The following is a 141,213-nucleotide window of genomic DNA, read 5'->3' as shown; positions in this document are numbered from 1 at the left end:
CCTCTGAGGCTAGTAGCTGGAAGAGGATACTGAGGTTGACTAGGGAAGTGGTTGGGGTTTTTTAGGGAAATTTTAACGGGTGTGCAGTGAGCTAGGGAAGGGGTGGTTACATCCCAAACTGTGGGGTTAACAGAGGCCGGCAGAGGCGGCAGAGAGCTGGGCGGGTCTGGGGGACTGGAGATTACAGCGAGGAGAGAGGTGGAGTCTGGGAGCACTGTGGGGTTGAATGTAATAGCCACCCCAAATTTGGAGAGGATGTCTCTACCTAATAAAGGAAGGGGACACTGGGGCATAACTAGGAACTTGTGAGAAAAGAGATGACCAGAGAAAGAGCATGCTAGGGGTGGGGTGGTCTTTGGCCACATGGTCTGGCCTCCTACCCCGACTATGGGAGGGCCAGAGGTGGAGACAGCGCCCCAATACTCCCGCAGAACCAAGAGAGTAGCTCCAGTATCAAGGAGAAAAATGACGAGACGCCCATCCACTGTAAGAGGTACCCTGGGCTCCTGCGTGGTGATGGTGTGTGTCGGGGAAGAGGTCCCAGGGCCCCGTCAGTCGTAGGCTGCCAGCCCAATGAGATCAGCCTCGGGGCGGGGGTCTGGCCCAGCTCCTCCGGGGAAACTGGGGCAGTCGGTCGCCCAGTGGCCAGACTGTTGGCACTTGGGGCACGGTCGTTTGGGTGGCCTAGGATTAGGACATTGACGGGCCCAATGACCTTCGTTCCCACATTTAAAGCAGGGTCAGGGGGGTTGGCAGTGAGTGGTGGACATAGAGGCATGGCGTCTGATAGGCTGGGTTGAGGCCTTGAAGGCCTGAGCCAACATCTGGCACTTATGCGTCCTTGCCTGCTTGTCACAGTTGTGGTAGACCTTGAACGCAGTAGCGAGGATCTCGGTCTGCGGGGTAAAAGGACCTCTGTCTAGCTTTTTTAGTTTGGCCCGAATGTCTGGGAAGCTTTGTGCAAAGAAATGGAACATGAGAAGTTGTCTGCTGTCAGGGGCTTTAGGGTCCATGTTGGTGCAATGTTGGTGTATTGTTGGAATGCCTGTGTAAGGCGGGCGAGGAAGGCGGACGGGTTTTCATGTTTTTCTTGGATGATTTTGTGGAATTTATCAAAATAGACTGCCTTCTGAGCTGCCTTCCAGAGACCTGTTATTAAACAGGTGGCAAAGTGGTCTCGGGCTGTGACAGCGTCTTGGGAGTTATAATTGCAGCCAGGATTGTGGTGGGGGACTGCCTGTGCTCCGATAGGTAGGGCTGGGGTTGTTGGTGGCGGTGCGGTGGCGGAGGGGCGAGGTTGGGGATGGTGATATGGTGGCGGTTCGTCAGCAGGGTTAAAATCGGAAGTAGGAAGGGGAGAGGGTTGGGAAAGGCTTTTGGAGTGGAGGCCAGCCATGACACTTGTTGTGGTTAGGGTTAACAGGGACAGAAAGAGGTGAGGCTTATCGTCTAATAGGAGAAGTTAGGAACATGGGGGATCTCTGCCCAATCTCCCATGCGCAAAATCATTGTAAGGGCCCTGGGGAATTTCAGGGTCTAGGGTCCCATAAGGGGCCATTCATTTTGGTTGTCTAAGGGGTAGGTCCAATCTTGCATGCAGAATTTGATTAAGCGTTTAGGTTTGAGGTCAGCGGCAAGGCCTAGGGTAGCCAGATTGTCTAAAAGGCATTTTAGGGGAGAGTCGGCCGGCAGGGATGCGGAGCCTTGCATGGACGGAGAGGCAGTGAGGGCTAAGAGGGCGTCCCCTAGTTAGCCGAACACTGTAATCAGGTTCAGGGGCTTCGGTTGGTCGTCACCAAGGCGAAGGGACTGAAGGGCCAACAGTATGGCCGAGGGACTGTGAGCCACTTGGTACCAAGATTTTTGTATGTAGCCAACAGTATGGCGTGGGGCGGAGGCTCGGGGCGGAGGTTCAGGCTGGAGGGGCGAGGAGGAGAGGGAGAAAACTCCGTTCCCTGTGGGTCAAGGAGGGGAAGCAGGAGTCTGTCGCCACAGTATAGGACTAGGCGGCAGACTACGGAAGGGGACTTACCAAACAGGAGCTGGTGGTGGATGCGCTGTTCGGCGGACGGGAAATTGGGCGAAGGCCGGCCAGGGCCTGGTCTGAGTCTGAAGGGGACTGGGGTCCCACCGGAGGCGGGGAGTCCCAATCTGAGTCACAGCACCAATGAAAGAGTGACGCTCAGACTTAAGACCACGGCACACCAGCTCGGCCAAGAGATCTTTATTGGAGGCAGCAGGCTGGGCTGGGCAGGAGAGAGAGAGGGGGAGAGCGGTGGGGGGTTTGCTTCTTTTATGCCTAGGAGGGCTGCGTGGATGTTTGTGATTGGTTGGGGTGGGGCTTAGAGCGAGGCGGGAAAAACACCTCTCTCTGATTGGTTTTTCCTTTGGTGGGCTTGCATTGAGGAAGAAGAACCCGGAACCAGCACCATTAGGGTGCTCTAGTTACCTAACACCAACACTTCAACACTATTTTGTTTTATTTTTCTTATTAATATAAGAAGGCAGGAATGTCAGGCCTCTGAGCCCAAGCCAAGCCATTGCATCCCCTGTGACTTGCACGTATACATCCAGATGGCCTGAAGTAACCGAAGATCCACAAAAGAAGTAAAAATAGCCTTAACTGATGACATTCCACCATTGTGATTTGTTTCTGCCCCACCCTAACTGATCAATGTACTTTGTAATCTCCCCCACCCTTAAGAAGGTACTTTGTAATCTCCCCCACCCTTAAGAAGGTTCTTTGTAATTCTCCCTAGCCCTGAGAATGTACTTTTCGAGATCCACCCCCTGCCCCGAAAACATTGCTCCAACTCCACCGCCTATCCCAAACCCTATAAGAACTAATGATAATCCACCAGCCTTTGCTGACTGTCTTTTCAGACTCAGCCCACCTGCACCCAGGTGAAATAAACAGCCATGTTGCTCACACAAAGCCTGTTTGGTGGTCTCTTCACAGGGACGCGCATGAAACTGGCCTTGTTGCTAGACATAGTATTCTGACTTGGGAGTGGTTACTGTAGATACCATATTAGATTTCTGAATGGGTTGGTGTAGATTATGGGTCAGAGTCAATTTTCATATTTGGTGTAGCCATTGTCCATTTGTATAGCAAATTTCTCACACCTAAATAAGGAACTAACTGTCCACATTAGTGGGATTTCTTTTTTTTTTTTTTTTTTTTTTTTGAGACGGAGTCTCACTCTATCGCTCTGGCTGGAGTGCAATGGCGCAATCTCAGCTCACTGCAAGCTCCGCCTCCCGGGTTCACGCCATTCTCCTGCCTCAGCCTCTCTGAGTAGCTGGGACTACAAGCGCCTGCCACCACGCCCGGCTAATTTTTTGTATTTTTAGTAGAGACGGGGTTTCACTGTGGTCTCGATCTCCTGACCTCATGATCCGCCCGCCTCAGCCTCCCAAAGTGCTGGGATTACAAGCGTGAGCCACCGCGCCCAGCCGGATTTCTTATTTTTAACTGGTTATGTTGAAAATTAGTTTAATATTCATTAATTTTCCACAACCCTTTCAAAGGTTTGTTTTTGCCAGACCTTAGTTGGGCAGAGTTAATTTTTCCATTTTTTTTTTTTTTTAACTGGTTGGCAAACTAAATTGTAACACTTTGGCCAAAAAGTAGCCCTTTCCTTTTCTGAATAGAAAGAGAATGGGTTTTAATTTTTGGTCTTTTCTTTTGTTCTTCCTTCACTAATCCTGCAGAAGAGACCATAAGGCATTACCCAAATCTTCATTTGTTGGGGGCATGGTTTTCAGGTAGTATTGCCACTACCTGATGGCAATACTATTGGTACTCAATTTTTCTCTCACTGCTACTCAATTGCAGTGAGAGAAAAATAGCTCTAAATGCCGACTTTTTGTAATGCATTGTAAAAAGCTGAATAAAGCCAGGGACAGTGTCCTGTACCTATAACCCCAGCTGCTCTGGAGGCTGAGGTGGGAAGATAGCTTTAGCTCAGGAGCTGAGGCCTTATCATAAGGCCTTATAAGACTACCTGGAGGCTTCATCTGCATGATATAACCTTGGTCTTCACAACCCCTTATCTTTTTTTGTTTTTGAGACGGAGTTTCGCTCTTGTTGACTAGGCTGGAGTACAATGGCGAGATCTTGGCTCACCGTAACTTCTTCCTCCCGGGTTCAAGCGATTCTCCTGCCTCAGCCTCCCGAGTAGCTGGCATTACAGCCATGTGCCACCATGCCCGTCTAATTTTGTATTTTTAGTAGAGATGGGGTTTCTCCATGTTGGTCAGGCTGGTCTCGAACTCCCAACCTCAGGTGATCTGCCCACCTTGGCCTCCCAAAGTGCTGGGATTACAGGCGTGAGACAGCACGCCCAGCCCACAACCCCTTATCTTAACCCAGACAACTATTTCTACTGATTCCAGGTCTTTAGATAAAAGCTCTTTCAACCAATTGCCAATTGGAAAATCTTTGAACCCACCTGACCTGGAAGCCCCACCCCTCCCTTCCAGTTGCCCCGCCTCTCCAGAGGAATCCAATGTACATTTTACATGTATTGATTGATGTCTTATGTCTTCCTAAATTGTTAAAACCAAGCTGTAGATGGGCCACCTTGGGCACATGTTCTCAGGATCTCTTGGAGCTGTGTCATGGGCCGTTTAGTCACTCATATTTGTCTCAGAATAAATCTCTTCAACTATTTCACAAAGTTCCACCCTTTTGGTCGACAGAAAGATATTCCTCCTTCAACTCCCCATCACATCCTGTGTGGGACTTTTTTTTCTTGTCCCAACAGAAACACACTAACGATCAAAAAAAAGTCTCCAGAGCTTCAGTATGTGTGTACTTGACAAGCACAAAAGTGCTGACCGCTATGAGTGGAGGACCAGTTCATTATGGTCAGCCATGTTGCTTCTGATGTTCTTCCTTTGGGAACTTGCTGTGCTTCAGAGAATCTGAAACGACAGGTCTCTGAAATATTTCTCAGATTTGTCCTAGACTGCCCTCCGGGAAAATCTGGTTACTTGCAGTTTAAGAGTCAGTAAAGCCCCTCCACGTCCTTAAGAGCCCCGGAACTGCATTTCTCAACGCTCCTCCAGGGGCCTCCAGCTTTTTTCCGTAAGGTCAGCGCGCCCTACATTATGAGGCAGGGCAGACGGCGGCGTGGGAACTACATTACCCAGAAGACACTGCGGGCGACACAGGCAGCAGCGTGGGAACTACATTACCCAGAAGACACTGCGGGGGGGGGGGTGGCACGGCAGCGAGTGTAGCCATCGGTCTAGCAGAGAGACGACTAATGAGGTCTCAATTGTGTGGGCGGGACTTCTGGCGGCGCCCTCATGGTTACGTTAGCATGGCTGCCTAGGGATCTGTTCACTGGTTTAGGAGGTCCCAGAGCTCTGGGTCGGGACTGAGGTGACAGAGCGGAAAAACGCGAGAAGCGGTGTTCCTTCTACACAGAGGCTAGAGTGCGGATCGGCTGAGTCGGCTGCAGGCGCCCCTGCCTCCGTCAGCGTCCAGGTGACCGCCGTTCCCGCCCCGCTCTTCCCTGGCTGGACGGGAGGAGGCCACGCCGATGAACCTGACCGAGGTGCGTGCAGCGTCCCAGGCCGCCCCGCCCAACCCCTCCTCCCAGTGCTGAAGTCCCAAGGAGCGGCCCTGCAGGTTAGGCCCTTGTGTCTCTAAGAGAGGGGCGTTCTTGTGTGGGGTGCCCGTGACTGGGACTGCGGTGCGATGAGGCGGGGGAGCTCCTGTCGGAGACCAACACGTCTCTGGGGCTTGGAGGCACTGCAGAACGGGCGGCACTGGGGAGCCCGAGCGTCTTTGTCTCCAAGGAGTAGAGGTTGAGGCGGAGTCTCCCCTGGAAGGGCAGTAGAGCCACAGAAAGCCATAGAGGGCCGTGCAGGGAGGACGAATGGGAGGGTCACGCCCAGAGTTAGAAGTTTCAAGTTGGGGAAAACAGGATGTTGAACGGGGGCAGGGGGACCGCTGAGGAAACCCCTTGAGTTATGGTAGGGCTGGGCCAGAGGGGTTGCAGTAGAGGGGAGATGCGATGAGATTCTGGATGGATCTCAGAGATAGAGTCAGCAGGATTTCCTGCTGCATCAAACATAGCTGTGAGGGAAAGTCGGTAGTGAAGGGTGTCTTCCATAGGTTTTGTTTTGGCCTGAAAACTCGGAAAGAATGGAATTAGAGATACCAGCTTAAGGAGCAGGTTTCAGAGAGAAGATCCTGGGTTGGATTTTGGGCGACATCACATGGGTAGGTGGACGTAATTTCCAAAGGTCAGGGAAGGTAGCTGGCCTGGAGCTTTAAATGAGTTAGAAGTTGTGCACTTGAGAAGTTGGCCTGTGGATCAGATTGAGAAGGAAGAATCCTACATTGTTTTTTTGTTTTTTTGAGACGGAGTCTTGCTCTGTCGCCCAGGCTGGAGTGCAGTGGCACAATCTCGGCTCACTGCAAGCTCCGCCTCCCGGGTTCACGCCATTCTCCTGCCTCAGCCTCTCCGAGTAGCTGGGACTACAGGCGCCCGCCACTACGCCCGGCTAATTTTTTTGTGTGCATTTTTAGTAGAGACGGGATTTCACCGTGGTCTCGATCTCCTGACCTCGTGATCCACCCGCCTCGGCCTCCCAAAGTGCTGGGATTACAAGCGTGAGCCACCGCTCCCGGCTCCTACATTGTTTTTTCATATGGGCTGAGGTAGGAGAGGGCTCAGATTTGGAGGAAAGACCATGCTAGGGAAGACATCTCTGATACTCCCTGCAGAAGGGAGCAGATATGGGCTAAGAGTTTGGTCTGTTTCTGTTGAAAAAGAGGCCTGGATGGATAAGGAGTTGCCCTGAAATACAGAGACTGAGGCAAGAGATAATTGTAGTCACTCCACCCTTCTAACTCAGCTGGCCCTGAGGGCCACTCTTTGGGGAACAAGATAAGGCCATGGAGCAACTGGGTCCAAAACTGGGCAGGACTTTCTCACATCCTCCACCACAGTTAAGGGCCTCCAGCAAGCTCCCTTTACGGCATTATATGGCAGGCTGACCTGTTTGCTGAACGGACCAGTAACTGATTGACTGCTCAGCCCCATCCTACAACTCATTAACTTAGGGGTGTAAAAACAAGTAATTGACTTAAACACTAATGAACTATATCAATCTTAAATAACCAAGCAAGTCAGAATCTAGTTTAAAGAGAGTTTCTTCAAGTTCACATGTTGATGATAGCCTTCTGGGACCATAGATTCAAGTTGTCCTGAATATACACTTCGATTACCACAGTGACAAGTGGTTTTTTTTTTTAAAGGAAAAAAGAAGCAGTTTCTGAGTTGTTTACCAATAACTTATGTTAAAATAACATGTTTTTATTGGCTATACATTCTTCTTTATATTATAGATTACAGAAACATGAAGATAATAGGTGAGACAGCTAGTCAGGAACAAAATGTCTTTAAACAGTTGTCCTCAGGCATAGGTTCAGGGATGTGACTGACATCTCATATATTCTTGCCTCTCTGAGCCTGATACATTTTGTGTAGGTCAGACAGGTCTGGGCTATTTTTTTTTTTCTCAACCAATATCCTTCTAAATATGTACACATAGGCAACTGGAAATAGATGTAATCAATAATTTAAATGTATTAAAATATTTATTGTTAGAATGTTAATTTACCTGTAACTCTGCTTATAGTACAAAGCTTTATATATATATCACATTTCCTTAAAACATTAAAAAGTGTGGGCTGGGCACAGTGGCTCACGCCTGTAATCCCAGCACTTTGGGAAGCAAAGGCGGGCGGATCACGAGGTCAGGAGTTCGAGACCCGCCTGGCCAACATGGTGAAACTCCGTCTCTACTAAAAATACAAAAATTACCTGGGTGTGGTGGTGGACGCCTGTAATCCCAGCTACTCAGGAGGCTGAGGCAAGAGAATCGTTTGAACCCGGGAGGCGGAGGTTCCAGTGAGCTGAGATTGTGCCATTGCACTGTAGCCTGGGCAACAGGGCAAGACCCTGTCTCAAAAAAAAAAAAAAAAAAAAGTGGGAAAAATATTCAAATTTTCAAAACCTTCTACTTTGTGCTGAAAACATGTACAAAACCATTAATCCTGTAGAAAGTAATGCTTATACATAGCGTGTACTACTTATGCTTCTTGTCAATATGAGCCCTGTGAAATGGGAACCCTTTTAATCTCCATTTTACACATAAGGGCACTGAGGCTTAGGGAGGTTCAGTCCTTGTCCAAAGACACAGAGCTGCTAAGAGGCAGCACTGAACTTAGGACTTGCTGTAGCTTCAGATTACTTTGCTCCAGTACACGGCAGAGATGGTTGTACAGCTCAGCCCGTAGGATGCCGCAGTACTGTCCTGGTACTCATGGCTTGCCTCTTCCTGTTACAGGCCGAAAGAATGAGGGTCGTGATCAACTCAGTATACCACTGGAGGCTATATGAGTAAACAGCAAACTGTTTCTCTTGAAAGCAGGATGTTGGCAAACTGACAAACTGCGTCTGCCACCCAGAAGGAATGCTGAAGGCAGTCACGACCCAGGCACAAGTGTTTCTTGTGATTAGGCATAATTGAAGCCTGTTAACAATAATGTGAACTTGTGATCAATTAAGCAGCTGACCAGTCGTTACCTCCTCCTCCTTTTCATCCTACCCAATAAATGAGGGCTGTGGAAGCTCAGGGGCTGCCTTTGCTCACTGGAAGCAGGGAGCTCTCTTCTTCCCCGGTTTGCCTTCTTTAAAACAGTTTCTTTTGTCTTAAGTTTTCATTTCTACGTTCGTCCCCCTTCATTCAGTCTCGTAATGATGGTCTCAAGTAGTAACAGTAGTAACTGTCGCAGTGACGGTCTCAAGTAGTAACTGTACAAGTCTGCCACATCTTCCCACGGGGTCCATTGCAGTGGCAGCAATGCTTAAGGACCCTGCACAGGTAAGTCAAGGGTTTCTCAGGCTCTCTCCCCCAGGCCCCCACCACTTACCTTTCCGATATTTTAGGCATGCTGATATAGGGAAAGGTGGTGTCCTGAAACTTCATGTTTTTCCCTTCCTTGGGTCTGAAGACTGTGGTTCCACCACAACCAGGAGTCAGAACTCAGCCTCTGGTTATAAAGTGGTCCTAGTTCCGACAACTGATGGGATAAGATGTGGCAGGGCGTTCAGGCACAGGATATAGAAAGTTCAAATGCTTACTGCTGTGACTTAGCTGGGATGTTTAGTGAACTGAAAATTCATGTTGCATTTGGTCGTGATAGACTATGGCAGCAGGGTAGGAGGTTGGGGCATACAGGGCATGCGGGATCAGCATGGAATGACAGTCTAAGGTTCTGGGCCTTTCATCTGAGGGTGATGGTAACTAAGGAAGGTTTGAGCAGGGGGGAAAAAGAGGTGACCTGACCTAGGTTTTGGTGGCTCCCTCTGCCTGCAGAATGGAAGACCATGTGCGGGTTAGGGTGGAGCCACGGATACCTGGGTGATCGGTCCAGCAACAGCCCAGGTGGAGGTTGTTGGTGACTGAACGAGAGTGGCGGTGGTGGAAGTGGGAGGAGTGGGGGGCTTCTGTATGTGTTTGATCTAGAGCTGCCTGTATTTTATAACGTAGAGAGCAAGGAAGCTTGGGAGCTGAGATGGAAGAGGGGGTCAGGAATGGCTCCACAGTTTTGGCCTTGTTTGGAAAGACGGATGTTCCAGCAACTAAGATGTAGTAAGTTCTGTAGTAGGGGAGTGTTTATGTAGTAGAGCATATGAGGAACCAAGTTTTGGCCAAGTCAAAAATGTTCCAGTGGCCAGGCATGGTGGATCACACCTGTAATCCCAGCACTTTGGGAGGCAGAGGTGGGAAGATCGCTTGAGGCCAGCCTGGGCAACATAGGGGGACCCTGTCCTTACAAATAATAATAAATAGCTGGGTGTGGTGGCGTCTCTCTGTGGTCTCAGCTAATCGGCGTGCTGAGGCAGGAGGGTCACCTGAGCCTGGGAAGTAAAGGCTGCAATGAGCCTTGATTGTGCCCCTGCACTCCAGCCTGGGCAACAGAGTAAGACAAAAACAAAAATCCAAGCCAAAACAAAAACAAAAATACACAAAAAATGTTTCAGAAACTTTGAGTGGAGGTGCCAGGCTGGCAGTTGTACACACAGGAACGGAGTTCATTGGAAGTGTTCAGGAAGGAGACATCCACTACATGATAGCTGAACTGTTGTGAAACTGGGTCAGACTTAGGAAGCAATGGTGTTAGTAGGAAGGAAGGAGAAGGAACAGACTGAGGACTGGGTGTCTCCACTGGGCACCTGGATGGTGTTGGTGAGTGTCACAAAGACAGATGAGAGAGTGGATCAACTGAGGGTATGTGTGTGTATGTTTGTGTGTTATGTTGGGGTGGCCTGTGGAGTATAAGGAAGGGCTTTTGAGGGGAGAGTGGCCATGAGATGGATGGTGAGGCATCTCCACAAACTCACCAGGGTTTCGTGGTGAGTCTTGCTTGGACCTGGGTAGTTTCATGCAAACTGTGAGACTACTTAAGGGGAAGATGGGATCAGCAAGGAGCATTGCTAGGCCTGGGCGGGGGGATAGCTTTGGGGAGGTCAGTGTATCTGGGCTTTGGATTAGAATTAGGGGGATAGAGAATGTTGTGACTGCTTATGGGACAGCAAGTACAGTGCAAAAGGGGGAGACAGCCAAGATCTGGAACTCAGAGAAGGTATGCAAGAACTGTGAGGTTGTCACTTGGGTTTTGTGGGGGCTGAGGATAAACCAGGAAACAGGACTGGGAAGGGAGACCTTCAGAACAGGGCTCGGTGCTGCCCCAGGCGCAAGGGAACATTATATTCTGGGCAGCCCAGGAGCAAATAGGGTTCTGGTGCACTGCAGGACTCCATGTACAGAGTGGCATCTTGGGAGGCCATGGAAATGCTCCTGATTGGGCCAGGGCTGCTGTTAGTATTGCAAGAGTGGAGGAGTTAGATACATGAGACAGGTACTGTCCAAAGCGAGACGTGAAGGTGAGGAGGAGCATGAATGCATGGGCCCAGCTCTGGCAATGGGCACATAAGGGAGAAGAGTGAGCCTGAGTTTGGGTGTCTGGGAGGCAAGATCTGGAGACCCCAAGGAAACGGGGTGAGAAAAGAAGGTAGGGCTGGCCGGGCGCAGTGGCTCATGTCTGTAATCCCAGCACTTTGGGAGACTAAGGCAGGTGGATCACAAGGTCAGGAGTTCGAGACCAGCCTGCCCAACATGGGGAAACCCCGTCTCTACTAAAAATACAAAAATTAGCCGGGAGTGTAATCCCAGCCACTCAGGAGGCTGAGGCAGGAGAATTGCTTGAACCTGGGAGGCAGAGGTTGCAGTGAGCCACTGCACTGCAGCCTGGGCGACAGAGCAAGACTCCATCTCAAAAAAAAAAAAAAAAAAGAAGGTAGGGCGCCCTGGGCTAGGCATTGATGATGCTTTTCCTTTCTTCCTACCCATCTTTGTGCTGTGCTGGACTCAGCAATCAGTAGCAGTGGGGTCAAGAGAAGTGCAGATGCTACCGGGATGTGGAGTCTCTTCCTCCTTGGGAAGTGGGTGGAGGCTAAACGGGATGGATGTGTGTGGGTACTGGGGAAGCACTGAAGATTCTGGAGAGGGAAGTGTATCAGTGATTGACCTGCTGGATTTTCATTTTTGGAAAAGAGTGATGACAGAGAGGCTAATGGCATTGAAATAATTTTTATTACTTTCATTTCCTTAGTGCAGGGGGAATGCTGTGCTGCACAAGGCCACAGGAAATACTAGATTTGGTCAGGAGGCAGAGGCATGACTGAAGGGAAAGCATACATCAGAGACTGTATTGGGGTTTTGGCAGGAAAGGCATGCAGGGTGGGATGAGGAGCTTAAAACTTGGTTTGCATAAGTCTGGCAGCCTTAGGGCTTAGAGATTATCCCTTATTGTGTGGTGACAGGGCCTGTGTTGATTAGGACAGGAGAAATAATCATGTATGAGCATTAGATAGTGGTTCAGCATATGGGATCTGGATTGTAAGGGAAATGTAAAAACATTGGCTGTTAGTTTGGCCCTCCAATTCTTAGATTTTAAGTAGATAAATACAGATCTAAGGAAACACAGAATAAGAAGTTGTTCATAGACTGAAGTGTCATAATTTTGGCAGGATTGTATGGTCTTTGAGGATGTGGCCATATATTTCTCCCAAGAGGAATGGGAGATCCTTAATGATGCTCAGAGACACCTGCACAGCAATGTGATGCTGGAGAACTTGGCGCTTTTGTCATCAGTAGGTAAGGCCTTCATACCTACTCTGGTGTCTTGTGCTGGGTGCTGTTTTTTTGCTCTTTTCCATGACAACTCTGTCTTTCTCACACCAGATTGTGGGTGCTATGTCCTGTCTTCTCCTGGTTTCCTGGCAAATGTGATGAGGCAGCCAGAGCTGGGCTGTGTATACTGTACTACCTCCCCTTAAGCAGCCCCAGCTTCTGTTGCTCTGAAACTTTACAAGATAAGGCTCGGAAGTCAGAAATCTTCAGGTTTCTTTAAGATATCCTAATGGCAGTGCCTGTCCCTGGTTTGATTACTCTGTCCAAATGCGTGAATCCTCTGTCCAAGGGTTTCCCTGTTCCCCTTGCTGACATACTTGGAGACAGTGTCTGTGCTAGGAATTTCAGGCACCTCCCTGGTCACCACTTGTGAGGATTGTGAAGTTATTTCTGCAGGACTCTCTACTGGGTGTTCTGATAGCTTTAGAATGCAGCATGTCCTGGGTTTATTGCTGTGTGTACATGCTGTCCCCTCCCTTTCCCTGCCTTTCCCCTAGCTTGATTTATGCCGCAGCTAGATAGTTGCTCACCTTGAGCAAGGGGGAGGTCTCTGAGTGCCTGGCAGAGTGGATAGTCCTCTATTAATGGCAAGAGACACTCAGAAGGACTTGACCCTGGTGGGTGAAAGCTGGGAAAGGATGTGATATCAAGGCTGGGTTCAAATCACATTGAGAACTTACCTTGTGACCACTACTGTTTGATGCAGAGCCACTGGCCACCCCTCACTCTTCCTTTCCTTCCCTGTTGTTATTTTTACTCTGACTTCCGACCCCTGGCTTCCACCTCCGACCCCTCCTCTCCAACCTTCATCTCTCCACCATTCTCTTCCACCTCTCCCTTTGCAGTGCTGTCTAATGTATGACCTGTACTTTAGGTGTTATGAGGTCTGCATGTATCCTTCAGTAGTCCATGAATACTTGCTCTCACACAATCACATCTCTCTGGATCTGGACACAACAGTCATGGCCCGTTGAAAGCCATTTGTAGAGGAGTGAGTTGGAGACCCCACCTGCCCTCCCTGCTTGGTACTTCTCCCTTGTGTCCTTACCACCAGGGTTCCCCCACTACACACACTTGACAGGCCCTGCTCTGAACACTGGGCCTTCCTCTCACTGGCCTTATTTCCTTGCCTGTGACCAATCCTGTGCCCTCATTTGTGGGTGTGTCTCAGAGACATTTGTGATGGGGCTGCCTCCTCCCTCCAGAGTTCACATGCACTTCACCAGCATTTCTGTTCTTGCAGGTTGTTGGCATGGAGCCAAGGATGAGGAGGTACCTTCCAAGCAGTGTGTTTCTGTAAGAGTGTTACAGGTCACAACTCCAAAGCCAGCTTTGTCCACCCTGAAGGCCCAGCCCTGCAAGATATGTAGCTCACTTCTGAAGGACATTCTGCACCTGGCTGAGCATGATGGAACACACCCTGAGCAAGAGCTGTACACATGTGCAGCAGAGCATGCCCTGCACCAAAAGGAGCAGATTAGAGAGAAGCTCACCAGAAGTGATGAGTGTAGGCCTTCATTTGTGAACCACAGTGCTCATGTGGGAGAGAGGAACTTCACATGTACACAGGGTGGCAAGGATTTTACTGCCAGCTCAGACCTTCTCCAGCAACAGGTCTTAAACAGTGGGTGGAAGCTATACAGGGATACCCAGGATGGGGAAGCCTTTCAAGGTGAACAGAATGATTTCAACTCCAGCCAAGGTGGGAAAGACTTTTGCCACCAACATAGGCTGTTTGAGCACCAAAAAACCCATAATGGGGAAAGGCCTTATGAGTTCAGTGAATGTGGGGAATTGTTTAGGTACAACTCCAACCTTATTAAATATCAGCAAAATCGTGCTGGAGAAAGGCCTTATGAGGGCATTGAATATGGAAAGACCTTTATTAGAAAGTCCAACCTAGTTCAGCACCAGAAAATTCACAGTGAAGGCTTTCTTTCAAAAAGGTCTGACCCCATTGAACATCAGGAGATTCCCAGTAGACCAACACCTTATGAATGCACCCAGTGTGGGAAGGCCTTCCTTACACAGGCTCATCTGGTTGGTCACCAGAAAATCCATACTGGAGAACGGCCTTATGAATGCACTCAATGTGCGAAGGCCTTTGTTAGAAAGTCCCACCTAGTTCAGCACCAGAAAATCCACACTGATGCATTTTCAAAAAGGTCTGACCTCATTCAACACGAGAGGATTGACCTCAGGCCAAGGCGTTATGTGTGTAGTGAATGTGGGAAGGCCTTCCTTACACAGGCTCATCTAGATGTTCACCAGAAAATCCATACTGGAGAACGGCCTTATGAATGCAATGAATGTGGGAAATTCTTTTTGGACAGCTACAAACTTGTTATTCATCAGAGAATTCACACTGGAGAAAAGCCTTATAAATGCAGCAAATGTGGGAAATTCTTTAGATATCGCTGTACACTGAGTAGACATCAGAAAGTTCACACTGGAGAAAGACCTTATGAGTGTAGTGAATGTGGGAAATTTTTTAGAGATAGCTACAAACTCATTATTCATCAGAGAGTTCATACTGGAGAAAAGCCTTATGAATGCAGCAACTGTGGGAAGTTTCTTAGATACCGCTCTACATTGATTAAACATCATAAAGTTTGCACTGGGGAGAAGCCTCATGAGTGCAGTAAATGTAGGGAATTGTTTAGGACTAAATTGAGCCTTATTATACATCAGCAGTCTCATACTGGAGAAAGTCCTTTTAAGTTAAGGGAATGTGGGAAAGACTTCAACAAATGTAATACTGGTCAGCGCCAAAAAACTCACACTGGAGAAAGGTCTTATGAGTGTGGTGAATGCAGCAAAGTGTTTAAATACAACTCCAGCCTCATTAAACATCAGAGAATTCACACTGGAAAAAGGCCTTAGTGGAGTGAATGTAGGAAAGTCACCACAACTGTCACCTCATTCAGCACCAAAAATTCACATCAGAGAAAGAACCTATTAATGTATGTAATTCTAATGTTGAAAGAGTTCAGACGGAAATCTGCAAGGATTTCCTGCTGGGAACTATGTTAAAAACATTTATGTCCAGGTGTGGTGGCTCACACCTGTAATCCCAGTACTTTGGGGAGGCAGAGGTGGGCGGATCACCTGAGGTCAGGAGTTTGAGACCAGCCTGGCCAACATGGTGAAGCCCTATCTCTACTAAAAATACAAAAATTAGCTGGGCATGGTGGCGGGTGCCTGTAATCCCAGCTACTCAGGAGGCTGAGGCAGGGAGAATCACTTGAACCTGGGAGGCGGAGGTTGCAGTGAGCTGAGATCGTTCCATTGCACTCCAGCCTGGGTGACACGGCGAGACTCTGTCTCAAAAAGAAAAAAATTATAATTGTGGCAAATTACAGGTAACTTAAAATCTACCATCTTAACCCATATTTAACCGTACTGTTCAGTAGTGTTAAGTCATTCGCATTGTTGTCAATTAATATCCAGAAGTTTTTTCAACTTAATGAAACTAAAACATTATACCCTTTAAACCAGGGGTCCACAACTCCCAGGCTGCAAACTGGTACCAGTCTGTGGCCTGTCAGGAACTGGGCCAGCATCACTACCTGAGCTTCACCTCCTGTCAGATCAGCAGCATTAGATTCTCATAGCAGCCTGAGCCCTATTGTGAACTGTGCCTGTGAGGGATCTAGGTTGTGTGTTCCTTATGAGAATCTAACTAATACCTGATGATCTGAGGTGGAACAGTTTTATTCTGAAACTATCCACCCCCTCCTCTGTCCCTAATGTGTGGAAAAATTGACTTCCATGAAACCAGTCCCTGGTGCCAAAAAGGTTGGGGACCGCTGCTTTAAATTACTCCTCTTCCTCATTCCCTACTCCAACCAGCCCCTGACAACTACTACTCTATGAATTTTACTATAAATATCTCGTATGAGGAAACTTAAGTTTTAGTCTTTTGTGACTTATTTTGAGGCATATTTCCCTTAATGTCTTCAAGGTTTATCCATGTTGTAGCATAGCTTATGATTTTCATCTTTTTTAAACGCCGAATAAAATCCCATTGTAGTCATGTGTCGCCTAACAAGAGGACTGTGATCTGAGTAATCATCTTAAGGTGATTTTGTCATTGTGTGAACAGAGTGTACTTACACAAACCTGAAGGGCACAGCCTATTACCTAGGCTATATGATACAGTCCATTGCGCCTCAGATATAAACCTTAACAGCATGTTACAGTATTGAATATTGTAGGTAATTGAAACACAATGATAGGTAAATGTGTATCTAAACATATCTAAGTTTACAAAAGATACTGTAAAAATGTATAAAAAATGGTAAAAACTTAATAGGGCACTAACATGAACGAAGCTTGCGGGACCCCTCTGGTTGAGTGAGGGAGTGAGTTGTGAATGAATGTGAAGCTCTAGGACATTACTGTACCCTATTGTAGATGTTATAAATGTACACTTAGGCTACTCTAAATTTTTTTCTTTAGTAATAAATTAACCTTAGTCTACTGTAACGTTTTTACTTCATGAACTTTTAAAATTTTAAAAAGCTTTTTGACTCTTTCATAATAATAGCTTAAAACACAAACACATTATACAGCCTGTATAGAAGTACTCCTTTATATTCTATAAACTTTTTCTGTTTAATTTTTTTAACTTCGTAAAAAAAGAAGTTAAATATGAAGACACAGACACACACATTAGTCAAGGCCTACACAGGGTGAGGATCATTAACATCACTATCTTTTGCCTCCATATCTTGTCCCACTAGAAGGTTTTCAGGCTCAATAACAAGGAGTTGTTATCTCCTACGATAACAGTGTATTCTGGGATATTTTCTAAAGCCTTGCCTCACACTTTTTTTTTTTTTTGAGACAGAGTCTCGCACTGTTGCCAGGCTGGAGTGCAGTGGCACAATCTCGGCTCACTGCAACCCCTGCCTCCCGGGTTCAAGTGATTCTCCTGCTTCAGCCTCCCGAGTAGCTAGGATTACAGGTGCCTGCCACCACGCTCGGCTAATTTTTGTATTTTTAGTAGAGACGGGGTTTCACTATGTTGGCCAGGCTGGTCTCGAACTCCTGACCTCATGATTCGCCTGCCTCGGCCTCCCAGAGTGCTGGGATTACAGGGGTGAGCCACCGCACCTGGCCTGTGTGTTACGATTTCTGTTACTTTCTTTTAAGCAGGGGCATATGGTGTTTAAGGTAGACTTAAATAATATACCTCTAAATTCCCATCTTCAGTAGGAGGTTGTTAATATTAAGTTTCTCATTTAGATCAATAAGAGGCAGCTGTATCTCATTTATAGACATGAAAATCTTGTGTGAAGATGAACATGGAAATTAACTTTGTGTGTTATGAAAAAATTAGGGTCTTTTAGAGTCTTAAAATGCAAATGTTGTGCTGAGAATGGAATGAGATTCAAAAGTACACCTTTACGGTCTTATCCTCATATTAATGTGACACTATACACGAAGAGCCAAGGCTGCCCCTAGAATTTGTTCAGATATAATTTGATTTATAATCAGAGGATCTGTCTGTCTGTTACCCATTTATTAGCTGTCTCTTAAGTATCTGTTGTTTCACTCCTACCACATATGTCATTTCATAAGATAGTTGTTTTTCCAAAAAACAAAAATGTCTGAGCTAACACCCTGTTTGATAGGCATTTCCATTTTCCCTGTCTCTGACAGAGGGGGACACCTAATTTAGATCTTTCCTGTGTCTCCACAGAACTGTTATGATCAAGGGAAATTATGAGGCATTTTCACCTGTGAATGACTGCGGTTCTTTAGGGTGGGAGCGATCAATAACACAGCAATATCAAGATTTTCAGGATCTCATTCCATGAAAAATTTTAGATTGTTAAACATCATTTGGTGACATATGTGTTTCTTATGCAAATTCACTTGTGATTCATCTTCAAGATGATTCCTGATTCTTTCCTTTATCACTTCTAATTTGCTTCCTTGTTCTAGTTACATAACTTATTTCCCTCATGCATTTGATTTTCTATTTTTTCCATTTTGTCCTTATAAATTATAATTTTTATTCTGAATATTTTAATGATCCCATGTGTGTCTAAAGTTAAAGTGAATATTCACCTTGACATACTACCTCCATCTCCTTTTCCCTAACCCTCAGAAAGAAGCGTTGGCAATTGGTGAGACTTCAGGCAGATTTTTATTATTTCGCACACTTAGTAAGAGCCCTGAAACTCCCTGGTGCTTGCCCTGATGCTGAGTGAATGCCTTCTGTGCATTCCCTTTGTCAGAGGTCCTGATAGGCATCCATGGAATGCACGTGATTGCTGCTTGTTGGACTACAGCTTTTACCAGCCAGGACTCCTGCCCTCAAATGTTGACATGTGTTCCTTATGCTTCAATTTTCTTTTTTTTTTTTTTTTTTTTTTTTTTTTTTTTTTTTTTTTTTTTTTTTTTTTTTGAGACGGAGTCTTGCTCTGTCCCCCAGGCTGGAGTGCAGTGGCGCGATCTCGGCTCACTGCAAGCTCCGCCTCCCGGGGTTCACGCCATTCTCCTGCCTCAGCCTCCCTAGTAGCTGGGACTACAGGCGCCCGCCAACACGCCCGGCTAATTTTGTGTATTTTTAGTAGAGACGGGGTTTCACCGTGTTAGCCAGGATGGTCTCGATCTCCTGACCTCGTGATCCGCCCGCCTCGGCCTCCCAAAGTGCTGGGATTACAGGCGTGAGCCACCGCGCCCGGCCGTCAATTTTCTTTCATAAAACTTGAATAAACTTGCAGTATATAATTTAAATAAGATAATGAAAATAATGGAACTAAGATTGCCAAGAGGGTAATTTATTATTTCTCTTAATCTGTAATAAAATTCTTAGAATAAATGCACAACATTTGATTTTTAAAACAATGTTATGAGGTAAAACAATGGTATGAATAAGTTACAGGAGAAATATAATAAATGTGTGTGTTTTGCATTCAAAATGAACTTAAAATATCCAACATTTAGGCCAAGTCAACAAACTTCAAATTGAAAGTCAGTCTGATTAAATAGGTTTAGTCATAGGAAAGAAAAAGGTAAAATTTATGTCAGAGAAATATGACTTATAAACCTAGCCAAATAAATAATGTGTTGGAGTTGAAAATAATGGAATATCATTTTGGATTCATTGGCATCTTTAGATCAATTGTGAAATATACCTTTTATAAACATCTCATGTAAATCTTCCAAGCACAGCTTGCATACTTTGCTATCATTTGTTTTTGGCCTTTCATTCATATAATTAATATCATTATTGATGTTACAGTCAGTAACTTGCACTGTTATGTTTCACATATTTAAATTTTTTTTATTTTTTAATATAATCTATACTATTATAATGTTTTTTTTTTTAATATTTTTTTTGCACACAAAAACAATAAACATTTTCTAAAAATACATACAAACAAAAAGATGCATATCAAAAATATTAGGAAGGTTACACATGGGAAGTCGGGGAATAGAAATGGGGGGTGGGAGTTAAAATAAGGTAGAGAGGGACTTTATGTGGATCAGTGATAATAACTCAATCCTCTATTTGACAAAGAAGAGGGAGAAGGAAGAGGAAGAAAAAGAAAGTGGGATAAAGGATCAGAAAGGGAGGAAAATAAAAAAATTAGAGTATGACTCCAGGGTAGACCTGTTTTGTTGTCACTGAGTTGGTTGGTTGGTTTGTCTGTTGTATTTTTCATGTTTCGCCAAGTTGGCCAGACTGGTCTCGAACTCCTAGCCTGAAGTGATCAACCCGCCTCGCCCCCCAGAGTGCCGGGACCACAGGCGTGAGCCACCACGTCCAGCCCCCACATTGCTTCTGGCCTCCATTGTAGACCGCCCAGACGGAGCGGCCGGGCAGAGGCGCTCCTCACTTCTTCCCAGACACGGGGCGGCCGGGCAGAGGCGCTCCTCACTTCCCAGACGGGGCGGCCAGGCAGAGACGCTCCTCACTTATTCCCAGACGATAGGTGGCCGGGCAGAGGCGCCCCTCACTTCCCAGACAATGGGTGGCCGGGCAGCGGCGCTCCTCACTTCCCAGACGGTGGGTGGCCGGGCAGAGGCGCTCCTCACTTCCCAGACGGTGGGTGGCCGGGCAGAGGCGCTCCTCACTTCTTCCCGGACGGGGCGGCCGGGCAGAGGCGCTCCTCACTTCTTCCCGGACGGGGCGGCCGGGCAGAGGCGCTCCTCACTTCCCAGACGGGGCGGCCGGGCAGAGGCGCTCCTCACTTCTTCCCGGACGGGGCGGCCAGGCAGAGGCGCTCCTCATTTCTTCCCGGATGGGGCGGCCGGGTAGAGGCGCTCCTCACTTCTTCCCGGACGGGGCGGCCGGGCAGAGGCGGTCCTCACTTCCCAGACGGGGCGGCCGGGCAGAGGCACTCCTCACTTCTTCCCGGATGGGGCGGCCGGGCAGAGGCGCTCCTCACTTCTTCCCGGACGGGGCGGCCGGGCAGAGGCGCTCCTCACCTCCCAGACATAGGTGGCCGGGCAGAGGCGCTCCTCATTTCACGGATGGGGCGGCCGGGCAGAGGTGCTCCTCACTTCCCGACGGGGGGGCCGGGCAGAGGCGCTCCTCACTTCCCAGACGGTGGGTGGCCGGGCAGAGGCGCTCCTCACTTCTTCCCGGACGGGGCGGCCGGGCAGAGGCGCTCCTCACTTCCCAGACGGTGGGTGGCCGGGCAGAGGCGCTCCTCACTTCCCAGACGGTGGGTGGCCGGGCAGAGGCGCTCCTCACTTCTTCCCGGACGGGGCGGCCGGGCAGAGGCGCTCCTCACTTCTTCCCGGACGGGGCGGCCGGGCAGAGGCGCTCCTCACTTCCCAGACGGGGCGGCCGGGCAGAGGCGCTCCTCACTTCTTCCCGGACGGGGCGGCCAGGCAGAGGCGCTCCTCATTTCTTCCCGGATGGGGCGGCCGGGTAGAGGCGCTCCTCACTTCTTCCCGGACGGGGCGGCCGGGCAGAGGCGGTCCTCACTTCCCAGACGGGGCGGCCGGGCAGAGGCACTCCTCACTTCTTCCCGGACGGGGCGGCCGGGCAGAGGCGCTCCTCACTTCTTCCCGGACGGGGCGGCCGGGCAGAGGCGCTCCTCACCTCCCAGACAATAGGTGGCCGGGCAGAGGCGCTCCTCATTTCACGGATGGGGCGGCCGGGCAGAGGCGCTCCTCACTTCCCAGACGGTGGGTGGCCGGGCAGAGGCACTCCTCACTTCCCAGACGGTGGGTGGCCGGGCAGAGGCGCTCCTCACTTCTTCCCAGACGGGGCGGCCGGGCAGAGGCGCTCCTCACTTCTTCCCGGACGGGGCGGCCAGGCAGAGGCGCTCCTCATTTCTTCCCGGATGGGGCGGCCGGGTAGAGGCGCTCCTCACTTCTTCCCGGACGGGGCGGCCGGGCAGAGGCAGTCCTCACTTCCCAGACGGGGCGGCCGGGCAGAGGCACTCCTCACTTCTTCCCGGACGGGGCGGCCGGGCAGAGGCGCTCCTCACTTCTTCCCGGACGGGGCGGCCGGGCAGAGGCGCTCCTCACCTCCCAGACGATAGGTGGCCGGGCAGAGGCGCTCCTCATTTCACAGATGGGGCGGCCGGGCAGAGGCGCTCCTCACTTCCCAGACGGGGTGGCCGGGCAGAGGCGCTTCTCACTTCCCAGACGGTGGGTGGCCGGGCAGAGGCGCTCCTCACTTCCCTGACGGGGCGGCCGGGCAGAGGCGCTCCTCACTTCCCAGACGGTGGGTGGCCGGGCAGAGGCGCTCCTCACTTCCCAGACGGTGGGTGGCCGGGCAGAGGCGCTCCTCACTTCTTCCCGGACGGGGCGGCCGGGCAGAGGCGCTCCTCACTTCTTCCCGGACGGGGCGGCCGGGCAGAGGCGCTCCTCACTTCCCAGACGGGGCGGCCGGGCAGAGGCACTCCTCACTTCTTCCCGGACGGGGCGGCCGGGCAGAGGCGCTCCTCACTTCTTCCCGGACGGGGCGGCCGGGCAGAGGCGCTCCTCACCTCCCAGACGATAGGTGGCTGGGCAGAGGCGCTCCTCATTTCACGGATGGGGTGGCCGGGCAGAGGCGCTCCTCACTTCCCAGACGGGGTGGCCGGGCAGAGGCGCTCCTCACTTCCCAGACGGTGGGTGGCCGGGCAGAGGCGCTCCTCACTTCCCAGACGGTGGGTGGCCGGGCAGAGGCGCTCCTCACTTCCCAGACGGTGGGTGGCCGGGCAGAGGCGCTCCTCACTTCCCAGACGGTGGGTGGCCGGGCAGAGGCGCTCCTCACTTCCCAGACGGTGGGTGGCCGGGCAGAGGCGCTCCTCACTTCCCAGACAGGACGGCCGGGCAGAGGCGCTCCTCCCTTCCCAGACGGGGCGGCCGGGCAAAGGCGCTCCTCCCTTCCCAGACGGGGCGGCTGGGCAGAGGCGCTCCTCCCTTCCCAGACGGGGCGGCCGGGCCGAGGCGCTCCTTACTTCCCAGACGGGGCGGCCGGGCAGAGGTACCCCTCACCTCTTCCCAGACGGGGCGGCTGGGCAGAGGTGCTCCTCACTTCTTCCCGGACGGGGCGGCCGGGCAGAGGCGCTCCTCACTTCTTCCCGGACGGGGCGGCCGGGCAGAGGCGCTCCTCACTTCTTCCCGGACGGGGCGGCCGGGCAGAGGCGCTCCTCACTTCTTCCCGGACGGGGCGGCCGGGCGGAGGGGCTCCTCACTTCTTCCCGGACGGGGCGGCCGGGCGGAGGGGCTCCTCACTTCTTCCCGGACGGGGCGGCCGGGCGGAGGCGCTCCTCACTTCTTCCCGGACGGGGCGGCCGGGCGGAGGCGCTCCTCACTTCTTCCCGGACGGGGCGGCCGGCGGAGGCGCTCCTCACTTCCCAGACGGGGCGGCCGGGCAGAGGTGCTCCTCACTTCCCAGACGGGGCAGCCGGGTAGAGGTACCCCTCACCTCTTCCCAGACGGGGCGGCTGGGCAGAGGTGCTCCTCACTTCTTCCCGGACGGGGCGGCCGGGCAGAGGCGCTCCTCACTTCTTCCCGGACGGGGCAGCCGGGCAGAGGCGCTCCTCACTTCTTCCCGTACGGGGCGGCCGGGCAGAGGCGCTCCCCATGTCCCAGACGGGGCGGTGGCCGGGCAGGGGCTCGGGAGGCTGAGGCGGGCAGAGCAGTCGGCGTCAGGAGCTGGCGAGCAGCGTGGTCAACATGGCTACCGCGCGCCTGCACCCGAAGGAGAAAAAGCAGGCGGCGGTGGCGTGCGGCGGCAGTCCCAGGGAGTCCGCGGCGCGGGCAGCAGCGAGCTGAGTAGATTGCAGCCTGGGCCACAGAGGCAAAGAAAAAAGAAAGAAAGAAAGAAAGGAAGGAAGGAAGGAAGGAAGGAAGGAAGGAAGGAAGGAAGGAAGGAAGGAAGGAAGGATTATAATGTTTTTATTTTGAAATAAAATGGCCTTTAGACCATGAATAGTAATGATTTCTTAACCCCAATTATGAAAGATACACTCTAATATTTTTACCTAAGAGATTTGTCCTTTATATTTTAGATTCAGTGTGTTCTTAAGCTTCATTTACAATGTGAAGTCAAGATTGACTTCTATTTAAATGAAATTACTATAATAAGATACGTTAAACTACTGATCCACAAACTGATAATCTGTATTTGCCAAAATATATGTGCATGAGATATGCTTTATAGACTTCCTCTCTGCAATTAATTTTCTATTTTGTTTCATTTCAGTAAACAGTGTCTTTATGTTTATTTATTAAAAATTGTCTTTCATAAATAGTGGAAATAATTTAGAAATATTACCATTTTGATTGGAATTTTGTTAAATAAAATAATTGTAAAAGAAAATTACAGTACAGTATTAGAGTTTTATCTGGGGCCACAGTTTGTCTCTGCTACAGTTTATATCTGATCTTAATGTTTTGATAGCGCTTCATTATACTTCCATATTCTGTTAAAATCACCTGTTAGTATTGTTTCCGCAAATGTAATTATCCTGTTTATTTTACTTTACCATGTATCATTTTTCCAGTAGCCACAATTCTTTTGCTTTCTGATTTACCTAGAATATATCTTTATTCTAAACTGTTGTTTCAATAATTATCTCAGATTTTTAACATTTCCCTAATTATCTCAGATTTTTAAAATATTTGGTTCAGTTGAATATAAATATCTGGACATTTTAACAAACGAATGTTTTATTTCTTTAAAGCTTCTTATAATTAATAGGCCTCCCTCTCTTTTTATTCTTTTCTCATTTCTATGAAGAGGATAATAAATGAATTACTGGGGTAAGCAAATGTCTAACATTATATTAGTTTGTGTCATCCCACTAAAGTTGTTTAATATTTTCCAATTTATATTAAATGTTTAATTATCAATACAACTGATTAAATCTAGAGATAAGACTGATATCTTCCCTTTATTAGTTTTGAGAGTTGGCTTACATCTTCAAACCTTAACCATTGTATTGTTCAATATACATTAATATAAATGAACAAAATTAAAAGCCAATTATTAACACATATTAGGACTTTTTTTTTTTTGAGACAGTCTCGCTCTGTCGCCCAGGCTGGAGTGCAGTGGCGCGATCTTGGCTCACTGCAAGCTTCGCCTCCTGGGTTCATGCCATTTTCCTGCCTCAGCCTCCCGAGTAGCTGGGACTACAGGCGCCTGCCACCACACCCGGCTAATTTTTTGTACTTTTAGTAGAGACAGTGTTTCACCGTATTAGCCAGAATGGTCTTGATCTCCTGACCTCGTGATCTGCCCGTCTCGGCCTTCCAAAGTGCTGGGATTACAGGCGTGAGCCACTGCACCTGGCCTAGGACTTCTTTTTAACATATGTGTTGAGATTCCAATCTTTGTGGTTGCTATTTCTTTGATGATTAATTTATAGATTACAATGATTATTACTATGCAGTCAAATCAATGTATTTTCTATAGAAATAATACAATATATATATATTTAAAATAAAATATACGTTAATGTTTATTCTTCCAAAAAATTTTGTAGTTTAGAGATTATTTAAATTATTTGAGTTAGCATTTGTACTTGCTTTGTTCTGTGGTGAAAGCTTTGCTACCAATTACATTGTAGGTTTATTTGTTTCAATTCATCAATAACCAATGGTGTTTACCAAGATATGATTAAGACAAGGTTTTACAATATCTTATTTTCATCTTACATATCACTGGGCTATTTAATTGAAAATTTTATTGAAATAATTATAGATTCATAAGCAGTTGTAGAAAATAAAACAGAAAGAGCCTGGCCCATATCGCCCAGTTTTTCCTCATGGTTACATTTGCAAATTATAATATCAATAATGTTATTAACTTTGATAGATCTTATATCTTTTAAATATTTCCCTAGCTTTATTTGTATTCCTTTGTGTGTGTAGAACCCCTGAGTTTTATGGATTTTATAATTTCATTTTAACTGAACATTATTTAGGAATTATAAAGTATTTATGTTTGTAAAAACCCAAAGATATATCACAGAATAATTCCATAGAATCCTTAACTTTCACTTCTGTTTCCCCACCTGTCTGTCCCTATGTACATATGCCTCTGCTGGCTTCAAATAATTCAGCATCCTTTGTGCACTCTTCTGACCCATGCCTTTTTCACTTAAGCATATACCCTGAAGTAAAACCATATATGCAGTTCAACCTTAATGCAAACTATATGTTCATACAAAGTACTGAGCTAGGCTGGGCGCAGTGGCTCACACCTGTAATCCCAGCACTTTGGGAGGCCAAGGCGGGCAGGTCACCTGCAGTCAGGAGTTCGAGATCAGCTTGACCAACATGGAGAAACTCCGTCTCTACTAAAAATACAAAAAATTAGCCGGGTGTGGTGGCGCATGCCTGTAATCCCAGCTACTCAGGAGGCTGTGGCAGGAGAATCACTTGAACCCAGGAGGCGGAGGTTGTGGTGAGCCGAGATTACACCATTGCACTCCAGCCTGGGCAACAAGTGAAACTCTGTTTCAAAAAAAAAAAAAAAAGAATGAGATCATGTCCTTTGCAGGGACATGGATGAAGCTAGAAGCCATTATCTTTAGCAAACTAATGCACAACAGAAAACCAAACACTACATGTTCTCACTTAGAAGTGGGAGCTGAACAATGAGAACACATGGACACAGGGAGGGGAACAATACACAGTGGGGCCTGTCAGGGGATGGGGCTGAGGAAGGAAGAGCGTTAGGAAAAATGGCTAATATATGCTGGGCTTAATACCTAGGTGATGGGTTGATAGGTGCAGCAAACCACCATGGCACATGTTTACCTATGTAACAAACCTCCACATTCTGCACATGTATCCTAGAACTAAAAATTAAAATTAAAAAAAATTCCTTGTTTTGTTGATCTTTTGTATTTTAAAATCTCTATTTCATTTATTTCTGCTCTGATCTTTATTTATTTCCTTCTGCCAATTTTGAGTTTAGTTTCTTAGTTTTCTTCTTTGTTGTACTTTTAAGTTTTTTGCTTTAGTTTCTTTTGGGTTTTTTTCTTTGTTAATGTATTCTCTGAATGATCTGCCCATTGCTGAAGATGAGGTGTTGAAGTTCTCTGGTATTATTGTATTGAAGTCTATCCTTTTGATCTATTAATATTTGCTTTATGTGTTTGTGGGTGCCCTAATGTTGGGGTTATATATATTTACAATTGTTATATCTTTCTAAATTGACTTTTTTCATAATTACTTTTTTAGTTTTTAACTTGAAAAACTGTATTATTTAAAAATAATTATTGTACCTGATATAAATATAGCTAGACCTGTTCCATTTTGGTTTTCATTTGCATGGCATATCTTTTTCTATCCCTTCACTCTCAGTCTGTACATCTTTACAGGTGTAGTGAGTTTTCTTGTAGGCAGCACATAGTTAGGTCTTTTTTTTTTTTTTAATCTATTCAACCACTCTATGTCTTTTAGTTGAAGAATTTCACCCATTTACATTAAATCTTATATTTGTAGTTAGGGACTTACTACTTCCATTTTGTTATTTGTTTTCTAAGTCTTCTCTAATTTTCTTTTTTTATTTATTATTTTATTTTATTTATTTTTTTTCTTTTTTATTATACTTTAGGGTTTTAGGGTACATGTGCACAATGTGCAGGTTTGTTACATATGTATCCATGTGCCATGTTGATTTCCTGCACCCATTAACTCGTCATTTAGCATTAGGTGTATCTCCTAATGCTGTCCCTCCCCCCTCCCCCCACCCCACAACAGTCCACGGAGTGTGATGATCCCCTTCCTGTGTCCATGAGTTCTCATTGTTCAATTCCCACCTATGAGAACATGTGGTGTTTGGTTTTTTGTCCTTGCGATAGTTTACTGAGAATGATGTTTTCCAGTTTCATCCATGTCCCTACAAAGGACACGAACTCATCATTTTTTATGGCTGCATAGTATTCCATGGTGTATATGTGCCACATTTTCTTAATCCAGTCTATCGTTGTTGGACATTTGGGTTGGTTCCAAGTCTTTGCTATTGTGAATAGTGCCGCAATAAACATATGTGTGCATGTGTCTTTATAGCAGCATGATTTATAGTCCTTTGCGTATATACCCAGTAATGGGATGGCTGGGTCAAATGGTATTTCTAGTTCAAGATCCCTGAGGAATCGCCACACTGACTTCCACAATGGTTGAAGTCTTCTCTAATTTTCTTACTGCCTTTTTTGTGGATAAGTGATTTTCTCTGGTAGCATGATTTAATCCTTTGCTTTTTGTTTTTAGTATCTCTACTATAAATTTTTGCATTATGTTTGCCATGAGACACAAAAAAATCTTACAGTTACAAAAAGTTATTTTAAACTGATGAAAACTTAACTTTGATCACAATGAAAAGAAACAAATAAGCAAAGAATAAACTACAAATCTCTACACTATAACTCATCATTCCCTTTTTTCTTTTCGTTGTCTCACTTTATATCTTTTTATATATCTCCTAAAAAGCTATGCAGTTGTCATTCTTGATAGCTTTGTATTAGTGCTCATACTAAAGATATGAGGGGTTCACACACCAGAACTACAGTATTAGAATATTCTCAATTTGTCTGTGTATTTACTTTTGCCAGTAAGTTTTATTCCTTCAGATGATTTCTTGTTGCACATTAGCATTCTTTTCTTTCAGACTGATGAGCTCTCTTTACTATTTCTTGTAAGACAGGCCTGGTATTGATGAATTCCCTCCGCTTTTGTTTGCTGGGAAAGCCTTTATTTCTCCTTCATGGTTGAAGAATATATTTGATGACTAGAATATTCTTGGTTGAAGATGGTTTCCTTCAGCACTTTAAATATGTCTTTTCACTTTCTTCTGGCCTATGAGATTTCTGCTGAGAAGACTGCTGCCAGATATACTGGAGTTCCTTTCTATGTTGTTTCTTTTCTCTTGCTACTTTTCCTCTTTTTCATCCTTGACCTTTGAGAGTTTGATTGTTATATGTCTTGTGTTGAATCTGGTTGGCATTGACTTTCTTATACCTGGATATTCATATATATATATATATATACACATACATATACACACACATTTGGAAAGTACTCTATAATTATTTCTTTGAATAAACTGTCTATCCCTACATCTATCTCTACTCCCTTTTTAAAGCTAATCACTCTTAGACTTGCCCTTTTGTGGCTATTTTCTATCTTTTAAGCACAGTTCATTCTTTTTCTTTTTTCTCCTCTGTATTTTCAATAGCCTGTATTTAAGCTAACAAATGCTTCTGCTTAATCAATTATGCTGTTGTTATATTCTGATGTATTTTTCAGTTCATCCATTGTCTTTTTCAGCCCTAGGATGATTCAGTTTGATTTTTTTTTTTGTAATTATTTCAATCTCTGTTAAATTTCTCTGCTAAAATTCTGAATTCTTTCTTCATGTTTTCTTGACATTCTTTTAGCTTCTTCAAGACAGATATTTTGAATTTCCTGTCTGAAAGATATTCCCTGTCTGATAGATCTCTATCACTCCAGGGCTGGTCACTGGGCAGCTTATTTAGTCCATTTGATGAGATTATATTTTCCTGAATGTTCTCAATACTTGTGGATATTTGTATATGTCGGAACACTGAAGAGTTTGTTATTTATTCCAGTCATCACAGTCTGGCCTTGCTTGTACCCGTTCTTCTTCAGAGGGCCTTCCAAGAATTCAAAGGGGACTGAGTGCTGAGTTCCCTAAGCTGTGGTCACTGCAGCCATTCCAGCACTAGAGGGTGCCATAATCCTAAGTATGCAATAAATCTTGCAGACTCCTAGATACCCAGCCTAGATAGATGTGGGAAAGAGAAGAGAATGTTCTGGGTTCCCAGGCAAAGTCCTTTACTCTCTTCTCTCTCATTCCCCCAAGTATAAGAAGTCTCTCTGTATATACCAGGCTGCCTGTAATTGGGGGAGAGGTGACACAGGGACTCCTGTGTCCATCACAGCTGGCATCACAGTAATGCTAGTCTAAACCCACAGACTCTGTGACCAGCACAGTACTGGGTATTGCCCAAGGTCCACAGTCAGTACTGCCTGACTGCCACTGATGTTTATTCAAGGCTTGAGGCCACTTTAATCAGAAGGTGGTAAAACCAGCCAGAACTTGTGTCCATCCAACCAGGACAGCAGATTCCCTTCTGGCTGGGTTGGGTCTAGCAGCACTGTCCAGGAGCAAAGGCCTGGGATCAGTGGCTTCAGGATTCTACTTAGCGCTTTATTTTCCTATGACTGAGCTGGTACTCAAGTTGAAAAACAAAGTCATCTGTACTCTTCCCTCTCCTTTCCTCAAGCAAAAGGAGTCTCTTTCTGAGCCACACTGCCTGGAGTTGGGGGAGGGGTGTGGCACACTCCCTTGGCTGCTACAGCTGGTGACATACTGGGTCACATGCACCCGAAGTCCACAGCCTGAGAGACCACTGCAGCACTAGGGCTTGCCCAAGGACTGCAGTCCTTGTGACCTAACTGCCACTCAAACTTATTCTGGGCCCCAGGCCACTTTGGTCAGTTGTTGTTGGTGCCAGCTGAGACTCAGGTTCCTTTCACAGGGGTTGAGGATTTGCTTCAGGCCCCAGGCTGGTCTAAATGCTCTCTCCATGGGCACAAGTAGAATTGTGCCGTGTTGTGTTCTTCTGTGCCTGGGCAGCACCGAGTTCCAATGCAAAGTCCCACACTCACTTTGCGCTCTCTTCTACAAGCACACAGATTTTTCTCTGCATGTTGGTCTGCCAAGGGATGGGAAAGGGGTGGTTTAGGCAATGCAAGACTACCTTTCCTACCAACTTCAATGCCTTTCTTCTTGACATTATGTTAAAATCCGATCAGTCATCTAGTTTTCTGGTTCTTATAAATGTGCTTTCTTGCATGAGTAGTTGTTCAGCTGGTGTTCCTGTGGGGAGAAAATTGATGAAGGTTTCTCTTTGGCCTTCTTGCTCCACTGATTTTTCTTTTTCTAGATTTTTACATAAATTGAATGATACTACATGTAATCTTCTGCATCTGGCTTCTTTCACTGAGCTTAAGGCTCTTGAGATTCATCCATATTATGTATAGACATCCTTTTATATTGCTGGATAGTGTTCCATTTCATAGAGATGCTACAATCGATTGCTGCCATGGACATTATTGTGTATACCCAAAATTTATACGTTGAAATCCTAACCCCCTAGTACCTCAAAATGTGATGTATTTGGAGGTAGGACTTTAAAGAGGTAATTAAGTTGAAATCAGCCCATTAGGTTGGACCCTAATCTGACCAGTGTCCTTATAAGAAATTAAGACACACAGAGACACCAGGGGTACACATGCATACAGTAATGGCCTTGTGAAGAGACAGAAAGAGGGCAGCCATGTGCAAGCCAAGGAGAGTGGCCTCAGAGAACTCCAAAACTGCCAGCATCTTAATCTTTGACTTTAGAATTGTTAGAAAATTAATTTCTGTTGTTTGAGCCACCCAGTTTTGGTATTGTGTTATGGCAGCCCTAGAAAATTAATACAATTACTCATTCACCTATGGATGGTCATTTGATAATTTTTTTTAAGTGTTCTAGTTATTGGTTACATGTGAAGTTTCCATACCTTCTCCCCACAAAGTCAAGGCACATCATCCTCCTGGTACGTCAACATGTTCACCAACCAGGAAACTCCACCAAGCCTCTGCATCGAGTTCTAAGTTGGTAGGGAGGAACGAGGAAGGGGTGTCTCATTTTGTAGCTGTGATTAAATCACACTCACATGGCTGACTTCAATCTCTAGTTCCTTTCCTCTCCCCAAAGGTCAATCTGGATCAAAGTTTCAACCCTCTTATTACATGGTTGGTCTTTCTGATGAAGAGCCCCCATTCTGAACCTTTCTAGGAACCTACAGTGAATCACTTCGTTAGTATAAAAAATACACTCCTCTCACTCAAAGAATTGCAAGATTTTTGTAGCACTAAGCCTGGGACAAACATCCAGATATATTTTTTATTACACCACAGACTGTATTTAATATAATAGATTAATAGATTTTCTATTGTTAAACCAACTTTAAAATCCTAATAAATCTTGAGGCTGGGTGCAGTAGCTCACGCCTGTAATCTCAGCACTTTGGGAGGCCGAGGCAGGCAGATCATGAGGTCAAGAGATCAAGACCATCCTGGCCAACATGGTGAAACCCTGTCTTTACTAAAAATACAAAAATTAGCTGGGCATGGTGGCGTGCACCTGTAATCCCGGTTACTTGGGATGATGAGGCAGGAGAATTGCTTGAACCCAGGAGGCAGAGGTTGCAGTGGGCTGAGATCACACCACTGCACTCCAGCCTGGCAACAGAGGGAGACTCCATCTCAAAAAAAAAAAAAATCCTAACAATTCTCACTAGAATATGACTTATTCTTTCTCTCTAAGAGATATATAGATATATAGATATAGATATATGTATTAAATATCTTTTTTTTTTTTTTTTTTGAGACGGAGTCTCGCTCTGTCGCCCAGGCTGGAGTGCAGTGACACCATCTCGGCTCACTGCAAGCTCCGCCTCCCGGGTTCACGCCATTCTCCTGCCTCAGCCTCTCCGAGTAGCTGGGACTACAGGCGCCCACCACCACGCCCGGCTAATTTTTTTTGTATTTTTAGTAGAGACGGGGTTTCACCGTGGTCTCGATCTCCTGACCTCGTGATCCGCCCGCCTCGGCCTCCCAAAGTGCTGGGATTACAAGCGTGAGCCACCGCGCCCGGCCGTATTAAATATCTTTAGTGGAGGATTTTTCAGCTCTCTTGAGTGAGCCTGGTCAGTTGGTATGTTTCAATGGATTTTTGTTTTCCGAGTTTCAACTTACTGAGAAAGGGTTGTCTAAAACAATCACACATTATCCATTATATGTTTCAAAGTTATCTAGTACTATACCATGTTTCATTGCTCATATCTGTAATATGTGATTTATGTTCTTTCTGATTATAAAAAGGAGACACCTTGAATAAATTATTAAAATTGACAGACCTTCACTATATCAGAAAGAAAAAAATGGGTTCATAGATTTTCTCAAAAAAGAAAAAACTAAATAAGGTTACTGTGAAAATGAATTCCAAGGCCCTAATACAAAGATGGAGAGCTCAGACAGAGCCCAAAAGTCATCCTGTGTTAAGGAGACGTAGCTAAGAGTCTGGGTTTGCCAACTGGAGTGTACAGAGCAGAGTACAGGAGAGAAAAAACTTCAGAGATATACAGGGCCATCCCCAAGCATTCAGCTGAGTATAATCTGTGTTTGCATATAGAAAAAGACCAGAGGATGGGTAAAGAACCACCTGAAAGGATTATACGGGAAGCAATTCCCAAGGCTTATACAGAAAACATGATAGTTCTCATTCCAACCAGCTTGAGTAAAAAAAACTCATAATTGATGAAGCATTAGGTAGAGAATATAGGAAGGCTGTGTCTCAGTAATGGGAAGGGAATTTGTCTTAAAATTTAGGCTGCAATAATCTCATCGAGAAATGCTTAGAATCAAGACCCCCCCAAAAGATCATATTGTTTCCAAGTAACTTAACCACGTAACAGAAAAAAGAAATCAAGAATATCTATAAAAATTAAAAAAAATATATCAGTACCTAAAATTCAGTGTCCAATCAAAATTAAACCATGTTAACAGTATCAGACAAGGGAGATTTTAGAGCAAAGAATATTACCAAAGATTAACAGGATCATAATGATAAAGTGGTCAACACATCAAGTGGACATAAAATAGGAAATATTTATTATTCACCTAATAAAAAGATATCAAAATATGTGAAGCAAAAGCTGACAGAACTGAAGAGAAGTAAATCCAATTTAATATTCAGAAATGTCAACAATCCCCTTAAAATAATTGCTAGAACCAAAACAAAACCACAGAATGTCAATAAAGATAGAAAAAACTTAATTAACATTATCAACCATTTTTACCTTATCAACACTTGTAGAACCCCTTCATCAAATGAGAGTAGAGTATACATTTCAAGTGAACATGTAACTCATACCAAGATAGCCCATATTCTGGGCCACAAAGCAAATCTCAATAAATGTAAATAATTCAAGTCTTAATGTACTCTGACCACAATGGAATTATTGCAGAAATTACCAGAAAGATCAGCAAAATCACCAAATATTTAGAAATTAAATAACATACATTTAAAAAGAGCCATGTGTCAAGAAGAATTTTTTTAACTGGAAAACATCCTAAACTCAACTAAAATGAAACCACATCGGCCGGGCACAGTGGCTCACGCCTGTAATCCCAGCACTTTGGGAGGCTGAGGCAGGCAGATCACGAGGTCAAGAGATCGAGACCATCCTGGCTAACACGGTGAAACCTCGTCTCTACTGAAAATACAAAAAATTAGCCGGGCGTGGTGGTGGGCGCCTGTAGTCCCAGCTACTTGGGAGGCTGAGGCAGGAGAATGGCATGAACCCAGGAGGAGGAGCTTGCAGTGAGCCAAGATCACGCCACTGCACTCCAACCTGGATGACAGAGCGAGACACTGTCTCAAAAAAAAAAAAAAAAAATATGAAACCACATAAAGCTTGATGGGAGGTAATTAAAGCAGTTCTCAGACAGATTTTTAACATTAACATTTTCCCTCCATATTAGGGGAAAAAACCCAAAGGTTTGAAATGAAGGACCTCAGCTTCCATGTTAAAAAGTAGCAAAAGAAATGAAATCCAATAAAAGTGGAAGGCATTAGTAAAAGTCAAAATGGAAAAAAAAAAATCCCAAAATATCAGAAAACAGAAAATTCAATAATACCAAGTACTTTAAGATCAATAAAATTGTAAAATTGATAAATCTCTACCTAAACCAATCAAGGTTAAAAGAGAAATATAGACATTACCAGTATCAGGAATAGAGGAGGTTGCACCACTACAAATTCTACAAGTATGAAAATAATATTTTGAAAAATTTGAGTACTTAAATGAAACAGAAAAACTCCTTGAAAGACACAAATCATCAAAGCTCACTCTAGAGATTGATGGATGGATGGAGTGACAAACAGATGGACAGACAGACAGATGTATATATAACTAGTATAGCCCTCCATCTACCATAGAAATCAAACTTGTAGTTAGATGCTGTCCTACAAAACACACTTCAGGCCCAGAGAGACAGACAGACAACAGACGCACACATAGACAGATGTACATATAACTTGTACAGCCCTCTATCTACCACAGAAATCAAACTTATAGTTAGAAACTTTCCTACAAAACAAACTCCAGGCCCAGACAGTTTTCTTGGTGAATTCTACCAAACATTTAAGGAAGAAATAATACCAATTATTCACAAACTCTTCCAGAGAGTTGAAGAGCAGGAATACTTCCCAACTTACTCTATAAAGCTGGCATTATGCTGATACCAAAGCTAAACCTGGGCAAGATATAAAATTAGAAAGAAAAAGAAGTAAGCAAGCCAGAAAGAAAATTAGAGACAAATATCACTCATGAACATTGGTGCAAAACTTGTTACAAAAAAACAAAAACAAAACAAAATAGCAAATCAAATTCAACAATATACTAAATGCCTAATACATCATGACCAAATGGGAATTATTCCAGAAATGCAAGGTTGGCTTAATATTTAAAAAAATCAGTCAATGTAATTCACATTAAACAACTAAAACAGAAAAAGAAAAAAACCACATAGGATTATGGTCACCAGAGTCCAAGAAAATGCCCCACAAATCCCTATTTTCAACTTTGTGTAGTTCTCTTCCACTTTTAACCAGGATTAGCTAGGGTTACTTATGAAATATAGCAGAAATAATGGCTCATCACTTTCAGTTTAAGGTAATGACAGATACTGTGGCTTTGTTCTTGTGTGAGTTCTCTCCTGGATCACTTGCTTTAGAACTATTTCTCTACAATGGAATATTCTTAGCAAAGTACAAACGAAAAGAAATAAACTATGAAACACAGAACACACCATGAGCCATAATTTCAGAGTTTAAGAAGCCAAAAACATTAGAATACATATTAAATTACTGTATCTCTGTAGAATTCTAGGAAATACAAACAAATCTACAGTGACAACAGACCAATAGTTGCCTGGGGATGGGTGAAGGAAAGGGAGAAAATATAAAAGGAATCAGGAAACTTTTGGTTTGAGAAGTGCCAACATGTATCAAAACTTATCAAATGGTACACTATAAATATGTGCAGTTTATTGCAAAAATGTTTAGACTGACTTCTGGACAGTAACCTTAGCCATAAGAGACACAGGTATGGAAATATTTCTGTAAACCCTCATAATGGAGCCAGAGTTATGGAAACACATGTGGATGCACCTTTAGAAGGGTCATATTCCCTATAGTTTGCTGCAGTTTTCTCATTCCTTTATTAATCTGGGTCTCTGCACCAACTATGATTCCTACCTGGGCCTTCTGGAGGACAGCCAGTGTTAACTGCCTACTGAAAAATAGACTTCAGAGATCTTGACATGTCCCATGAGTTCAAATTCTCCTCAAGAAGCCTTGGGAATATGAAGTATCTTCTGGGAACAAGGGACCTAATTCATGTTACTCCCAGACACACTAGAGATTATCACAACAAATGCCCAATGCTTAGGGTGACCTCAATTACACAAAAAAATCTTAACATATAGACCAAAAGATTAGGGCTACAAAGACTGGCATTCTTTCCTAGGAGAGCTTAAGCAGTCAAGTAAGTTAGCTTGACACTAGAATAAGAGCTAGTCTTTGCCATCCTATCACTTCAGAGATACAGATAGTTGGAGCTCTCACAAAAGCTGTTCATCCCTTCATACTGGCTTAGCCCAATTCTGTACTCAACCCAACCCACAAAGTGAACAGAATCCCCAAGATTTAAGATAGTCTAAAAATTAAGGCATTTGTTGCAAAACCAGAATATAAGGCAGCCAATTTCAGGTTACGTGTCTTGGAGGCTACAAAAATTCATCACAAGTGCCATGTGAGATCAACTATATCCATGAAGGGAAACCTCTGCCAGTGGTCAGCAGAACAAAGTTCCCATCTTTCTGGCTAAAACTGGGTAATTCTCATGCTTAAACCAGTTGTGGGGCAGAAAAAAAGTGAGAATCCTTGATGGCCTCAGGCTACTGATGATTCCCTCCAGGGAAGGGAGAAGTACAGAGGTCTGTCTTTTGAAACACATTGGGATTACTTTTGCACAATGCAGGACTCTTCCAGCACAAAGACAGATGGCTTCTAACAGAGGCACTGCCTTGACGAAATTCCAGCAAGAGTCTAGAAAATTCAGCATAGCTCCAGAAGGCTTCCCATACAGCTGGCACTCAGAAGAACCTCCCCAGGGTGAGTGAGTGAGTGTATAAAGTTCTACTTCTGGCTGTCAGCTACACATAAAGGCTACACTTGGAGCTTCTCTCTGGTGTCAGTTATTATGTTGAACAAGGAAACGGAATTATCTATCTCCCATCCTAAGGCCTTTCTCCAGTGTGAATTTTCCAGTGGCGGATGAGGGAAGCCCTCTGCCTGAAGGCCTTCCCACATTCACTGCACTTATATGGCCTTTCTCCAGTGTGAATTCTATGATGCTGAACAAGTACATGTTTGTGGCTAAAGGCTTTTCCACATTCACTGCACACATAAGGCTTTTCACCATTATGAACTCTTTGATGTGCAATAAGGTCAGAGCTTTGGCTAAAGAACTTCCCACATGCGATGCACTCATAAGGCCTTGCTCCAGTATGAACACTCCAATGTTTAATGAGTCTGTATTTGTGACCAAAGTATTTTCCACATTCACTGCACTCATATGGCCTTTCTCCAGTATGGATACTCTCATGCTGAACAAGTGTAGATTTGTGGCTATAGGCTTTCCCACATTCACTGCACTTGTAAGGCCTTGCTCCAGTGTGTACTCTTTGATGTACAATAAGATTAGAGCTATGATTAAAAACTTTCCCACATATGCCACACTCATAAGGCATTTCTCCAGTGTGGATTCTCTGGTGCTGAGCAAGTATGGGTTTGCGGCTAAAGGTTTTCCCACATTCACCACACTCATAAGGCCTTTCTCCAGTGTGGACTCTCTGGTGTTGAACAAGTGAGTCTTTGCGGCCAAAGGTTTTCCCACATTCGCTGCATTTGTAATGCCTTTTTCCACAGTGAGAGGCCTCCTCACACTTGTTGTTGCTGTGTGGCTTCCACTCATTGTGAGGGACATGGTGCTGGAAAATGCTTGAGCTGGCTAGGAAGTCCTTACAAGCCTCCCCTGTCACAAAAGACATCTCCGATGATTGCACAGCACAGTTGTTCACAAGAAAGGCCCTGTTCTTATCCCTTCTAAAGGGTTTCTCTCCACTGTGCTGCTTCTGGTGCTGGTGAAGGTTTGCACTGAACCAGAACTGTTTCCCACACAGCACACACATGTATGGTTTCTGCCCTGGGTGTGTTTCCTGGTGCTCAGCCAAGTGCAAAATGTCTTTTAAGACCAGGCCACATGTCCCACAGGGGTAAGCCTTCTGAGTAGAAGGACCTCCCTTGGGAATCCTGATCTGTGACATTCCTATAGAAAAGCTCTGCTCAAAAGGTATCTCTTCATCCTCCATTCCATGCCAACAACCTGAAAGCAGAGAAATGCTGGTGAAGTACAAATTGACAGAGGTGGAAGGGGAAGCCTCACTACAAATATGTGTCTAACACAACTAAGACCAAGGTCATAGGACTGTTGTTAGGACAAGGGTCCAAACTCAAGTTCAGCAAATGTGTACTATATAGTAGTTGGCATCTAAATGTCATGGAATGGAGAAGGCCTCAACTGGGAGAGGACAAAGATGTGGGGTACAGCACAAAAAAGAGGCAGGTCTCAAAGTCATTCACAATCAGATTTTCTTGGCTGCTGGGGACAGGTGAGAGTTGTGCAGAAGGTTATGGTCCATACCAAAGAAAATCAAATTGCTACTCAGTAGTTGGTGTTTAAGGACTATTTGGGCTGCACATCTCATGAAACACTAAGTACAGGCCAATGTTGGAAGGCACTGTAGAACAAGCCATGGAGAGGAACAGGTGAGACATGGAGGCAGAGGTATGGAACATCCAGAGGCCAAAGGCCACAGTATGAAAGGCAAGTGTATAAATGAGAAAGTAGATAAAAATGAAGTATGGCCCAGTGGCCTTAGCACTAATACAACTGTAGGCACAAAGAGGCTATGGAATGATATGAACCCAGCCCTGACATCACACCTTTCCCCAGCTCCCACTCACCAGGGCCACTGCCACCTGGAGTCTCTGTGGCAACAGCTAGGGTCATGTCCACCCAGTCAGGTACCCAGGGCTCACTACCCATCACCAGTGAGGCAACTATGTGGGACATGAAAGATGCATGTCCTGAGGGAAAGACAGAACAGCACTGGTCTGGGTAACCCAAATAGAAAACTAAATATTATTAAAATAATCTCCGAGTAGGGTCTTGCAGGAATAGCGCAGTGGTCCTAGCAAGTAGCGACCATAATGGTCCTTACAATTCCTGGCATAAGCAGGCCACAGGAAATGTCAGCTAAAGGAAGAGCGCAGAATCCCAGGCACAGAGGTGTCATGGATATAGACAGAGGAATTCAGACAGGGAAAGGACAAGATGGATATGACCCACTGGGCTGACAATACAATGCATAACTCCTGAATCCATCCCTGCAAGGCTCTGAGACAGCAAGCGCTGGGAATGCTCAGAAGGAGAAAGTAGGAGTGCAAAAAGCTCAAGCCCAGCACTCACAGAACCTACTCCAGGAACTAAGAAATGAGGCAGTGTCCATGGCTCTGATGTAGGAAGGACAAAGATTCCCTGAAAAAAAAGGGAAGGGCAGGGCCCAGTCCAAGTCACTGGGTTGGATGTGACGGCCTTACCCAGAGAGGCCATAAGTGCAAAGTTCTCCAGCATCACATCACGGTACAGGAGCCTCTGAGCCTCATCAAGGAGCACCCACTCCTCCTGGGAGAAGTACACGAACACGTCCTCAAAGTTCACCTGCCCCTGCCACAATCGGGAGAGCCAAGTCCATGAGCAGCATCTCTCCCAAGAACCCCCGTCCGTGCCCCAACACATCTCCCTCCTGTATACCCTCCTACCTAACTCCTCAACTCAAGAAATATCAGGACCAGGTGTCACTGGTGTCTTCTCTCTCCTCATGGTCCCAATAATCACTGTGTCTACCCATAGCAACCACAGGCAGGTGAAGAAGTTGTCACCTTCTAAGCTCTGTGCCTAGCATACAGGGCCTCACCCTTCTGTAAGCGAATTCCTCTGGGGTCACTAACATCATGCTTACCAGACAACCAAAGATGGGCTTGCCTTTCTCCTTTAAGCCCAGAGGTCATCAGTCTACACTTCTTTCCATATGTACATCACTCTTTGGATCACAGTTATCTCACAACTCTGGCTCTCCGTCCATCACTTTCCTGGCTCACTAAATGCACTACCACTGTGAAATGAATATTCTCTTTTAACTCCCAATCTACATAATCATCTTTAAGCCATTTCAGGATGATTCCCGCCCCCTTGCTCTTGGTTCCCACCAGACATGACAGAGACCTGCAATTTATTGAAAACTCCCAGGCCGGGCGCGGTGGCTCACGCTTGTAATCCTAGCACTTTGGGAGGCCGAGGCAGGCGGATCACGAGGTCAGGAGATCGAGACCACGGTGAAACCCCGTCTCTACTAAAAATACAAAAAATAAGCCGGGCGTGGTGGCGGGCGCCTGTAGTCCCAGCTACTTGGAGAGGCTAAGGCAGGAGAATGGCGTGAACCCGGGAGGCGGAGCTTGCAGTGAGCCAAGATTGCGCCACTGCACTCCAGCCTGGGCGACAGAGTGAGACTCCGTCTCAAAAAAAAAAAAAAAAAAAGAAAACTCCCATCTCAGTCTCACCTCTAAGTATTTTGCACAGGCTCGTTCCTGTGCCTGGAACAACCTTCCAACCTTATTCCAATGGTTGGCAGAAATGGAAACCCCTCCATAAAACCCCTGGCCCAGAGTCAGGACCCTGGGCTTGGGGCTTCTCCAGAGTCCTCAGACCCAAGAGATCGGAGAGTAGCAGGAGAGTGTTCTATATAACACCACAATGCTGTAGAGTGTGTTGGGTGGGGGTGGGATCGGTGAGAACATGGACATTCTCCCCTCACCTGTATAGGGTCCACAATTACTTCTGAGTTCATGGGAACCTGTGGGGAAGAGGGAGACTAAGAGAGTCAAGCAATCTTGAAGAAACCCCAAAGGCTCAACCCCATCCCATATTCCTACCCTGTTACAATGTGCCTGGGAGCTGAATGTCTACCCTCTGTGCCTCCATCTTCAAGGATGCCTCTTAACTGTGTTACCTTGGAACAGTGCTCATTATCCACCCCCATGGACAACAAGAGTCTGCCCTCCTTGAGCAGTCTATGGAATACTTTTTAAACCCTCGGATTCTGGCTCTCCTCTGTTCAGAACCTTCCATGGCTCCCATCACCCTCAGAATAGAGACCCAGCTGCTCAGGATGATACTCCAGGTGCAATCACTTATAAAGCGCTCTGATCCTTTCAGACACTAAAGGCCCAGTTTTCCCAAATGCTCCAGCTGTGAACCATTTCTGAGCCTTTGCATACACTGGTCTCTCTGAATGAACGTCCTTCAACTCGTGCTGTCAAAATGGGTCCCAAGCACGAGCGCCCCCACTGTTCTAGATATAGGGGCCTGAGCTGCAGTAACCCGAGGAGCCGTTCATTCGAAGTTTTAGGATTCAGAGATGGGGGTCAGCGCGCAGATTCGCAGGCGCAGCACCTACCTGTGCCGGGCCCATCGGTTCAGCCGCCGCCATCGGGCCTGTGGACGACGGAAGGGTGGCGACAAGTGCAGGAACCTGGGATCAGCCGTCCAGGGCCCAGCCCAGCGGCTAGGTCACTCGGGCAGAGTCACTGTCGAGCCTCAGGCCCACCTCTCTTCAGGGAAGAAGACACTCTCTCACGTTTTCCCTTTTCTGTCACCTCAGGTCTGACATTGCATTCTGGAGACTAAACCAGTGGATTAATGGAAAAGCAAACAAAATGTCCACCAGAGGAATGGTAGAGGAAGTCCCCCCCTGACGTTTTCCTCACCAACGGAAACGCCTATTTCCTGGGCTTTCATTGGCCCAGAGCCGCCAAGTTTTCTGGGTAATGTAGTTCCCACGGCACCAACGCTCGTAAGCGGCGTCTCGCGTCACCTCCAGGTCAAAAGCCCAGAAAAGATCGCCAGGGGCACCTGGAAATGGTGTCCCTCGTTTCCAAGGCCCAGACGGAGCTTTGCTTCCTCTTGAAGGAGCCACATCTGTATTTCTGGTGAACGTCGTGTGTGACATCAAAGGAATGTTTAGAGACATGATTTCAGGCTTCCTTATGCAGAGAATGCTCATCAAAAAATAAAATGGACACACCATACGCTAACGTCACTCAGATTTCTATAGCTGGAAGTTGACAAATATTGTTTTCAAATGCGTGTAGCCTGATGCTCCAGAGTTAGTTTGGCGAGCCTCAGCATTTTCTGTCAGGCACAAGAAAGACTCCAGACACCACCAGGACGTGGAACATGGAGTGGGGATGTTTGGTGGCCTTGAAGTAAGTGAATAATGCTTCTGTCTCTGGTTACCTCAGAAAATATTTCTCCTGCTTATACAGCAGTGATTGTGTCAAACCCAACAAGTAATACTCTTGTTCAAGATAGTATTTCATACTCCATATACAGAGATGTATTCAATATTTTAAGTGTTTTACAAGTATCTGAAAAGACAGAATTCATCAAATGTCATATGGCAATGAAAAGGGCAACATGAACACTTTCTGTAAAGAAGAAATAACCACCAAACTAGATTTCTATACACAACAAAATGTCTTTTATGGAAGTGTGATGTAAAACTATTTGAAACCAAAAATGATAAACATAATGGAAATACATTTACACAGAAAATAGTGTTTAAAATAATACTCAAGGCCAAAGAAAGTTGATCCCAGGTGAAAAGTCTGCAATGAGAGAAGAAATGAAGATGAAAAGAAGTGCATCTTTTGATTAAAATAACAGCTTATTATGGTGTAAAACATAAGTAGATCTACTTATTGAGTTAGAATGATGGAATTCCCGTGCGTAACCTCAACTACATATAAATTGAAAGGAGGCTAGTTGCTCAAAGTTTTAAATCTTTTATATTTCCAAGTGGAAAGTAAATGTATTTACAATCCTGTATGGCACGCTAATGTGTTAAACGTTTGTAATTTTTAGCTTAAATATAATAAATAGAGTCAGTGTATATACTTTTCAAACTAGAAGAGGAAAAGTTTGGAATATAAATAATCAATAGAAAGGTAAAATAATAGTAAAATAAGTGGAACAAGTGAGGCAAAGAAAAGCACAATGTAGGACATATTTAAACTGTCAACCTAAATAACAGAGATTCTTCAAAGATGTTGAGTTCATTCAGGAATGCACAGGGAATTTGCAAATCCAGGACATGCAGGCTATAGGGACTATAGCCATATCAGGCATATCCAGAGAGCTTGAAACAAGGAGAAGCTTTCAAAGGCAAAAGGGAAAAGTACACATAATTTGTTTTGAGATAAAAAGAACATTGGTCACAGATGTTTATGGCAGAGGTTAACACCAGTTCATTAGTGGAGAAATTTGTCAGGCAAGTGTTCTACTACATCTAGAGCTGTCCTTGTAACTCCTGTAGCAAGCTGCGGTTTGAGAAGTTCTTGTCAAAAGTTCTTTTAACGGGAATATGTGCATTAACAGCCCTCAGAGACTTGGTAATAGCTCTTATCTTAAGTGTGTGTGTTTGAGTGCCCTCTTTTCTCAGCCTCCTGGTTTTATTTATTTATTTATTTATTTATTTTACACAAGTTACTCATTTTGATTTTGACAACTTTTGCAAAACCTAAATGACTATGCAATAAATACTCAAATAAGCAGTTAGTAATTTTTGATGGGCCAAAACACGCTTCACGAGGTATTCTCTTTTCTTAAGTGAATTTCCACAGAATTTGAATTATGATAGAAAGCACGACTAACATTCCCAGACTCCCTACTCTGTCAGTAAGAAAAGAATCATGTTGTAGTTAGGAACATCCAGAATCTGCTTTAGAGAAACCAAGACCTACACTTGAAGGTTACCAGGCCCTTGACTCACCCAACTGGGCTGAGATGTCATCAGGGAACTGCACATCATCAACATCTTCTGGTTAGTCATACAGGGGTGGGATAAGGATAACAATAATTTACATTTAATAATGTCCATATCCTAGACATTGTATCAGACCTTTTATAAACACTATGCACTTTTGCCCTGTAAGGTGGATTTGTCACCTAGATTAATATGAGGAAACTGAGGCTTCATGTGTCTATAATTTGTTTTCAGCTGTGGCTGTTAAGTGGCATAGTTGGGAATGGAGTCCAAGGAGCCATGACTAACTACTGCCCAACGTGGCTTCCTACCCTAGGTCATCTATCTGGGTAGGTTCAGAGCCCTTTCTATGTTAGACAAACAAGGCTATGAAAAATTCAATGTCCCAGGCAGCTGACATGAGGACAAGAATGTGTCTTGCCTTTTCTTCGCCACAGAAACATGAACCTTCAGCTTCATTTATTCCCTAAACGTGGGTTCCTCGGATGCCCATCAAGAATCAAAACAGGAAAAGTCCTGCTGGCCCACAAATACAGAGGGTTTGATAGGTGAAATGTTATTGCCTGAGCCTCACCGTATCATCCCAACCACCCACATATCCTGTTACCTCTGCCTCCTAATATGTCTCAGGTCATCTTCTTCTCAACACCTCCAATTTCATGCCCTTGGGCCAATCTGCCAACATTCCTGAACTACACAATGCCTTCTGCCTTGTATCCTACATCAGTTTTTTCTCTACTTCAGTTCGTTCTCCACATATCAGGCAGAAGATGACTTCAACACAAATCAGATTCTATTTGGGAGAATCAGAAGCATGTTGGTGGCTAGAGGGGGAAGGGCTTCCCTCCAAACTTTAGTGTTATAACATGGTTTAGGGTTATAACATGTCCTGCATTTTCAGTGGTCCCACCAGTAATTTCTATGTTGTCTTGTTTGTCAGGCTTATTGCTACTGTCCAGCCCCTAGGATTTCTTCCTCAGCAGAGGACTCCTGTGATGCCCCTGACTCAATCCACGTTCTCTTTCTCCTGTCTCCTTTACAGCAACAACTAAAATCATTTCCTTGCAAACCTAGGCCAGTGAACAGGAGATTCACAACCATGTTATCGATTTGGTGCTGCCCTTCACATTTCACGGAACATGAAAGCTCATTGAGGGTCTGAGTCCACTGCCCAGCAGAGAGAGCATAGCCATGTGCCATTTATGTGAGAATGCAATCTTGGTACATTTAGAGTAACTGTTTAATCCAATATGCAGATGGATGGTGTTCAATTAGGAATTCTCAAAATTTTTTAAAAAATAATTCTCAAATAAAATCTCATATGATTCCTATTCCATTTAAAGCCAGTGATTTTGTTTTCCTGTGCTTTGAGACTAGAATATCCTTGTTGTCTCAATCCCAAGACAGAAGGCAAGCTAAAAAACAAAAGGAGCAGGACTTTACAGAAGCCCTAAGGCTCAATGAAGGATGGGCCATTGCACATTGCACAGTCTTTTTAAAAAAACAATAATTGTACTGCTATCCACACATCCTTGTGAGTCATTTCTCCTCAGACATATATTCTAAGCCATATGCAGTACATACAGCAATAAATTCTAGTAATCATCCTGACAGAATCCTAATGAAGGCGGTGGATGAGCATTTACCAGATTCAAATGAATGCAAACTGAAAAATAGGCAAAACTATGTTAGATGACACAATGTAAGAAATCAGAAATGCCACAAATTAGACCTCCTTGGTGGGTGAATAACTTACAGTGGGGGTTACAGAAATGCTGGTATGGCCGGGCGCGGTGGCTCACACCTGTAATCCCAGTACTTTGGGAGGCCTATGTGGGCAGATCATGAGGTCAGGAGATCGAGACCATCCTGGGCAACATGATGAAACCCTATCTCTACTAAAAATACAAAAAATTAGCCAGGCATAATGGTGCGTGCCTGTAGTCCCAGCTACTCGGGAGGCTGAGGCAGGGGAATCGCTTGAACCCGGGAGGCAGAGGTTGCAGTGAGCCGAGATTGCGCCACTGCACTCCAGCATGGTGACAGAGTGAGGTTCTGTCTCAAAAACGAAAAATAGAAAAGGAAAAAAAAAAATGCTGGTATACTAACACTGTTCTTTTTTGATTGGCACACTGGTTTTAGAGATATGTTGACTTTGGGAATATTCATTGAGCTGTACAACTACATGTTAATTTTTGTGAATGTCATTTGTAAATTAAAATGTACCAAAAGTTCATGCTAACAAACCTGAGGTGCCTATTTAATATTGTTATGCAGGCTGGATGTGATGGCTCATGCCTGTAATCCCAGAACTTTGGAAGGCCTAGGCAGGTAGATGGCTTGAGCTCAGGAGTTCAAGACTAGCCTGGGCAACATGGCAAAACCTGTCTCCGCAAAAAAAAAAAAAAAAAACTAGCCAGGAGTGGCTTGCACTTGTGGTCCTAGCTACTTAGGAGGCTGAGGTGGGAGGATTCCTTCATCCTGGGAGGTGGAGGTTGTGGTGAGCTAAGATGGCATCACTGCACTCCATCTTGGGCAACAGAAGGAGACCCTATCTCAAATATGTGTGTGTGTGTGTGTGTGTGTGTGTGTGTGTGTGTGTGTGTATAATTCTCCAATGTGGAATAATATATATATTATTCTCCAATGTGGAATAATAATTAATAATAATACTAATAATTCTTGGGCATTTACCCAATTGAAATAATAATTCTTGGGTATTTACCTGATTGAAATGAAAAACTGTCTTTAACAAAAATTCTTCCAGTGATCTGGTAGAATTGTAAGAAAAAAAATTCTTTAATCCTAAGGCAAATATACAGTGGTTTTATTATTAATGTACAGTTTCTGACAAACAAATTCTTAACAGATGAGGTGTACTAACTATGGTATATACAGACAATGGAATACTACTCAGCAGTATAAATAAAGCATTGCTACACAAAACAAGGGTGAATCACAAATGCATTACACTAAGTGAACGAGGCCAGACTGAAAAAGCTACATGCTGTTGGATTCCATGTACGTAACCCTGGAAATGTGTATGTTCCTAAAGCTCCAAGAAGACAGAAATCACATCCATGATCCTGGGGCCAGGAGTAGGAGAACGAATTAACCTCAAAGTGGCATGAGAGAGGAGGAGAGAGCTGCAAACTGACCACTGAGCACAATCATGTCCAGTTTCTCATATCACTGCTTTCTGCATGCCCTGGCCCAGCCACTGTGTCTTCCTTCCTGTTACTGCAACTCACCAAGTTTTCTCCCATCACATCTCTTTGGCACTTGCTCTACCTTTTACCTGAGTATTTTAAACTTGGTTCTTTCATAGCTGCCTCCTTCTCAGTTTTTTTTTGGTGTCAACTCAATTATCACCCTCAAGAAAGCCACCCACATCCAACTCATCTGAATGGGCACTGTCCTCAGCCTTCAGTTTAAACATTTCCAACTCTGTCCTCAATACAACTGCCATTCTCTCACATTCTCTCCTTCATATCCCCTATTATTTTCACCACTACTTAGAATAACTTCTGGCATTTGTTATTTATGTTTGCCTGTTTTTTTTTTTTTACCATTCTAGGTTCAGTTTCCAGGTAGAATGTGGGCTTGGCAAATTCTACAAAACAAGACCAATATTTTCAAGGCTTGACCTGGGAGGAGAGAGTGGTGTATTTGGGTGGTGTGCACAGAGGAAAAACTTTTTCTCAGTATTTTCAGTCATTTTTTGGTGAGTCAGTGTTCAGCAGAGCAAGGACATCCAGGTAAGTCTCAAAGATGTGGTATCTATGGAAGAGTAGATTATGGTAGTGGTTAGGAATAGCTGTACTCTTGAGTAGTTGGTGATCCTGGCTCCTTAGTTCCACTGGAGCTTCCAAAGAGTTTATAATCACCAAGCCAACATCTGCTGGGATGGTGTCTTTGAGCCTAAGACTATGTTTGGGCAATAACAGGACATAGGGCTGCTTACCTGTTGTGGAGCAGAACCGCTCTTCTGAAATATTAGTCTCCTTCCTCCTTGAGGAAATGGTTATATTTTCCCATCCTGTGGCGTCATCTCCCTGCCTACTTTTCCTTATAAGGATAGTTCAGATGGGTCTTGGCTCTCTAGCTGAGACTCCATCTCCATCATCATCTCCATCTCCATCATCTCCATCATTTCCATCATCTGCATCTGCATCTCCATCATCATCTACCATCTCCAATCTCCATCTCCGAAGTTATGCCCACTTCCTCGAAGTTTGGAGCCACGGGAACTACACTGCCCAGAAGGCGCCGCGCCGTGAGCCGCGATGCTTGGCCAATGAAAAGAGGTCTGCTCGAGCGGGCGACGCGCAATGGGCGGGACTTCCGGCGTCTCCCTTCGGCTGCCACTTTCACTGCCCTCAAGAGAACTCAGCCTGCCGGAAGCTGGTTGTTCGCTGAGGCGACCAGCGCCGGAAAGCGCGGTGGCGACGCGCTGTGTTCTCGCCGCTCAGAGGCAGGCCTGAGGCTCGGTGGCGGCGCCCAGGGTGACCCGGGCCCTCTCCTCGGTCGCTATCTCACCGCCAGCTCTACCCACAGGCTCCGATGGCAGCGGCCGCGCTGAGGGACCCAGCTCAGGTGAGCGCCGTGTCCTCCCGGCCTCCCCCGAATCCTAAAGCCCTGTGAGGGCCGCCTGCTCAGGTCCCCAGGTGCAGAACTGTGGGGCGTTCGTGGGCGGGGTCCCGTTTCTGACACGCAGTGTGATGGAGTGGGAATGGAGGGCAAGGGGCCCGGCTCGCAAAGATGTGAGGCGCACTCAGCGAGTCCCGAACCTGAGGCCTCCTGGTGTCTGTAGTGGGCAGCTTGGGAAGGGACGAGTTGCGTGTCGAGCGACAGCCCGAGCAGCTGCGCTTTCATCCTGAGGGGGCCACAGTGGCCGCGGAGGGCTGGAGACAGAAGAGTGACACGATCTGTGTCTCAAAGTTTGCCAAAGGCCCCTCAAGGCAAAACAGATTGGGGTGGGGGTGAGGCGGGTGAAGACAGACCTGTGAGTAGGTAAATTCAGTAGACTAGTGGAGAGTCTACTGGGACTGGGCCATAGAGGAGGAGAAGTGATCAGATCTTGGATGGATTTCAAAAACTGAACAGACGGGAATTCCTGTTGCATCAGATGTGACTGTGAAAGAAAGTAGGGAATGAAGAGCCATTCTGGATTTTTATTTGTATTTTTGTTTGTTTGTTCCTGAATATCAGGAAGGATGGAGATGGGGAAGGCTGTGCAGGGAGTAGGTTTGGGACATGGTAATCCTGAGATGACCCAGAGTGGAGGTGTTGTGTCCACATGGGCAGCTTGCTCACTCACATCTGGAAGTTTGGGGAGGGATCTGGGCTGGAGATATGGTAGATATGGACTGGGTGGGTAGAGGCCTGGACGAGGGTAAGGCCTGGGGCTCCTATTTAGGAGGGAGAATCTTAAGGTTTCCTTTCAGATGGGCCCTAAGGTGAGAGAAGGGAGAGATGGCCCTGTAGGACGGGGCTGCCTCTATAGCATGGAGTTTTGTGGTCAGAAGTGGTTCTGTCTGGTGTCTGCAGGAATGGAGGGTTATAGAGTATGAAGACCCAGGACTGGATGGAGACTGCAATGTTGGATAGTACATAGGTTTGCCACTCCAGGCTCAGCAGTTCCTCATGTCCAGTCCGTGTGGAGAAAAGGAAAGGTCAGCCAGGCTGGTGGAGCAGGCCCTTTGATGCCTAAGTTTCCCTAGCCATCAGCACAGGACGGATGATCAACTGCTCCGGTAGAAGGGCTCTCAGCAGGATGGTCTTCAGGGGAGTATATAGCAGGCAGCCAGGTTGCCAAAAGGAATGGTATCTGCTCAGGTTTCTCAGACCCAGGTCCCAGTTTATTACCTTGTGAATTTATGAGGTAAGTACTTATTTAAGCAGTAATTGATCATAGTTCATATATACACAGGGGCAAATAAAACAACACAGATTTATTAAACCGATGTAAGCACTTCATAATTGGTTGTAAAGTTAATATACTGGAAAGTATTTGGTTAAAATAAAACACCTTAAGTATCACAATCTTAATTTAAAAGTAAGTTTAAGAAACCCATATTTTCTTTCTTTTCTTTTCTTTTCTTTTTTTTTTTTTTTTTGAGACAGAGTTTCACTTTTGTTGCCCAGGCTAAACTGCAGTGGTGCAATCTCTGCTGACTGCAACCTCTGCCTCCCTGGTTCAAGCGATTCCCCTGCCTCAGCCTCCTGAGTAGTTGGGATTACAGGCATGCACCACCATGCCTGTGTAATTTTTATATTTTTAGTAGAGACGAGGTTTCACCATGTTAGCCAGGCTGGTCTCAAACTCCTGACCTTAGATGATCTGCCCACCTTGGCCTCCCAAAGTGTTGGGATTACAGGTGTGAGCCACTGCGCCTAGCCAGAAACCCACATTTTGAAAACCTACCAGTTTATTTGCACTGAAAATGTTGACAGAAGCATTAATTATGTGCACAGTAAGAGTTGATACTTAGTCCTAGACACATAAGAATGAGTTTGATACAAACGATAGTCCTATTGAGTGAATACCATTATTATTGCCATGTTGCAGATGGCAACACCAAGGCACAGGGAAGTTGAGCGTTTTTCCAAGGGCGCACAACAGGTAAGAGGCATCACTAAGAGCCAAAGCCCAGATTGCAGATAGTCAGGCACACCTGACTCCAGGCTAGACTAGGGGGCTTGGATGATCCTTTGGCAACATCACTGTCTGGTTCTCATGGCCTTGATTTTCCATAGGTTCCTGTGACTGCGGAGTTGCTTACAGACCATGAGGATGTCTCAGGTCCTCACCCTCAACTCCTACCTACATGGTCTTCAAATTATGGTGTCTTGAGGCTCCTTGCTGGCTATTCTCCCTGCCCTTCCATTTGAGTTCCCTGGAAGATGGTCACACAAAGTCAGGGCCCTGAGTCCAGACTATATATTATTATTCTTATTCTTATTATTATTATTTTCTTTTGAGACAGAGTTTTGCTCTTGTTGCCCAGGCTGGAGTGCAAAGGCACGATCTCGGCTCACTGCAACCTCTGGCTTCCGGGTTCAAGTGATTCTCCTGTCTGAGCCTCCCGAGTAGCTGGGATTACAGGCCTGTGCCACCACACCAGCTAATTTTGTATTTTTAGTAGAGACAGGTTTGTCCACGTTAGTTAGGCTGGTCTCAAACTCCCGACCTCAGGTGATCCACCTGCCTCGGCCTCCTAAAGTGCTGGGATTACAGGTGTGAGCCACCATGCCCAGCTCAGACTATATATTATATGGAGAGGTTCTCATTTCTGGCAACCAATGACAGGAAGTTTAGAAGGCATAGTGATCAACATTAGAAAATACATGGAGGTAAGGTTGAGCTGGGAATGCTTAGGCAACCTCAGATCTCCATTATGACTGGGGGAAGCGTCAGCAGGTATAAGGCAAACCTGAAGTGGTTGGCTGAGGGGCCGAGCTGAAGTGTCCAGATATGTGTGCAATTCCAAGTAGCTGAAGGTGAAGCAAGAAAAAGAGCCAAGGAGGGAGATCTTCAAAGTGGGGCTGAGGATTACCCCTGGCAGTCAGTGCCATTGGGGGTCTGGGATGGGATGGAGTTCTGATTGCATTTGGTGAGTGCTCTCTGGATGCCACGTGTAGGCTAGAATGTGGTGACACTAGGGGAGGCACATAAGGTGGTGTAGGGGGCAGTGGTTATGATACAAAGTATGTGTACATTCTAGTGAGTGTAAACAGGTGTCCACAGGACTTTGTACTGGGGGCTTCAGGGAGAACACTGACACAAATTTGATTGTATTTGGGAAACACAATCTGGGGGATCCAAGGTGAGTTGTCTGGCAAGAGAAGAGTAGGACTCTGCATACCATGCCCAGAGCTGAGATGGACTTTATCTGCCTACCTGCCTATTGTTGCTCAGTGGGAGCATGAGGAGAGAGTGGGCATCAGTGGCTCTGGGGCAGGGTCTCTCCTCTGAGGTGGGGATTAAGGAAGAGGGTGAGCAAAGGTGGATGTTTAGGGGGATGCCTAAATTCCCCAGTAAGGAGGCCGCAGATAAACTCAACTCTCTCCATCTTAGCAGGGCTATGTGACCTTTGAGGACGTGGCTGTCTACTTCTCCCAGGAGGAATGGAGATTGCTGGATGAGGCTCAGAAACTCCTCTATCGCAATGTGATGCTGGAGAACTTTTCGCTTCTGGCCTCTCTGGGTAAGGTTCTCACACCCCACCCCAGCATCCTGAGCTGGGCTCGGCTCTTCTTCCTTCTCCTAGGGAGATGTCTGTTCTTCCCGAAGCTGAATTGTGGGCACTCATTCCTTCTCCAGTATCCTGAAGTAGCTATTGTAATAGGCCCGGGCTGTGTATACTACCACCTTCTCTCCCCGAGCTGCCCCAGAGCTGTGCAGGAAAGGGTTTGGGGGTCAGGGGTCTTGCAGTCAGCTTGATGGATCTTACCCCTGGTGGCCTCTCTGTGGCCTGGTGACACTGTGCAGATCTGTGGTAGCTCTATTCCCCTACGTTCTGCCTGCCTCCTCTAGCCAACATACCTGGGTGTCTGTCTGTGCTAGCAATTGAGTCACCAATGTGATTGCTGTTTGACTGGGTTGTTCCTGTGAGACCCTCCTCCAAGGTTCTTTCTGTACTATTTTGTTTTCTTTCCTGTGGTCCATGATGGGATAAGTCATTCTGGCTCAGTGCTGCCACTCACCTGTTGTTTTCCTTAGGACTTGCATCTTCCAAGACCCATGAAATAACCCAGCTGGAGTCATGGGAGGAGCCCTTCATGCCTGCTTGGGAAGCTGTGACTTCAGCCACACCGAGAGGTACTTGGTGGGTGGAGCTCAGGGAGGTATGAACTCGGGGATGGGTTCATATCATACCAGTAGGCCCAGATATTTTGATACCAAGGCAAGAGGTCATCGCTGATTTCTATCTTTTCTTCCTTAGTCACCCATTTATATCTATTCTGATATTTGACCCAGGGCTATTCCGCACCTCTCTGTCCTCCATGTTTCACCCAATCCTCAGCAGCACCTTTCAGCAGTGGCTTTCACTGAATGTGTGGTGAGGTGGATGCTTATCCTTGCATAGTCCTTGAGCACCAGCTATTTGGTTGCCGTTGTTTTTTTCTGGACCTGGACATAACCTTCTGTGCCGTGTTCCTGTGTCTCCAGCAGCCAAAGTCCTGTGGAAAGCCATTTGCAGAGGATTGTGTTGGGGACTGTGCCTCTCCTCCCTGTGCTTTACCCCATCCTTGCATCCTTGGTGCTCATGAGGCCTCCCCAAATCCTTGAGCTGGCCAGGTTCGGCACTGCACAGCAGGCCCTTCCCTGCCAAGAGCTAGCCCTCCTTATTTCTGCCAGCAGCCCCAGGCACTAATTACTGGGTGTGTCAGACACATTTGTGAGAGTGCTGCCTCCTCACACCAAAGTCTATATTTACTTCTTCAACATTGCTCCTCTTTCAGGTTGTTGGCATGGAGCTGAGGCTGAGGAGGCTCCTGAGCAGAGTGCTTCTGTAGGACTGCTCAGTTCGAACATTCAGCAACACCAGAAGCAGCACTGTGGAGAGAAACCCTTAAAAAGACAAGAGGGCAGGGTCCCAGTTTTGAGGAGTTGCAAAGTTCACCTATCAGAGAAGTTCTTGCAAAGCAGGGAGGTTGGGAAGGATCTCCCGACCAGCTCAGGTGTTCTCAAGCACCAGGTGACTCACATGGGAGAGAAGTCACATAGGAGCTCCAAAAGTAGAGAGGCCTTTCATGCTGGAAAAAGGCGTTACAAATGCAGTGAATGTGGGAAAGCCTTTGGTCAGAAATATTTACTTGTTCAGCACCAGAGACTACACGCTGGGAAAAAGACGTATGAATGCAGTGAATGTGGGAAGTTATTTAGAGATATGTCCAACCTTTTTATACACCAAATAGGTCACACTGGAGAAAGGCCTTATGGGTGTGGTGACTGTGGAAAATCCTTTAGCCGTAATGCTCACCTCATTGAACACCAGAGAGTTCACACTGGAGAAAAGCCTTTTACATGCAGTGAATGTGGAAAAGCTTTCAGGCATAATTCCACACTTGTTCAGCATCACAAAATCCACACTGGAGTAAGACCTTATGAGTGCAGTGAATGTGGAAAATTGTTTAGTTTCAACTCCAGCCTCATGAAACATCAGAGAGTTCACACTGGAGAAAGACCTTATAAGTGCACTGAATGTGGAAAATTCTATAGCCACAAGTCCAACCTTATCAAACATTGGCGTGTTCATACTGGAGAAAGGCCTTACGAGTGCAGCGAATGTGGGAAATTTTTTACCCAATGCTCAAGCCTCATGCAACATCGAAAAGTTCACACTGGAGAAAAGCCTTTTAAGTGCAATGAATGTGGGAGATTCTTTAGAGAGAATTCCACCCTTGTTAGACATCAGAGGGTTCACACTGGAGCAAAGCCTTATGAGTGCAGGGAATGTGGGAAATTTTTTAGCCAAAGCTCAACCCTCATGCAACATCGAAAAGTTCACATTGGAGAAAAGCCTTTTAAGTGCAATGAATGTGGGAGATTGTTTAGAGAGAATTCCAGCCTTGTTAAACATCAGAGGGTTCACACTGGAGCAAAGCCTTATGAGTGCAGGGAATGTGGGAAGTTTTTTCGCCACAACTCCAGTCTTTTTAAACATCGAAGGATTCATACTGGAGAAATGCAGTGATTGTGTGAAATCCTTTAGCCAGTGTTTCAACCTCATTCAACACCAGAAAGTTCACAGTGGAAAAAAATCTTGAAGGTAACAGATGGAAATCCATTAGCCACACCTCCAGTTCTCATTCAACACTGGACAGTTCACAACATGGACAATGTAGTGAATATGGAAAAAGGTTTCAGCCAAAGGCCTAACCCTATTCAACACCAGAAAGTTTAGACTGGAGAAAGGCCTTAGGGTGGCAGGTTATGTACTGTCTCTGAATCAATATGACCTCACTTAAAACAGAAAGTCTGAGGATGGCCTTTATGAGGGAGCTGGCAATTGAACATCATTCATCTAAATATGCACACTGGAGGCAAGATGAGAATTCCTGACAGATTGTCCCTCCTGAGAAGATAGCCCTCTGCCTTGGAGCTCCAGAGAGAGGGAGCCCTGTGTTCTTGGCTGCACCAGTCGAATGGAGTTTTAATCTCGCTGAGTTTGGAGTTGGGGGAGGAAAGGAGTGGTCTTGTTTCAGATGTGACTCACTTTTGCTGTTCTTATGAATGTTAGATCTTTAATAAATATTTATTTGCTGTACACCCTTATGACCATTTCCAGAGACTGAATTGTGTTTTTATAATTTTCACCCTTTTGGCTGTGTAACAGGTCTGCAAGCTCCTCACTCAGTTATTCTGTAAGTTGATCCAAATGTTTGAAATTTTAAGAACTTGCCAAATTGTGTTCTAAATGGTTAGCATTTCATATTTCCTCCTGGAATATATTAGATTTTCCATTTCTTCACATTACTGACAGTTTATATGTATAGAAGTGATAGGCCATTCATTTTAGCCATTTTCCTAAGTGTGAAGTAGTATTTCATTGTAGTTCTTAATTTGTATTTTTCCGATGACTCAGTTTTGAGCATTTGTTAATGTGTTTACTTGTCACCCATATATCTTCTTTAGTGAAATGTCTGTTGGTATTTTTTGCCTGTTTTTTTAAAACATTTGGTTGGTTACAAGTTCTTAATATTTCTGGAGACAAATTCCTTATTTGATATAAGCATTGCCAATATTTTCTCATGGTCCGTGGCTTTTGTTTTCTTTTTTAAAATTTAGAGATGAGGTCGTGCTTTGTTGCACAGACTAGTCTAACTCCTGGCCTCAAGTGATCATCCTGCCTCAGCCTCCCAAAGTGCTGGGATTACAGGCATGAGCCACCATGCTTGGCCTTGTTTTCAGTTCTTAACAGTGTCTTTCCTAGAGCAGATTGTCTTAATTTTATGAAGCCCAGTTTATCCATTCGTTATTTTATTCATTGTGCATTTGGTGTTGCATCCTCTTACTATACCATATCTTTGCCGATAAATAAAAGCCTTATGTGAGTATGCTACTGTAATCTTATGAGTATTTTTAAATATCCAACTTCTGAAATATTTGTAGGTTTAACTACAGATAAATAATTCAATGTATAGATAAATGTGTACATATTCCCTGTCTTTACTGAGACAGCCTAGCAAGCCATGGCATTCCAGTAGTTTTGAGCATATTTAATACCCAGTTATTGGTTTATATAATTTTTTAATAAAAGGAACCAGAACTCCTTAGAGAAGAGGCTGTTTTCAAGTTGTGGCAGAAAAGGTACAACATGATTTGAGGAAATACTGCATTGGAAAATAAATAAATGTTCACAGAATAATGTTGATGTATTAGCTTTTTATTGCTATCCTGACAAATCACCACAAACTTATGGTTTAAACAACACGAATATATAAGTATAACAGAAGTCTCACTGGGTTAAAATCAAAGTGTTGGCATGATTATGTTCCTTTCTAGAGTCTCAGGGAGAACCTGTTTCTTGCTTATTTGAGTTGTTAGCATATTTAAGTTCTTTGTGGTTGTAGGACTGAGATTCCTTTTTCTTGATGGCATCAGCTGAGGGTCATCCCTAGAATATGTAAGAACTTTTATGAAATAATTAAAGGAAGAAGTAATACCAATTGTATACACACTCTTCCAAGAGGACAAAGGTTCAAACAATTCTGGACTATATGAAAGTTAGCATTAACAGGACACTAAAGCAGGCAATGACATTAAACAAAACTACAGACCAATAATCACATGAATATAGACACAGAGCCTTAAGAAAATTTTAGCAAATTGAGGCACTTGTCCTTCAAATCACCCCCTTGGGTCTCTTCCAAGCATACTTGCCTTTCTTTCTTGTTCTAAAGCCTTTTAAAATAAACTTGCACTCATGCTAAAACAAAACAAAAAGACATTTAGCAAATTGAATCCAGCCATATACAAACAATAATAAATCATAACCTAGTGAGGTTTATCAAGAATAGAAGTTTGATTCAACAATTCAAACTATTTATATTAGCAGACTAAAATAAAAATTTCAAAATGTGCCAGGCACGGTGGCTCACGCTTGTAATCCCAGCACTTTGGGAGGCCGAGGTGGACGGATCATGAGGTCAGGAGATCGAGACCACGGTGAAACCCCGTCTCTACTAAAAATACAAAAAAAATTAGCCGGGCGTGGTGGCGGGCGCCTATAGTCCCAGCTACTCGGGAGGCTGAGGCAGGAGAATGGCGTGAACCCCGGGGGGCGGAGCCTGCAGTGAGCCGAGATTGCGCCACTGCACTCCAGCCTGGGCGACAGAGCGAGACTCCGTCTCAAAAAAAAAAAAAAAAAAAAAAAAATCTCAAAATGTAACAAAAGCATTTTACAAAATTCAAAACTAGGTTGTGATACACGCAACAAACTAAACAAGATGGTGATTTCTTCCACCTGATACAGCACACCTATGAAAAACAGCTAACAGCACATTTGATATATATGTGATCAAATATTTGACAAGCTGATTTTCCCCAACATTAGGAATAATATAAATATGTCAGCATTCATCACTTCTCATTAAAAAAAGAATATAATGATTGTAAAGGCGGAACCCAAACTGTCTGTATTTACATATGACATGATAATGTTGAAAATTCTAAATTATCTACTAAAAAGCTACTAGATCTAATAATCGAGTTTAGCAAGGTCCTAAGATAAAAAGGCCAGTGTATAAAAAGTAGATGTCTATACCAGGTTGGTATATAGCTAGCAAATACATGCTTGGCAACAAAAAAAGTACTTCGCAATAGCATAAAAATATGAAATATTTAGAAATAAATTTAACAAAATATGTTCAAGAACTTTAAAACATTCCTGAGAGACATTAAAGAAGGCATAAATAAATGACACAAGAAGTTCCTGAATCTGAGACTTCATACTTTTTTTTTTTTTGAGACAGAGTCTTGCTGTCTCCCAGGCTGGAGTGCAGTGGGGCGATCTTGGCTCACTGCAGGCTCTGCCCCCCCGGGGTTCACGCCATTCTCCTGCCTCAGCCTCCCGAATAGCTGGGACTACAGGCGCCCGCCACCTCGCCCAGCTAATTTTTTGTATTTTTGGTAGAGACGGGGTTTCACTGTGTTAGCCAGGATGGTCTCGATCTCCTGACCTCGTGATCCGCCCACCTCGGCCTCCCAAAGTGCTGGGATTACAGGCGTGAGCCACTGCATCCCTGCTCTTTCTACCCAATAAATATGAAGGGCTGTGGAAGCTCAGGGCCCTTGCTCACTAGAAGCAAGAAGCCCCCTGACCCCTTCCTTAAAACAGATTTATTTTGCCTTTGTTTTCATTTCTGCATTCGTTCCCCTTTGTTCAGTCCCATAGTAACTGTGAAAGGAATATGGAGCCGAAATGGATGAAGGGGAGATATTGAGGGGGAGTTGGCTTATGGGTTTGCTGCCTACTGTTGTGCCTGTACACCAATGTTGGGTCCTTGAGGAAGGAAAGAGCACAAATGAGCATGGGGTGAAAGAGGAACGTAAATCCTTGGGCTCCCCTATTCTCTCATCACCTACATCCAGAATTCAGAGCCTTTTCTTATTATCATACATCAGGCATTAATATCGGGTGTCCCCTTGCCAAAGGAAATTTAGGAAGGTATACATGGCTCTGCCCAGTGAAACCTCTTTATTGTGGCCCTGAAGATCCTCTTCAAGTCCTTCAAAAGAAGGAAATATTGGAGTATCAGCTGTAGGAAACTGAAATCCAGGCCCATCTCCAATTACAACAGGCTCCAGATGAGTCCGAGAGTTCTCGACACTCATTTCTCCTCCATCTCCTACTCCATCATCTCCATCTCCATCTTCTCCATCAACTCCATCTCCATCATCATCTCCATCTCCAACATCATCTCTATCTCCATCATCTCCATCATCATCTCCATCTCCATCTCCATCATCTCCATCATCTGCATCTCCATCTCCATCATCATCTACCATCTCCAATCTCCATCTCCGAAGTTATGCCCACTTCCTCGAAGTTTGGAGCCACGGGAACTACACTGCCCAGAAGGCGCCGCGCCGTGAGCCGCGATGCTTGGCCAATGAAAAGAGGTCTGCCCGAGCGGGCGACGCGCAATGGGCGGGACTTCCGGCGTCTCCCTTCGGCGGCCACTTTCACTGCCCTAAAGAGAACTTAGCCTGCCGGAAGCTGGTTGTTCGCTGAGGCGACCAGCGCGGGAAAGCGCGGTGGCGACGCGCTGTGTTCTCGCCGCTCAGAGGCGGGTCTGAGGCTCGGTGGCGGCGCCCAGGGTGGCCTGGGCCCTCTCGGTCGTTGTCTCACCGCTAGCTCTACCCATAGGCCCCGATGGCGGCGGCCGCGCTGAGGGACCCAGCTCAGGTGAGCGCCGTGTCCTCCCGGCGTCTTCCGAATCCTAAAGCCCTGTGAGGGCCGCCTGCTCAGGTCCCCGGGTGCAGAACTGTGGGGTGTTCGTGGGCGGGGTCCCGTTTCTGACACGCAGTGTGATGGAGTGGGAATGGAGGGCAAGGGGCCCGGCTCGCAAAGATGTGAGGCGCACTCAGCGAGTCCCGAACCTGAGGCCTCCTGGTGTCTAGTGGGCAGCTTGGGAAGGGACGAGTTGCGTGTCGAGCGACAGCCCGAGCAGCTGCGCTTTCATCCTGAGGGGGCCACAGTGGCCGCGGAGGGCTGGAGACAGAAGAGTGACACGATCTGTTTCTCAAAGTTTGCCAAAGGCCCCTCAAGGCAAAACAGACTAGGGTGGGGGTGAGGCGGGTGAAGACAGACCTGTGAGTAGGTAAATTCAGTAGACTAGTGGAGAGTCTACTGGGACTGGGCCATAGAGGAGGGGAAGTGATCAGATCTTGGATGGATTTCAAAAACTGAACAGACGGGAATTCCTGTTGCATCAGATGTGACTGTGAAAGAAAGTAGGGAATGAAGAGCCATTCTGGATTTTTATTCGTATTTTTGTTTTTTTCCTGAATATCAGGAAGGATAGAGATGGGGAAGGCTGTGCAGGGAGTAGGTTTGGGGCATGGTGATCCTGAGATGTCCCAGAGTGGAGGTGTCATGTCCACATGAGCAGCGGGAAGGCCTGGGGCTCCTACTTAGGAGGGAGAATCTTAAGGTTTTCTTTCAGGTGGTCCCTGAGGTGAGGGAAGAGAGAGATGGGCCTGTAGGACGGGGCAGCCTCTACAGCCTGGAGTTTCGTGGTCTGAAGTGGTTTTGTCTGGTGCCTTCAGGAATGGAGGGTTATAGAGTATGAACACCCAGGACTGGATGGAGACTGCAGTGTTGGGTAGTACATAGGTTTGCCACTCCAGGCTCAGTAGTTCGTCATGTCCAGTCCATATGGAGAAAAGGAAAAGTCAGCCAGGCTGGTGGAGCAGCGCCTTTGGTGCCTAAGTTTCCCTAGCTATCAGCACAGGAGGGATGTTCAACTGCTCCAGTAGAAGGGCTCTCAGCAGGATGGTCTTCAGGGGAGTATATAGCAGGCAGGCAGGTTGCCAAAAGGAAACCCACATTTTCTTTCTTTTTCTTTCTTTTTTTTTTTTTGAGACAGAATTCTGCTCTTGTGATCTGCCCACCTCGGCCTCCCAAAGTGTTGGGATTACAGGCTGGAGCCACTGCGCCCAGGCAGAAACCCACATTTTGAAAACCTACCAGTTTATTTGCACTGAAAATGTTGACAGAAGCATTAATTATGTGCACAGTAAGAGTTGATACTTAGTCCTAGACACATAAGAATGAGTTTGATACAAACGATAGTCCTATTGAGTGAATACCATTATTATTGCCATGTTGCAGATGGCAACACCAAGGCACAGGGAAGTTGAGCGTTTTTCCAAGGGCGCACAACAGGTAAGAGGCATCACTAAGAGCCAAAGCCCAGATTGCAGATAGTCAGGCACACCTGACTCCAGGCTAGACTAGGGGGCTTGGATGATCCTTTGGCAACATCACTGTCTGGTTCTCATGGCCTTGATTTTCCATAGGTTCCTGTGACTGCGGAGTTGCTTACAGACCATGAGGAGGTCAGTGGAGGATGTCTCAGGCCCTCACCCTCCTCAACTCCTACCTACATGGTCTTCAGAATTATGGTGTCCTGGGACTCCTTGCTGGCTATTCTCCCTGCCCTTCCATTTGAGTTCCCTGCAAAATGGTCATACAGTCAGAGTTCTGAGTCCAGACTATATATTATTTTTATTTATTTATTTATTTATTTATTTTGAGATGGAGTCTCGCTCTGTCACCCAGGCTGGAGTGCAGTAGCGCGATCTCGGCTCACTGCAAGCTCCACCTCCCGGGTTCCCACCATTCTCCTGCCTCAGCCTCCCGAGTAGCTGGGACTACAGGTGCCTACCACCACGCCCGGCTCATTTTTTGTATTTTTAGTAGAGATGGGGTTTCACCATGTTAGCCAGGATGGTCTCGATCTGACCTTGTGATCCGCCTGCCTCGGCCTCCCAAACTTCTGGTTATTCATTTATTTATTTTTGAGACAGAATTTAGCTCTTGTTGCCCAGGCTAGAGTGCAATGGCACAATCTCGGCTCACTGCAACCTCCACCTCCCAGGTTCAAGCGATTCTCCTGTCTGAGCTTCCCAAGTAGCTGGGATTACAGGCACGTGCCATCATGCCCGGCTAATTTTGTATTTTTAGTAGAGACGGGGTTTCTCCATGTTGGTCAGGCAGGTCTCAAACTCCCAACCTCAGGTGATCCGCCCGCCTCTGCTTCCCAAAGTGCTGAGATTATAGGCATGAGCCACCACGCCCGGCCCAGATTATATGTTATATGGACAGGTTCTCATTTCTGGCAACCAGTGACAGGAGGTTTAGAAGGCATAGTGATCAACATTAGAAAATACATGGAGGTAAGTTTGAGCTGGGAATGCTTAGGCAACCTTAGATCTCCATTATGACTGGGGGAAGCATCAGCAGGTATAAGGCAGACCTGAAGTGGTTGGCTGAGGACTTGGGCCTCCATTCTTTGTATTTTTGTTTGTTTGTTTGTTTGTTCCTGAATATCGGGAAGGATAATGGAGAAGGCTACGCAGGGATTACGGCCCAATCTTAACAAGCTTTTTCTGCTATTGAGAACACCTGTAGGGTTAAAGGTAGAGGCTGGGAGTCCAGCAAAGAGGCTACTACAGTAGTCTGTGTGAGTGCTGGACCAGAGTGGTGGCTGTGGGCGTAGGAGATGTGGTTGAAGTCTGTGTTTTGTTTTGTTTTGTTTTGTTTTTTGTTTTTTTTGAGATGGAGTTTAGCTCTGTCGCCCAGGCTGGAGTGCAGTGGCACGATCTCGGCTCACTGCAAGCTCCTGGTTCATGCCATTTTCCTGCCTTAGCCTCCCGAGTAGCTGGGACTACAGGCGCCTGCCACCACGCCTGGCTAATTTTTTTGTATTTTTAATAGAGACGGGGTTTCACCATGTTAGCCAGGATGATCTCGATCTCCTGAACTCATGAACCGCCCGCCTCGGCCTCCCAAAGTGCTGGGGATTACAGACGTGAGCCACAGCGCCCAGCCAGAGTCTGTGTTTTTTAAGTAGATATGAGCAGATTTTCTAAAGTGTAGGGTGGGAGAAAGAGGTTAATGGTAAGAGTAATTTTCAGTGGGAATAATTAAGTTAGGTTTTGGCCACGTTGATATGAGATGTTCCAGAGACCCTTGAGTGGATTCATTGAGTGGGCACCTCCACAGAGAAGTCTGGAGTTCAGGTGAAGGGTTCAGATTGGAAACCCACACGATACAGTTGGTGTGTAGACCAAATGGAGCAGTGGAGCAGATTTAGGAGGGAGCATCTTGAGGTCCTATTGGTAATGCCATTAGGTAATAAGGGAGAATGTGTAGGGGCCAAGAACTGGGTCTCTTGCTTGGATACCTGGATGGGAGTGGTGGGCTTCACAATGACATGAGGGAGAATGGTGGCCATGGGAAAAGGGATGTAGGGGTGAGGAGGGTCTGACTAGTGGCCAAAGTTCCTGTGGGGATAGACATGAGATGGACATGAAGATGAAGCTATAATGAGGTAAGATGACAGAAGGGCAGGCACTGCTGCTTATTCATCCAACTGTGGGAATCACAAGGCTTTTGTTCTTACCTGGGACCCGAGGAGTTTCTCAGGCTGCTGGATTAGCTCAAGATCAAATGAGGTCATCTGGGAGAATTGCTGGGCCTGGTTTGGGAGACGTGGGCTTTTTTTTTTTTTTTTTTTTTTTAAGATGGAATTTTACTCTTGTTGCCTAGACTAGAGTGCAATGGCAAGATCTCGGCTCATGGCAACCTCTGCCTCCCGAGTTCAAGCTGTTCTCCTGCCTCAGCCTCCCGAGTAGCTGGGATTACAGGCATGCGCCACCATGCCCAGCTAATTTTGTATTTCTAGTAGAGACGGGGTTTCTCCATGTTGGTCAGGCTGGTCTTGAACTCCTGATCTCAGGTGATCCACCTGCCTTGGCCTCCAAAGGTGGCAGGATTACAGGCGTGAGCCACCATGCCTGGCCTGGCCTGCGATTCTAATAAGAGTCAGAGGAAGGCTGACATTGGGCAGAAACAGCTTTTCAACACAGAAATGGAAGAGCGCCAAAGGTGTCCAGATATGCGTGCAATTCCAAGTAGCTGAAGGTGAAGCAACAAAAAGAGCCCAGTAGAGAGGCCTTCAAAGTGGGGCTGAGGGTTGCCCCTGGTAGTCAGTGCCACTGGGAGTCTGGGATGGGATGGAGTTCTGATTGCATTTGGTGAGTGCTCTCTGGATGCCACGTGTAGGCTAGAACGTGGTGACGCTAGGGGAGGCACATAAGGTGGTGTAGGGGGCAGTGGTTGTGGTACAGAGTATGTGCACATTCTAGTGAGTGTAAACAGATGTCCCCAGGGACCTTGTATTGGGTGCTTCAGGGAGAACACTGACACAAATTTGATTGTATTTGGGAAACACAATCTGGGGGATCCAAGGTGAGTTGTCTGGCAAGAGAAGAGTAGGACTCTGCATACCATGCCCAGAGCTGAGATGGACTTTATCTGCCTACCTGCCTATTGTTGCTCAGTGGGAGCATGAGGAGAGAGTGGGCATCAGTGGCTCTGGGGCAGGGTCTGTCTTCTGAGATGGGGATTAAGGAAGAGGGTGAGCAAAGGTGGATGTTTAGGGGGATGCCTAAATTTCCCAATAAGGAGACCATGGATAAACTCAACTCTCTCCATCTTAGCAGGGCTATGTGACCTTTGAGGACGTGGCTGTCTACTTCTCCCAGGAGGAATGGAGATTGCTGGATGAGGCTCAGAAACTCCTCTATCGCAATGTGATGCTGGAGAACTTTTCGCTTCTGGCCTCTCTGGGTAAGGTTCTCACACCCCACCCCAGCATCCTGAGCTGGGCTCGGCTCTTCCTCCTTTTCCTAGGGAGATGTCTGTTCTTCCCGAAGCTGAATTGTGGGCACTCATTCCTTCTCCAGTATCCTGAAGTAGCTATTGTAATAGGCCCGGGCTGTGTATACTACCACCTTCTCTCCCCGAGCTGCCCCAGAGCTGTGCAGGAAAGGGTTTGGGGGTCAGGGGTCTTGCAGTCAGCTTGATGGATCTTACCCCTGGTGGCCTCTCTGTGGCTTGGTGACACTGTGCAGATCTGTGGTAGCTCTATTCCCCTACGTTCTGCCTGCCTCCTCTAGCCAACATACCTGGGTGTCTGTCTGTGCTAGCAATTGAGTCACCAATGTGATTGCTGTTTGACTGGGTTGTTCCTGTGAGACCCTCCTCCAAGGTTCTTTCTGTACTATTTTGTTTTCTTTCCTGTGGTCCATGATGGGATAAGTCATTCTGGCTCAGTGCTGCCACTCACCTGTTGCTTTCCTTAGGACTTGCATCTTCCAAGACCCATGAAATAACCCAGCTGGAGTCATGGGAGGAGCCCTTCATGCCTGCTTGGGAAGTTGTGACTTCAGCCACACCGAGAGGTACTTGGTGGGTGGAGCTCAGGGAGGTGTGAACTCGGGGACTGGTTCGTATCATACCAGGAGTCTTTCCAGTGGGCCCAGATATTTTGATACCAAGGCAAGGGGTCGTCGCTGATTTCTATCTTTTCTTACTCAGTCACCCATTTATATCTATTCTGATCATTAACCCGGGGCCATTCCACACCTCTCTGTCCTCCATGTTTCACCCAATCCTCAGCAGCACCTTTCAGCAGTGGCTTTCACTGAATGTGTGGTGAGGTGGGCGCTTATCCTTGCATAGTCCTTGGACACCAACTATTTCGTTCCAGTTGGTTTTTTTTTTTTTTTTTTTTTTTGACAGAGTCTCGCTCTGTCGCCTAGCCTGGAGGGCAGTGGCGTGATCTTGGCTCACTGCAAGCTCCGCCTATCAGGTTGATGCCATTCTCCTGCCTCAGCCTCCTGAGTAGCCGGGACTACAGGCGCCCACCACCGTGCCCAGCTAATTTTTTGTATTTTTAGTAGAGACTGGGTTTCACCATGTTAGCCTGAATGGTCTCGATCTCCTGACCTCGTGATTCACCCGCCTTGGCCTCCAAAAGTGCTGGGATTACAGGCATGAGCCACCACGCCCATCCTGCAGTTGGTTTTTTCTGGACCTGGACATAACCTTCTGTGCCGTGTTCCTGTGTCTCCAGCAGCCAAAACCCTGTGGAAAGCCATTTGCAGAGGATTGTGTTGGGGACTCTGCCTCTCCTCCTTGTGCTACACCACATCCTTGCATTCTTGGTGCTCATGAGGCCTCCCCAAATCTGTGAACTAGCCAGGTTCAGCACTGCACAGCAGGCCCTTCCCCACCAAGCGCTAGCCCCCTCATTCTGCAAGCAGTCCCAAACACTAATTACCAGGTGTGTCAGACACATGTGTGAGAGTGCTGCCTTCTCACACCAAAGACTACATTTACTTCATCAACATTTCTCTTCTTTCAGGTTGTTGGCATGGAGCCAAGGCTGAGGAGGCTCCTGAGCAGAGTGCTTCTGTAGAAGTGCTCGGTTCAAACGTTCAGCAACACCAGAAGCAGTACTGTGGAGAGAAACCCTTAAAAAGACAAGAGGGCAGGGTCCCAGTTTTGAGGAGTTGCAGAGTCCACCTATCAGAGAAGTCCTTGCAAAGCAGGGAAGTTGGGAAGGATCTCCCGACCAGCTCAGGTGTTCTCAAGCACCAGATGACGCACACGGGAGAGAAGTCACATAGGAGCTCCAAAAGTAGGGAGGCCTTTCATGCTGGAAAAAGGCATTACAAATGCAGTGAATGTGGGAAAGCCTTTGGTCAGAAATATTTACTTGTTCAGCACCAGAGACTACACACTGGGGAAAAGCCTTATGAATGCAGTGAATGTGGGAAGTTATTTAGCCATAAGTCCAACCTTTTTATACACCAAATAGTTCACACTGGAGAAAGGCCTTATGGGTGTAGCGATTGTGGAAAATCCTTTAGCCGTAATGCTGACCTCATTCAACACCAGAGAGTTCACACTGGAGAAAAGCCTTTTACATGCAGTGAATGTGGAAAAGCTTTCAGGCATAATTCCACACTTGTTCAGCATCACAGAATCCACACTGGAGTAAGGCCTTATGAGTGCAGTGAATGTGGAAAATTGTTTAGTTTCAACTCCAGCCTCATGAAACATCAGAGAGTTCACACTGGAGAAAGACCTTATAAGTGCACTGAATGTGGAAAATTCTATAGCCACAAGTCCAGCCTTATCAATCATTGGCGTGTTCACACTGGAGAAAGGCCTTATGAGTGCAGGGAATGTGGGAAATTTTTTAGCCAAAGCTCAAGCCTCATGCAACATCGAAAAGTTCACACTGGAGAAAAGCCTTTTAAGTGCAATGAATGTGGGAGATTCTTTAGTGAGAATTCCAGCCTTGTTAAACACCAGAGGGTTCACACTGGAGCAAAGCCTTATGAGTGCAGGGAATGTGGGAAATTTTTTCGCCACAGCTCCAGTCTTGTTAAACATCGAAGGATTCACACTGGAGAAATACAATGATTGTGGGAAATCCTTTAGCTGTCGTTTCAACCTCATTCAACACCAGAAAGTTAACACTGTAAAAAAGTCTTGAGGGTTACAAATGGAAATCCATTAGCTACACCTCCAAACTCATTCAACACTGGACAGTTCACAGAATGGACAATGTAGTGAATATGGTAAAAGGCCTCAGCCAAAGGCCTAACCCTATTCAACACCAGAAAGTTTAGACTGGAGAAAGGCCTTAGACTGTTGCTGAATCAATATGACCTGACTTAAAGCAGAAACAGCCGGGCGCGGTGGCTCACACCTGTTATTCCCAGCACTTTGGGAGGCTGAAGCGGGTGGATCACAAGGTCAGGACATCGAGACCATCCTGGTTAACACGATGAAACCACATCTCTACTAAAAATACAAAAAATTACTGGGCGTGGTGGCGGGTGCCTGTAGTCCCAGCTACTCAGGAGGCTGAGGCAGGAGAATGGCGTGAGCCTAGGAGGCAGAGTTTGCAATGAGCTGAGATCGTGCCACTGCACTCCAGCCTAGGTGACAGAGCGAGACTCTGTTAAAAAAAAAAAAAAAAAAATTAGCCCGGAGTGATGGCAGGCACCTGCAGTCCCAGCTACTTGGGAGGCTGAGGCAGGAGAATGGTGTGAACCCAGGAGGCGGAGCTTACAGTGAGCTGAGATCACACCAGTGCACTCCAGCTTGGGTGACAGAGTGAAACTCTGTCTCAAAAAAAAAAAAAAATCTTTCTTCTATTTATTTGCATTTATATAGAAAAAGCAGTAGACAGAATGGAAACAACCGAGTCAGGAGGAGACTCCAACACCGAAAAAAATTCATGAGTACCATATTTACATGTTTTAAAATCATATTTTGTCAGAATTATATTTTCACAACGATAGATATGGTAAAAATGATTTAGCATTTTCTCACAGTACCACAAAACATTTTAATTGAGCAAGAGATTCCTTTTTATGTGTGTTTTTTTTTTTTTTTGAGAAGGAGTTTTGCTTTTGTTGCCCAGGTTGGAGCACAATGCCCTTATCTCGGCTCACTGCAACCTCCACCTCACGGGTTCAGGCAATTCTCCTGCCTCAGCCTCCCAAGTAGCTGGGATTTTAGGCGCTTGCCACCATGACAGGCCAATTTTTTGTATTTTTAGTAAAGACAGGCTTTCACTATGTTGGCCAGGCTGGTCTTGAACTCTTGACGTCAGGTGATCCACCCACCTCGGGCCCCCAAAGTGTTGGGATTACAGACGTGAACCACCGCGCCTGGCAAAGTGAGAGAGCTCAAACCATAACTGAGACTTTGCTTATTCATATAACTTAATGGTTTATGTTACAAGATAAATAAAAATGATTAGTATTTGGTTAAAAAATTTTAGGCTGGGCGCGGCCTATTATCTAAGAAATTAGATATATATTTTGCATACAAATTCATTACTAGTTGTGTGATTTGTAGATACTTTATGCTAATCATTTGTAGCTCCTCTTTTTATTGTAACAAGATATTTTGAAGAGCATTGCATTGATTTAATTATGAGAAAATCTAATTTCTTAATTTTCCTGTTACAGTCTTGTTTGGTGTTTTTATCTAAGAAATATTTGCTTCACTATGATCACAAAGATTTTCCTCCATTATCTCCTAGAAGTTGTATGGTTTGGCAGGGCACAGTGGCTCATGCCTGTAATCCCAGCACTTTGGGAGGCCGAGGCGGGCGGACCACTAGGTTAGGAGATCGAGACCATCCTGGCTAACACGGTGAAACCCTGTCTCTACTGAAAATACAAAAAATTAGCCGGGTGTGGTGGCGGGCGCCTGTAGTCCCAGCTACTCGGGAGGCTGAGGCAGGAGAAGGGCATGAACCTAGGAGGCGGAGCTTGCAGTGAGCAGAAATTGTGCCACTGCACTCCAGCCTGGGCGAGAGAGCGAGACTCCGTCTCAAAAAAACAAAAACAAAAACAAAACAAAACAAATACAAAAAAAATTTAGCCAGGCATGGTGGCGGGCGCCTGTAGTCCCAGCTACTCAGGAGGCTGAGGCAGGAGAATGGCGTGAACCCAGGAGGCGGAGCTTGCAGTCAGCCAAGATCGAGCCACTGCACTCCAGCCTGGGCGACAGAGCAAGACTCCGTCTCAAAAAAAAAAAAAAAAAGTTGTATGGTTTTTGGCTTTACATTTATGTCTATGAATTATTTTGGGTTAATTTTTAGCATAGAACTTGCTGGAACATGGGTTAAATGGTCAGGAAAAATGGTAAATTAAGGATAAAAATGGCTGCATTTTTTGGAAAATAAAAGCAAATAGCAAGATGATAGTGTTATTCATAGAGACAAAAGTGACTCAGAGACTTGGTGATAAAAGCTGAGAAAACTGCTCATTTTGGAGCACATTTAAATATCTATCACAAAGGCAAATTGGAAGGTCAGGAAAAAAATTGGAAAAATGAATCTAGAACTCAGGGAATAGTAAGGATGGTAGGGAAGGTTTAAATTAGTAAATTGGAAGATTTCATAGAAAACTCATGAAGGTTAAGTGACCTGAGGATGCAGAAGTGACAACTGGGCTAAAGTGAAGAACAAATATGGAGAGAAGTGGCAGGCTTGCATGATACACATGCATTCATTAAAGCAAACACATCACAACCCAGTGAATATTCTCAATATCAGCATATATCTTAAACTAGCACCACAATCAATAATCAAAATCCCCTTCATCCACCAATGGGTTCTAACTCCTAGAATTTATGATTTCTAGAGCTCTGTATTCTAACATAGATTTTGCTCATCTTTGCATTTTGTACTCTTGCTTAATTCTCAGTGGCATATCTTCATTTGGAGAGATGTTTGTCTTTTAAGTCTAGCGGTGGCTTCTTGTCATCCTGGTCCTACTCCTCCTCTTCGTGTTCCTCTTCCTTCTTCTGTTCTTTCTCTTCCTGCTCCTCGTCCCTTTGCATCTTTATCTTTACCTTCATCTTCATATTCTTTTTCACCAGAAATACCTCAGGTTGATAGAGATGGTGGTATGTAGCTATATGTGCCACATGTGGCCTAGAGTGTAGGACTGATAAGAGGTGACTCATAACAATATGGATAGAGCATGTAATTCTGGGTTTAAAAAAAAAAAACCTCTGCATGACCTACACTTCAGGGGCCCTTAGAGCTTCCTCAGTAAATTTCTGTTCATTTGTGTCTCTTTGGGTTGGTCTCCTACCTGGGGATGTGACAACATGGATCACAGGCATTACAGTTTCATGGTACATTTCCATAGAAGAGGATGACAAAATAATTGCCTTTACATAGAAAATGAGTCATAGGTTTCTCTTTGGAATTCTTGTTTACCAACAGTTTCCCTAAATGCACCAAGATTCCCCCCTCACATATGTGGCACTAGGCTACATGGCCTTCCAGCTATGACAGGAAGCATTGAAGTTTCTGCTGTAAAGGAAAGAAGAGATTCGGGGCAGAAAGTGTCCTGACTCTGGGGCATTACTGAACTCCTCTGCTGAGGAAGGAATTTTGGGGCCAAACAGCGACAATAAGTCTATCAAGCATATAGCAAAAATATTCCTGATAGTGTCACATGAACCACAATATAGAGATATCTAAGGATAATTAATATCAGAGTCTGAAGTGAGATATTTATGGTGGGGCTAGAATATGTGAAAACAATGTTACAGGAATGGCAAGAACCAAATGAACAGAAATAATAGAGACTTAAATTATTTCAAGTCTTACTCTGAGTAATTACTCATGCATCACAACAAGAATGATTACTTCAAACTTTCTGATAACTAGATAAACACATGCAAAGAAGGAAGCAATATTTTCCATATTATGGGTTCTTTGGGTAGCTTTCTGAAATTCAGAACTAAATATTGTAAGCTAACTAAAAGAGATGGAATTTCTTCTAGAATATCAAACAATACTTCAAGAAAGTTGTTTAAAAATAGCAGAAAGGTCAATATAATAAGTCAATATCAGTATTCCACTAAATTATATTTAATGCAGATATTCATTTATATTTTAAACAGGCAATACGTAAAGTACCTACCTGATTATTCACTTTAAAGCTGGTGCAAATTAAGGTAACATGAAGGATAATAATGCTTTGCAGATTACTCTTTAAAAATAAATGAAAGAGATATTTAGAGAATATGTGAACTTTTAGAAAAACACAAATAAGAATAAATGTGACAAAGTTTGAATGAAGTAAGATTTATTCATTCATTTATTTGTTTATTTACTTTTGAGACGGAGTCTGGCTCTGTCACCCAGGCTGGAGTGCAGTGGTGTGATCTCTGCTCACTTCAAGCCCCGCCTCCTGGGTTCACGCCATTCTCCTGCCTCAGCCTCCTGAGTAGCTGGGACTACAGGCGCCTGCCACCACGCCTGGCTAAATTTTTTTTGTGTTTGTTTTGTATTGTTTTAGTTTTTGTTTTTGTTTTTTTGAGACGGAGTCTTGCTCTGTCGCCCAGGCTGGAGTGCAGTGGCGCGATCTCGGCTCACTGCAAGCTCCGCCTCCCGGGTTCACGCCATTCTCCTGCCTCAGCCTCTCCGAGTAGCTGGGACTACAGGCGCCCGCCACCACGCCCGGCTAATTTTTTGTATTTTTAGTAGAGACGGGGTTTCACCATGGTCTCGATCTCCTGACCTCGTGATCCGCCCGCCTCGGCCTCCCAAAGTGCTGGGATTACAAGCGTGAGCCACCGCGCCCGGCCTCATTTGATTTTTGAGATGGAGTCTCACTCTGCTGCTCAGGCGGAAGTGCAGTGGCACCGTCTCCGCTCACTAAAACTTCCACTTCCCAGGTCGAGGTGATTATCCTGCCTCACACTCCCCCTAGTAACTGGGATTACAGGTGCATGGCACCAAGCCCAGCTAATTTTTGTATTTTTAGTAGAGACAAGGTTTCACCATGTTGGCCAGGATGGTGTTGAGCTCCCAATCTCAAGTAATCTGCCAGTCTTGGCCTCCCAAAGTGCTGGGACTGAATTAAGTAAGATTTAAGGGCTCATAAATTTGCTATAGAAAGTAACACTATTGGCATTTCATAATACAGATTATAATTATAGAAGTTATATAGATAAATACAAGGAACTTGCATGATTCACCAGAAATTTTCACATATTAAATTATAAAATAAAAATGCTATAAGTAAACAAGAATATTATCAATGTACTAGCAGAAAATAGAACTTTCAACAAAGAGCTTTTTTTCTCTTTTGAATTTGGTCATTTGTGTAAAACAAACAGAAAAACATTTTGTAAATATTAGAAACTTAAAGCCAGCCATTAGAAAGTAATGCTTTTTCTTGAAAGATTAATTAATATTCAATCTATAAAATTTAAGGTATTATTAACTAAACTTTTAAATTAAATATTTTTAAAAATAATTTTTAATAAGGACAACTGATATTTTAACCCAGATTGAAGTAGCTCATGGATTTGTCAGTTTCTTTAAACAAATGCTCAGATTTCTAAGCATTTAAGTGTCCTAAGAGTGCACCTACAAACTTCATTTCTAGATTCATATTCTGCTACTCTACTATCTCTCTACATTTCAAACACATACGATTTCTTCAAACTCCTTAAGGCCGTATGGGATCATTCTAGGTGATTTTCCCTCTGTCAGAGAGAATTGGACCCAATTATGTTTCAAAATGTATATTTTTAAAAATTTTCCATGTATCTTCATAAAAGTGAGAGATTTCTCATAATTCTCTAAAGTTAAAATTTTACTTCTGTAACACTATTTCAAAATTTCCTGAACTTCTTTTCCGAAGACCCTAACATAATTAGATTGGATAATCTTTGTATAATTGAGATAGTCATTTTTAGTTCTATTATAAGGTCCACCATGTGGGCAGGAATATAACTGGTGTTATATGCCATTGCATCCAAAATTTCTACCATTTAATAGTTTGCTACATGTTAACAAATATGGAAATGAATGATTACATGCCATGAAGAAAACAGACTCATAGCACTGTAATCAGATTACAAAATCAACTTGTCCTGGTCCTACAGGCAAAGCAGAACCAAGAGACCCGGGTGTCACTGCTGATAAGCACAAAGGGGTTGAATGCTGTGAAACATGAGGCCACCAGAACAGAGATGTTCACCATCCAATGGCCTGGGTTTGCAGCTAAAGTCATGCTAAAGTTAACATGCTATAGATTGAACAAAAGGTGAACAAGGAGCAGACCAGGATTAGGATAGTGTATGTGGCTCTGGTCTCATGGGAAAGTCTGGAGAAGAGTCTATGACTGTGAATGTGTTGGACTCGCCGCTTCTGCCTGTGCAGGACAAAGACCATGGAGCCACTGGCCCAGACCATGAAAACCAAACTCACAAAGTCAGGGGAAAAATATGTGATTGCATAGAGTAAGCCAAATCTGTCTTGAATTGCACAGGAACAGACTCTGTAATTTATTTCTTCATTAAGGTTTTTCTTGTTCAATGGACCAGTCACTATTTTAAGAATACATGTGTTCATCAAGAGATGCAAAATCCAGCACAAGAAACAAGAGAAGCCAATGAACTTTGGGTATCTAATCTTGAGCTCCATCCACCTCCATATACTGGGGTTGAGGTTAATGGCTTGGAAGCCATTGAGGAGGCAGATACTGCTGAAGGAAACCCCTGTGTCTACTCTGTAATAATAAAAGAAAGTTTACATCCTGCATCATCCAGGAAACATTTTGACCCAAAGGCCTCCATTGTTTGAGGTATCCCTTTGTAGAAAAGGACCAAGCAGTTGGCTTAGGTTAGTTGGTTGAGAATCAGGTCTGTGGGTCTCAACTTCTGTCCAGTGAGAAAAGGGGAGCTGTAAAGACAAAGGAGTGAGGAATTTCCCAGGATCCCAATTCCAGTCTGAGCAAGGAGGATTTCAACTTTTCAAACTCAGTTGCCTCAGTATCTAGAATGTGTTGATTTCAGTTAAAGTCAGAAGAATAAGTAGGAAAAAAAACATAGATGTCTTACCATCACCATGAAGAGTACTTTTCTATGCTTATACTATTGCATATTCCCCACTTTAATTGAGCATTGACACTGTACGGTTATTTGCCCAAAGGCAGTTCCTGAAAAACTGCATTGCAAATAACTTCAGTGTCCACCTACAAGAGTCTGGGTGAATGAATGATAGCAAAACTGCATAACAGATCGCCATGACTTTGGAGATTAGTAAAGATCTCTGTATATCTGTCCCATCAGTATTGTTTCAGGATTTTTCCAACACCATTGAAAAATTAGGAAACACCTTGAACACAACACAAATTTTGTGATTGTTCCTGGTTGCTTTGTCTGCAGGAAAGATGAGATGAATGCAGAAAACTGTACCTAGCTAAAATAAGTTATGTAGGAATATAAAAACTCATACAAGGACACAATTTGAAAATCTGGTAATGTCAGTTCACCCTATGGTGTGAGCTAAACCCATCCATATTAGCGTTACACTTTCCATCTGATTTTATGTAATTCTCCTACCACCACTTCACAGTAACTCACAAGCTGCAGCCCTTGACTCCCACTTTCACAGGAAAAATTCAGGCTTTTTAAGTAAAGTGCCATATTTATCATATTTATTTATTAAATATTTTACATGTGTAACATTGTGTTGTCTTACTTAGTATACTTCTATATTTTATCTTTCACAGATGATATTTTGTGTTTCCATAAGCCCTGTGATTTTATTTTGTATTTTGCATAATTCCATGTTTTTCAGGAATGCATACATTGCATTATTGCAGAACTGACTTAATGGAGTTTTTCCAGGGTATATTTTGCATTGAAAAATTCACATTCCAAGATTGTATACATATTTTTTGAAGCAAGTAAAAACATATAAAAGGACAGAGTGCTAACAGAGAAAAGGGACAGAACTGATACTTTATACAATTTTCTTCTGTTATACCTTTGTCTTTTTATAAATTTAAATATTGGGTGTTTTGTTTTGTTTTGTGACGGAGTCTCGCTCTGTTGCTAGGCTGGAGTGCGGTGGCACAATCGCAGCTCACTGCAACCTTTGCCTCCCGGGTTCAAGTGATTCTCCTGCCTCAGCCTCCCAAGTAGTTGGGGCTACAGGTGCCCACCACCACGCCCAGCTAATTTTTTGTATCTTAGTGGAGATGGGGTTTCACCATGTTGGCCAAGATGGTCTCGATCTCCTAACGTCATGATCTGCCCACCTCGGCCACCCAAAGTGCTGGGATTACAGGTGTGAGCCACAGTGCTCGGCCAGTACATAATTTTTATACAATATTAAATCAAGGTGAAATTTGAAAAATCCATGCAATGAAAGGTGAAATGAACAAAAAAGCAAGCTTGATTGTGTGTCAGCATTATTGCCAATGCAGGCAAGATTTTTTTTTTTAAAAGCCTTCATGTGGTTTTAAAACTTAGACACATATGTGAACACACACACAACTAAATATAAGTAAAAGTGATGAAATCTGAATGAGAACATTGGAGAGGATCATTATCAATATCGTTGTTTTGATTTTATAATATAGTCTTGCAAATGTTATCCTGGAGAAACTAGATAATATAATGTATACACAGGATCTTTCAGTATTTTTTTTACAGCTGCATGTAAATCATCGATTATGTCTATATACATTTTCAACTAAAAATTATATGGGTATATACAAGGCAAAAATATACACAAAAACTTGTAAAAGTCACATCCATAATCATGTGTTGGCAAAATGTATTGCTATTGATACATTGAAAAAATAAGCCTCTTAAAATTTGGCAATATTACACTAAAATTAGGTAATTTTAAGGAAATATAGAAGCACAATGTAAAACTCTTTTTTTTTGAGACGGAGTCTCACTCTGTTGCCCAGGCTGGAGTGCAGTGGCACAATCTTGGCTCACTGCAAGCTCTGCCTCCCGGGTTCACGCCATTCTCCTGCCTCAGCGTCCCGAGTGGCTGGGACTACAGGCGCCCACCACCATGCCCAGCTAATTTTTTGTATTTTTAGTAGAGACAGGGTTTCACCATGTTAGCCAGGATGGTCTCGATCTCCTGACCTCGTGATCCGCCCGCCTCAGCCTCCCAAAGTGCTGGGATTACAGGCATGAGCCACCACGCCCGGCCCGTAAAACTCTTAAAATATGGGGATCATGGCTGGGCGCAGTGGCTCACGCCTGTAATCCCAGCATTTTGGGAGGCTGAGGTGGGCGGATCACCTGAGGTTGGGAGTTCGAGACCATCCTGACCAGCATGGAGAAATCCCGTCTCTACTAAAAATACAAAATTAGCTGGGCGTGGTGGCACATGCCTGTAATCCCAGCTACTAGGGAGGCTGAGGCAGGAGAATCGCTTGAACCTGGGAGGTGTAGGTTGCAGTGAGCCGAGATCATGCCATTGCATTCCAGCCTGGGCAACAAGGGCAAAACTCCATCTCAAAAAAAAAAAAAAAGTATCAGAAATAAATAATAGTGGAGACAAACGATTGTGATGCCCTACCTTGTTTTAACCTGATTGTCTCTCTTAGCTGAGAGAGCCGAACAAACTCCATTTCTGTTTCTTCGCTTGCAGCCCCCTTATCCCCCTCCCTTAAGGACATAACTAGTGCAGGCTGACTCCAAGCACATCCAGGAATGCACTTACTGATAAGACACTGAGGCAAGCTGTACTAGCAGCTCCTAGGAATGCCCTCAGCTAATGGTACCCAAAGCCCCTGCATTTATCACTTTGTGATAATTAAGCCCCTGCACCTGGAACTGTTTATTTTCCTGTAACTGTTTCTGTAACCATTTATCTTTTAACTTTTTGCCTGTTCTGCGTCTGTAAAAATTGCTTCAGCTAAACTCCCCCTCCCCTATTTACATCAAGGTATAAAAAGAAATCTCGCCCCTTCTTCGGGGCCAAGAGAATTTTGAGCTCTAGCTGTCTCTCGGTCGCTGACAATAAAAGGACTCCAGAATTAGTCTCAGAGTGTGGCGTTTCTCTATAACTTGCTCGGTTACAACACTATAGCCAAAGATTACGTTCATAAAGATATTTTTACAATATAGGTGTCTTATTTAATATGACTCCAATCTAAATGGTAATTTTTCTAACCTTTCTCAAGTAATTATAAAATGTCAAAATTATAAACAATTAAAAACTAAAGAGAAATGAAGACAATGGGTAGCAACAAAAGCTAATTGCTAAATATGGGGAAAAGAGGCCAGGCATGGTGGCTTATGCTTGTAATCCCAGCACTTTAAGGCAGGCGAATCACTTGAGGCCGGTTCGAGACCAGCCTGGCCAACATGGTGAAACTCCCTGTCTCTACTAAAAATACAAAAATTATCCGGGGGTGGTGGTGCATGCCTGTAGTCCCAGCTACTCGGGAGGCTGAGGCAGGAGAATCGCTTGAACCTGGGAGGTGGAGGTTGCAGTGAGCAGAGATTGCACCACTGTACTCCCGCCAGGGTGACTGAGTGAGACTCTGTCAAAAAAAAAAAAAAAAGAAAAGAAAAAGAAGATATAATGTTTTTGCAATCTCATTTCAGTTCCACTTATGATAATAGATACATTATGTAATTTAAGTCACTAACATTTGAGGGCAAAAAAACAGAATAAACACAAACGTGCGGGATAAGAGGATGCTGACCCCACTGTTAGTGATCACCTTGGTTGGAGACCAAGGTTTTATCATACAGATGAAGCCTGCAGGTAGCAAGTTTCAGAGAAATAGATTGTAAATATTTCTTATCAGACTTAAGGTCTATGCTGATGTTATTGCTGTAGGGGTAGAATGAGGCATGTCCAACCCTCTCTTCCGTCATGGCCTGAACTAGATTTTCAGGTTAACTCTATAATGCTGAGAGGAGGGGTCCATTCAGATAGTTGGGAGGCCTTTGAATTTCATTTTTGGTTATAGTTTCTACATTAAAAAAAGAAAAAAAAGGGCTGCGTCAATTCTCAATTGTCAACATTTTTAATGTATTGTATGCAATATATGTCAACTTTCGTGTTGAGAAATGAAGATCAAATCGTATTCTTTTATCATGTGTGTGTAATAGGCTTTGCTGACCCTAGTTTGATGGGTTTTTTCCTTTGTCCTCTCTCTCGGATTGAGTCCTCATGGCGCCGCGGACTGCGGCGTGGTAGGAACTACACCACCCAGAATACTGTGCGCCGAGCGTGCCGGGGCCTTGAACCAATCATTGCCCAGGAAAGGGGCACCTCCGTAAGTGCGCAATACGCCAGGATCCTCCGGCGTCGTTCCGGTGGTGGTCATTTTTGCTGCCTGCGAATGCGTCCGCCGGCTTGGCGTTTCCGGCTCGCTGGGTCCGGGCCAGGTAACTGGAGCCGGAAACTGGTGGAGGTGGTGTCCGCCTGCAGAGAAGCTTGCCTGGTCTCGGTCTGAGCGTCGCCCAGCGATTTGCCACCGCACGCACGCCGGATCCCGGGCTTTACCGCGCGCTTCTCCAGGCCCCGCCCCGTCCAAAGTCCCATGGCTGCGGCAGCGCTAGTGAATACGCCGCAGGTGAGAGCGGAGTCCTCGGATCCTCACCTGGGTCCTCAGGCACCGGTTTGGGGTCACCTGCGTGGGTCTCTGCAGTTCAGGCCCCTTCTCCGGGACAGCGAAGAGTTCTGGGTGGGGTCCTTAGAGCTGACGGGCGGTGAGGTGAAGAAGGGAGAGCGTTGCGTACCGTGGGGGCTGCACGCGCAGAGCCTGGGAGGTGCGCCGGAGTCGCGAGCATTCGGGAACTTGGGGGCGGACCCTTGTCTGCAGGGAGCAGAGAGAATGAGGAGAAGAAGGCACGGCTGCCATGGCAGCCTGAGCAGCCGGGCTTTTAATTCTGAGTCTTTGGGAGCCACGGAGGGTTGTGAACTAAAGGAGAACACGATCTGAGTGAGGGTCTGAAAAAATATTTCAAAGGCAATGAGGGGAGAAAACAGACTGTTACGGAGTGATGAGGGTGGACGCAGGGATACTGGTGAGGAGACTGCTGTAGTAGACTCCAGGAGGATTATGGTGGATTCTGGACCAGACGGGTTGCTGAAGGGACCTAAGTAATAAGAATCTTAAAGGTAAAGCCAGCAGGATTTTCTGCTGCATCATTTGTGCCTATGGGCAAAAGTGGGAATGAAGTATGATCCCAAGTTTTTCTTTTACCTGAACATCTGGAAGAGTTGACAAATCTGGTGAGGGAGCAGGTTTCAGGGAGATAGTAGGAGTTGAATTTTGGACGTGGTGTTTCTAAACTGCCACAGAGTGAAGTTGTTACATGGGCAGTTGGAATCATAAGTAGAAAATTCATGGGAGGAGACTGACTCAGTGACGTGTAAATGGTGGCAGGCTGGGGCCTAGACTCAGGCCAAGCCTTAAATTTAGACGGGAAATCTTAAGGTTTTACTTTGAGATGAAGAGAGGGAGGGCTGAGGCTGGAGGCTGGGAAAGCGTGAGTCGGCCTTGGCGAAGTTGCTTGCAGATAGGGGGGCCATGGGGTTCCAGGGGTACTTCCAAAGGGAATGTGTAAGGAATACACACTGCATAGGAGGGATTTGAGGGTGGGACACTGTGTAGAATCACCATTCAGAAGACTTGGCGAACTGTTCACTCTATGTGGAGCCAGAAAAAGGTCAGCCAGACTAGCGGAGCAGCCCAAGCCCAGCAAGAGCAGCTCTCCCAGGAAAATACAAGTTTAGACTGTATAGATTTAACAAATTAAATTTATGCAAGCAATTAGTTAACCGATTAAAATGTCACTATAACTCTGTGCTCTAATAAAAAATAAATGTTTGTTTTTTGTCATGCTTTCCTGGCACAGAATTCCTAAAATCGTTGTAATTTCCTCAGTGAAAAGTGTCTTGTGATAAGTCATGGACCGCATAACAACAATGTTGATCACATCAATGACGGTGGTCCCATAAGATTATGATACCATATTTTTATTGTACCTTTTCATTTTCTTTCTTTCTGATCAGGAGGCAAACTGCATTTTCTAAGTTTATAGATGTTTAAATGCACAAATAATTATCACTGTGTTACAGTTGCTGACAGTATAGTAACTTGCTGTACAGGTTTGTAGTCTAGGAGCAATAGGCTATACGTTGAACAATGAATGTCTGAACAGTAGTTCCCGCTTATCCTCAGAGGATACTTTTCAAGACCCCCAGTGGAGGCTTGAAACTGCAGATAGTACCCAACCTATGTATACCATGTTTCTTCCTAGACTACATGCCTATAATAAAATCCAGTTTATAAATTAGGCACTATAAGAGATGAACAGTAATAACTGGAAATAATATAGAACAATTATAATATACTTTATAAGTTAAAGTTATGTAACTGCAGTTGAGACAATAAAAAAGCAAAAGTTAAATTATAAAAAACGTTATGTGAATGTGGTATCTCTCTAAATAGCTTACTGTACTGTTCACCCTTCTTGTGATGAAGAAGGGACTAAACTCGATAGAGTGAGATTTCCTCACACTACTTAGAATGGTGCACTGTTGGCCGGCACGGTGGCTCATACCTGTAATCCCAGCACTTTGGGAGGCTGAGGCAGGCAGATCACAAGGTCAGGAGATCGAGACCATCCTGGCTAACATGGTGAAACCCCGTCTCTACTAAAAATACAAAAAAATTAGCCGGGCGTGGTAGTGGGCGCCTGTAGTCCCAGCTACTCAGGAGGCTGAGGCAGGAGAAAGGCGTGAACCCGGGAGGTGGAGCTTGCAGTGAGCTGAGATTGCACCACTACACTCCAGCCTGGGTGACAGAGCAAGGCTCCATCTCCAAAAATAAATAAATAAATAAATAAATAAAGGATGGTGCACTATTTAAAACATGAATTATTTCTGGAATTTTAATATTTAATATTAAAATTTTAATATTACTATTTTCAGACTGAAGTTGAAATTTAACACTTATAATTTTCACACTGAAGTTGAATGTGGGTAACTGAAACTGCAAATAGCAAAACAGCTGAAAAGGGAAGACTTTTCTATACTTGAGTTTTATGAGATGGCTTAGGGTGAGCAGACAGGGTAGAGTCTCTAGATAGCCTCAGAGTGGAGTCAGTCACCAGACAAATCAAGTGATTACAGAATTTGAACTTTAAGCCCCACCTGTGGCCTCCAGGGAGGGGAGCAGAGATCTGGAGATTAGGTTATATAAAATCTTCAACAATGAGTTCTAGAAGCTTCAAGGTTGTGAACACTTGGAATTGCTGGGAGAGTGACATAAGAGAGCATGGAAGTACTCTGCCTTATCCCCTCTCCCAGTACCTTGCCATATGCATCTCTTCCATTTGGCTGTTCCCGAGTTACATCCATTATCATAAACTGGTAAACATAAGTAAAGTATTTTCCTGAGTTCTGTAAGTGGTTCTAGCAAATTATTGAACGTAAGGAGAGAGGTCATGGCAGCCCCCAAATTTGTAGCCAAGTGGAGAAAATTACGGTGGTCTGGACATTGGCTTGCAATTGGCATATGAAGTGAGGGCAGTTTTGTATGACTGAGCCCTTAAACCTGTTGGTTTAGCTGCAACTCCAGGTAGTTAGTGTTAGAATAGGATTGAATTGTAGGACACCCAGTTGGTATCAGAATCAGAGAATGGTGTGGGAAAAGACACTACATATTTATTGTCAAAGAATCACAGAAGCCTCTAATAATTTGAAAAGATATCACATTCACATAAAGACTTAAATGGCAAGTAAGAAACACCAAAATTTTAAAAAATGTTTACAGAAATCTTAGTGCAATAGTCAGTACTAGCTAAATCTTAGCATTGGACACGTATGAATGAGTTTGATGCCTACAATAGCACTACGAGATAGCCACCATTAAGTGTTTCCATTTTACAGATGAAGGCAACCTCAGAGAGGTTAGGTCTTTGTCTAGTGTCACACAGTTGGCAAGAGCAACTTACCCTTTGTAAATGCCACCTTGAACACCTTTATTTCATAGCCTCCCTCTTCCTACAGATTCCCGTGGTAGCAGAAGAGTTTGTGAAACCATCACAGGTAGTGGAAGAAGTCCCAGGTCTTCACTGGCCCTGTTCCCTAAAGCCATGGTTCTGGCCCACAGATGCAGCTAACACTGATGTCCTGGGACTCTTTTTCCTTCATCTTGGGTCCCTGGGGTCACCTCAGGCCCAGGATGATTAATCAGGGTCAGGAGTTATACAGAGATGTTCCCATTTCTGCATCCAATAGGATGAAGTGATGAAAGGTTTCCTGGGCATAGGCGCCAGCATGTCCAAATGCTTAGAGATGAGAATGATATGGGCATATATAGGGAACTGCAAGTCTCTGTGCACTGTGGCCAAAACTTTTGCAGTTTGAGCTGTGACAGAACTAACATGAGTTTCTTTTTCCTTCTTTACAGTCTCACAGATACATGATTTATCCTTTTTGTAGATCTTAGCAAACTCGGAGTACAATATTTTTTTTCTTGTTAAGAACTCTCGCCTTTTCACTTAAAGGAAGTACTTCACAGGTTGTCTTTTACGTATCTGAATGGCTGGTATTATCGCTCTTGTGCTTTGGGGGTATTAAGTAAAATAAGCGTTACTTGAACACAAGCACTGTGATAATGAGACAGTTGATATGATAACCAAGATGGCCACATAGTGATTAACAGGCAGGTAGTGTATTCAGCATGGATCTATTGGACAAATGGATGATTCACGTCTTGGGCAGAACAGCGTGGGACAGTGTAAGATTTTATCACACTACTCAGGAAAGCACGTCATTTATAATTTTTGGGTTGTTTATTCCTGGAATTATCCATGTAATATTTTCAGACCACAGTTAACCAGTGGTAAGTGAAACCATGGAAAACAAAATTGTGGCTAAGAGCAGGGACGACTGTATACGTATTCAGTGCTATACATTTTATTCTAAGCACTGCTTCCACTGCATCTCACAAATTCTAAGTTGTGTTTTCATTGTCATTTAGTTCAAAATATCTTTAAATTTATCTTGAGTATTTCTTCTTTGTTCCATGCGTTAAGTCTTGTTTACATCTCCCAGGTATTTTGGGATTTGCCAGCTCTCTTTCCATTACTGCTTTCTAGTTGAATTCCATTGTGATTGCAGAGCAGACATTGTATTATTTCTATTAAATTTATTAAGATGTGTTTTATGACTGTGTATTGTAAACTGGGGAGTAAGTGCCCTTCGTGGGGTCTCTAGGATCATTCCAGCACTGCCATGGAAATGAAACTCTGAGGCATAAAGGATTTATTATATTCATAGGTCCTCATAGAGGGTGGCACAGCAAACCATGCATGGAGCCATATGGAAGGAGCTCTCAGGGAGTGGACTCAACCAAGCAGGCAGGGAGCCAAGAGGGAGAGCAAGGACCTGTGGGCAGGTGCCTTTCCTACTGTGTTTGAATGTCATTCAGTCACAGTCAAAGGACGAAAAGAAGGGGAGGTTGTGACAGGGACCAGTCTTAGCATGCTGGGTACCTGGTCAGCAGGGTGGGTTGCTCATAATGTATTGGGGATGTTGAAGCATCAGGAAAATAGGAAGTTTTAAAGATTTATAAAACAGGCCCAGAATATGGTCTGTCTTGTTGAATATTCCGTGTGAGCTTCAGAACAGTGTGTATTCTGTTCTTGTTGGACAAAGTAATCTAAAGATGGTGATTATGTCCAGTTGATTGACGGTGTTGTTGAATTCAGCTAAGTTTATTGGTTTTCTGCCTACTTTATCTGTCAGTAACAGAAGAGTGTGGAAGACTTCAATTATGATGGTGGATTGATCTGTTTCTCCTTGAAGATCTGTCAGTTTTTGCCTCATATAGTTTGATGCTCTGTGGTTAGGCATGTATGTGCTAAGGATTCTTGTATCTTTTTGGAAACTGCCTCAACCTCCTGAGTGGCTGAGATTACAGGCGCCCGCCACCACGCCCAGCTACTTTTTGTATTTTTAGTAGAGACAGGGTTTCTGCACATTGGCCAGGCTGATCTCAAACTCCTGACCTCAGGTGATCCACCCGCCTCGGCCTCCCAAAGTGCCTGTGATGTTTTCTCGATAGCTAGACACGATGAGCTCAGTAAAAGGAATTGCTGTAAATAGGCCTTTAATAATGTGGTGGTGAGGTGTGTCAGCGGGCAGGGGAAGCGTTTTAAGTCCCGCAGTTAGGTCTCAGTGTTTTAGTGAGCCTCTTCCTCTTGACTGAAATTCACGTGTTTCTAAATTGTGTTTTGTTATGCTTTTTCTGTCCCATTATGTGGAAGAGGAATACTAGAGTGGGTTGTAGTTGGTTATTTCCCTTCCCCCAGATAGGTTAGGCTCTGGTTAACTGTTGTCTCCCAAGGGCAGGCTTTGTTTAGAGGAACACATTGCTATGGCATATTTTAAAATGATTCATTTTCCCCTCTCTGCTGGAAGCACAAGGAGATTTTTTTTTCCAGTATTCACCATGAGAACTTGGTTAAGTTTCTGGAGGTAAATATTGCAAGACTGTGGGGGCCCCCTATCACTGAGTGCCTCTTGAATTTTCAGCTCACAGAATTGTCCACACAGACCTTCCAGCAATTTATGCATTATAGATTGGGTTTTCCTAACCTGGCACTGGTTCGCATGATGGTTTCCTTTCATGAGTTTCTGCTCCTGTGAGCCTTGATTCCCCTGTATTCCCTTGTTTGTCTCTCCAATCTTGTGGGCAGCGGTGTGTCCTGTGGCCTTATCTTTCCTGTGTGGATCCTAGAAGAATTGTCCATTTTTCAGTCTGTTTAACTCTTTACTTGCTATTGTGATAGAGTGGCCACTTCCAAGCTCCTTACATGCAGAATAGGAAACCAAAGTCCAGGAGTTAGGCCTTCACAATGTGGAGTCTCATGTTGGGACTTCTTGGTGGTGGTGTTAGGTGCACAGCAAGAGACAGACACGTGGAGTTCAGGGAAGGGATCCAAGTGAAAGCTATCCATCAGCCAGTGGCTGGCCTGTGGACCGTGGCAGATTTAAGAGGAACACTCTTCAGGTCATAGTGGCAGTCCCATCAGTGAGGAAGGATGTAGGGAGTATTCTCTAATGACTGGGTCTCTTGCATGGTCACCTTGATAGAAGTGGGAACCATCACTAAGACAGATAAAGAAGAGTAGTAACCATGGGTGTGGGGGTAGGATGAAACGGGTGTCCAGCTGTTGGCAGTCTTTAAATGGGGAATGGTTAAGAGATTCATTCAGAGGCAAAGAAGTAATGGAGGTCAAATGACACCAAGATCAGGGCTGGTGCTTTTTCTCTCTTCTGCTGGCTCAGACTTTTGTTGTTAACTCTTGGTAGGGCCTGAGGAGTTTCAGACAGTGTGACAGATTAGGTTAAAAGCAAATGAGATTGACTGGGAGAGTCATTCAGCCTGTGGTGGGAGCAGCTGGGGGCCAGGCTTTGACTGAGTATAGGTGGAGAGAGGAAAGATATGACTGGTGTGGGGACAGCACAGGCAACACTGAGGAGGAAGTGGACTTTGGCAGCCTGAGCTCACACAAGGTCTGAGTGGCTGAAATTGGAACAAAAGGGCCAGGCCAGATGGGGAAGTCTTCATAACAGTCCTGAGACTGCCTCTGGCTTGGGTCTAACAAAGATGTGTGGTGGTCCTGGATCTTTGTTGCATTTAGCAAGTGCTGCCTGGGTCCCTTGAGCAGAGTGGCATGTGGAGAAGCCAGTGAAGTACCTGTGTCATGGATGCTGAGGGCAGTGGAGTTCAAGGTGTAGCAGTCATGATCTGGAGATGTGTTCCCATGAATGGTGTGCAGCCAGGGAGAGAGTATGGCTGTACTCAGGATCCTTGTACTGGCACTTTAAACCAAGACAGTAAGCACAGGTTTCAGTATATCTGGGTCTCCAAGGAGGTGAACTAGCAGGAATATGGATGAGATTCCATGATGTAAGGCCCAGAGCCCAATGGGAGACACCATAAGGACCTGGTATCTCCTCTGAGTTGGAGAACTAGGGAGGAGGGAGATTTACTGGGGTTCCTGGGGATTAAGTCTGCTCATGATCTCATCTGCCCCCATCATGCAGGGCCATGTGACCTTTGAGGATATTGCTGTGTACTTCTCCCAGGAGGAGTGGGGCCTCCTTGATGAAGCTCAGAGGTGCCTGTATCATGATGTGATGCTGGAGAACTTTTCGCTTATGGCCTCAGTAGGTAAGATCTCTTAAAACCACACCATCAACTTCTGCTGGACTCTGCTCTTCCCCTTTTTCCAGGAGTTTCCTGTCTTTCCCAGAGTTGGACATGGGCCCTTCTTCTTTCCTTTGTTATTGACCTGTGGAAGACATTGGCGTTGTGGTTGCCAGGCCTGGGTTTTTTCTGCCCCAACATCTACTGTCCTGAAGCCTTTTAGTTAAGAGTTTGGGTTCAGACTCTTGTAACTTGCCCAACCGACACCACTTGGTTTTGCCACTCCTTGCTAAGGTGACTGTTCAGTTCTATGGTGGACCTGTGTTACAGGTTCTCCCCCTGCCTTTAGTAGACATGTCTTTGGACCTGCCTTTCTCAGGAATTACAGGTACTTACATGGTTGCCATTTGTAGGGAACCCTAGACTATGACAGCAAGACCCCCTCCCAAGGGTTTTTTTGTAATAAATTTCCCTCTCTGTAGTCTGTCATGGGTTGGGGCACTCTGGGCCAGTGTTGTTGACCCACCTCCCTGTTTTTCCCTTATGATTTCTTCTACCTTCCAGGACCCAGATAGTCTCCTGACTTAAGCCGGGGACAGGGGAAAGGCCTGTGTTCCTGAAAGGGTAGTGAAGTCTTCAGCCACAGCAAGAGGGGTTAACAAGGTTTGGGACCTGTGAGTAGGAGCAGTGGGAGGGCATGATTTGAGGGTTGAACTCAAATCATACCAGGCAGATGTCCTATGTTCCCCACTATTTTGGTGCCAGGGCTCATGGCCATACCTCATTTTTCTCTTTTCTCTGCCTGCTTGACAATTTGCCTACTTGTTGTTTCTACTGTGATTGTGCCCTACCTCTGTTCTCCACATCTCTCCTGTTCCTATTCTGCAGTGTTCTCCAACATTAGCCTATACCTAATGTATTTAATATTATGAGCTGTGCAGATACAGATGTTCCTCAGCTTATGATGGGGTTATATCCTGATAAACCCATTGTAAGTTGAGAGTGTCGTAAGTCAGAAATGCATTTAATACACCCAACTTATTAGACATCCTAGCTTAGCAACACAGTAGAGTATCAGTTGTTTAGCCTGGTGATTGCATGGCTTACTGGGAGCTGCAGGTTGCTACCACTGCATCACAAGAGTATACACACTGCGTATCACTAGCCTGGGAAAAGTTCAAAATTCAAAGTATGGTTTCTACTGAAGCATCACTTTTGTATCATCATAAAGTGGAAGAATCATAAGTTCAACCATTATAAATCAAAGGCTGTCTACTTAAGCTCTCAAACGTCAGCTATCCAGTTGTAATTGCATTTTCCTGGGGTGACACCCATTCTATGCAGGTCTCCCCTGTCTCCATCAGACAATGTCCTATTGAAAACCATTGACAGAGAAGGGAGTTGTATGCCTCCTGCCTCTCTTCCCACCACAGTACCCGATTCCTTGTACTCTTGCTGGTTATGGGTCTTCCCCTACATGGTAACCTTAAGAGGCCTAATACTGCAAGTATTATCTTCCTTGACCTGACTCCAGCTCCCTTGTCCTGAAAACCCATGGCCTGGGTGCAATGGCTCATGCCTATAATCCTAGCACTTGGGGAAGCTGAGGTGGGAGGATCACTTGAGCTAAGGAATTTGAGACCAGCCTCGGCAACATAATGAGATCCGTATCTCCACAAGAAATTCTGAAAAAAAATTAGCCAGGTATGGTGGTATATGCCTGTAGTCCCAGCTACTTGGGAAGCTGAGATGGGAGTGTCACTAGAGCTTGGAAGGTCAAGGCTGCAGTGAGATATGACTGCAACTGCACTCCCATCTGGGTGACAGAGCAAGACCCTATCTCAAAAAAACAAAAAACAAAAAACCATGGACTCATCCCTCCCTGTGTTTCACAGGTATTTGTAATGGAGCTGTTCCCTTCCACCAAAGTCTGCATATACTTCACTTGCATTTTTATGCTTTTAGGTTGTTTGCATGGAATAGAGGCTGAGGAGGCCCCTTCTGAGCAGACTGTTTCTGCACAAGGAGCATCACAGGCCAGGACTCCAAAGCTAGGTCCTTCCATCCCAAATGCTCATTCTTGTGAGATGTGTATCCTGGTTATGAAAGACATTTTGTACCTCACTGAGCACCAGGGGACAATTCCCTGGCAGAAACCTTACACTTCTGTGGCCAGTGGGAAATGGTTTTCATTTGGTTCTAACCTGCAACAGCACCAGAACCAGGACAGTGGAGAGAAACACATCAGAAAGGAGGAGAGCAGTGCCTTGCTTCTGAGTAGCTGCAGAATTCCTCTGTCAGACAATCTTTTCCCATGCAAAGATGTTGAGAAGGATTTTCCAACCATCCTGGGCCTTCTCCAACACCAGACCACTCACAGCAGAGAAGAGTATGCACATAGAAGCAGGGAGACCTTTCAACAAAGACGTTACAAATGTGAGCAAGTTTTCAATGAGAAAGTTCATGTTACTGAGCATCAGAGAGTCCACACTGGAGAAAAAGCTTATAAGCGTAGGGAATATGGGAAATCCTTGAACTCTAAATACTCATTTGTTGAACACCAGAGAACCCATAATGCAGAAAAGCCTTATGTGTGCAATATATGTGGGAAATCATTCCTCCATAAACAAACACTCGTTGGGCACCAGCAGAGAATTCACACTAGAGAAAGGTCTTATGTGTGCATCGAATGTGGGAAATCCTTGAGCTCCAAATACTCACTTGTGGAACACCAGAGAACCCATAATGGAGAAAAGCCTTATGTGTGCAATGTATGTGGGAAATCATTTCGCCACAAACAAACATTTGTTGGACATCAGCAGAGAATCCACACTGGAGAGAGGCCTTATGTATGTATTGAATGTGGGAAATCTTTTATTCATTCCTATGACCGCATTCGACACCAGAGAGTTCACACTGGAGAAAGGGCTTATCAGTGCAGTGAATGTGGGAAATCCTTCATATACAAACAGTCACTTATTGATCACCAGAGAATCCACACGGGAGAAAGACCTTATGAGTGCAAAGAATGTGGGAAAGCCTTCATTCACAAAAAAAGACTTCTTGAGCACCAGAGAATTCATACTGGAGAAAAGCCTTATGCGTGCATCATATGCGGGAAATCATTTATCCGCTCATCTGACTACATGCGACACCAGAGAATTCACACTGGAGAAAGGGCTTATGAATGCAGTGACTGTGGGAAAGCCTTCATTTCCAAACAAACACTTCTTAAGCATCACAAAATCCACACTAGAGAAAGGCCTTATGAATGCAGCGAATGTGGAAAAGGCTTTGACCTTGAGGTTAAACTTCTTCAGCACCAAAGAATCCATACTAGAGAACAACTTTGTGAGTGCAATGAATGTGGAAAAGTCTTCAGCCACCAAAAAAGACTTCTTGAGCACCAGAAAGTTCACACTGGCGAAAAGCCCTGTGAGTGCAATGAATGTGGGAAATGCTTTAGACATCGCACCAGCCTCATTCAACACCAGAAAGTTCACAGTAGAGAGAGGCCTTATAACTGCACTGCATGTGAGAAGGCCTTTATCTATAAAAACAAACTTGTTGAGCATCAGCGAATCCACACTGGAGAAAAGCCATATGAATGTGGTAAATGTGGGAAAGCCTTCAACAAAAGATATTCCCTTGTCAGGCACCAGAAAGTACATATAACAGAAGAGCCCTAGCAATTGTTGGGATGTGTCATTGTCTTATTCACTGTAAGACACCAGAGAGCTGCTTTTTCAAGGGATCCAACAGACAGAAATTCAACCTAATACATCTGCATATCAGTAGTTGAAAGATTCACTACAAGGTCCAAGTACTTGGGAAACTTTCCAGAGATTACTTGTACTTTCTAATCTGCCCAGTGTTACAACAGACACTACCATGTGGCATATCCTCAGTTTTCATGTCACTCACATGTGCTCAAGGAATGCAGACCACTGTGCTCACCAAATTCTGAAGGGAAGAATATAATAAAAGCCTATTGAGGGTCCTCTTCCATCTTGCTGAACTGTTCAAGGCATAGACAAAACCCAACTTTGACCAAGAAGAGCAATCTGGATTCTTGTAGCCCATGGAGGTTTACCTTCTTCATAGGTATTTTTTTATGCGATTGCCATAGTGGGATAGTCCCTCCCCCCACCCAAGAGGGAAATGGGCTGTCTTACCATATGCTGATGTATGTGTTCTGCCAATGTGAAGGGTGAACAGCTCCAACTTTATGTCCCCTCCAGGGACATATTATGAGATCAGAAAATAGTTCTTAGTCCTGTTTGTCTTAATTTTTATTGGTTTCCAAGGTCTCCTAGGAAATAGAGCAGAGCTGTGTGGTCCTAATCATGGTGTTGATGCCAGATTTATTTGTAGGTCCAGAGGTCTCCCTGAGAAGAGGCATTTGTGACAAACTCAAGTGCTAAGATCTGCATGAATTGTTTATTTGCAGTGATGCTCCATATTTCCTAGCACTGTTCATGGCATCTTATTTCCCAGGTCCTTCATTGTAGCCATGGGCACAGGACTGAATTGGTAGGCAGGTCACTGGTTGTAAGACCTACTGGGGCCAGGTAAGAACAGTAATTGGCCCAGACAGGTAGGTGTGATAAACAGAGTGGAAAAGATTGTAGCCAAGAAGAGTGAATGTGTCCCATCCAAAGGTGCATCCAGATATGTCTGTGTTATTATGGCTTCATGATTTGGGGGTATATATAAATTCTCAGGACCTCAGACCTTTGATTCTCCTTTGGCAACACACATCATCAGCATAAGGCATCTAAAGATTTTGTGGACTCTCATAACTTATGTACTGTGATTCACCCAGATCTGTTGTGCCAGTTAGGAATTATCTTTATTACTTCCCGTTTATTGCCACTGCTGAGAAGGCTGTCCTTCCTAACTTGTGAGGAGGTGAATCCTTAATAAGTAAATCTTGTGTTATCCTATAATCTGGTTTTCCAAAAGGAGAGGTAGATGCATATTTTTGTGTGGAACCATTTATCTTAAAACATTGAGGTGCAGTTTTCATACACAAAACCTTCTATCTATCTTTTTAAGAATTCTGTCTGTATGGTTTATTGCCTAATTAATGGGTTTTGATAGTCATGTAATCTCAGTAAGTGTCTTGTCTTAGAAATACGTGTGTATAGGCTGGGTGCAGTGGCTTACACCTGTAATCCCAGCACTTTGGGAGGCCAAGGCAGGCGGATCACGAGGTCAGGAGATCGAGACCATCCTGGCTAACACGGTGAAACCCCGTCTCTACTAAAAATACAAAAAATTAGCCGGGTGTGTTGGCGGGTGCCTGTAGTCCCAGCTACTCAGGAGGCTGAGGCAGGAGAATGGCGTGAACCCAGGAGGTGGAGGTTGCAGTGAGCCGAGATCGTGCCACTGCACTCCAGCCTGGGAGACAGAGAAAGACTCCGTATCAAAAAAAACAAAAAAAAGTCAAGAGACAAATAAAGACAGGCCAACATATGAGTAGACCATTGACAGAAGAGGAAAAACAAAAGGCAATGAAAGGATATGAACTCCTTCCTTCCTTCCTTTCTTTCTTTTCTTTCCCTCTGTGGCCCAGGCTGCAAACTACTCAGCTCGCTGCTGCCCGCGCCGCGGACTGCCTGGGACTGCTGCCGCGCGCCACCGCTGCCTGCTTTTTCTCGTTTGGCTGCAGGCGCGCGGTCGCCATGTTGGCCACGCTGCTCACCAGCTCCTGACGCTGAGTGCTCTGCCCGCCTCGGCCTCCCGAGCCCCTGCCCGGCCACCGCCCTGTCTGGGAGGTGGGGAGCACCTCTGCCCGGCCGCCCCGTCCGCGAAGAAGTGAGGAGCGCCTCTGCCCGGCCGCCCCATCCGGGAAGAAGTGAGGAGCGCCTCTGCCCGGCCGCCCCGTCCGGGAAGAAGTGAGGAGCGCCTCTGCCCGGCTGCCCCGTCTGGGAAGTGAGGAGCGCCTCTGCCCGGCCGCCCCATCCGGGAAGAAGTGAGGAGCGCCTCTGCCCGGCCGCCCCGTCTGGGAAGTGGGGAGCCCCTCTGCCCGGCCGCCCCGTCTGGGAAGTGAGGAGCGCCTCTGCCCGGCCGCCCCGTCTGGGAAGTGAGGAGCGCCTCTGCCCGGCCACCCATCGTCTGGGAAGTGAGGAGCGCCTCTGCCCGGCCGTCCCGTCTGGGAAGTGAGGAGCGCCTCTGCCTGGCCACCCACCGTCTGGGAAGTGAGGAGCGCCTCTGCCCGGCCACACACCGTCTGGGAAGTGAGGAGCGCCTCTGCCCAGCCGCCCCGTCTGGGAAGAAGTGAGGAGCGCCTCTGCCCGGCCGCCCTGTCTGGGAAGAAGTGAGGAGCGCCTCTGCCCGCCTGCCCCGTCTGGGAAGTGAGGAGCGCCTCTGCCCGGGCGCCCCGTCCGGGAAGAAGTGAGGAGCGCCTCTGCCCGGCCGCCCCGTCCGGGAAGAAGTGAGGAGCGCCTCTGCCCGGCCGCCCCGTCTGGGAAGAGGTGAGGGGTACCTCTGCCTGGCCGCCCCATCTGGGAAGTGAGGAGCACCCCTGCCCGGCCACCCATCGTCTGGGAAGTGAGGAGCGCCTCTGCCCGGCCGCCCCGCCTGGGAAGTGAGGAGCGCCTCTGCCCGGCCACCCATCATCTGGGAAGTGAGGAGCGCCTCTGCCCGGCCGCCCCGTCTGGGAAGTGAGGAGCGCCTCTGCCCGGCCACCTATCGTCTGGGAGGTGAGGAGCGCCTCTGCCCGGCCGCCCCGTCCGGGAGGAAGTGAGGAGCGCCTCTGCCCGGCCGCCCCGTCCGGGAGGAAGTGAGGAGCGCCTCTGCCCGGCCGCCCCGTCCGGGAGGAAGTGAGGAGCGCCTCTGCCCGGGCGCCCCGTCCGGGAGGAAGTGAGGAGCGCCTCTGCCCGGCCGCCCCGTCCGGGAGGAAGTGAGGAGCGCCTCTGCCCGGCCGCCCCGTCCGGGAGGAAGTGAGGAGCGCCTCTGCCCGGCCGCCCCGTCTGGGAGGTGAGGAGAACCTCTGCCCGGCCACCCATCGTCTGGGAGGTGAGGAGCGCCTCTGCCCGGCCGCCCCGTCTGGGAAGTGAGGAGCGCCTCTGCCCGGCCGCCCCGTCTGGGAAGTGAGGAGCGCCTCTGCCCGGCCACCCACCGTCTGGGAAGTGAGGAGCGCCTCTGCCCGGCCACCCACCGTCTGGGAAGTGAGGAGCGCCTCTGCCCGGCCACCCACCGTCTGGGAAGTGAGGAGCGCCTCTGCCCGGCCACCCACCGTCTGGGAAGTGAGGAGCGCCTCTGCCCGGCCACCCACCGTCTGGGAAGTGAGGAGCGCCTCTGCCCGGCCACCCACCGTCTGGGAAGTGAGGAGCGCCTCTGCCCGGCCACCCACCGTCTGGGAAGTGAGGAGCGCCTCTGCCCGGCCACCCACCGTCTGGGAAGTGAGGAGCGCCTCTGCCCGGCCACCCCCGTCGGAGTGAGGACGCCTCTGCCCGGCCACCCACCGTCTGCGAAGTGAGGAGCGCCTCTGCCCGGCCACCCCGTCTGGGAAGTGAGGAGCGCCTCTGCCCGGCCGCCCCATCTGTGAAATGAGGAGCGCCTCTGCCCGGCCACCTATCATCTGGGAGGTGAGGAGCGCCTCTGCCCGGCCCCCGTCCGGGAAGAAGTGAGGAGCGCCTCTGCCCGGCCGCCCCGTCCGGGAAGAAGTGAGGAGCGCCTCTGCCCGGCCGCCCCGTCTGGGAAGTGAGGAGCGCCTCGGCCCGGCCGCCCCGTCTGGGAAGTGAGGAGCGCCTCTGCCCGGCCACCCATCGTCTGGGAAGTGAGGAGCGCCTCTGCCCGGCCACCCATTGTCTGGGAAGTGAGGAGCGCCTCTGCCCGGCCACCTATTGTCTGGGAAGAAGTGAGGAGCGTCTCTGCCTGGCCACCCCGTCTGGGAAGTGAGGAGCGCCTCTGCCCGGCCGCCCCGTGTCTGGGAAGAAGTGAGGAGCGCCTCTGCCCGGCCGCTCCATCTGGGAGGTCTACCATGGAGGCCAGAAGCAATGTCGGGGCTGGACGTGGTGGCTCACGCCTGTGGTCCCGGCACTCTGGGGGGCGAGGCGGGTTGATCACTTCGGGCTAGGAGTTCGAGACCAGTGTGGCCAACTTGGCGAAACATGAAAAATACAACAGACAAACCAACCAACCAACTCAGTGACAACAAAACAGGTCTACCCTGGAGTCATACTCTAATTTTTTCTATTTTCCTCCCTTTCTGATCCTTTATCCCACTTTCTTTTTCTTCCTCTTCCTTCTCCCTCTTCTTTGTCAAATAGAGGATTGAGTTATTATCACTGATCCACATAAAGTCCCTCTCTACCTTATTTTACCTCCCACCCCCCATTTCTATTCCCCGACTTCCCATGTGTAACCTTCCTAATATGTTTGATACGCATCTTTTTGTTTGTATGTATTTTTAGAAAATGTTTATTGTTTTTGTGTGCAAAAAAAATTAAAAAAAAAAAAGAAAGGATATGAACTAATGTTTAAATGTATTTCAATCTGAGAAATACCAGATATATCCTATATCACTTTATTTTTTTTAATTTTTGTTTTTGCACACAAAACAATAAACATTTTCTAAAAGTACATACAAACAAAAAGATGCATATCAAACATATTAGGAAGGTTGCACATGGGAAGACAGGGAATAGAAATGGGGGGTGGGAATTAAAGAAAATAAATGAGAGAGGGACTTTGTATGGGTCAATGATAATAACTCAATCCTCTATTTGACAAAGAAGGAGAAGGAAGAGGAAGAAAAAGCAAGTGGGATAAAGGATCAGAAAGGGAGGAAAATAGAAAAAATTAGAGTATGACTCCAGGGTAGACCTGTTTTGTTGTCGCTTGGTTGGTTGGTTGGTCAGTTGCATTTTTCATATGTTTCGCCATGTTGGCCAGGCTGGTCTCGAACTCCTAGCCTCAAGTGATCAACCCGCCTCGGCCTCCCAGAGTACTGGGACTACAGGCGTGAGCCACCACGTCCAGCCCCCACATTGCTTCTGGCCTCTGTGGTAGACCTCCCAGACAGGGCGGCCAGGCAGAGGCGCTCTCCACATCCCAGACGGGGCAGCCAGGCAGAGGTGCTCCTCACATCCCAGAAGGGGCGACTGGGCAGAGGCACTCTTCACTTCCCAGACAGGGCGGCTGGGCAGAGGCGCTCCTCACATCCCAGAAGGGGTGGCCGGGCAGAGGCGCCCCTCACACCCCAGAAGGGGCGGCCGGGCAGAGGCGCCCCTCACTTCCCAGACGGGGCGGCCGGGCAGAGGCGCCCCTCACATCCCAGACGGGGCGGCCGGGCAGAGGCGCTCCTCACTTCCCAGACGGGGCGGCCGGGCAGAGGCGCTCCTCACATCCCAGAAGGGGCGGCCGGGCAGAGGCACTCCTCACATCCCAGACGGGGCGGCCAGCCAGAGACGCTCCTCACTTCCTAGATGGGGTGGCGGCCGGGCAGAGGGGCTCCTCACTTCCCAGACAGGGCAGCCGGGCAGAGGCGCTCCTCACATCCCAGACAATGGGTGGCCGGGCAGAGGCGCTCCTCACTTCCCAGATGCGGCGGCCGGGCGGAGGCGCTCCTCACTTCCCAGACGGGGCGGCCGGGCGGAGGCGCTCCTCACATCCCAGAAGGGGCGGCCGAGCGGAGGCGCTCCTCACTTCCCAGACGGGGCGGCCGGGCGGAGGCGCTCCTCACTTCCCAGACGGGGCGGCCGGGCGGAGGCGCTCCTCACATCCCAGAAGGGGCGGCCGAGCAGAGGCGCTCCTCACTTCCCAGACGGGGCGGCCGGGCGGAGGCGCTCCTCACTTCCCAGACGGGGTGGCCGGGCGGAGGCGCTCACTTCCCAGACGGGCGGCCGGGCGGAGGCGCTCCTCACTTCCCAGACGGGGCGGCCGGGCGGAGGCGCTCCTCACATCCCAGAAGGGGCGGCCGTGCGGAGGCGCTCCTCACTTCCCAGACGGGGCGGCCGGGCGGAGGCGCTCCTCACTTCCCAGACGGGGCGGCCGGGCGGAGGCGCTCCTCACTTCCCAGACGGGGCGGCCGGGCGGAGGCGCTCCTCACATCCCAGAAGGGGCGGCCGGGCGGAGGCGCTCCTCACTTGCGAGACGGGGCGGCCGGGCGGAGGCGCTCCTCACTTGCGAGACGGGGCGGCCGGGCGGAGGCGCTCCTCACTTCCCAGAAGGGGCGGCCGGCGGAGGCGCTCCTCACTTCCCAGAAGGGGCGGCCGGGCGGAGGCGCTCCTCACTTCCCAGACGGGGCGGCCGCGCGGAGGCGCTCCTCACTTCCCAGACGGGGCGGCCGGCGGAGGCGCTCCTCACTTGCGAGACGGAGCGGCCGGGCGGAGGCGCTCCTCACTTGCGAGACAGAGCGGCCGGGCGGAGGCGCTCCTCACTTCCCAGAAGGGGCAGCTGGGCAGAGGCGCTCCTCACTTCCCAGAAGGGGCGGCTGGGCAGAGGCGCTCCTCACTTCCCAGATGGGGCAGCGGCTGGGCAGATTCGCTCCTCACATCCCAGACAATGGGCGGCCGGGCAGAGACGTTCCTGACTTCCTAGACGAGGTGGCGGCCGGGCAGAGGCGCTCCTCACCTCCCAGATGAGGTGGCCAGGCAGAGGAGCTCCTCATAACCCAGAGGATGGGCGGCCAGGCAGAGACACTCCCCACCTCCCAGACGGGGCGGCGGCCGGGCAGAGGCTGTAATCCCAGCACCCTGGGAGGCCAAGGCAGGCAGCTGGGAGGCGGAAGCTGCAGCGAGCCAAGACCATGCCACCGCACTCCAGCCCGGGCAACACGGAGCACTGAGTGAGCGAGCCTCCGTCTGCAGTTCCAGCACCTAGGGAGGCCGAGGCGGGCAGAGCACTGGAGGTCAGGAGCTGGAGACCAGCCTGGCCGACATGGCGAAACCGGGCCTCCAGGCAAAGGAGAAAAACCAGGGAGGGGTGGTGGCCCGCGGCGGCAATCCCCGGCAGCCCGCAGGCCAAGGCAGGGATTGCCAGGAGTGCTGGGAGCCAGGGAGTGCTGGGAGCTGGACGCAGGGAGTCTGCAGCCAGCCGCGTGTAGTCCAGCCTGGGAAAGAAAAGAAAGAGAGAGGGAGGGAGGGAGGAAGGAAGCTCTATATCACTTTAAACTTATGAAATAAGAAAAACTGGAAAGCTGGGTAATTCTAAATATTGTCTGGGACACAGTGATACAGAAACAGTTTTGTCCATCTTATGGGAGAGGAAAGGGCAATGTATAACATAATTCCAGTTACATACTAGATCACCGTATGACCTAGCCATTCAGCTGCAAGGTACATTTCTCATGTATGTCCATAAGCTTAGAACATAATACTGATGACCTTATTTTTAAAGTTGAATCAAGCTGGTGGTGATATATTTCATAGCAGGAAAATGGAGGAAATACATGTCCATAATCAGAGGATTTGAATCAAGCATGAAAGCGTCATGATGTAAAATATTACATGGCAGTTAAAAACAATTGGCTAGAGGTATGCCCATGAAATATAGGATAGAAATACAATATTTTGTTGTAGTTTGAGTGAAAAAGACAAAAAAAAAATTGAGGTCTACGATTCAATAAAATATAATTTAAAAATAATTTAATACCACAAAAACCCCAAAGAAAAACCAAAACAACCCAGACACTTCTTACTAGAACACATGTTCCATGCTTCTCTCTCGGCTTCTGGTGGCCCCATGTGTTCCTTGGCTTGAAGATGTTCTTCCTGTGTCCTCACATCATCTTTCCTCTGTACATCTGCCTCTGTGACCAAATTTCCCATTTTTATAAGGACACAGTCATAGCCAATTAGGAACTACCCTAATGGATTAACTAACATATTACCTGGGGTTCTGAGGGTAACAACTCCAACATCTGTTTTGGAGACACAAACACTTAACATTGTCCTATGAATCTCTGCAGTTCTTCAAAGGGCAGAGTGAATAATAACCACAGTAATTTCAAGATAAACAGGCTTCCACTGTGAAATGGCTTGTTTAAAGAAACTATTAATTCCCTGCACTCTTCTGATCACTCTGTTGTTCACATTCATTTTAGAATTTCTCTTCCAAATCACTTTTGGTGCTTTCCTTCCTGCTTATTTCCTTCAATGTTCTAGTTCTATTATGTTTTTATTCCATCGGCAATTTCTTAAATTTCTCTTTTCAACCTTAAACGGTTTTTCTGAAATTATAAAATTTACTGTGAACATTTCAAACATTTCCATATGTGCATGAAGTTAAAGTGAATGTTCACTCTGACACTCCCCTCTGCCCCATCCCTTCTCTCTCTCTACACCCAAGGAACAAATACCATTTAACTGGGTGAGGATCCATCCAGACACATTTTTTGTCTACTTACAAACATTAAGATTTCTAATTCATCTTTGCATGACCGACTTGCTGAGTTAATTTACTGTCCACATTTCCTCTGTTAGATTTACTAATTGAAGTGCACCAACTGTGAATGGTCATAACTAGTCCCACCCCCACAATCATTTCTCACAGATTAAGCGCCATAAGAGCATAGTGCTTTTTATCTAATTTGTTCATTAAATATAACAAAGTTACACTAACAAACATGAACATGAAACAAGTTTTACCTCCGCCAGGCGTGGTGGCTCACGCCTGTAATTGCAGCACTTTGGGAGGCCGAGGTGGGTGGACTGACGTCAGGAATTCAAGACCAGCTTGGCCAACATGGTGAAACCCCATCTCTACTAAAAATACAAAAAAACTAGCCGGGCATGGTGGTGGGCGCCTATAATCCCAGCTACTCAGGAGGCTGAGGCAGGAGAATCCCTTGAACTCGGGAGGCAGAAGTTGCAGTGAGCTCAGATGGCGCCACTGCACTCCAGCCTGGGCAACAAGAGTGAAACTCCATCTCAAAAACAAAACAAAACAAAAACAAAACACGTTTTACCTCAATCGTAAACTATTTGTGGAAAACATAACAGAAGTTCACAACTTTTACTGTAAGTTCAAAACTTTTACTGACTTAAAAATGGGTGCTAAACAAGTTTAGGTCAATATATTGCACCTGTTCTCATGTGTTTTTCCTATACTAGACAGTAAGTTCCTTCCCTGCTCAAGGGCAGGACCCATAGCCCAGCCATCCACTGCATCCCACTCTTCCAAGTATGACCACAACAGTGAGTGGCCATGAAGCTAAATGACAGGTATCTCATGAGATTCCTGCCTATCACAGCAGCAAGTTCATAGTAGATCCTTGTACCAAACACTTAAAACTGTACGGAAAGAGCTGGAAGCTAAGAAAAACCCTAGGGTGTCCTTTATCCCATGGAAAACATCACTCCTGCTTTGGGACAAACTGGGGCCTAGGTCCTCAGGCCTGGAAAGTACCCTTTGATGACAGCCAGTATGTTTCTAGAGGGATTCCTCCAGCTTTCTTGAACCCAGGGCCTTAGTACAGCCACAGCTACAATACATGCAGGCTTCCAGAGAAAGGATGCAGGAGGGTGGGGGTCCTCAAGAGTCAACTCTCCTTCCCACAGGAAACTGTGCACTCTGTCCTGAAAAAACAAAAACAGAGAACTCTTAACTCACCAAGAATTGTATTTATAATATGTGCAAAAGGACCACAGTAAAAGGTGCATGTCCACTATGAAAACATGAAATATATATGCAGTGCTTTAAAAGGTTGTGAGGAAAGCTCAAACTGATAAAATGATAGTTTTCTATTTTTCACACAATACATGTTTTAACCTAACATTATCTCATGTAGCTTGAAAACTAAAAATCTCACAAAAGAAATTTTAAATTACCATATTCAGGCTAAGTACAGTGGCTCACACCTGTAATCCCAGCTTTTTGGGAGGCTGAGGTGGGTGGATCACCTGAGGTCAGGAGTTCAAGACCAGCCTGAGCAACATGGCAAAACCCTGTCTGTACTAAAAATACAAAAATTAGCTGGGCATGGTGGTACACGCCTGTAATCCCAGCTTCTTGGGAGGCTGAGGCAGGAGAATCGCTTGAATCTGGGAGGCAGAGGTTGCAATGAGCCAAGATCGCACCCCTGCACTCCAGCCTAGGCAACAGAGTGAGACTCCATCTCAAAACATAACAAAACTAATTACCATATTCAATGCTAGCACCAAGGGACTAAGGTCATGGTGGTTAACTAAGAAACTCACGTAAACCTGCACACATATATCCTGATTCACCTGTTAAAATGCTAGGCACTTTATTTTGCAGCAAAACTTCACGCAAATGTTTACAAGATCAGACAATGAGATTCCTCTCCATGTTGTTTTCTTGGGTTTACTGGGTTTACCATGGATTCATCTTAGTTGTGTGTTTCATTTTTGCCTGTTTTAGCTATAATTCAATCCCTAGAAAAATGCTGAGGGGGACCTAAAAATACCCCTCTACACAGGATTAAAGAACCTGATAAACACCAGAAAGAATTAGGACTCACCTGAGAGGGCCAAGCAAGTACAAAGTGATCACTATGTTGCCAGATAAAATAAAGACAACAAACAAATAGAATGGAATCAGGAAAATGTGAGAGTGCTGAGCATTTGAAACCATATTAAGCTAGGTGTGGTGGCTCACACCTGTAATCCCAACACTTTAGGAGACTGAGGCAGGATGATGAGTCTAGCAGTTTGAGACAAATCTGAGGAACACAGGAAGACCTCATCTATACAAAAAAATTTAAGGCTGGGTGCGGTGACACACCTGGAATCCCAGCACTTTGGGAGGCCAAGGCAGGTGGATCACTTGAAGCCAGGAGTTCCAGACCAGCCCAGCCAACATGGTAAAACCTTGTCTCTACTAAAATTACAAAAATTAGCCAGGTGTAGTGATGCATGCCTGTATCCCAATCTACTCAAAAACTTGAGGCAAGAGGACCATTTGAGCCCAGGAGTTCGAGATTACAGGGAGCTATGATCATGCCACTGCACTCTAGCCTGGGTGACAGAGCAAGTCTCTGTCTCTTAAAAAATGAGTTTATTAATAAAAATCAAAGCCTTAAACAGTCTTATGTAGTGCACATTTTAATGCGGTGCACATTTTAATGTGGCCATCCATACATGGGTTCTTCTCACCCTAGATATAAAAAAGTGTCACATGAAGACATTTCAGTATTCTAATTTCTTGTAAATTCAAGAATCTCATGACACAAGTCTTCATATTTCTCACAAAGAATTACTCTCCTCACAGATATCCTCCCAGAGATGTCAGGATCAAAGGCAGCTTCCAAGAAATGTCTGAAGAGCTGCCCTCACTGTCCAACTCTGACAAAAGATGGCAATGAATATATGTAAAAAAAAAAAAAAAGGGAATAAAACCCCTTTACATCTCAAACATTCCCCTACCAAAAAATAAAACTGAAGGGAAGTCTGTAAGGACATAAAGCAAGAAGATACCTGTGACTGAAGGTTTTCATAAGTTCATAGAGAAAATCCCAAGGTGGGTCAAATTCCAGCATGGCTCTTTATAGGACAAGTAAGTGATGATCTGGTCACAGAAAGTTTTCTCACATCAATGACAATTATGTAGTAACTTTTCATTATGATTCTCAGATAGTAAGATTTTTCCTCTGGCCAAAGACTGTCCTTAATAGTTATATTTGGAATATCTTTCTCCAGCATGAGTTCTCTGGTGTTGATGGAACGGCTTCCACATTTCCCTCTGGTATGAATCCTTCTGCAATGAGTGAGAACTGGGTGGTGACTGAAGGGATCGTTACATTCACTGTATTCACAGGGCTTCTCTCCAAAGTGACTGCTCATGTGTTAGTTAAGAAAGAGCTGACAAAAAAAAATGAAACGTTTCCTGACATTCTTTGCACTCGAAGGACTTCTTCCTCCAGTGTGGGTCCCATTATGAATGATAAAATAAGAACAGTGGGTGAAGGCCTTGCTGTACTCATTGCAACAATAGGGTTCTCTCATGTATGGACCCTCTGGTGCTGCAGAAGGTGTGACCTGCGTTTGAAGGCCTTCCCACACTCGATACACTTGTAGGGCATCTCCCCAGTGTGGATGACAGAGTGTTGAATGAGGTATGTGCTCCGGTGAAAGGCTTTCCCACACTGGGTGCATTCATAAGGCTTCTCCCCAGTGTGAATCCGCTGGTGCTGTATCAGTTCTGAGCTGCATCTGAAGGCCTTTCCACATGCCATGCAATCATAGGGCTTCTCTCCAGTGTGGATGATGTAGTGTTGAATTAGGTGGGCTCTGTTGCTAAAGGCTTTCTCACATTCTTTGCACTCAAAGGGTTTTTCTCCAGTGTGGGTCCTATTATGGCGGATAAAAGTAGACCGGTGGGTGAAGGCCTTTCGACATTGACTGCACTCGTAGGGTTTCTCTCCACTGTGGATTGGATGGTGCTGCATGAGGTATGACCTGCGTTTGAAGGCCTTCCCACACTCAAGGCACTTGTATGGTTTCTCCCCGGTGTGGATGAGGTAGTGCCGAATGAGAGTTGAGCTCTGGCTAAAGGCTTTCCCACACGCATTGCATTCATAGGGTTTCATTCCAGTGTGAACCCTCTGATGTCGAACGAGATACCACTTCCTGTTAAAACCTTTCCCACACTGCTTGCATTTGTAGGGGTTTGTCCCTGCATGAATCAAGGCATCTTTCCCTGGTTGCTGTGTATCACATTCATGGAGAACATCTGCTGATAACCACTCTTGTAAGGCCCTGGAGTGCAGACCATCATCTGTCCCCAAACCTTCACCTTCAAGGCTCACTTTCCCAAGATGGGTCTCCTTGTGGAGGTCTGTCTCTGGTGTCACTTTACCTTTCTGCATTTCCAAAAGCCCTTCCTTATCCCTAGATCTCCCCAACCTCGAATCACTTGAGGTTGAAGATTCCAGAGTCAGGCTTCCCTGGAGAAAGGCCTGCTCAGATAAGACTGGCGGGTAAGTGGTTGGCTCTCTGGTATGAACTTGTGCTCTGTCACCTGAAGGGCATCAACAAACAAAGGAGGGGTCTTTTAGTGATAAAATATAGAAAAACACAAAATAACCACTTCAGTAGGAAAATGAAGATGAAAATAGTGCCTATGATACTTGCTGCATTTTTATATCTCTAACCCAGGTTACCAAATGCTTCTTACGGTCCTTGTATCCTTGACACCATTAAAGGGAAAATCTGGAGGGCAGGCTGGACCAGGGGACAGAGCATCCAGAGTAAAGACATTCCTCTTTACAGTTCAGAGTAAGGAAGAAATAACAGAATTTTGATGACATTGTCTGAAGGGCATTTGCTTCAAGAATTGAACCCTTACATCCACCTGACAAGGGATTAATAACCAGAATATATAAGGAGCTTAAACAACTCTATAGGAAAAAAGTCTTAAGAATCTGATTTAAAAATGGGCAAAAGGGCCGGGCGCGGTGGCTCACACTTGTAATCCCAGCACTTTGGGAGGCCAAGGCGGGCGGATCATGAGGTCAGGAGATCGAGACCACGGTGAAACCCCGTCTCTACTAAAAAAAATACAAAAAATTAGCCGGGCATGGTGGCGGGCGCCTGTAGTCCCAGCTACTGGGAGAGGCTGAGGCAGGAGAATGGCATGAACCTGGGAGGCGGAGCTTGCAGTGAGCCGAGACTGCGCCACTGCACTCCAGCCTGGGCGACAGAGCGAGACTCCGTCTCAAAAAACAAACAACAAACAAAAATGGGCAAAAGATCTGAATAGACACTTCTCAAAAGAATACACACTTCTCAAAAGAATACACACAAATGGCAAACAGGTATATGAAAAACTGCTCAACATAATTGACCATCAAAGAAATGCAAATCAAAACTACAATGAGATATCATCTCATCCTAGTCAAAATGGCTTTTATCCAAAAAACAGGCAATAACAAATGGTGGCAAGGATGTGGAAAAAAGGGAACCGTCATACACTGTTGGTGGGAATTTCAATTAGTACAACTACCATGGAGAACAATTTGGAGGTTCCTCAGAAAACTAAAAATAGAGCCACCATATGATCCAGCAATCCCAGTAGAGGTATATACCCAAAAGAAAAAAACAAATCAGTACATCAAAGAGGTATCTGCACTCCCATGTTTACTGCAGTACTAGGCACAATAGCCAAGATTTGGAAACAATTTAAGGGTCCATCAACAATGAATGGACAAAGAAAACGTGGTGTGTATACACAATGGGGTACTATTTGGCCATAAAAAAGGAGATCCTATATTTGCAATAACATGGATGGAACTAAAAATCAAAACAATTGAACTCATGGAGAGAGAGAATAGAAAGATGGTTACCAGAAACTGGGAAGGGCAGTAGGGTGGAGTAGGGAGGAAGTGAGGATGGTTAATGGGTACCAAAATAAAGTTAGAAAAGAATGAATAAGACAGTATTTGATAGCACAACTGGGTGGCTATAGTCAACAATAATTTATTGTATACTTTAAAATAACTAAGGCTATATAACTGGATTGTTTGTAACACAAAGAAAGGATAAATGCTTGAGGTGACCGATACTTCCTTTACCTTGATGTGATTATTATGCATTGTATGCCTATATTAAAATATCTTATGTACCCCAAATATGTGTACACCTATGTACCCACATAAATTAAAAATTAGCCAGGCGTGGTGGTGCATGCCTGTAATCCCAGCTACTTGGGAGGCTGAGGCAGGAGAATCAGTTGAACCTGGGAGGCGGAGGTTGCGGTGAGCCGAGATTGCACCATTGCACTCCAGCCTGGGCAACAAGAGCGAACTCTGTCTCAAAAAAGAAAAAGAAAAAGAAAAATAACTGAAGCCTTTTGGTGCTCTGAGAGTTTAGGGAAGTTGCACCTAACAAGACTGGAAAGAAAAAGAGATCATGGAAAGCTTTCTAGAGGAGGTGTCCCATAAGCTGAGTCCTAAAAGAGAAGCCAGAGTCATTGCCAGAGAGAGGAAGTGGGCAATGGGTAGGAGGTGAGGAAGTAAAAATGGGTAGATTCACCCTTTGGGCACCAGATGCCTGGTGAAACCAATATAAAAGGGTGATTAGAGTTGGAGGAAGAAAATGAAGATTCCAGCACAAAAGGGATAGGACACACAGAAACAAATGGTACAAAAGGCCTAGCATGGTAAGATCTGACAAGTTTCTGCTGTGTCAGGAGGCATAATGCATGGCAGACAAGAGGGTACTGGAGACAGAATGACTCAGTTCAAATCCTGCCTGTGTCAAGTGGGTTGATACTGGAGGATGACTTTCTCCACCAGGTCTCCAATTCCTCAACTAAGAGACTAGGAGACTCAATTTCTCAGGCTGTCATGGGGTTAAATGAGAAAATGCACAGTTCTTGATGCAGCACAAGTGTTCATTAAATTGTGGGACATTACCCTTATTATTTTCATTGCTGCACTGGGCAATTTGGGTAATGGCAGTGACACGAGCAAGAACAACTTCAGTGCTGTGATCTGAGGAACCTAGCAGCTGTGCTTCATAAAGTGGCCAACATCACATGCTTAGAAGACCTGAATGCAGCAGCAGTCTCATACCTGGAATGGTGGGGATGGGAAATGGTGTGGCTACTCTGGAAAAATATTTGGGGGTTTGACTTAAAACTGAGCACAGATCTGTCTCTTGACTCCACCAGTCGTCTCCTGGGTGTATATGCAACAGAAATGAGTGTTTATATCCACTAAATATTATGGAAAATAGTATTCATAGCAGCATTCTTCATAATCTCTAAACAAGGTAAACAATACAAATGTCAACCAATAGGAGAGTGAAGAAACAGATCCTGATGTTTTCACACAATTTTATGGTACACAGCATACAGGATAAACCCAGCTCATGGACACAATAATGGTGAAAAGAAGAAATACACAAAACAGAAAATGCTTTGGGGCTCCAATTACGCCTATTCACAACTAATTAAAAACTAGTCCCTAGGGAGAGAGTCTAAACAGTGGCTCCCACTGCAGGAGGAGCTATTGACAAAGACAGGGTGACAAACTGCCAAGGTGCTGGAAATTTTGTAAATCTTGACCTAGATGAAGAATTCAATTTGCAGAAATGCAAAAACTTAAGCTGAGCCCTCCAAATTTGTACTTATTATTGTATACATAAGATTTTTTTTTAGTTTGAGAAATTTTAAACAAAAAAATATTAAAGTCAAGTGTAAACATCTCTTCCAAACATGAGACAACTCCAAGAAGCTTGGCTTTACAAGTGGGGTCAACACAAGTTACAGGGTATTGTCGGTGAAAAAGCATTTTGTCTGTTTTCCCCAAGTGTAAGCAATTTGACTACACTTTTTTTTTGTTGTTTAAACTTATATTCACTTTCTGGTTTTGTATTGTGCACACTTTTTATTTGAATATAGATAAGTTGAAGGTACAGACAAAGCAGAGATTTTTTTAAAAAAAGCAAGTTCCCTGAGAACACAGCAGGTATGATGCAGGCACTGGCAAAGACACTGACCATGACTAGAGGTAAGATCTCCTCCATAGAGGACAAGAGAAGCCAAGTATAAGACCATGCAGATGAATCTTTAAGAACATTAAATACACATCCTATTTTTAACATGAAATTAATTATATACTGAAACATCAGCTGCTGGGGAAGTGGTGAAAATCTGAAACACATCTGAGTGGCTGCAGGAGCCAGTGCAGGGACAAGAGCTGCCCAGAGGAATGGGGCAGATGTGGGGAGACCTGTTAGGAGCCTCTGTTGTGGCCCAGGCAAAAGATGACAAGAGCCTGGACTAGGTTGTTGGTGAAGGAGCCAAGGAAAGCAGTGGAGGTGATGGACTTAGGAGATTTGGATCATTTAAAATGAGCAGGACTAGGGATGAATGGATGCTGGGTTTGATGAAGTTAGGTGGAGTCCAGGAGCTATGTGGTGTGTTTCCAGCCTTCTAACCTGCTTGGATGGTAAGACATTCTCTGAACTGAGCATCTTTTTAGGTATCAGGAGCTAAAGGTGCCTCTGAGACACTTAAGTGGAGATGTGGGATTGAGGGAATGGGGAGGTATTTGGAACACAGGGTTGCAGATGGGGCTGGCCAAGAAGCCCAAGGGGAGAGCCCATGACTCAGTGGTGATACAAATCCACAAGGCAGACGGCTCCAGCTACACTCATCAGCACAGATGTAGGGCAGAGAAGGCCAACTGTCACCTTGGTGTTTCTCAGGGCAAGAGGGGCAGGAAGATATGGGGGGCAAAGGGCTGCTTCTGAGTCTCTGATGGTCTAACTGGAGGATGGATGAGTGGATGGAGAGGGTGGAAAAGAGTGGGATTCACAGCATAATGCAGACAGTAATATCAAGGGAAGGAAAGTTCCCTTTCTCTTGAGTCCAGAAAGAAATGTATGACATTACATTTATGATGATTAAAACTGTTCATGCGTAATACTAACTAGCTGACATTTGTTGATCCTATGGACCAGGAACTGAACTAAGCAGTGTCATGCATTATATCTACATTCTCTAACAACTCAGTGACACAGAAATTATATCACTCTGATTTTTTTGAGTAGAGGAGCCTGAGGTGATGTAAACCAAACCCATTAATTCTTTTCCATGGGCACACAGCCAAATCACATTTGTCGGTCCTGAGCATCTAGGTGTGGCCAAATGCCTAGTTCTTGTCAAGATTATGTGGTTGTCAAGTATGTGTACAACTGGGTATGACTTCTCCCCTTCTTCTTGTTCCCCTTCTACCAGCTGGATTGAGCCAGAGCAACCATAAAGATTCCTGTTTACAGCAAAAGGTACCTGTGTCTCTGAATTATTGTGTGGCTCAGTGCTCACCTGATGATGGACACTATAATCCAAAGTGAGTCAGAAACAACCAGGCCCCCGGGAGGCCACAATGAGCAGTTTCACACAGAAATTCAGAGGCAGTGGTGCCCTCACATTCTGAAGACTGCCATGACTCCACCTGACCGGCTGGTGGCTGCTTACCTGCACAGGTGGGGTGTGAGAGGCCTCTCTTCACTGTCCACAGCTCCTGCCCATGCTCTAGCAGGTGGACCAACTCTGGTTTGGGAACCTGATGCCCTGTTGATAGCAAAAGAAATAGAATAGGGGTAATTTAATGAGAAAATGAAAGTCTCTCCATCCTGCCTAGGACTTCATGACAGGGGCCAGACATGAATGAAGCTGCTCCTAAAGTAAGCAAAATGCTCATGTGAGACCTGAAAATCAAGGGCATTGCTCTGAGCGAACTGTGTTCCCCATAAAAGTCATACGTTGAAGCCCTAACACCCAGTGTGACTGTAAAGGATCTTTAGAAGGTAATTAAAATTGAATGACGCCACAAGGGTGGAGCCTTAATCTGATAAAATTATGGCCTTATAAAAACAGAAGGAGAGGGAGAGAGATCACTCCTCTGTCCCTCCATCTTGTAAGAACACAGCAAGGCAGCCATCTACAAGCCAGGAAGAGAGGTCTCAATAGGAATCAAACTTGCCGACACCTTGATCTTGGACTTCCCAGCCTCCAGACATTGTTTAAACCACCCAATCCATGACATTTTATTATGGCAGCCAAGGAGATAAAGACAGGCACAAATCCCACTGTTGGGCTACAACTGCCATGGAGGGTAGTGCTATCTGCCTACACACCACCCACTGCCCACAACCTCCGTCTGTGGAAGCCAACATTGTTCAGGCACACAACACTTTGACAGCCATGGGGCACTGCAAAGGTGAGCTGCTTCCTCCAGAAGGCATTTTCTTTCTTTCTTTCTTTTTTTGAAACAGCGTCTCACTCTATTGCCCAGGCTGGAGTGCAGTGCTCGGCTCACTGCAACCACTGCCTCCCAGGTTCAAGGGATTCTCCTGCCTCAGCCACCCAAGTAGCAGGGATTACAGGCAGGCAAAACCATGCCTGGCTAATTTTTGTATTTTTAATAGAGACCAGGTTTCACAATGTTGGTCAGGCTGGTCTCGAGTGCCTGGCCTCAAGTGATCCTCCTACCTCAGCCTCCCAAGGTGCCACTGCACCCGGCCCCAGGAGGCATTTTCTAACGAATCTAAATCATTGCTTCTCAAACACCTCATGCTTTCAGAACCACTTGGGGATGCCTGATTCCAATCTCAAACCAAATGAAACAAAATTTCTTCATGTGAGACCTGGGCATTTGTACTTTCAAAATGTGCCCCCCAAAATTCTGGTGCCCAGATGGGGCTGAAAACCACTGGCTGAGGCTGGACATGGTGGCTCATGCTGTAATCCCAGCACTATAGGAGGCCGAGGCAGGAGGATCACTTGAGGCCAGGAGTTCAAAACCAGCCTGGCCAACATGGTGAAACCCTGTCTCTACCAAAAATATAAAAAATTAGCTGGGTATGGTGGTGTGCACCTATGGTCCTAGCTACTCAAGGGGATGAGGGTGGGAGGATTGCTTGAGCCTAGGAAGCAGAGGTTGCGCTGAGATCATGCCACTGTACTTCAGCCTGAATGACAGAGCGAGACTCCATCTCAAAAAAATAATAAATAAAAGGAAAAGAAAAACCACTGGTTGAAATAAATTTGTAATGCAAGAGTCTTCATTAGGCAGGTGACCAAAGCTGGATTCTCACTGTGAAAAGAAAGCATTTATTCCAGGGTGGGAGGAGGGATTGAACATGGGGGCCTGCTGCCCTAGTCAAGGCTGCAGCACCCAGCATCCCTATGAGGATCCAGCCTGAGGACAATCAGAAGCCTGAACCAAGAAGAAGGAACAGAGAACTGGGACATCCTTGATGGCATCACTGGGCTGCGGCACTGAACAAGCCTGGAGCCAATCACACCACCTCAGGCTTCTCATCAGGGAGTTAGTGAATTTCCTTCCAGGTGAAGCCAGTTTGATCTGGTTTTCTGTTATATGCAGCCAAATGCTTTCCACTAGATGTGGTGAGTAAAAGACAAGAGGATTCTGTATAGAAGACCAATGACTGAGATACAAGGATCCACAGAAATATCGACTGGCAGATTCTGAACCATAGCCCAGGATTCCTTCAGACATGTCACAGTAAGGTCCACCAATGTGTGCTACATGCCTGGGTTTGAGTTCTGGGACAGGGCTGTGGGAAAGGTGAATCAGATGATCCTCTGGCTCTCCCAAGAGCTGAGCTCCCTGTCACTTTTCACATGCTGGTTCCTCCACCTGGAACACTGTTACCCTCTTCCACCTCCTTCTATCCAGCTAACTCCTACTCAGCTTTCAGGTCTCAGCTCCACTGTCACTTCCTGAGATGCCCTCTTTGGAACACCAACAATAGGTTATGATGTCCTGCTTATTTATTCCTAAATTCCCCTCATTTTTCTTTCTAGAATTATTTCAATTTTGTCATCTATGGATTGATGTCTACCTTCCCAACTGAACTGAGTGTGCCATCATTTCTAATAACTTCTTTATCCTGACCCATTTTTGTTAAATACTGTATTCTAAAAGGGAACCTTGTTGTGGTCTGGTAAGTGAGAAAGTCAATTTCACTTCCTACAAATAGAAGTCTGAAATCACAACACAATAAAATCAAGACAATGCCACTAAGTCCCAGCAAGCCCATGTACGTTTCTCAGGGCTGAGTTGGAGGTTGTCCCCTCTGTTAAAAAAAGAAATGAACTGCACTGGGGGAGTGAAAGGAAAATGAAAGACTCAGCACTGATCTGAGACTTTTTTTTTTGAGACGGGAGTCTTGCTCAGTCACCCAGGCTGGAGTGCACTGGCGCGATGTTGGCTCACTGCAACCTCCGCCTCCCGGGTTCAAGCGATTCTCCTACTTCAAACTCCCAAGTAGCTGGGATTACAGGCGTGCACCACCGCACCCAGCTAATTTTTGTATTTTTAGTACAGACAGGGTTTCACCATCTTGGCCAGGTTGGTATTGAACTCCTGACCTCGTGATCCACCCACCTCGGCCTCCCAAAGTGCTGGGATTACAGGTGTGAGCCACCGCACCCAGCTGATGAGACTTTTATGACAACAATTAGCGTGCTGGACAGAGAAAGTAAAAGGAATGGCTTTATCAGGGTATCAACCCATGCCATTTGAGGACATTCCTGTGTAACCTCTAAAAGCACCTCCTGGATCAACAGAGCATGGATATCCAGCATCAGAAAACAACTAATGACCATGCAGGCACCCAGATGCCTTTTTACAGAGATTGTATTATTGCTTAGGAAGATATCCGAGGGGCACTGAGTACAAATGTCTTCTGGGGGGCTGCCTGACTCACCCCGTTCTCTAAAAACAGCCCATCACCCATGGTCCCTGCTTAACAGGGCTGTGGCCACAGCTGACCCCACCAGGATGGCCAATCAGCTTCCTTCTTATGCAATCTGGATTAAGGACCTCAGAGTGGGCTGACCACTGGAGTGAGGGTTTGTGTTAAAAGGACATTTTCTACCTCAACAATCGCTGATGCAGACAAAGGGAGACCAGTGAGGAAGAGGTGGGACCAGAAAGGTCTGTCAAGAGAAAGGTGGGCAGTTCCAGTGAACTTTTTGCCTAGCCAAGAATCAGGGTTAGGGTCCTCCTCAGGGATGAGAGGTGAGCCATTACCTAGTGAAACCAGGAGCCCACAGGTCTCCAGCATCACCTCTCGGTACAGGGTCCTCTGGGCCAGGTCCAGCTGTCTCCACTCCTCCCGGGTAAAGGTCACGGCCACATCCTTGAAGGTCACCATCTGGAAAGTCAAACAGAAGTAATGCTACTGGCCTTGTGTTGTCGGATAGGATCAGAACCTGTCACTCAGTCTCTAGTCAATGTGCAGAGAGATCCAGGTCTGAATCAACTAGGTCTCCTTTGGGCTGACTTCTCTGCAGGACTCAAAGGGGAGGCAGATACTGCCTTTTGACATAATGCAATTGTGCCTGAGAGAAAAGCCTTCTATGGGGAAGCTGTTGAAGATGATACAAACAATGGCAATCCCACGAGGACTATGGGAAGCAGACAGTAAGTGCTCTGGCATATTAAAAGAATGGAGGAAAATGACTGATACTAATCCAACCACGATAACAGCAACAGCAGCAGCTAACTGTGGGGGAAAGAAAGATAGATCAGACTGTTACTGTGTCTATGTAGAAAAAGGAAGACATAAGAAACTCCATTTTGATCTGTACTAAGAAAAATTTTTCTGCCTTGAGATGCTGTTAATCTGTAACCCTAGCCCCACCCCTGTGCTCACAGAAATGTGCTGTATTGACTCAAGGTTTAATGGATTTAGGGCTGTGCAGGATGTGCTTTGTTAAAAATGTGTTTGCAGGCAGTATGCTTGGTAAAAGTCATGGCCATTCTCCAGTCTCGAGTACCCAGGGACATAATGCACTGCAGAAGGCCACAGGGACCTCTGCCCAAGAAAGCCTGGGTATTGTCCAAGGTTTCCCCCCACTGAGACAGCCTGAGATATGGCCTCGTGGGAAGGGAAAGACCTTACAGTCCCCCAGCCCAACACCAGTAAAGGGTCTGTGCTGACGAGGATTCATGAAAGAGGAAGGCCTCTTTGCAGCTGAGATAAGAGGAAGGCATCTGTCTCCTGCTCGTCCCTGGGAATGGAATGTCTTGGTGTAAAACCCGATCGTACATTCTATTTACTGAGATAGGAGAAAACCGCCTTATGGCTGGAGGTAAGACATGCTGGCGGCAATACTGCTCTTTACTGCACTGAGATGTTTGGGTAAAGTCAAACATAAATCTGGCCTACGTGCACATCGTAGTTTAAGCACCTTTCCTTAAACTTATTTATGACACAGAGTCCTTTGCTCACATGTTTTCCTGCTGATCCTCTCCCCACTCATTACCCTATAGTTCTGCCACATCCCCCTCACTGAGATGGTAGAGATAGTGATCAATAAATACTGAGGGAACTCAGAGACTGGTGCCCGTGTGGGTCCTCCGTGTGCTGAGCGCCAGTCCCCTGGGCCCACTTTTCTTCCTCTATATTTTGTCTCTGTGTCTTATTTCTTTTCTCAGTCTCTCATCTCCACCTTGCGAGAAATACCCACAGGTGTGGAGGGGCAGGCACCCTTCACTAAGTACTCTGATCCTCACTGTGTCCCTGCCAGGCTAAGGCTTCCTTAGCCGTGGTAAAGCAAATAAAGGCCTGACTTAAATAAGGCCTCCTGAATCTGACACTTACCAGCTATGTGACTATGACGATGTCACATGATCTCCCTAAGGCTCGATTTCGGAATCAACACAGTAACTATTCCCATCTCAGCAGGCAGCTCTAAGAACTAAACAAAATGTTCACTTAGGCAATCAGTGGAGTGCCTAGCACATGCAAGTGCCTGATGTGTTTGGGAACTTTATTAATCCCCTGACAGGCCCAGAGGTAAATGTCGTTATCACTTCCATTTCACAGTCAGCAAAGGCTCAGGGAGCTTTAGAAATCATTCACAGCCTCACATTTAAAAAACAAGCGCAGCATTTGAGCACCACTAAAACACCTTACCAAGCTGCCAGAGAGTAGGCAGGTGGGAGTGAGGGGTGCTTTTAACTACAGCCAGCACTGCCAGGATGGGTGTGGAACTGCAGCCCCGCAGAGACCTGAGAACAATGTCCCAGACAAACGGGAAGTGCAAGGGCAAAGGCTGAAAATGGGAAACAGCTGGGCAAGCTCAGGACTCCCTGGATGAATGCAGTGAGAAAGGGGACAATGGAAGAGGAGAAAGAAGATGTGGTCAAAATGGCAGACGAAGCACAGCCTTGCAGACCATGCTGGTAGGAGGGGGTGGATTTATTGGAAATGTGATGAGAGTCCCTATAAGAGAGGCCTATTCAATCATCAACCATTTATGAAGTACAATAAATGTACTGAAGCCTGGCTGTTCTGGGTCTTGGGAGAGGCAAGCAACAGGCACTCACATTCCACGGTTGGAAAAAGATCCTAAACAGGCAACTACATAAATGAGTACGGCAATGTCAGATGGCCTTAAAGATTCAGATGACAAGAAAACAGAGCAAGGAGACCAAAGAGACTCTGGTCAGCTTTAAACGGTGCAACAGACGAGACCTCTTTAAGCAGCGGACACCAGAGGGAGTCAGAAATAAAGCAAAGGAGGGAGAGGTGGATGAGAAATTAACAACTACCCACAGGAGCTGACAGTAATCTGGGCTATCATGAAAGTAATCAGGGTGACTGCTAGAGAGTAACCCTGGGCCTCATGTGTTATCTCCAAAGGGACACTACATCCTGCATACCATCACCACTGAACATTTTAATGGATTCGTTTTTCACCTGTAACTAAATGTCTTAAACAGGAAAATATACTGTTAGTTGCAACCCAGCGTCCCTTGCCCTAAACTGAAAGACAAATTCCTCAGCTTGCCCTACCACCTTTTCTGCCCTGGCATAGCAGCAATCGCAAAAACGCTCCTCCCACCTCTTTCAGCCGCTGCCCTTCGTTTTGTAGAGACAGGAAGCCAGGGAGGCCAGAGGATCAGACTACTGCTGGGGTTGAGTCTCCAAACCTAGCACAGGCCCAGGGAGCATCTCCGGAAGCAACATCCTGAGCGACGTCCCTGGGACGGACACACACACATCACCCAGGGAGCCGTTCAAGCTTCCTCAACCCAGGGGGGGAAAGAGTAAATATTTCTACTTTCCGCGCGCAAAAATGAAGGACAAGGACAGTAACGGGACTTGTTCAAGGTCGCAGGCCCGGGAAAGAACACGGCTGGAAGCCACGAGGAGGACTACAGTCGCTCCTCTCACCTGTGAGGGGTTCCAGGACCCTATAAGCCCTATTTCATACTCCAACGCCGCGCACCCCAGAAACGGGGACGCTCCCCCACGCCACCACGGGCCTGCATTCCGGACCCGGAACCGTGCGACCCCCTTCTAGGCCTCTGAGAAGCAACAGCAGGGACTGCACTGAGGACGACCTCGAAACGCCGTCCTCCCGCTCGTCGGGCCCAGGACGCTGAAGACGGGTGGCCGCGGGGAGCCGAGCCGGTCTGCTCACCTGCGCTGCGTCCTTCGTCTCCGCCATCCGACCGTTGGCAGGACGAGGCCGCGTGGGGCAGCTCCCACGGGCTCAAAATCCTACCCCGGGTCCTACAACGGTGCGGAGGTGAGACCCAGTCGCCCTACCATCCTTCCCAGCACAGTTCTGAGAGTGCGGATCAACACGCACCACCACAAACGTCCACGCCGACGAAGCCGGAAGTCCCGCCCCTGTGTCGCGGCCGCCTGCCACGCCTGTTCCTGTGCCAACATTGGTCCGGCGCACGCGCCGGCCCGCTGCCTTCTAGGTAATGTAGTCTTGTCCCGTAACAAGCCAGGCTTGGTTCTTTTTCCTTTTTTATTACGCACACCATGATTCTACATATCTCAGATGTTCTTAGTGGAGCAAGTGTACACACTGGATTGTAAATTTTTTAAACTTCCTATTATTCGGATGCCTCAACGTCCCTACAAGCAGGCTGTGAGCACTCGCCCAGGCACCCAGGTAAACGAGTTTGATAAAGGGGGCCCTGCCACGACGTTCCCTGATTGCTCCCTCAGAGTGACCCAGTGACATTCCCATGTACGAGTAAAATCTTACACCTGGTTACTGCGTCCTCCTCCACCCTGACGCCAGGCACTGTCCCTGGGACTGGCGTCGATCTGGATCCCCGCTTCCCGCGTGGAGCCACTCCCGGGACGTGCTCATGGGGTTCCCTCTGTGGGACGTCTGCCTCCTCTGCGTGGACTGGTGTTGCCCAGGGCTCAGGAAGGTCTCGAGGGGCCGTAAGTCCCCGCCTGCTTCCGGAGTCCAGCTTCTTGACACCATCGTGAGAAAGAATTCAGGGATGAGTCAAAATGAAGCCAAAGGCAAGAAGCTTTTATTGGGAAGAAAAAGTACACATTTTTGAGAAGAGTGTACTTTTCCCAAGAGAAGAGGGAAGTGCGGACGTACGAGGGAGAGCGGGTCATGCACAATGGAGTTTGGGTTTCTAATTTTATGGGGTCTTCTAATTAGGGGGTGGAATAATCATGAGGTTTTTCTAGGAAAAGGTGGGAATTTCTTAGAATTGGGGTGCCAACCATTTTTATACTAAATGTGGGCATGCTTGGATTGGCCTGGCACTGGTGGGTGTGTGATTTAATGTGGCAATGAGTGTATAATTAGGTCTGGGGTAGGAAATGGGTCAAATCTAGCGTCATGGGGCAGCCTATCCCCAATCCTGTTTGTTAAGGTCTCATCAGCCCAGTCTCCTTGTTGGGGTAGCTAATTTTAACAGCTTGATGTTTTCCCCCTTCTCCTGTGACCACACAGCATTCCTATTTTGTGGGTGTTTCTTTAATTAGAGAGTGGAATAATTATTAGGTATCCTGGAAAAGGAGGGAAATTCAGGGACCCACCTGGTTACCGCCCCCTTTCTCTCTTATTTGGGTTTGCCCAGAAGAGTCATGAACATGTCATCCTGACTGGGATTTTGGCCATTCTCTCTCTTATTTTGGGTTTTCTGTTATCCTATGGTTTCTTTGCCTAGTTCTTGTTTTTATTTGTTGTTTGAATTTTTCCATCCTCCTGCAACCACCCAGTGCTATCTCTATATCACTGTGAATATAAACACTCTTTAACCTTATAGGCTTCTTCAAGTATAATTCCCAAGACCATGTTGCAGTGGTCCTTAAAGAACCAATAAGGCAGAGAGAAACAAACATTTCCAAATTTTGTTCTCAGGAGTAAACCTTACTCAATTGTTAAAGGCTGTAGCTAGCTCAAAAGAAGTTTCCTTGACTCTGAAAAACAAAACAAGGATCAGCAATGTTCCAAGCAAAAGTCAAAAAGATTATTTCAGTTTTTCTATTAGTTCAGCCTATTCTGTTAACTCTTGTTCTGCTTGATATTTATAAACATTTTAGCTTTTCATGAGTCCTATATGTTTTTCAGTTATCAGAAACCTGCATTTAGGAATACCTGTTAAAGTATTCCGACATCTGATTATGAACCATATTTTGAAAAGGATTAAAACAAGACAACAATTGTCTGTACATGACAAAATGTCCAGGGTGGTTAGTCAAAAACATGATTGACAAAAAAAATTTGGTTTTTTCCGTGGTTTACAATAACTTAACATAACAACCTTAATTATGGTTGATAGCATATACTTTCACATTAGAATTTTCTAAATCCCGTGCAGTTTTGGAACACATATTAATAGTATTTGCTGAAATATAACCTGATGAAGATTAGACATCATTTTGGCAATCCCATGTAACAAAACATGTCAAATAATCCTGCTTGCCTCTTTTCTGGATGCCCCAGGGACCCTCTGTAGCATCCACAAGCTAGGTGTCAGGAAAGATAATTGATTTGTGGAAGCCTGTTAAAAATGTTAACAGGCTTAAAATATTTGAGTTATGTACTAGAATTCCAGATTACTATAAGTTATTTATTTTGCCAAAATGATGACTCAAAAATTTGAAAAAGCAAAAACCTTTCATTAGCCTTTACTATTACATGAAAATTGTGTTCAAAAGAGAGAAAGCCAAATTTCACCCTTACATTAGTGTACTATTAATGTCAACCACAATTTTTAATGAAACCTTATAGGCAATTCTATCCAATCTTAACCAGTTTGAAAATGAGGTGAGATTTTCACAAACCTTTTATAACCCTTTACAAATTTTGCTAAAGAGTAGATTCGTGCATTAAGAGTTCTTTGTTGCGCTTTTATTTCAATGCTCAATTTACAGAAAACCATATAATACCTTTTTGAATTTAGTCAATATGTTCACACAGTTTCCTTTGCAAGATTAATTCTTACAGTTTTTTCCCCAGTTTGCCTAAACCTTCAGTTGTATTTTATCTACCTTAAGACAATTCTTTATCCCTAGGCAAAATGTACATTGCCATGCCTTCTTATAATTTTTTTACGAAAAACACATTTTACTGTTTTTACACACATTGCATGTAAATCTATTCAGTAGTCTCAATTACATGTCATAATGGTAACTCTTAGCAATATTTTTTTAAGACGGAATCTTGCTCTGTCACCCAAGCTGGAGTGCAGTAGCACAATCTTGGTTCACTGAAACCACCACCTCCCAGGTTCAAGTGAGTCTTCTGCCTCAGCCTCCCAAGTAGCTGGGACTACAGGCACATGCCACCACGCCAGCTGATTTTTTGTATTTTTAGTAGAGATGGGGTTTCACCGCATTAGCCAGGATGGTCTCAATCTCCTGACCTCATGATCTGTCCGCCCCAGCTTCCCAAAGTGCTAGGATTACATGTGTGAGCCACCATGCCTGGCCCTACCTCTTAGCAATTTTTAACTTTAATGTAAAACCTGGTAAGTTGTTTTAATTATTTCCTGGGTGCAGATAAAGTTTAACTCCTTCCAGAATAAGTTAGGGGCATGGTTACTTCCATATGTTCCCAGACTTTACCCATGGTGAAGCAGGCAAGTTGAACAGTTCTTAAAGGCCAAAGGAGCAGTACAACCTTAAAACATTTAGCAAACCTAGTATCTGACCTGCATAATTTAGACCACATATTTACATCTTGGCTAAATTTGTATTTTGCCAATAATCCCTAAGACTGTTTTATTTTTAAAGATTAAAGTCACATGAACTAAGAGAAATTACAGTTTTTACTGTTCTTTCAAAAAATATTTGATCGGCCAGGTGCGGTGGCTCACGCCTGTAATCCCAACACTTTGGGAGGCTGGATGGTGGGTGGATCATAAGGTTAGGATATTGAGACCATCTTGGCCAACATGGTGAAACCCCATCTCTACTAAAATACAAAAAATTAGCCAGGCATGGTGGCACGTGCCTGTAATCCCAGCTATTTGGGAGGCTGAGGCAGAGCAATTGCTTAAACCTGGGAGGTGAAGGTTGCAGTGAGCCAAGATCACACTACTGCACTCCAGCCTGGTGACACAGCAAGACTCCATCTGGGGAAAAAAAGATTTTTTTGATCTAAGTGCTTATAGGCCAATCAATTACAGCTCTTTTTTATAGACATCACACAACACATATATGACTACACAGACAGACAGAAGAAGATCCAGCAGCTCAGGGTGGAGCCCTTTAAGAATAAGCCTACAAAATCATGTAGTTTCTGGGGCCTAATAAACAGGCATAGCTTGAAGGCAAAAACAGATTTTGAGAGGGATTTATCCATCTCTAATTTTTGGGGTTCCATGAGGAAAACAGAGATTTCCCCCAAATTGAATCTGTGGCACCTTGTCTGTTTTCTCAAGGAGTCCAAGGCCACCAGAAGTCATCCTTGAGCCTTTCATGCATGCACCAAGATTGGCAAGACAGAGTGGAGAAAAGTAATTCAGTTGACTGAGACACAAACCTTTTCCAGAAAAACAAGATCTAAGAAGAGAAAAACATAAAGGCGTTTCAAGTACACCTATAACTTGGGTATCCACTTTTAATTAGGCTGAGTGCTCTTTCAGAAAATTCTTCTTTATTAATTAAAACTTTACAGATAATATAAATAATGATCCTTATCTTTTTTTTTTACTGGTTTGCATCACTCTTTGTTGACAATCATGTTCAGGTTGTCCAGTTTACTTTTGGGGAAAGTGGCTGGGTTCAGGCAAGGACAGGTTTTTAACTAGACTGTAGATCCCTCTAACAGCAAGGCCTGGCTGGGCACAGTGGCTCACGCTTGTAATCCTAGCACTTTGGGAGGCTGAGGCGGGGGGATCACGAGGTCAGGAGATCGAGACCACGGTGAAACCCCGTCTCTACTAAAAATACAAAAAATTAGCCGGGCGTGGTGGCGGGCACCTGTAGTCCCAGATATTCGGGAGGCTGAGGCAGGAGAATGGCGTGAACCCCGGGGGACGGAGCCTGCAGTGAGCTGAGATTGCGCCACTGCACTCCAGCCTGGGCGACAGAGCGAGACTCTGTCTCAAAAAAAAAAAAAAAAGAAAAAAAAAGAAAAGAAAAAAACAGCAAGGCCTGATATTTAAGGAGAAAATTGTCTGTTAGCCAGAGACTTCCCTTAGGGGATAGCATCCTGCTATATTATGTGGGGTCAAAACAGTTATTTTCCAGCTGGGCGCAGTGGCTCATGCCTGTAATCCCAGCACTTTGGGAGGCCGAGGTGGGTGGATCACAAGGTCAAGAGATCAAGACTATCCTGGTCAACATGGTGAAACCCCATCTCTACTAAAAATACAAAATCATCAGGGCATGGTGGTGCACACCTGTAGTGCCAGCTACTCAGGAGGCTGAGGCAGAAGAATTGCTTGAACCCAGGAGGCAGAGGTTGCAATGAGCCAAGATCATGCCATTGCACTCCAGCCTGGTGACAGAGCGAGAGTCTGTCTCAAACAAACAAACAAAAAACAAACAAACAGTTATTTCCCATTATTAACTTGGTGGCCTCTGGCACGAGCAAAGCCACCGCTGCAACTTCTTGGAGGAAGGCTGGCCATCCTTTAACCATCAAGTCAACTTCCTTGCTTAGGTAACCCTCTGGCTGTTGAGCTGGACCTTGAGTCTTTGTTAAAATTCCCTGGGCCGTTTCCTTTCTTTCTGATACATAGAGATTAAATACCTTCCCTATGAGAAGACTGAGGGCTGGTGTTTTAAGTAATGCTTGTTTTAACTGGCTAAGGCTTTTGAGTTTTAAGATTCCAAGTGTTAGTTGCTTGAGTTTCTTTTATGAGGTGGTATAAAGGGCAAGGTATGTCACCATATCGAGGTACCCACAGTCTGCAAAATTCAGTAATGCCTAAGAATTCCCTTAACTATTAAAGGAAATGGGCTTAATCCTTTCCTTACCTGGTGCTCTCATCCCTTCTGGTAAGACTAGACTTAGGTACTTTACGGAAGTCTGACAGAGCTGAGCTTTAGATTTTGAAGTCCTATATCCCCTTTCAGCCAAGAAATTGAAGAGCGCCTCAGTGCTTTCCTGTTACTTCTTTGGTTGGAGCACAGAGGACAGTGTCATTTATATACTTCAAAGTTTAAACTTGAGGGTGAGAAAAATTAGAAAAACATTTGGACAGGGCCTGTTTCAGCAACTTCCTTCTGATATTGGGGGGTGCCTGAGTAATAAACCTGCTCTTTATTGAATTGGGAGACTGGGAGGTGTGTTTCACTAAGGCCTCTCTCAGCCTTTCCATAATGGCTGAGGGATTTTCATCTGATTTTTGATTTAACACGGATTGTTTAGAGTAATTAAGAGGTTTGGTTTGGTTTTTTGCTAGCCTTTTAATATGCACATCAGAAAGTGTATTCCACTCATCTATGCAATGACTAGTCTCCACTTAGGGTTTTCAAGGAGCACTTTTTATCTTCCTATTGGGAATGGGAATCCTGTCTCTTTTTTACCCTCTTTCCCCTTTTGACTGGGTTTCTTTTTTGACTGGCTATAGGATACATGCTGTTTGTCTCTGAATCTCTCAGCTGCCTTAGGGCTGCCTGTTTCTCAGCAGCAGTTAGAGTTTGGCTTAGGAGTAACATAACATCTCCCCATGCAAGATCAAACATTTGGGTTAGATTTTAGAAAGCTTTTATGTATCTATCAGGGTCATCAGAAAACTTGCCTAAGACCCCCTTATTTGTCTAAGGTACTGCAATGATATGGGAACTTGAACTCTAGTAGCACCATGTCCATTGGGCATTTCCTGCAGGGTCAACAGTGAAGTTGGAGTTTCTTGTGTGGCACAGCTGGAGGAGCTGATGCTTGGCTATTGGAGGCCCCAGATAAGGGATGGGGAGGTAGAGCATCCAGAAGTTGCATTTGAGGGTGTTTTCTGACTTTGGGATGTTGTCCACTGTAGGTTTGTCTGATATGACTGTTAAGAGGGCAGAGGCAATTTTGCAGTGCTTACAAAGAGCTGGGCTGTTTCACAGGGCAAAGAAGGCTTGCACATAGGGGACCTCAGATCATTTGCCCTCCCATGTGCAGAAAAGATCTAGTTGTTGGATATTATTGAAATTAACACTTCCCTCAGCAGTCCAGGCCTATCCCTCCTGGAGCTAGTAAAATGGCTATGTCCTTGTACAGAAGAATATAAGCCATTTTTCTTCAGTCTCAGGGTTAAAAGTCTCAGTGTCTCAGGATGCACTCAAGAGGAGTGCAGACTGAAGATGGTTTGTTACCTGTTTTAAAAAGAGTAGGAGAAAAGGCGTCCCTTGGTCTTTTTCCTTTTTTTGGTGTGACCCAGGGTGGAGAGAAAGATCGAAAGTGTATCCCACTTCTCTTTCTTCCCATACTCTGGGTCCTGGCCACCATCATAGGTGTCACCCATGGATGCAAGCATGACCTTCACCCGTGGATCTGGAAGAGATAGTTGGGTGTAATAGTCATGCTTACCTGTATGAGGACCTAACTCTCCACCCTGCTGGTTTCCTAGTCCCAAGTGGCCCATAAGGCTCCCAGGGTACCCTAGCGGTCTGGGAGATATTGTATTTGGGTGAGACCCTTTAATGGAGGGAGTGTTTTAATACTATCTCTGGCTTCCCTTGCTATGGCTCTAGCAAAACATTGAAATCCCAGAGAATGGGACCAATTGACTTCCAAATATGAAATCTTCTTTTTATTTAAATGCCATGTAGTTCAATGCAGAACAGGTGACTCAAAAGAACATAAGGATTGAATGGCTGTTCTCCCGACTGTTAAAGGCACAGCTTTGCTGTTAACAGATGAAGCATGGAGCTTAGTCCCTAACAGAGGCACACAGGAGGGAGAGGAATTGGGGAACTAAAGGTTTTGCACAAAGGGCAGACAGGGCTCCTTATGGAGAAAAAATCCTATTTCACTTGGTGGCGCTGTAGGATCTGAAATGTTAAAGAAGAACTCTGACTCCAAATTCTTTCCAGGAAGAAGTTAGAAAGAGAGGTTTGGGCTTAATAGGCTGTCCCCATTATATGCCTTCCAGAAGAAGAAAATTAACTTGTCTCATAATGGAACTGTCTAGATTCATTGGGAAGTCCTGAGCTTTTACATGGAGGAAAAACACAACCCAAATGGAGAGGGAGAAGGGTATTCACTCAGCGTGAAATATCCCCCCTATACAGTACCATGAATGTCTGTCATTAGGGACAAAAAGCTCTCACTAGGTGAAAGTTTAGACAGAAATCCTCTAATTGTTCTAATTAGATCAAACCTCTATAGTAAACAGTTCAAAAATTATACTGTCAGGGAATCATCTTCATGGTTGCTAGACTTGTCATCAACATCCCCAGGATCTAGACTTCCATCTTCTGGCCTATCTGGAAAATCTCACAGCCATCTACCCAGTACTTCTAACTAACCATAGCAATCCCAAAGTACCCAAACCCCTACTTATTCAGTGGAACTCTCCTCCACTTAATGGATTCCACCTGAACGTCCCCTTCCACACTTGCCATTATACCTGGACTTGAAAAGTTCAGTATATCTCCAGTGCATTGATTCTTTTGCACCCACTACTGTGTTAATGACACAAAAGCAGACATTTCCCTGTGATGCTCTGATCTAACTATAGTTACCAAGTTTCCAAGGCAACAGCAAGGTAAATGGTATTTCACTTGTAGGCAAGGAGACCATATATGGTGTCTTCTCTCAGACCAGAACACACAGGGGAAAAAATGACTGCCTAATCTGGGAGGGTGGGAGTACTATTCGCTTCTGGAAAACAAGGTTTGTTTGACCACCCCCACTGGAACAGGGGAAGAATATCTCTATAGACCCAACTTGGCACCAAAGGATAGACATTACACCCTGTAGGGCCTCTATTTATGCTCCAACTGGACTCATTTTTGTTTGTGGCCATGAATGAGAAGTCACAGGCTGTAACTACTCCTGACTCCCCAGGGAGCCATCTGTTCTTTTAGGAGTAGCTTTCCTTTATATATCAAAAACTTGGAACAAAGATAAATGTATGTTGACCACCCCTGCCCCTCCAAGGGTCACAGTCTATAACCCAATAAGGCCCAGGAACACCAGAAGTCAACAAGCAATAGGATTAATTCTGGTGGGAATCAGGGCAGCCATAGGACAAGCAGCACCCTAGGGTGGCTTTGCCTACCAGAAATCAACCCTAAAGAACTTGACTCAAACTCTAGAATCCTTAGCCACCAACACAGGTCAGGCACTACCAGCAATTCAAGAATCTCTAGACTCTTTGGCAAATGCAGTTCTTGATAACACACTGGCATTGGATTATCTACTAGCGGAACAAGGTAAAGTCTGTGCAGTTAATAAAACCTGCTGCACATATATTAGCAACACTGGATAGGTTAACATTCAAAAGATCTATGAGCAAGTGACCCTGTTACGTATATCTTCTTTGGCTCTTGCTTGTTTAACCTCTTAGTAAAGTTTGTGTCTTCTAGATCAATAGTCCCCAACCTTTTTGGCATCAGGGACCAGTTTCATGGAAGGCAATTTTTCCATGGATGGGGTATGTGGGGCTGGGGCTGGGGGCTGGTCTCAGGATGAAACTCTTCCACCTCAGATCATCAGGTACTAGATTTCCATAAGGAGTGTGCAATCCCAGTCCCTTACATGCACAGTTTATGATAGGGTTAGCACCCCTATGAGAGTCTAATGCTGCCGCTGATCTGACAGGAGGTGGAGCTCAAGCAGTAATGCTCACTCACCTGCCACTCACCTCCTACTGTGCAGCCCAGTTCCTAACAGGACACGAACCAGTATCCACAGGAGAGGGGTTGGGGTATCCTGTTCTAGTTCCAGGTAAAGACAATGCTGGCACAAGGCTTCCAACCCATCCTTGTCTACTATCCCAGAGAATGAAAGTGTCTTTCCTTTGGGACCTTAGATGTGGTATCTAGGGATTTTTACTCCTTTAGTGCTAGGCAGGGCCTAGGCCCACAAAATCAGCAGCAAGCAGTCACAGAGCCCCCTTAAGATTAAAGAGGAGTATCTAATCTCTGATAGGAGAGTGAGATAGGAGGCAGGACTCCATACCAGACTGAAGACTGGCTGAAACAGGGAACAGGCACCGAGAGCATATCTACATAATACACACCCACCAGTGCCATGGAAGTTTACCACCACCATGACAACACCTGGAAATTACCATCCCTTTTCTAGAAATTTCCAAATAACCCACCCTTTACTTTGCATGTAGTTAAAAGCGGGTATAAATATGATTGCAGAGCTGCCCCCTGAGCTGATACTCTTGACACACTGCCTATGGGGTTGCCCTGCTCTGTAGGAGCAACCGCAGAGTTGTAACCCTGCTGCCTCAACAAAGCTATTTTCATCTACCACTAGCTTGCTCTTGAATTCTTTCCTGAGTGAAGCCAAGAACCTTCTTCGACTAAGCCCCAATTTCGGGGCTCACCTGCCCTACAATGCCACCTGATGTCATACCTCTATGCTTTCTAAAACCATCTCCCTTACCACTGGAAGAATATAACTTAGGCCTCAGGAAATGAGGACAATTCATGCTGACACAAGGAGCTCTTTAAAAAATAAAAAAGCAACTGGGTGCAGTGCCTCATGCCTGTAATCCCAGCACTTTGGGAGGCTGAGGCGGCTGGATCACCTGAGGTCAGGAGTTTGAGACAAGCCTGGCCAACGTGGTGAAACCTCATCTCTACTAAAAATACAAAAATTAGCCGGGTGTGGTGGCACATGCCTATAATCCCAGCTACTCAGGAGACTGAGGCAGGAGAATCATTTGAACCCGGGAGGTGGAGGTTGTAGTGAGCCAAGATCATGCCACTGCACTCCAGCCTGGGTAAGAGTGTGATTCCATCAAAAAAAAAAAAAAAAAAGGCAGTGTTATTTAGTAAGATACCTGGGGGATATTGATGGACATGCTACCTTGGAGGCCTGCCTAACTCAGCCCCTTCTTTGAGCACAATCCACCACCTGTAAACCACCACAGTTAACCACCACAGTCCTGTTAACCCATCTCTGGGGATACCTGACCTAACCAGGCTAGATCAAGTTTTCTTGCCTGAATTCTGGAATAAGGACCTCAGACAGAGGGCAGAGTGTGCTGGGCACTAGGGTGAGGATTTGTGTTTAAAGGGCTGTTTCTACCTCAGTGATCCCCAGTGCAGAAACAGGGAGACCAGGCAAAAGCATGTGAGACCAAAACAGAGAATACAGCAGGACCTGTGGATAGAGTGGGTAGAGGGAGAAGGGTTTGAGATGCCTTTCTCACCAGGCAGGTATGTGCAAGAGGATGGAATCAGAGGACTAGGGTCACCCACATGGGACAGAAATAAAGCTTTACCCAGCAAGACCAAGAGCCCACAGTTCTCCAGCCTCACATCTTGGTGCAGTGTCCTCTGGACCAGGCCCAAATATCCACATTTCTACCAGATGAAGGTCAGGGCCATGACCTTGAAAGGCACCAATGCCTGGCAAGTCAAACAGAAAGTTGACCTCAGACTGTTGGATATTAGAACCTATTGCTTGGTCACTGGGAAAGGTGCAGAGAACCAGGACATCTGAGGGTTGAGCTCCACGTAGGGCACAAGGGTGAGGGACACTGCCTCTGAAAATAGGGTAACTGTGGCAGAAGGTAAAGCCTATGATGGGGGATGTCATTTCCAAGTTAATGTTTCTGCTACCCAGGCTCCTTCTGATTCTCTACCTCCCACATGTCCTCCTGCACTCACATTGAATCATCCCAAGTAAGCCTCCAGGTTGCTTGCCTGGCTCCATGCTCTGACAATTGTGCTGCAGAATGGAGCCGTTCCCTCTAAGCCAGGCTATGCCTACACTGTCACACCTTGTACAAGGAGATTGTGTGTGTTGTGAAAATAGACACAGCCAGTTACTAGATGTGTAGATGCACATTTACCACAGGCACATTTGTTTTGCTACTAGCTCTTCCACTTTCTATTAATCACACCCAAAATTTCTGTACCAATTATGTCCCATGCTTAGCTCCCATCGGCTTGAGTACCACCATCTATGGAATCATGGGCATCAGGGCACATGGTTCCTTTGCAGAAGCTGGGAAAAAGCTTTGTCTCAATAGTGCTGGGCATTACAGCCTGTAGGAACAATGCAACAAATCCATCTTATTCCCCAAAGCACAGGAGCCTGTCATAACAGCCAACTTGTCCTCAGGATGACCTCTGGTCCAGAGAAAGTGTAGGGATCCAGGCCACAAATTAGGACAATAAAATTCTTGCATTGTTTCCTAGGAGGCCTTGAGCAGCAAGGCAAAGTGGACTAAAACCAGAACAAGAACTACTGCCATTTTACTTTTCCTGCACAGGCCAACAACACTGGGGCCCCACAAAAGCTGTCCATTCCTTTATGTAAGAGCCCAAATGTGTTTTCCAGCCACCTCACACAGGAAACCAAACCCTAAGACCACACACAGATTTAAAATTAAGGCCTTTATTACCACGCAAACCAGAGCAATGTGAGGCAGCCAGTTACTAGGTGGTGACTTGGAGGCTGGAAAAACTACCAAGTGTTGTGTGAGAACAAGAATTTCCATGAAGGGAAGCCTTCCACATCAGCTACCAGCAGAACCCAGGCTGGGCCCTTCTGGCCAAAACTGGTCAGATATATGCTGTAATCAGTCAGAAAAGGGAAGGAATTCCCCTTAAAGGCTCAGACTGCTCAAGGAATTTCCTCCAAGGAGTGGGAGAACACAGGTGTATCTGCCTCGCCTTAGTATGCAAGGGTGACTAATGATTTAACTCTGGCAAAGGCCTCCAGCAGTTTAGAACATGCAAAGGAGCTCCTGCAAGACACATATGCCTGGAACTCATGGGAATCTGACCCATCGGGAGGTCTAGAAGTATGAGGTTTAACTTTGGGCAGATGGCTCCTTCACAAAGGCTCTCTATAGCCATAACACTGAAGAAAGAGACGGCACATTCCCTGCAGGTCTAAGGCTTTTCTCAGGTGTGGAGTTTCAAGAGTTAAACAATGTTAGCTCTTGGGCTGTAGGGTTTTCCACATTTGCTGCTGTCACGAGGCCTCTCCACAGTGTGAGATTTTCGGTGGAGAATGAGGCCAGAGTGTTGTGTAAAGGACTTCCCACATTTGCCACACTCATATGGCCTTTCTCCTGTGTGAACCACTTGGTGTTGAATGAGGCTAGACTTTTGGATAAAGGATTTCCCGCACTGTCCACAGTCGTAAGGCCTTAATCCAGTGTGAATTTTCTGGTGTTCAACGAGGGTATAGCTTTGTCTAAAAAATTTCCCACATTCACTGCACTCAAAAGGCCTTTCTCCAGTGTGAGTTCTCTGGTGCCTAACAAGTTTAGATTTGAACATAAAAGCTTTCCCACATTCCCCACATACATAAGGCCTTTCTGCAGTGTGAACTTTGTGGTGTTTATTGAGGGTGGTTCTTTGGCTAAAGGATTTTCCACACTCATCACACTCAAAGGGCCTAGCTCCACTGTGAATTAACTGGTGCTGAATGAGGCCACACTTTAGGCTAAATGATTTCCCACACTGGCCACACTCATAAGGCCTTGCTGTAGTGTGAATTCTCTGGTGTACAACAAGGCTGAAGCTTTGTCTGAATAATTTCCCACATTCACCACACTCATACGGCTTTTCTCCTGTGTGAGTTCTCTGGTGCCGAACAAGAGTGGATTTGGACCCAAAGGCTTTTCCACATTCATCACACTCATAAGGCCTTTCTCCAGTGTGAATTCTGCAATGTTCAATCAGGTTGGAACTTTGGCTAAAAGATTTCCCACATTCACCACACTCGTAAGGCCTTTCTCCAGTGTGAACTCTGTGATGTTTAATGAGGGTGGCTCTTTGGCTAAATGATTTCCCACACTGACCACACACATAAGGCCTTTCTCCAGTGTGGATTCTCCGATGATCATTCAGATGAGAGGTTTGGCTAAAAGATTTCCCACATTCACTGCACTCATAAGGCCTTTCTCCAGGGTGGACTCTTTGGAGCTGAACAAGGGAGCACTCACAGTGGCAGGCTTTCCCACATTTGCTAGATTCATAAAGCCTTTTTCCAGTGCAGACTCTAGGGTGAAAAAAAGTGTGTTTGTGGCTGGACTCTCTCCTGCATTGACTCCACTTGTAATGACTTATTCCAACACGAAAGGCCTCCTCACATTTGCTGATTTTGTTTGGCTTCTCATAGTTAGCAACAGCCTGAGGCTGAAGAATGCCCAATGGGGCTAGGAAGTCTTTCCCAACCTCACTGCTGGTGAAAGGCATTCCTAACTCATGCAATAGGCAGCACTGCACAAATGAGGCCTTGTCCGTTTCACTTTCCAAGGGTTTCTCTGCACCATGATGCTTCTGGTCCTGGTGAAAGACTGCACATGCCCCAGTCAAGTATGGTTTCTGCCCAGGCAAATCGGTCAGGTGCAAAATGTCAGTCAGGAATGGGACACACATGTCACAGGACTGAGTCTTCTGGGTGGATGGACTGGCCTCTGGAGTCATGACCTGAGGTACTCCTTCTACAGAAACACTTTGCTCAGGTGTCTCTTCATCCTCCATCCCATGCCAACAAACTGAAAGCAGAGAAACACTGATGAAATGCATGTTGACTATGATGGGAGTGTATTAATCATTTAAAAAACTATTTTCTGAATAATTGGTGTTCTGACATCTTAAAAACTTTGCTGGCCTGAGCTCAGGAGTTCGAGACCAGGCTGGGCAATGTGGTGAAACCCTGGCGCTACTAAAAATACAAAAAACTATCCAGGTGTGGTGGTGGGTGCTACTCAAGAGGCTGAGGCACAAGAATTGCTTGAACCTGGGAGGCAGAGGTTGTAGTGAGCCCAGATCGCACCACTGCACTCCAGCCTGGGAGACAAAGCAAAACTGTCTCAAAACCAAAACAAAACAAAATAAAAAAACGTTGCTGGCTGGGGAGAGAATGGTGCTTCCAGAGTGAGCCAACTCTTAAGAAATAGCAAAGGGCTCAGCAAGGAGCATGACAAATACACAATCAATCCAGAGCCCATACTCCCAATCACATTTTCTATGTGACTTGAGTGCTTCAGGAGCTAATATTCCTCTGCTCTAGTCATCCCAAGGTCAGGCAGGAGACAACTACGCCTAGTGAGCCCCTTTGCCCCAAAATAAACTACTCAAATTACCCAATCCTAAACTGTTTATCACGTCTTGTGTTACCAGCAGAAACCCCAATAAAGGCTGTGGCTTAATATTTTCCCTCCTCTCTTGCTTCTACCTTCTGACCACTGAGCACTTCCTCATGTGGCCCTGCATGGCATGGTGTTCACATGCTCTTGCTACTGCAGGTGATAAATTCCTATGTCATTGACATTAACCTCTCTGTATTGGCACTCTACTACCTCCATTAATTAAAATCCTGTGGGTACATAACAGGAAATGGGAAGCACCTTCACATATACATCAAGGAATGAATTCACAGTATTGCTTTGAAGCAATATTGAGGAGCTGAAAGCAGGATAAGAAAGAGGCTGCTTGACAGTAGTGGGCCTCTAAAGATCACAAAATGGGGAGGCTTCACCAAACACAGGACGTAAGAATGGGGTGCAGGACATAAGGAGAGGCAGGGTCTCCAATCTATTCTTTTGCCAAATCCTGTGGCAAGATCTTGTCAGCTGGTGGCATATGTATGCTGTGCTGAAGGCTGGCATTATTCGGGCCCAAGATAATGCAATTGGAAGTGAGTGGGAGATTCCAAGTGCGATCTTGTGCTCAAGAAATATTTAATTGGCATGTGCACAACTCACAACACATTGTGAGTGGGTCAGTGTTGGAAAACATGCTGGGGGGCAGTGCAGAGAAACTGGTGGCACATGGAGGGCAGAAAGATGGGGGCAGCATGAGGCCAGATGTCCCAGATGAAGCAATAAGCCAGCAAAGTGTCAAGGAAGAGGAAGAAAACATAGAAATGAGGTGTGTCCAGTGGCATTAGCATCAAACTCTGGATGACACAGGGCAAATTCCTGGTAAGATTAGAAAACAGGCTGAATGCCATGTCCTCACCCAGGTGCCACTGACTGAGACCAGGCTTCCTCTGAAGCCATATTCCCATCTTCACCCTTTCCAACAACCAGGGCTTTCCCACCACCTCTAGATGTGCCACTGCTTGGGACTTGAATGAAGCAAGTCCTGAGGGAAAGCTGGGACAGGTGAGTATCCTGCAGTGGCCCAGAGCAAGTCAGCACCCTTGAGAACACAAGAAAGAAACTTAGTATCACACAGATCCTTGAAGGAGGTTCTGGCAACAACAGCTCACGGTCCATGTAAATACTGACGAGGAAAATTCTGCAAATTCCTAACACAGGTAGTCAAAGGAAATGTCATCTAGGAGGCAGAACTTAAGACACTAAGTACGATGAATATGGACACAGCCACCCAAAGAGGAAGTGAAGAAGTAAACGGAGATGCATTAGGCTGACTCAAGACACCTAACAGCCAGACCCATCCCTCTGCGTTTTGGGACAGCAAATGTCAGGGCTGATTAAGGAGTGCAATGATTTCATTCCTTACACCACAGCACATATGCCAAGACAGTGGGGAAGTCAGCAGGGCCCATGGTCTGGCAGAGCTGCCTCTGAGGAAAAAGAGGATAGACGAAGACCAGGACACGAGAGTGGGTGTGAGGGCCTTACCCAGCGCAGTTATAAGTGCAAAGTTCTCCAGCATCACATCGCGGTACAGGAGCCTCTGAGCCTCATCAAGGAGCCCCCATTCTTCCTGGGAGAAGTAAATGGCCACGTCCTCAAAGGTCACACAGCCCTGCCATGATGGGGATAGATCTTTCCATGATCAGATTCTCTCCTAGGACCCCAAGTTCATGCCCCCCACACATCCTTCCCCTGCTTACCCCCATCCCTAAGCCCCACCTCAGAGGAGATACCAAGCCCTGGTGGCACTGATTCCTGCCCTCTCCTTATGGTCCCATCATCACTGTATCTTCCCACAGCACCAACAGGCAGGTGGGCCAGGAAATGCCATTTAAATTCTGGGTCTAGCATATAGTGCTGGATTTTATCTTGTCAGACAGTTCTCCTGGAGTTTCCAAAATTATGCCTCTCACATACAAACAATGATGGGCGTTTGTCATCATTCTTATATCCTCAATGCCATGGCCATGAGTTGTTCAGTTCACACTTCCTCTCCATATGCACATCACTCTTTGAAGCACACACTCTCTCAAACAATCTCACTCCCACAGCTATTTCCACCCTGTTGCCCCACACCATAGGCATCTCTCTGGCATCCCCACGATACTTGGAACGCAACATTCAGAAAGTGCTTAGCAAACTGAAATGAGGTCCGGTGCTACTCAGAGGCTGAATGGTCCCCACTGCCAAAGGCAGCCCTTCAGAGCCCCATCTTGCTCGGAAGGCCTCCCTGTCTGACTCTGTCCCTTTCTATATCCTCAGTCACCCAGAAATACCTGGGGATCTGACACTGATGGCCCTCTTCCACTAGTGCTGCACTTGATGTCCTCTTTTTTTTTTTTTTTTTGAGATGGAGTCTTGCTCTGTCGCCCAGGTTGGAGTGCAGTGGCGCAATCTCTGCTCACTGCAAGCTCCGTCTCCTGGGTTCACGCCATTCTCCTGCCTCAGCCTCCTGAGTAGCTGGGACTACAGGCACCCACCACCACGCCTGGCTAATTTTTTTGTATTTTTAGTAGAGACGGGGTTTCACCATGTTAGCCAGGACGATCTCGATCTCCTGACCTCGTGATCCGCCCGCCTCAGCCTCCCAAAGTGCTGGGATTACAGGCTTAAGCCACCGTGCCCGGCCGATGTCCTCTCTTAAGTCACAGCCTTCCTCTCCTGCTAACCCTCATTCAAAGTCTGCCCCAGAGGACCCCCACACCTCAGGCCCAGTAACTGTCCCAGATGACCACCTGTGCCCCTCAACTTATCCACCCCCCTGAAATTCCTGACACCTCAAGGGTTACCACAAAACCCTGGTAGATAGATCCAGAGTGCTGAGTAAGCACTAGTTCTGGTCTCAGTGTCATCGTGTCTCAATCACTTCCAAGCATTGATCTCATGCCCACTCTTCTCCTAGATCCTTGGCCACTTGCCAGATCATCCTTGCTCTCACACCCTACCATAGCCACCTCTCTCCCATACCTGTCTTTGTGATTCCCACCATGACCAACCAAGTCCCCAAACAGAAGAACCAGTAGTGACCCCCAACCTTCCTTCCCTGGGCTGGTAACAGCATTACCAGAGTGATCACGATTCCACCTCCTAATTGTGTCCCAAGCTATACCCCTAGGCAAGTAGTGGCCACCACCTTTTAAATGTCTCTATCCTGAATCCCTCACCACAGTTCTAGTCCTGTAGGATAAACTATCCACTTGATGTCTAAACTAACTGTTCTTTGAAACATCTCAGACTCTAAAGATGTCCCATTGGGCCATGTTCAGATGATGATTTTTTTAAAAAAAATTTTAAAAATAAAGATGTTCCAAATCAAAATTTCTGATTATCTCTAGAGATAACTGACTCTACTACCAACTTTACAATCCCCGCTAGTGGAGCTTCCATATTTCCAGCTGCTAAACCCAAACGCCTTGCTTTTACCCCTAAATCCTACTTTTCTATCTCTTGCCTTCAACATCTCAAAATCCAGGCTTTCCTACTTAAAAAAACTGATCTAGAATCCAACTACCACCTCCACAGCCACCACACAAGTCCAGCCACCAGTAACACTCGCCTGGACTACTGCAGCAGCCTTCTTCACTATCTTCCTATCTCATACCTCACACTCAGCCTGTTCTCTCAGCTTGGCCACACACAGGGAACCTGATGAAACCTGGATCAGATCACATACCTCCTCTGCCCCCAAACTGTCATTGCTCATCACACACTCCAGAAGGAACATCCGACAACTGGGAGCCATTTTTTGTCTGATTCCTGCATCCCAGCTTTCAGTTTCCATGAGAAAGAAAAAAGCTGTAGTTTCCTAAACCAGCTCAGCCTGATCTTCAAGCACTTGCTCATCTGGTATCTAAGCCTGAGACAACGTTCCACACCTTACTTTGCTGGTTCCCAGCAATAGGAACCGTTCTATACCAGCTTCCAGCCTGGATGTATGACCCTGGGATTGATGTTATGACCAAGGACCCAAAGAGTGCCAAGAGTCCCAGAACACAATCTCAGAGACAAACACTGGGGTCAGCACCACTGAGGGCCCGAAACACTCTCCACTCACCTGTGTGAAACCCATAAGTTTAGCTTCTGCAGTCATGGGAACCTGCGGGAAGAGGAAGGCTATGAGAGGCAGGTAACTATGGTGGAAGCTCCATGGGCTCGTGCCTCCTTGTTTCCCTGCGCAGCCCTGGAGCCAGGTGACTTGGTAATGACTAAATTATCATTGCTTCTCAGTTCCGTGTGACTCTTACCTGCTCTGGGACCTTGCACAAGGACTCAACTTCCCTGTGCCTCGGTGTTATCCCCCTTCCAGGCTGTTCTAACTCTGAGTAACTTTAGGAAAAATTTGAAAAGTCTAACTCAGACCATGTGCCTCATCTATTCACAACCACCCATGGCTCTCAGCGTCTTGAAAAGAGAGCCTCACTTTGCCATTCCGGCATGAACGCTACTGGCTCAATCGTCCCAACAAGATTCACAGAAACCGGCCCCTTCGCCTGCCACACCCTCCACAGCCCATGACACCAGGCTTGTAAATGGGAGCCCCACCCGTGAGGGCCTCATAGTCCCGGACTCTGGGGCCGGGCTGCAGGGACGCAAGCAGGCGCCCCTCACGCAGGGTGTTGGATTTCCGGCGGGGAGGGCAGATGAGGCCCGGGGGACGCAACACTCACCGAAGTCGAATCCCTAAGCACGGCCGCCGCCATCGGATTGTGAGCGGAGCGGGGCCGGGAGCGGCGGGCGACCCGGGGCGGGAACCCAGGCACGGCTGCCACCAGCGCCAGCGACCCACGGGCTGCTGCGCAGCGGGGCGATCCCCGCTCTGTGCCGGAGGTAGCGTTTCTAACTCAGGCGGCGTGGCCCGAGGTAGAGAACCACCAAAACGACCATCTCGGAGCGGTGCCGGAAGTTCCGCCTTACCGTATGCAACAAACGGAGACAGGCCCAGTCCTGAACGTTGATTGGCTCCGCGTCTTTGCAGTTTGGCGCTCGGCATTATGGGTACTGTAGTTCTCAGAAGCCCAGGGTTCCAGTGCCCTCCTTGAGATTCACCCGGAACAAGGGCTAAGCGGCGCACGGAGGGCGCTAGGAAAAGGCGCGACACCAAGAGCCAGACAGGGACTTGCCGCTCCTTAAAGGGGCCGCTGGCCTTTTTCCGCAGTGCCATACCCAGCTAAGCGCCCACGTGGCTAGAGACGTTGATTCAGGTTCAGGAAGCTAAGGCTTCGGATCCACACGGACGCGTCACTCCACGGGGCCGCGTAGACACCGTGGTCGCACTGCGGGAGGGAAGGAGCCTCATCCCCCTCACGTGCGGGGCCGAGGCCTTTGAGGCCGTTTCGGGGACCTGAGCGGTTCCGTAGGCGACAGAAGCGACCTACCGGTCAGGCTCAGGGCCGCCGGTCCGGGAGGCCACATGGGGGCCACGCCCCCTGGACGCTCCTGCCCTAAGCCCCTTGATGGTCCCCAGGTGCAGGAGGCTGGGCCGAGAAGTTCCTGGGGCAGGGTTCCTGGGTGGCTTCACCCCAGGGACACTTCCTCCAGGGGGGGCCCCCTGGGCGAGCTGGGAAAAGGGCGTTTCCTTGGCTAGCAGGCCACATGAAATGCAGAGAACGAGTGTCACCACGAATGAGCACAAAGGGACTGAACGCTGGGAAACATGAGGACAAAATCATAGAGGAGTCCACCAGCCACTGACCTGGAATAACAAATAGAGTCATCCAAATGTGCAAAAGAGAGGAGAGTGAGTAAAAGGAAAAAAAGGTGCTCACAGGGATCAAAATTGCTCTGACCTCTTGAGCTCTGAAGAGATTCTGTTGCTGTGAATGTGTTGGACTCGCTGCTTGTGTCTGTGCAGGAAAAGGACCATGGAGCCACTGGCCCAGCCCATGAGGCCCAAACTCATAAAAGTCAGTTGCAGAGAATATGAATAAGACTAGAAACGTTATACATCTAGCTGGTTTGAGCAAAGAACAGTATACATAATTTATTTTCCCACTTACGTTTTTGCTGTTTATTTGACTAGTCACACTCATTGGAACAAAGATATTTGCCAGCAGTTGCAGGATCCAGCAGAGAAAACAACAGAAGCCAATGAACTTTGGGGATCTCATTCTGAGCTCCAATCACCTAGAGAAACTGGGACAAAGCTTTATGGCCTGGAAGCCACTGAGGAGACAGGTGGTGCTGAGGGGAACCCCTCTGGCCACTCTGAAAATAGAAGAGAAGTTTGCATCCAGCCTCATCCAGGAAATAGTTCAATCCAAAAGCTACTATTGTATGAGGGATCCCTCTAGAGAAAAGCACAAAGAAATTGGCAAAGGCCAGTTGGTTGAGAATAGGGTCCGTGGGTCTAATCTTGTGTCCAGTAAGCAAGGTGAAGTTACAAAGCCAAAGAAGGAAGGAGTTTCCAAGGATTCCCACTCCCATCTGAGTGAGAAAGGCAAACCTCATTTGCAGATTGGCAGGAGCCATCATGTTAATATCTATAAGACATTGATTTTAATTGGTGCCAGAACAATGAGGAGTTCAACAAACAAAAATATGTTGGCCAGGTGTGATGGCTCATGCCTGTAATCCTAGCACGTTGGGAGGCTGAGGCAGGAGGATTGCTTGATGCCAGGCATTCAAGACCAGCTTGGGCAATATAGCGAGACCCCATATCTAAAAAAACAAATTGCTAGGCATAGCGACATTGAGGCCAATGAGCTATGATCACACCACTGCACTCTGGCCTGGGTAACAAGGCAAGACCCTGTCTCTTTTTTAAAAAAAAAGAAAAAAAAAGAAAGAAATTATCATACCATGCCCAATAACCTCCAGTACTAAACCTAACATGTATTTTTCTAATTTAAGTGGGCCTTAAGTATGTGTGCTTATGGGTACAGAAGTTGTCTCTCTTTTAGTTATAAAAATATCTCTAGCAAGTGGTTGCTCCACAGCCTGCTTGAATTCCTTTCCCAAAAAAAGCTTTTTCTTCCTCTGCCACGTCAAGGCTGCAAATGTTCTAATTTTTTTTTCTCTGCTTCCCTTTTAAATATAAATTCTATCTTTTGGTAATTTATTTGCCCTAGCATCTAGTACAGGCTTTTAGGAGTAGCCAGGCCACATCTTGAAAGCTTTGCTGCTTAGAAATTTCTTCCACCAGCTATCTCCTTGGTCATTACTCTAAAGTTCAAACTTCCACAGATCTTTAGGGCGTAGGCACAATGCAGCCAGCTTCTTTGCTAAGCCATAACACATCTGACCTTTGCTCCAGTTCCCAATAAATTTCTCATTTCCATCTGAGACGGCATCATTCTGAACTTCCTGTCCGTATCACTATTAGAATTTTGGTCACAACCATTTAACCAGTGTCTAAAAAGTTCCGAACTTTCCCTCAACTTCCTGTCTTCTTTTGAACCCTCCAAACTCATTCAACCTCTGCACATTACCCAGTTCCAAAGCTGCTTCCATGTTTTCAGGTATCTTTATAGCAATGCCCCACTCCTCTGTACCACTTTTCTGTTAGGCCATTCTTGCATTGCTATGAAGAAATACCTGAGACTGTGTAATTTATAAAGAAAAGAGGTTTAATTGGATCATGGTTCTGCAAGCTTTACAGAAAGCATGCTGCCGGCATCTGCTTCGCTTCTGGTGAAGCCTCACAGAGCTTTCAATCATAGTGGAAAGTGGAACAGGAGCAGGCACTTCACATGGCAAAAGCAGGTGAGAAAGAGAGAGTGGGGGTGGGTGCTGCAGACTTTTAAATAACCAGGTCTCACAATAGGTCACTATCACGAAGAAAGCACCAAGCCATGAAGGATCCACCCCTATGATCCAAACATCTCCCACCAGGCCCCACCTCCAGCATGGGGGATTACAATTCAACATGAGATTTGAGTGGGGGAAAATATCCAAACTGGTTTCCCTGCAAAATATTCAAAAAGTTTAATCATCTGGAAACACTACAGATACAGTGTTTCAGGGTAAACTCTCTCTAATTGTATTTTCTCTCTGCTTTCATACCACCACAACAATCATAGACACAGAAGATGACTTCTGTGACCATATGTGCAGGGTTTTCCCTACACACCAAGCAATGGAAACCAGCTCGGTATCCTCCAATTCAATTCTGACACTTTCTACCTGGCGATAGTGTCAGATCCCACAGGTTGGGGGGGTCTCCCTCCAAGACTGCCTCCCACCTTCAGACACCTTCAGACATTGGGGAGGTCTCCCCAAGACTGCCTCCCACCTTCAGACACCAGTTGCAAGTCTGAACCTCCAGAACTTTTGACCCATCCAGCTTCAAGTTGGGGCCCCCACAATCCCCTCTTTGGGTTCAATTAATTTGCTGGAATGGGTCAGAGAACTAAGGGAAACACTTATGTTTACCAGTTTATTATAAAGGATATTGCAAAGGATACAGATTAAGAGATGTGTGGGGTATTGGGGAATGGGGCTGTGGCAGTGCTCCTCTCGAGGGGGCACCAGCTGTGGGGAGTCTGTCCGTTGCAGACCCCTGAACTGGCAATGGATGAATAAAGTACACTGAAACACAGATATTCTGCTCTGCCAGTCCAGCTGAGGGTCTGAGCCACCTACAGGCTCCCTGCTGAGTCCTGTAAACAGTTGCAACTCAGCCCTGATCAGCTAGTCAGACTCGCATTTATTTGGTAAGATTAATTAACAAAAGCTTGAGTCAACACCATTAGAGGGTAATTGACATTGTGGGCTTCTCGAGTAAAAAGCACTTAAGCACCTGCGGTACATCAAAGGTTAGTTTTAAAATCATGTGAGTAAACAAGCTAGCTAGGCAAACTACTCTGCCTTCCTTTATTACTTTAATTTGTTTAACTAAAGGTCAAGATCAGGTTGCCTTCAACCGTATCTATTACCGAAGCTAATGCAAACTTCTCACCCTTCCAAGAAGATTTATGTCTATCTCTATAACTATCTCTAATATTTTTCCCACCAGCCTGATTGAATCCCAACAGGGCACTGAGCATCCATGCCCTCCAGGACACCACCCAGGTGCCCAGCCTCCAGGTGCAGAACCCTCCAGGAACCTCCACTGTGCAGCTATCAGGAAACTCCCTGGACCCTGTCCTCTTGGATTGTTATGGAAGCTTCATGATGTTAGCATTCCTTCCACCATTGTATTGGGTAGGTCTCCCTCTGGGGAGGGTCTAAGACCACAATAAGAAAGGTGAGCAAAGATTAGAGTCCTGCCTTCGGGCAGGTGAAAGGAGGGAAGGACAGACATTCTTTCTCCTGAATGCAGCCCCTGAGGTCTAACGAACTCAACGTTTTAACAAAAGACTGTAACAATTGCTATAGGAGGTATTAACCAGGAACTGTGTAAGAAAAGCAATATAGGCCGGGTGCGGTGGCTCCAGCCTGTAATCCCAGCACTTTGGGAGGCCGAGGCGGGTGGATCATGAGGTCAGGAGATTGAGACCATCCTGGCTAATCCAGTGAAACCTCGTCTCTACTAAAAATACAAAAAAATTAGCCAGGCGTGGTGGCGGGCTCCTGTAGTCCCAGCTACTGGGGAGGCTGAGGCAGGAGAATGGCGTGAACTCGGGAGGTGGAGCCTACAGTGAGCTGAGATCGCGCCACTGCACTCCAGCCTGGGCGACAGAGCAAGACTCCGTCAGAAAAGAAAAGAAAGGAGGGAAGGGGAGGGGAGGGGAGGGGAGGGGAGGGGAGGGGAGGGAAGGGAAGGGGGAAAAGAGAAAAGAAATATATAACACCACAGGCCACCCTCTGTTTTTGAACTACGGATCCCTTACAGTAAAACAAATAAATACAAGCTTTTATAATTAGTCCAGTCCATTGTATTGTATAAATGTCTTGCAGGCTGAGGCCACTCAGGTTTGCAAAATTCGTTTCAGTCTTGTCAGGTTCCAAAAGCAGAAGTGGTCTTGGCAAATATATAGCTTCATCCTTTCAGGCATCTGGTGTAATTAAGCTAAGGGATAATGTCATCTCTTGGTCTGAGACTCTTTTAAAAGAGTTGTTAATGTAATATAGGATTTCCCTCAATTTATAATTAATTTATTTGTTTTTTTAACCCTCAGCTACTGTTTCTGTTTTTTTCCATTAACACTCAAACTTTTTCATCTTTGAAAGGAACATTAGTTTCAGCCACTAAGCTGGTCCAGATTGTTGGTAGCAATACTAGTCCAGCAAGTGCTTCCCCCTCAGTGCATTCCCACAGTTTGGGAGCTCAGTCCTTCAGACTCCCCAACTGCAGACACCAGTCACAAGTGTAGGACACCACCCTCCAGACCTGAGAATGGTGGTGCGATTGGCAGCTTGCAGCTTGCACCATGGGCCTGGAAAAGTCACAGGCACTCAACTCCATCCTGCGACAGCAACCACAGGGGCTGTTTTCTAAGAAGCCACAGGGGCAGAGCATCCCAAGGCCTTGGGAACCCACCGCTTGTGATACAAGAGATAGAAAAAAATTATTCAGGCAGATAGTGAAGGTAAAGGAGTCCTCAGCAGAATTTCCCTTTTAACAAAAAGCAGCACCCAAGTCATTTCTTTTTTAAGATAGAGTGGCCTGAAAAATCGAGCTACAGTCATAGATAAGCAAGCTGGAAGCTTCCACAGGTGAATGCCAGCAGCTGTACCAATAGAAAAGGGCCACCTGAGGGCCAGGTATGTTCAACACGGAGGTTCCATCTTCCCTTTTCTTTGTCACCATGTGTACAATAAAGAAAGAGACAACATGTTGCCAGCCAGGCAAATAAGTAATCTGCATAATAAAATATTAGGGTGGAGATGGCCAGCTTTTTGCACCCTATGCAAATGGTGCACCTAGCCATAACAGGTTTCTTGTGCCCTATGCAAATGGCACACCTGGTCCAACCAATCTTTTGCACCCTATGTGAATCAGACATCGATTCCTCAAGCTCATCTATAAAATTCCTTGCATTTTGCTGCAGACAAGAAAACATGCTCAGGACCCCTCTCTCTGCAGGAGAGAGCTTTTCTCTTTCTTTTGTCTATTAAACCTCCCCCCCCTTTTTTTTTTTGAGACGGAGCCTCACTCTGTCACCCAGGCTGGAGTGCAGTGATGCGACCTGCTCACTGCAACCTCTGCTCACTGCAGCCTCTGCCTCCCAGGTTCAAACAATTCTCCTGCCTCAGCCTCCCGAGTAGCTGGGATTACAGGCATCCACCACTGCGCCCAGCTTATTTTTGTATTTTTAGTAGAGACAGGCTTTCACCATGTTGGCCAGGCTAGTCTTGAACTCCTGACCTCAGGTGATCCGCCTGCCTCAGCCTCCCAAAGTGCTAGGATTACAGACATGAACCACCATATCTGGCCTAAACCTCTGCGCT

General features: G+C 46.1%; 7 protein-coding genes across 12 annotated transcripts; 4 read left to right on the top strand and 3 right to left on the bottom strand.

The window, feature by feature from the left end:
* The first annotated feature begins 2,052 nt into the window (after window positions 1-2,052).
* On the top strand, window positions 2,053-15,500 carry LOC100604731 (zinc finger protein 749). The gene is made up of 3 exons (XM_030819940.1): window positions 2,053-2,175; window positions 5,363-5,567; window positions 13,529-15,500. The coding sequence occupies exons 1-3, from the start codon at window positions 2,053-2,055 to the stop codon at window positions 15,166-15,168; spliced, it is 1,968 nt and encodes a 655-aa protein (XP_030675800.1). The 3' UTR covers window positions 15,169-15,500.
* A 17,931-nt stretch (window positions 15,501-33,431) lies between these two features.
* ZNF772 (zinc finger protein 772) lies at window positions 33,432-45,661 on the bottom strand. Of its 3 annotated transcripts, XM_003277230.2 has the most exons (5): window positions 41,489-45,661; window positions 40,847-40,885; window positions 39,573-39,699; window positions 38,937-39,059; window positions 34,637-38,295 (listed from the first exon to the last, which is right to left on the bottom strand). In XM_003277230.2, exons 1-5 carry the CDS (start codon window positions 41,519-41,521, stop codon window positions 37,148-37,150), a joined length of 1,470 nt encoding a protein of 489 aa, XP_003277278.1. In that variant the 5' UTR covers window positions 41,522-45,661; the 3' UTR covers window positions 34,637-37,147. The 3 variants fall into 3 exon arrangements, with proteins under 3 accessions (XP_003277277.1, XP_030675365.1, XP_003277278.1); XM_003277229.2 differs by lacking the exon at window positions 38,937-39,059 and having other exon boundaries at window positions 33,432-38,295; XM_030819505.1 differs by lacking the exons at window positions 38,937-39,059; window positions 39,573-39,699 and having other exon boundaries at window positions 33,432-38,295.
* Window positions 45,662-48,176: 2,515 nt separating this feature from the next.
* Window positions 48,177-56,229, top strand: LOC100588908 (zinc finger protein 419). Of its 2 annotated transcripts, XM_003277233.2 has the most exons (5): window positions 48,183-48,451; window positions 50,615-50,653; window positions 51,936-52,065; window positions 52,581-52,679; window positions 53,324-56,229. In XM_003277233.2, exons 1-5 carry the CDS (start codon window positions 48,419-48,421, stop codon window positions 54,556-54,558), a joined length of 1,536 nt encoding a protein of 511 aa, XP_003277281.1. In that variant the 5' UTR covers window positions 48,183-48,418; the 3' UTR covers window positions 54,559-56,229. The 2 variants fall into 2 exon arrangements, with proteins under 2 accessions (XP_012355627.1, XP_003277281.1); XM_012500173.2 differs by lacking the exon at window positions 50,615-50,653 and having other exon boundaries at window positions 48,177-48,451; window positions 51,939-52,065.
* A 2,821-nt stretch (window positions 56,230-59,050) lies between these two features.
* Window positions 59,051-67,206, top strand: LOC100596134 (zinc finger protein 773-like). The gene is given in 6 exon segments (XM_030819504.1): window positions 59,051-59,274; window positions 60,891-60,929; window positions 64,101-64,227; window positions 64,743-64,841; window positions 65,807-66,860; window positions 66,862-67,206. Coding segments are annotated over 6 exon segments (1,437 nt in total). The 5' UTR covers window positions 59,051-59,241; the 3' UTR covers window positions 66,947-67,206.
* Window positions 67,207-78,063: 10,857 nt separating this feature from the next.
* Window positions 78,064-107,837, top strand: ZNF549 (zinc finger protein 549). Of its 2 annotated transcripts, XR_004031897.1 has the most exons (4): window positions 78,064-78,350; window positions 85,847-85,973; window positions 87,915-90,053; window positions 107,607-107,837. XR_004031897.1 is itself a non-coding variant. In XM_030819502.1 (3 exons), the coding sequence occupies exons 1-3, from the start codon at window positions 78,318-78,320 to the stop codon at window positions 89,636-89,638; spliced, it is 1,884 nt and encodes a 627-aa protein (XP_030675362.1). In that variant the 5' UTR covers window positions 78,064-78,317; the 3' UTR covers window positions 89,639-90,890. The 2 variants fall into 2 exon arrangements, 1 of the variants encoding a protein (XP_030675362.1); XM_030819502.1 differs by lacking the exon at window positions 107,607-107,837 and having other exon boundaries at window positions 87,915-90,890.
* ZNF550 (zinc finger protein 550) lies at window positions 97,532-115,044 on the bottom strand. Of its 2 annotated transcripts, none has more exons than XM_003277263.2 (5): window positions 114,837-115,044; window positions 111,433-111,556; window positions 107,847-107,942; window positions 101,339-102,881; window positions 97,532-99,478 (listed from the first exon to the last, which is right to left on the bottom strand). In XM_003277263.2, the coding sequence occupies exons 1-4, from the start codon at window positions 114,861-114,863 to the stop codon at window positions 101,863-101,865; spliced, it is 1,266 nt and encodes a 421-aa protein (XP_003277311.2). In that variant the 5' UTR covers window positions 114,864-115,044; the 3' UTR covers window positions 97,532-99,478; window positions 101,339-101,862. The 2 variants fall into 2 exon arrangements, with proteins under 2 accessions (XP_003277311.2, XP_030675363.1); XM_030819503.1 differs by lacking the exon at window positions 114,837-115,044 and adding an exon at window positions 114,255-114,344.
* A 12,091-nt stretch (window positions 115,045-127,135) lies between these two features.
* ZNF416 (zinc finger protein 416) lies at window positions 127,136-134,805 on the bottom strand. The gene is made up of 4 exons (XM_003277252.2): window positions 134,550-134,805; window positions 133,937-133,978; window positions 131,368-131,494; window positions 127,136-129,270 (listed from the first exon to the last, which is right to left on the bottom strand). Exons 1-4 carry the CDS (start codon window positions 134,580-134,582, stop codon window positions 127,688-127,690), a joined length of 1,785 nt encoding a protein of 594 aa, XP_003277300.2. The 5' UTR covers window positions 134,583-134,805; the 3' UTR covers window positions 127,136-127,687.
* Window positions 134,806-141,213: the final 6,408 nt, after the last annotated feature.

This window comes from Nomascus leucogenys, chromosome 10 (genome assembly GCF_006542625.1).
Source record: "Nomascus leucogenys isolate Asia chromosome 10, Asia_NLE_v1, whole genome shotgun sequence".
NCBI lineage: Eukaryota > Metazoa > Chordata > Mammalia > Primates > Hylobatidae > Nomascus > Nomascus leucogenys.
Note: the sequence above shows the minus strand (reverse complement) of the source record. Positions and strands in the feature narration are given on the sequence as shown.

Excerpts from the sequence above, each read along its gene's own strand:
- LOC100604731 (XM_030819940.1), top strand. The coding sequence starts at position 2,053 with ATGCGCTGTTCGGCGGACGGGAAATTGGGCGAAGGCCGGCCAGGGCCT. Across the intron at positions 2,176-5,362 it reads GTCACAGCACCAATGAAAGA|GAGGTCCCAGAGCTCTGGGT; the intron begins GTGACGCTCAGA and ends TCACTGGTTTAG. Across the intron at positions 5,568-13,528 it reads CGCCGATGAACCTGACCGAG|GTTGTTGGCATGGAGCCAAG; the intron begins GTGCGTGCAGCG and ends CTGTTCTTGCAG.
- ZNF772 (XM_003277230.2), bottom strand. The coding sequence starts at position 41,521 with ATGGCGGCGGCTGAACCGATGGGCCCGGCACAG. Across the intron at positions 40,886-41,488 it reads AACCGATGGGCCCGGCACAG|GTTCCCATGAACTCAGAAGT; the intron begins GTAGGTGCTGCG and ends TCTTCCCCACAG. Across the intron at positions 39,700-40,846 it reads TAATTGTGGACCCTATACAG|GGGCAGGTGAACTTTGAGGA; the intron begins GTGAGGGGAGAA and ends CGATTGTGGCAG.
- LOC100588908 (XM_003277233.2), top strand. The coding sequence starts at position 48,419 with ATGGCAGCGGCCGCGCTGAGGGACCCAGCTCAG. Across the intron at positions 48,452-50,614 it reads CGCTGAGGGACCCAGCTCAG|GTTCCTGTGACTGCGGAGTT; the intron begins GTGAGCGCCGTG and ends GATTTTCCATAG. Across the intron at positions 52,680-53,323 it reads GACTTCAGCCACACCGAGAG|GTTGTTGGCATGGAGCTGAG; the intron begins GTACTTGGTGGG and ends CTCCTCTTTCAG.
- ZNF549 (XM_030819502.1), top strand. The coding sequence starts at position 78,318 with ATGGCTGCGGCAGCGCTAGTGAATACGCCGCAG. Across the intron at positions 78,351-85,846 it reads CGCTAGTGAATACGCCGCAG|GGCCATGTGACCTTTGAGGA; the intron begins GTGAGAGCGGAG and ends CCCATCATGCAG. Across the intron at positions 85,974-87,914 it reads TTCGCTTATGGCCTCAGTAG|GTTGTTTGCATGGAATAGAG; the intron begins GTAAGATCTCTT and ends TTATGCTTTTAG.
- ZNF550 (XM_003277263.2), bottom strand. The coding sequence starts at position 114,863 with ATGGCGGAGACGAAGGACGCAGCGCAG. Across the intron at positions 111,557-114,836 it reads AGACGAAGGACGCAGCGCAG|ATGGTGACCTTCAAGGATGT; the intron begins GTGAGCAGACCG and ends TTGACTTTCCAG. Across the intron at positions 102,882-107,846 it reads CTCACACCCCACCTGTGCAG|GTGACAGAGCACAAGTTCAT; the intron begins GTAAGCAGCCAC and ends GATGCCCTTCAG.
- ZNF416 (XM_003277252.2), bottom strand. The coding sequence starts at position 134,582 with ATGGCGGCGGCCGTGCTTAGGGATTCGACTTCG. Across the intron at positions 133,979-134,549 it reads TGCTTAGGGATTCGACTTCG|GTTCCCATGACTGCAGAAGC; the intron begins GTGAGTGTTGCG and ends CTCTTCCCGCAG. Across the intron at positions 131,495-133,936 it reads AACTTATGGGTTTCACACAG|GGCTGTGTGACCTTTGAGGA; the intron begins GTGAGTGGAGAG and ends CCATCATGGCAG.